Source organism: Adiantum capillus-veneris, chromosome 8 (genome assembly GCF_014529385.1).
Source record: "Adiantum capillus-veneris isolate H3 chromosome 8, ASM1452938v2, whole genome shotgun sequence".
Taxonomy (NCBI): domain Eukaryota; kingdom Viridiplantae; phylum Streptophyta; class Polypodiopsida; order Polypodiales; family Pteridaceae; genus Adiantum; species Adiantum capillus-veneris.
Genome location: NC_140938.1, coordinates 118,177,052 through 118,290,857, shown reverse-complemented (window position 1 = coordinate 118,290,857; position 113,806 = coordinate 118,177,052). Strand labels below are relative to the sequence as shown.

General features: G+C 43.6%; 1 protein-coding gene and 1 pseudogene across 1 annotated transcript; both read right to left on the bottom strand.

Annotated features, from left to right (window-relative positions):
- Positions 1–33,111: 33,111 nt before the first annotated feature.
- On the bottom strand, positions 33,112–111,124 carry LOC147452837 (uncharacterized). Its single transcript, XM_086518435.1, has 5 exons — positions 110,109–111,124; positions 36,262–38,083; positions 34,656–36,186; positions 34,502–34,585; positions 33,112–34,390 (listed from the first exon to the last, which is right to left on the bottom strand). Exons 1-5 carry the CDS (start codon positions 110,929–110,931, stop codon positions 33,656–33,658), a joined length of 4,995 nt encoding a protein of 1,664 aa, XP_086374561.1. The 5' UTR covers positions 110,932–111,124; the 3' UTR covers positions 33,112–33,655.
- Positions 61,608–62,203, bottom strand: LOC147452838 (uncharacterized; annotated as a pseudogene).
- Positions 111,125–113,806: the final 2,682 nt, after the last annotated feature.

Sequence of the window (113,806 nt, the reverse complement as noted above, 5' to 3'; positions counted from 1 at the left end):
GTCCTACCCTTGTCAGGACATTGCTCTTGACACAAAATTATACCTCTCAACCAAAAAATTTCTCAAGATTGAAAGGAATATTTAATTGGCCAATAGCTAAGGGGAGGGAAAAAATGGTGGAATGAAGGGCTCTTGTCACATAATCTCTACCCTTCCCAAGACAATTGCTTCACCATTTGGCATTGGTTTGCTCTTATGATATGGTGTAGGAAAGTTCCACCATAAATTGGATGTTGTGGCCTCTTGCCGACAAAATTCACAGACTATTCGCAAATGAGCACATTTAGTTCACTCATGAACACATAGCTCACAATGTCTAGTGAGTTTACATTTAGTCCACACGTGCGTTGACGGGAGCAAAGCGAACCCCGAACCCCGACGGCCTCTAAAACACCGGGGACCGAATGGCGCGCCTCGAGCCTGTCATGGTAAAGCAAACAGGGGGCGCCACCTAGCTTCAGCGGCTAGGACGCAAACAACACACCACCATAACAAAGTTTTCATCCAAGAGAGATGGATGCTTGGGAGTAATGATGAAGAGGAAAGGGAATGAGATCAAGTGAGAGAGAGAGAGAGAGAGAGAGGGTGAGGGAGGGGGTATAGCGGCTTAGTACTTAGGCACCACAAAAGGATGGCGAATCCGCACACCCTTCACACATACACAAGCTCACTCCAAACACAAGACTAGGTGGCGATTCCGCACACCTCACATGGGCAAAACATTGCAAGAAAACATACTCACAAAACCTCAAGCTTTATTTAGAGAATAAGGCGATTGTTGGTTGTCGTAGTTGTTGGTCGGCGCGATGTTCCTGATTCTGTTGACTCGGTTTCTTTGGCTTTCATTCGCAGATTCTTGTCTTTAAGGCGAGCAATCTCAACGGCTAACTCGTACGTAGCCGGGAATCTACCTTTCACCTTCTCCTTGAGAAGCGGCCATAAGCCATGCGTGAACCGATCTTTTTGAGGAAATCGGGTGCAGCTTCCCCCCTAGCCAGTGACTCAACCACCGTTCCCACAGTCCACAAATTTGGACTCATAGGTGGCATATTCTAAAAGACCCACCTGCTTCAAGTCTCTCAACTTGTCCCACAACTTTTCTGAAGTGGTACATCCCCCAAAGACCAGCCTCTTAAAACACCGCGTGGCGCCCTTTTAAAGGGTTCCGTCATCCTAACAAAGTGAGTTGCTTGTGGAAGATGCATTGTACCAGTGAGTAGCGCTTTCTAGCTTTCATGAAGAAGCTTTAAAGCTTCATACCACCGGTTTCATCCACGTATCTTTGTTTGCTCACTACACATGCTACTTCATTGAAGGTCATCTAGGACTGTCCCACAACTTTTCTGAAGTGGTACCTCCCCCAAAGCGCCTCTTAAAAGCGGTTTTTAAAGGGTTCCCAGTCATCCTTGGTTGCTTGTGGAAGTGCATTGTACCATGATCTAGCTTCTAGCTTCATGAGATGCTTAAAGCTTCTAACCCGGGATTCATCCGTATCTTTGTTGCTCACTACACATGCTACTTCAAAGTCATCTAGGAAGTCTGTTACCAAATCCTCCCCCTTCTTTCCTTTAAATGTTGGAAATGCTACACTTGCCATGATTACTGAGAGAGAGCTAGAAAGACACACTGCTTAACTTGCAAAATTTTTTTTCTTCTTTACAAGGAGGCGTGTATACCCTCTTATACTAGGACATAGATTAAAACTTCAAACGGTACATTGCCTTTTACCAAAGGTAGGACAAATGGTTGATCTGATGCCAGAACCTCAAAAAATCGCTCCCCACCCAGCATGGTGTCAATGACGTGCTGGTAGTGAGCCTTCAAATCCATATTACCTTGATTGAGCGTACACGTGTTGGTATGTGTGATCTGTCTTGAGGTAGTTGTACTGATTCATGAAGCTTAGAGGTGCTTAGTCACTGTCCAAGCTTGTGGGAGAGGTGGTGTTCTTTCCTGAAACAAACTCAGTAGATCCCTAGTTTCTCTAGTGAGAGTGTGAGCCAATGATTCCGTTATCTGTGCTGCAGCATCAGGTGCGACTTGAAAACTGACTGTGATAATTACCTCGATGACTTGAGTTACCCGATTCTCAAAGTAGAATAGTGTTGATTCTCTATTGTGTAGAGCTCCTTCCATTTTGTTGTTGTGGTTGGTTGTAGGTTGAGGACATGGTTTCGACCTTCTCCTTCTTCTTCTTGGCACTTGGCCTATGTATATCCACTGGGTTTGGCGTGTTGGTTGACTCTCCCACTGCAAATCGATTACTGTTACGCCTGCACTCGAGCTTCGATGGAGATGCGGAGTTCGTCTAGTTGTGCTTGGAGCTCTTCTTCTTCTGTCGTCCAATTAGCAAATCCTGCTAGCCATTCATCCATTCACAATAGTTTAAGGTTTCAGTCTTGTAAACTGAAGGGTTTCATGAAAAGATCCTCAGTGGGGGCACCAAATGACGGGAGCAAAGCGAACCCCGAACCCCGACGGCCTCTAAAACACCGGGGACCGAATGGCGCGCCTCGAGCCTGTCATGGTAAATCAAACAGGGGCACCACCTAGCTTCAGCGGCTAGGACGCAAACAACACACCACCATAACAAAGTTTTCATCCAAGAGACATGGATGCTTGGGAGTAATGATGAAGAGGAAAGGGAATGAGATCAAGTGAGAGAGAGAGAGGTGAGGGAGGGGGTATAGCGGCTTAGTACTTAGGCACCACAAAAGGATGGCGAATCCGCACACCCTTCACACATACACAAGCTCACTCCAAACACAAGACTAGGTGGCATTCCGCACACCTCACATGGGCAAAACATTGCAAGAAAACATACTCACAAAACCTCAAGCTTTATTTAGAGAATAAGGCGATGAAATGGGGAGCATAGGGTAGGGGAATGAGAAGGGAGAGCGTGGTAGAGCACATGGCGGATAGGTGGGAGTTGATGGCGAAGACTCGCACGAGGGTTATGGCCATCATCCTTCATTTAGTTTCCCTTCATCTCCATAGCCCAAGGGTGTAGAGGTCATGCTCAAGACGAGCATGGTGATTGCGGTGATGGTGATGGTGTGGGTGTGGTGTGGGTGTGTGCACTAGGCACACACAGTGCATAGTGTACTCTTTGGTGATGGTGTGTGTGCTTAGTGTGATGGTGACCCCTCTTTATATAGGGGAGGAGGGGGAGAAATTCTAGAATTTAGAAATGAAGAAATCATTATCTACATAGGCCATGTGACTGTGGGCCCCACTTGTCTGGCTGTGTGTATATGTGCCAGAACAGCAGTCTCATGAGAGAGAGACTAAGAGAGAGAGATGGGTTGATGAAAAAAAGTGAGAGGTGACATGGAGAATAAAGTAATTACAAGAGGGGAGAGAGGGGAGTGTGTTCAGAGGTGAATCTGTGTGCAGATGTGTGTGAACACAAGAAAAATCAGGTAACCACCGGGTGGGGATGGGTCTGTGGGCACCTTTTTCAGTGAAACTGAGTGTGTGTGAGTGTGGGGAGGTTATTTAGCTACAAGACAAGAGACATGGCGCCCTTTAGAGAGAGAGGGGGGTATTTGGGTCATGGGATATGATAGGAGAGAGAAAGAGGGGGTGGATATACTATTTTGGAAGATAGGGTAAGTTGCATGTGAGTTAGGGTGCATTATTGGTGAGTTATAATGCATTATTGGTGAGAGGTGGGGTAGCTTGAGGGGAGAGAGAAAGGAGAAAGGACAAGGGGAAGAGAGAGGGGGTTGACCTTTTGAGTGGAGGAGAGGAAAAGGGACACCCGGCGGGGCAACAGTGAAGAAAAGGAGGCAAGGTGGGGATGGGCTACCCCGCAGGCATGAGGTGCCTATTTACCTTTCTTATATATTTACATAATCATACTTTATTTTTTTCTTACTTTTCCAATGCTTTTTTTATCACTCCCTCCCTAAGAGGGGGTTTTCATGGGGTGGGGACGAGAGAAGAGGGTATGGGAGCTTGGCTTGTGAAAAGCCCCCATGTCACATACGCTCACAAAAGCTGCAATGCACATGAACACTTAATTTATCCATGAAAAACTTTTCATAATGTCTATTGAGTTGACCTTCACTTGACATGCAACTCACAATAGCCGCAACGATGTGCACATTTTACTCCTAGTTCACACACCCAATATGACCACAAAGAATTGAGATTACCCCTTGCTAGCGCCTTGTAAAGTGGACCATTGATCTCTTATGGGTGGGATCGTGTTATCTATGGACCCCTTCCCATTGCCCAAACATGCACACGGGCCATGTGTGAGTGCCAAAGTTTAAAAACCATTGCCGCCAATGGAACCCGCTTAAACTCTTGCCTCTGACAGTACAAGCTTGCTAGCTATGGCGTCTGTCAAAACCCCCAAAGCCAAGAAGTCCTCTGTTTATTTTTGTTTTTGAAAGGAACACACAGAGCTAACCAAAGCTCGCCTTAAAGATGATGGGCAATCTGTCTCGGTCCCTGCCTTCACTAAAGCCCTCAACGAGCTATGGTGATTTCTTTTTGATGAAGAGAAGTAGAGATATGAGGACCCCTCTTCTTCTTGCATCTTAGATGTGGCTCCCCGTCTATCTTTTGATAGTGGTGAGCTTGAGGCTCAAGCTTCTGAGCAGACCATGCTCGCAAAACGAATCATTAAGCTAGAAAAAGATACTTGCATGGTTGCAGCTGAAGCAATCAGCCTGATAGCGCATGCTTCACAGCTATTCCTTGAGCATCTAGAGATGGCTTCCCATGCCTCTGCGCTTAAGAAAATGAGAACCTGAACTCGAAGGGGCATTCCAATAAAGAAGTCAAAGCCGGTGAAGAAGCCATTGCTTGCTCCACCGGTCGGAACAAGAAAGATAGGACATTTCTTCTTTGGCTTCAAACTAGAGCAAGATTAGCAAGTTAAATGCAGAATGAATTCCTCTTTCTGTAACATGTAGAGATAATTTATATCAGCTACCTAAAATTTTTTGTTTATAAGTATGCATGCAGCGACAAATTAATAGGCGGAATTGTAACTTGTTTAGCATTGGATGATGCTTTACTACAGATTTATCTGTTCTATCTGGGAATGTGGTCACTCCTTCCCCCAATTTTGACTCCATGCTCACAGGAACTTCAACTTTTTTCAATGCATGGGCTACTCGAGTGATCTATATCGATGCATTGATATGATCCGTGTCCCCCTTGATATCATAGTTACAAGGAAACTCCACGTCGGAGCCTATCGGATTGAAAACTCCATTTTCAATTTCTCATGTGCGATTTGCCGTTTCTTTGGGGAGTTTCAAATGTTTGATACACAATAGACCTATATAAAGCCATTTTCAAATCGTTCTAGTGAGATGAGCAAGCCGTTTTTGTCTCTAATGGCCTTGCCAATCTTGTTCCTGTTCTAGATGACTATGGTTGATATGTCAAAGACATATTGGGGGATACATTTTTTCCAACTCTTTTCAATTATTACGTAGTGTTTGTATGTTGCTTTTTTGAAGTTTTATGTCAAATGTTTGTATGTTGCATTTGGAAGTTCTATGACAACTGTGGAATTCTTAGTCAGGCATGTAAAGATTCAAACCATTTGCTTGGTAGACTTTAGGTTTAATCCCTTTCATTTTGTGTGCTATATGCATGGGATTTCTTGTAAGCAAAAGTCTTGGATTGTAAAGTAGAGGTTGTTTAGCTAGTATAGCAGGCTCTAAGACAAAGTTGATCCGTAAACTCATGACATTGGCCATGTGTAAGTCTAAAGGAGGCCATTGGGAGTAGGATATGTGGACACTTGACCGTATCTATGAAATTTTAGCATATGTGACGATGTAGAAAACATCTTGTATATCCTCATAAGCTATCCTATTAAATGCGTTCGCATAGAAATTAGCAACAAAAGTTGTGCTTTCACACTCTACTCCAATTGCTTGTTTGTGGAAGCTTAGCAAGAAGTTGCATTATGTGCAACACTTTGAACCCAAGCCAATACACGAGCACTTGAACCAGTATCAAGACTTAGCATGCCTATAGAAAAAGTGGACTCTTGAAAGGTGTAGTACAAAGTCTTAAAGTTAAGAGCCATAGCCATGTGGGAAACTCCAAAAGCGGGACGGGGCAGGTCTGCATCAATCATCGATGCCCATCGCTTCCCTCAGTCTCTCTCTCTCTCTCTCTCTCTCTCTCTCTCTCTCTCTCTCTCTCTCTCTCTCTCTCTCTCTCTCTCTCTCTGTGTGTGTGTGTGTGTGTGTGTGTGTGTGTGTGTGTGTGTGTGTTTTGCATCTCTGCCTTTCTTTATCTCTCTTGTCAAATAATAATTGCTAAAAGTAAGAAGCATGAGCTTGTCAGTACTTGTAATTTGCAAGGCACACCAAAAGATTGAAAGAAGGAAGAGAGCAGAGTCTTGGGCGGGTTTAGATAAGCCCATTGGTAAAAGAGGTACAAAAGCTTTTCCCCCACCTAATTGTTCACATAAGGTGAAGGCAGCACATGTATGTAGATCTCATAAACAAGCGTTCAGCTAATCAGCAATAACACAATGGTGAAGTGAATGGCATGATCAGGGCTTTCTACACTCAAGTTGCATGATGGCTTGCCACAACACCAGATTACGTCAGCATATTGCCCTTGCTTTTGATCCGCCCATGCCACTCTTATTCCACGAAACCAATTTTTGTCACGTGCACACTTCACTTGCGCTATGTGGACATGCTTCTGCACAGTCTAGCATGAGTCTTAGCTTAGGACTGAGCCTGACACCTTTGTGAGGCTCTAGCAGGGCGTGCATATCCAAGATGGTCATAGTTGCACACCCTATCTTGCACAGGACAACATTTCATCATGGAGGTGTTTTGCCGCATGTGGACCACCTCTTAGCATGGCTTAGTTAATAAGTCACTTTTCAGCCTATTATTTAAATGGTTGTGGGGTTGAATTAGACCCTACTCGTAAGTCTCCTATAAATGCAACGCTATGGGCACTTAGAGAAGCCAGAGAACCAAAAGGATTTTATATTTGCGAGCTTTCATTTTTTAGCTTTTGGAGTTGATGCATTATTTTTGAGCTTTTTGCATGCTATTCAAAAGCATTATACCCTCTACTAAAGCTTCTATGAACCTTATGAACGGTATACATGGTGTGGCATTCCAAACTTTGGTCATCTCACATGGAGCTTATTATTGTATTTTCTTTGGCTAGCCTTTGCCGATTGAATCTACAACTCAAGTCCATGATAGAGAGAATGATGATTATATGAAGAGAAGAAGGAATGCAAGCAAATGGAGATTGATGGGAACAAGTCCTTGCACGTATTTCAAGTGAATATTATGCTTAGTATATATTCATGGAGCTTGGCTCCTTGCCCTTTAAACTAAAAGAATTGATTGAGAAACACATACATATGCCCCAACTATACGCAAAGTTATCATCCTCACTCTCGTGCTCCTATTCACCCTTGATGACTTCTTGTAATGGGTTCATGGAGATATTGTAGCAAGTAACAAAGAGCAAAATGGCTCATACACTTGGTAGATAATATAAGAGTAAGCACAATCAGCTTTCCAACACCCCAAACCTCACAGATCTAATTGCCCAAAGTTTGTTTTGCCTACCGAAAAGGCTAAAGCCTTAAAGGAAACTAGCCTTTTTGTTAATGAAAAATAAGACTTTTATCTTGTCCTCTATTAAGTAGTTGATCATTTTTTTCTATTGAACCATATATGAAGTGCTTAATGGCCATGATGATTGCTATGGTTTGTTATAGATTATAATTTTATTTCATCACCCCAAAAAAATTATTAGTATTGGTTCTTCCTTCTTACGACAGCAAGTAAAGTTCACACCATCCACTAGTGCAGCACCCCTCCTCTCTCTCTCTCTCTCTCTCTCTCTCTCTCTCTCTCTCTCTCTCTCTCTCTCTCTCTCTCTTCCCCCAACTTTCTATTCCATCTGATGCCCTTGTCTTTCTCATTGTACTTCATGCATTATGTGTGTGTGTGTGTGTGTGTGTGTATATATATATATATATATATATTTCTTCTTTTACAGGTGGCATTTAAATGCAATTTTTGGATGTTCTTTACATGCAGAATCAACTTTGCACCTATATCATGTATTTTGTGAGGCCCTTTTTTTTTAATGTTCTTCACAAGAAGCAATGCTACACCTATATCATGTATTTTTATAGGCCCAAAAATTTGATTGTGCTCCTTTAATCAGCTAGGCTATAAAAGAGTAATGTAAATATTGTTTTGCTCTTGTGAATACCCATGAAGGAATAGAATTTGGCTTAAAATCTTCCTAAGGCTTCCCATGTTCTAAGGCACCAAAAGAAATTTTAGTCCAATAACTTGTACTAAATTAGGTAATGTTTTTTATGGAATGTATCTTTATGTTGAGCCCACATGATAAATATATTGAGTGTTCGATAAATGAATCCTCTATAAACAACATAGAGGTCCTTGCCTTTCCTAGTGGCAAGAATCCTTGAGAAAAGCATCCTCTATAAATAGCCTATAGACTCTTGCCTTCCCTATTGGCACAACCAACATCCACTTTGACTAGCCTATCCACTGACATCAATAGGTCACTACCAGCCAGTAAAGCAGATTTTCATAGATGGTGAGTACATGAGCTAACCCAACTAAACAACATAACCTGGTGTGCGGTAATTCCTTGGTAATATCCACTAACATCAATAGGTCACTCCTAGCCAATAAAGCAGATTCTCATAGATGGTGAGTACATGAGCTAACCCAACTAAACAACATATCCTGCTGTGAAATAATTCCTTGATAATATCTTATAGATGTTAGATGAAGGGATAGAGGCCAAGGATGATATTTTCCAATTCAAAGAGACGTAACAAACCATCTAGTTTTTTTTTGGACGACTTCTCACATAATGCCACACATTGTTGAGAATGCAAGCATAGGTGATTGCATTTGGAGAGAAGCTATGAATTCTTTTTCTCTAAAAGGCTTCTTTACCTTTCCCTATAATCAGAACATTCCAAGCAATATCATCACAAAGAGAAAGATCATCATTGAGCGTGTCTCAAACAAGAAGATCATTAAGGTGCAAAATGAGTGGCAATATAGATGGATCGCCATCAAGAAAATCAATTGCATGTGGGGTGATATCCTATGGTTATATGCAATCAAAATGGTCAAGCCCTCTCTTTGTTTTTTGGACCATATCCTTGAATAAGTGCATTCCAAAAGACTACATTTGAAGAGACCCTAAACCTACACTCTATGCAAATAGGAGAGTGCCTAGCCCCGTGTCCCTTCCCTTATTAGGTACATCCTACAACTTTTGGAAAATCTTGGTTATTATGACGTAGCTATCATAGAGACCATATTTCAACTACCATTAGATAATAGCACATTAAAGAGAAAGCAAGAATATCACATGTAAAATATGGTGTAGTGTAGAGCAGCTTTGCATATTTATATTCCTTATGCAATATCATGTGTACACCTTCAAGCTATTTCCTTGCCCATGGAATTAAATCCCTACCTTGGCTCAACACTTCCATATTCAAGCATACTTGCAGCTACAACAAAAGATCAACATCGTCTTGATTCTCTGGCATCCTAAAGTGATAAGTTCCCTATTTCCTTGCAAGCATGACATTAGGAAAAATATGGACTCTCCATGGGCCTTGTAGAATCCCTAATTTTAAGGAAGTATGTTGTGATTAAGGGAGACAAAGGAAATGATGGGGGCTATTTTGGTAGGTCATTTTCTATCCTTCAAGCCTAGAAAAGATGGGGTAAGTAGTGACTAAGAGGCTACCTTCTCTCTCTAGCTTTTTAGCATCTCCTAGAGAAAAGGGGGTGTCATAAAGAGGGAGAGGAACCCTTGTACAAAAAGAGAACCCCACCTTTCATGTTTTTTTAAAAACGCGGCCAAAAATAAACCCTAAAAATTTGAAATTTATTGAAATTTTCAAAAGTAGTCATTTCCCCCCAAAAGGTGACCCCAAACCTATTCTAATATCAAAACATCATTTTTTGCCTCCAAAATCCCTTTCTCTCTCTCCATGTCTCCTCTTTGTCTCTCTCACTCCCCTTCCTCTAAGTAGCCATGCCCACCATAGCCAGGACCTGTAGCATCTCCCTCTTCATCTAAATGCTAAATCCTCCTTCTCACTCTTACAGAATTTTGCATCTCCCTCTCCATCTACCTGCTAAACCCTCCCTCTCTTTCTCACACACTCTTGGATATGCCTCTTCATCTACCTGCTAAACACTTCGTCTCACTGTCACATTCCTCTCTCCTCTCTTCTTTCTACCCATGTACCCTCTTCCATTGTTCACTGTCCTCCCTCAAAAATACCAAGTCTACCGTAAGCCAAGATCTACATCTACCTCTTCATCTACCTCCTCAATCTTCCATTTCAATGTCAACGTCCCCTCCCCTAACCCTACCCCTTCCCTCATACTCAACTTCCCCTATCAACCAAGCCCACCATGATTACAAGCTAATGTAGTTGTCGTCACATCCACCTTTGCCTCTATTGCATCCCACAACACTAATACACAACCGTCACACAAGCTATGGAAAAGATTCTAGCATACCCAACTTCTTGCAAGCTATGGAACAGAATATTTCTTTTTCATGTAAGGTGGAGTCACATCATAAACTTTCTAGTTGGAAGGACACAAAAGGGTGCCCCCGCACCACAGGTGGAAACTCCATAGCCATGAGACAGAGATGGATCCCAAGCATAGCAAGGTCAAGTATTTCAAGCAATGGTGATGTTACTTTACACAAGGGCACTGGTTTCAAACCTGAGTGTATTTGAGGCAACATTTGAAGAATTTAGATTTGTACTCTATACATGCTGAACATGTATCCATAATGCCCAAAGCTATCAACATAGCTTTTACTTTGTAATCTCAATCATGTTTGAGGTGGTCCACAATGGACATGGTTTTGTAACAGCAAGCGCTATGGATTTAATATATGAAATCTTTGATCTTGCAAATTATTTTCCATGTAGCAATTTCTAAATATTTGATTCTTACTGAGGGGTTTGATGCTTATACAAGTGTGTCACATGAATACGGTAAATTCTTGGTGAATTCTAGGGGTTCATAACTAATATAGAAAGTGTTGAACCAATGTTGAGAATTATGCTAGTGGGGAGGATTACCCATCACTCATAAGCCTGCATCAAGATGGGCCATGTAATTGCATCATGGTAGCATTTTTGAGGATGCAAAACTATATCAACCAATGCTTCAAAGGTAGGGGCTAGTTGGTTAGTTTAGGAGAGGAGGCAAGGGTGCCTATTCATGCATTGGATGGAAAAGAGGCATGGGATGGGTTTAGAAAACCTTTATTATCTCTCTCTCTCTCTCTCTCTCTCTCTCTCTCTCTCTCTCTCTCTCTCCCCCCCCCCCCCCCCCCCCCCCCCCCCCAATATCTCTTTGCTTACAGCTAGCTAGCCATGTATGATCAATTATTTTTTGCATAAACTTATAGAGTAGTGTTTTGTACTAATAGAATATTGGCTCCTTTATGGGTAGCTTCTTTAAGAATCAATTATCTCTCTCTGTATCTCTCCTTTTGTGGATGTTATGGCCATTTGCTTCAGCTCTGTTTCACTAGTAGGCCTTTGTGAGACTAAAAAGTGTCTTGTACAACCAAGAAAAGCACCCCCTTTTTCTTTCGAGACCAAAACTAGAGCATACACACTATGGGGCACTATCCTGAAAATCAAAGGGGGGCTTGCAACGCGCCATGGTATGAGATAGCTATTATTTCATGGTTGAGTGAAGTTTGAACATCCTGTAGGACCATGTCCTCCATGCCAAACCAAGCTGGCACAAATAGAAGGCAAGGCAAGGGATGCATAGTCCTTGGGAGGCCCAAAGAAAGCCTGCCACAAGGGAGCGCATTTGGGCCTTCCATAGGTCTATGGAAGGCCCAAATGCACTCCCTTGTGGCAGGCTTTCTTTGGGCCTCCCAAGGCCTATGCACCCCCTGTCTTGCCTCCTACTCTTTGTGCTTGCTTAGTTTTGGGCATGGTGGCCCAAAGAAAGCCTTGGGAGGCCCAAAGAAAGCCTGCCACAAGGATGCATAGGCCTTGGGAGGCCCAAAGAAAGCCTGCCACAAGGGAGCGCATTTGGGCCTTCCATAGACCTATGGAAGGCCCAAATGCGCTGCCTTCCATAGACCTATGGAAGGCCCAAATGCGCTCCCTTGTGGCAGGCTTTCTTTGGGCCTCCCAAGGCCTATGCACCCCCTGCCTTGCCTCCTACTCTTTGTGCTTGCTTAGTTTTGGGCATGGTGGCCTTGGGCCTACAAGATAACCATGAACATCCATCCAAAGAAGCATTTTACAAAACTATAGCTCATATGATATATCTAGAAAAAGCAAACTCATCCTCTACTACAAATGGCTATAGATGGCTCACCATGTGCATGATGCATTCTCTACTCATTCTCTGCTACAGATGGCTCAAAGTATGCATGATGCATACTCAATTAGCAATCGATACAAGGAATAACTTGTCTTGGGTTTGATCCATGTATCATGTCATTTGTCCATCATAAAAGTGTATCCTCAATAAAGAGGCAATGCCCTTGAGTTCCAAAAGGGTCTCTCTCTCTCTCTCTCTCTCTCTCTCTCTCTCTCTCTCTCTCTCTCTCTCTCTCTCTCTCTCTCTCTCTCTCTCTCTATCCCTAGTTATCTATCTATGTATCTATCTTTGTGTTTTTTATTTGCATGTGTATCTATCTATGTATTGATGTATCTATCTATCGAATTATCTATCCATCTATCTATTTATCTATTAATGTATTTATCTATATCTATCTGTCTGTCTGTCTGTTTATCCTCCATCTATCTATGTACAATATATATATATATATATACCCTATCTCTATCTTGTTTGTTCGTTCTCTTTTCTTTATTTTGATTTCATACTCTATTTCCTTGGGGATTTCAAAGAACACAAACTTATGGTTGAACTTACACAAACTCATATCAAACTCATTTCATACTCTATTTTCCTTGGGGATTTCAAAGAACACAAACTTATGGTTGAACTTACACAAACTCATATCAAATACAACATAATAGCATGCCATTGCATTATTGATGGCAAAGGTAGAACGAAGTGTTTGCACAATGCCAAGAGGGGATTCATGTGTGTGCTTGCAAACATGAGGGAATATGATTGCTCTATCTTTCTTGGATTAGGTTTGAGTGTATTGTTTCAAAAATTTGAAGCCTGCCAAATATATTGAGATAAACTTTGAGTGCTCATGAACTAAATGTTTGTTCAATGCCAAAGGAGGTTCATGTCTATGCCTGCAACACAAGGAAATATGATTGCTCTATCTTGCTTAGATTAGTCTTGAGTATGGAATTCTTCTAAGAATTTAAATCTTGCCACCATTTTGAGATAAACTCTAAGTGCTCATACAACAGAAAATGAATCAAACCTGACGTTTGAGGTTAGATGGCTTACTAGATCTACATGCAGGCACATTGCAAAGGGGTACTTGCTACCAAAAAATCAATTTACTTGATCAATTCACTTATGAGCACCAAAAATTTGGCAGGAAGAACAATACACATACAAGATTAGATGAAACAAAAATTGATCACAAGCACAACATCATATAGTTGAAGATTAACTAGAGTGGACAAAAATGTAATGAAACAAGAGTGCTTTCTATTCAAGTAGTTTCAGTACAAAGTTTGTAGCTTGTCTACAATAATAGCTTGGGATGTTATGTACTGGATCAAATACATTGAATGGAATATAGACTGAGGCAATTGCTATGCTCTTAGCAAGGCTTGTCTCATCATTGATAACTCCATGGACCTCCATATCCACAAGTATACACACCAAACAAAGACTGTTTAGAATGAGCTTCTGATTGGAGAAGTCGCACTTTCCACTTGACACCAAACCAAGTTGAGCCCAAGCATCCACTACAATAACATCCTGTAATACAACAAATATGGTGTTAGCTACTATATTTCAAATTAGTATACATTGTTGAGTTATATAGATTAGTTCTTATCTATAGCATGCACAACCATAAAGGTACCCGAGAGGCATTCAAGCGGGTACTTTGCAAGTAAGCTGAATAAAAAAATACGTTCACAAATACCGTTGTCAAAAAATATGAATACATGCAAATTAAAGAGGAAATATCCATAAGATGACTTAGCATTAGACTTACAATGAGGTGCAAATCGGTTTGAAGCCATCAGTCTTCACTTCCAATGGCGTTCCAGTATGCCTCGACATTGTACTCCATGAGGACCAACACTGAACGGTTGCATGTAGACCCATGAGCCTTGCTAAATACCTGTGGGATCCATTCCACCTTCGAGCTCTTTGTGTTGTGCAGTATGAACTTTTGTATCTCCAACTTGGGCTGTCTATGCGTGGTATGGGTGGACATGCTTGAGAAGAGGTCGGGTGGCCACACAGTAGAGAGAGATTGGGAAGGGGGAGGGGGGTGAGGGTTGGAGAGAAGGATAGTGAGGTCTACACAGTAGAGAGAGAATGAAGGGGAGAAAGGGAGAGATAGAGAGGATGGAGGGTGAGCTTTTGGCTATGGTGGGATAGTGATGAGCTTTGGGCTATGGTGGGCTGCATTGTGGAGAATGGAGGGGTGAGGGAAGGGAGAGCTAGAGAGGATGGAGAGTGAGCATTTGGCTATGGTGGGCTGCATTGTGGAGAATGGAGGGGTGAGGGAAGGGAGAGCTAGAGAGGATGGAGAGTGAGCATTTGGCTATGGTGGGGTTGACTGTAGAGAGAGTGAGGAGAGGGAGGGGGGACAACTGAAGAGGAGGATAGTGATGAGCTTTGGGCTATGGTGGGCTGCACAGCACAGAGAGAATGGAGGGGGGAGGGGAGGGAGAGCTAGAGCAGATGGAGAGTGAGATTTTGGCTATGGTGGGATTGACTGCAGAGAGGAAGTGAGGGGAGGGGAGGGGAGGGGAGGGGGCAGGGGAGAGAAGATTGTGGGAGAGAGGGAATTTGGAGAGAAAAAGTGACTTTTTGATGTTTGGTTATGTTTTGGGCAATTTTGGAGGGAAAACGGTCATATTTTAGATTTTTCAAAAATTTCAAATTTTTAGGGTTTTTTGACCTGCGCAATTTTTCTTTTGGGGTCCCTTTTTGTCAAGGGTCCCTCTCTAGGCTTTATGACACCTCTTTCCCCTTTTTTACCCCCCCCCCTGTTAGAAGCTGGACACACCCCACGGCATCTAACTACTCGGCGGATTATTATTTTTTATAATTAGTCATTCATTGAGGAAAACCCAGTTTTTCACCTTGTAAATATTGGGACTTACAGAAGTTTCCAGATTGTATCCCAGTTTTGATAGTTAGAAGGAGTAGATGGATGATTTTGGAACTTTAGGGTTTGAGAAGTTGTAAGGTATATATATCACTTTTTGACCTTAATGAAGGACCTTTTGTCATTTTAAACAAGTTTAAGTTTGTGAGTGAGCGTATTGTGTACGTGAGAGAGAGTGTGAGCTTTGTCTTGACGCTACGTGTGCTACGGTGATCGGAATCGAGTGCGGAGAAGTGCAGCGTGTTGCCCCCGACTAGAGCTACGAGCCGATACCAACATTGCGTGCATACGGTCGCGCATACGGTCCGGCTTCGGGAGCTTCTTCTACGAGCTTCATCGGTTGTTTGGGTGAGCATACGTTGTCCGATTTTGCATTGCAGCATATCCACACGTTCACATTGAGTAGAACCACACATTAGGCACTTCAGATTTCGGAAACGAAGACCTGCAAATTTCGGCCAGACATCCTACGTGTTTCTGCACCAGGTGTTTTGGGTCGTGACTTTGGTTCACAGACCTTAGGGAGAGTGGCCTATAGGTATTGTAGGGTCTCCTTCAAGTTCTGTGGTGTTCCAGAAGTGTTTGATAGGTGTTCGGCTCTAGCAAGCGTTGTAGGAAGCATCCTCTTTTGTTCTCTTGAAGACTGTGACTTAGACAACTGGTAGGGGCCTCTGTAGGAACTAGTTAGGAGTCGGTCGAGTGTAAGTTGACACCTTATGCTTGCTTACAGGCGCCTGCGGGTCGAGCTTCGTCCTTAGCTGACATTACTTGTTAGGTGAGTTCTCGTTGTGCTGACGTCCATCGCGGCGTATCCGTCCAACATTGGCACCGCTGCCGGGGACGAAAACCTTAGGTAGGTGACCGAGACTAATCCTTGAGGATTGGGATTTTTGGCTTGCCAAGAGTCTCGCTTTACATTTAGATAGGATCAGAGGGTGGAGGACTCTCTAGGTCTTAGAGGGAGTCTAGGAAGCGTGTGTCTGGCCTAGATCCTTCGACTGAGGTAGAGGAGGTACACTTAGGAAGTTTTTTAGTTAGTAGTCGAGTTCTAGAGTAGGAACAGGGAGTGGGAGAAGTGGTGTGAAGAGAGCTTGAGAGTCCGAAGAGGCCAAAAGGCAACCAAAAACACCAATTATCACCATTTCTTCATGGTAAGTAGGAGTAGAGTAAGTAGAACATCATGATTCAGATCTAGAGCATTTCATGCATGTATACTTGCTTGGTAGAATCACTACAAGTTTGTAAAAGACGCAAAAAGACGCAAAAGTGTGGTTGAAAGCCTAATCAAAGTCCAACGAATATTGTGAGTGTTTCTGATAGGCCTAAAGAGCATCAGCAACATTCCTGTCAGGAAAAACTTTAATTTTAAGCCAGGAGACATCCTACGCGTAGTATGTCTACAGGCCAATCTGGGAGGAATTTTGGAATTTTGAGGTGAGCAATGTGTTCTGAAGGTAGGGTTTACCCTAATTTCAACTACAAAGGGGAAATTTGGCCATCTCTTGACAAGATAAGGCCAGATAGATTGAAATTGCTAGACATCCTACCTAATTAGTGCAAAAGCATCAACTTGAAACCAAAACCTTAAGATGGCTGCATGAGTGTGCCTTGCATGATATATTGAGTGACTGAAAGGGTCTTCACCTCATTCGGGTAAGAAAATTCGGTTCAAAGTGGACTTTAGCACTTTTGACTGAAAGAAGAAAAACAGCAGAAGTTTGAGACTTTTGACATCCAAAATGAGATCTAAGCATACCACTGGGATACTGACATCAGGGGGAAGCTGTGGAACAAATCTGGGGTCAAGCAGGCCAAAAAGACATTCTACGCGTAGGATGTCTACTGAGTGATTTAGGACTCCAAACTGAAATCTGAGTATACCAAGATGATCAGCAGCTCAATAAGAGCTGAAGTCTTGAGTTTAAAGCCATTTTGAAGAAAAAGACATTCTACGCGTAGTATGTCTAATGCAAGAAAGTGAAGCCATTATTGGACTTTGAGCATTGTAAGGGGTTATATAGCCTAAGGCAATCCTGCTAGTCAATTTTGGTCCAATTTGGAGTTGATTAGACTGATCAACACCATCATCAGGCCGTCAGAACAGATTTCTGACTCATTGACCAGCTTCTAGAAGTCCAAATCAAAAAGTAAAAACAGTTGTAAGCTCAGCACAACAAGGGGAAAATACAGTGCAGAAATCCAGGCTAAATGCAGCATGAGACATCCTACGCGTAGGATGTCTATTGGGGCATTCTGGAGAGAAAATTTGACTTGGCCTAGATAGTGAGGTTCTATTTGGCTTAAGGGCTCTAGAACTTCTTTCAGAGGTAAAATTGGACCGTGATTGCCCATTTGACAAAGCAAATACTGAATTCAAGCTTTTTCACGTAAATTGGCCAACATCAAGGAAGGGTACTGTTTCAGATTAGCAACCTAATCAGGAACATCAAGAGTGTATAGAATACAGTAGTGGTTGAGATTAACTCTCCAGTTATACCAATCATTACTAAGATCACCTCCAGTAGATAAATGCGTTGATCCAATTGTCGAAATTAAAACTCTTGTGTACAGGTATATTCAGCAACAAAGCAAGACGTTATGCAGAAACCGATCCATTGCCAGGTTAGTGGTTGAACTTGTGATAAGTTGCATTGATAAGTTTGATGAATTTAAGATCAGGAAGATACATTGTTAGAGACCAGAAAGTGGCAGGTGACCAAGTTAGCGTAGTGTCCACTGAAGAGAGTGTAACTCAGGCAAGGTTAGATCCGCTAGCACCGATTATTGAGGAAGGTAGTGATACTGACACATCGTCAGACAAATCTTTCTTCATGATGGGGAGCCAACAGCCAGGAAGTTTCGCCTATGAGGGACCTCTCCGAGGAGGAAGTACCTCCCAAAATCCTTCGAATGATTCCAGGCTTACTGTGATCTTCTTGGAGGGAACAAACTCAAGAGGAGCCCTAGTCTATTCTGATTGTCGAGGTCGCAAGTGCATTTGTATTGAAGAGAGGCCAGCACAAAGATTGGAGATAATCCACGTGTATGATGATGGAGATAGATTCCGAGACGAAAAGGGAAACCACTATTTGATAGTTAGCAACCCTGAAGATTACAACAGATATGGAGACAACGTGGCTAAAGGGAAAATGATTTCAGAAGCTCAAGAGCCTCCACCAAACATTGATCGGCATGGAGCTATTTTCATGTACGATAAGAAAAAAATCAGGGTTCCAACTTATAACGAGAATGTGGGAATCTACAAACACGAGAGCGAGGGTATTGTCTCTTACTTTCTCAGTAAAGAACCATACGTAGACGAACTAAGCAAAGACAAAGTTCTTTACTTATTCTCTTATGAAACTGCTACGGGGAAGGGCATAGTTTTTGTTGATAGATATGGGCGAGAATACCAACGTATTCTCCCAGAGGAAGTAGAAAGAGCAACAGGTCTAGGAGCATCAGCATATGCCCCTGAGGAAATGCCGAGAGCCATCCACACTCCAAGCAAGTCAACGAATCCATTCTCAGATGAGTATGACGCTACATCACATTCCCCCAGACCGCGAGCATTCAACAACCAAGACCAACCAGTAAACCAGCCATCATTGCAGGCATGGCTTAGACAAAGTGCGACAATGGAACCAGACAAAAACCAAGAGGGTTATCCAACGGCTCGAGGGCTCAGGGATTTGCAAGAACCACCACACTATTCAAGGTATCAAGCAGAGAGTAAGCCAAAGACACAAGGGTCGACCGAACTTGGAGGACCACCCATGGAACGAGTTCGAAGAGAAGGACCACCTCCGGCGAGAACCTTTAGAAATTATGGCTTAGGAGCACCGTTGGGCGAGGAACCAGCCTATTACAAAAGGCCTGAGGAGGAGTATAGACTTGGAAGGGGTAATCCCATGATGAGGTTTGTAGACCATCGCAAAATTAGACCTTCTCAAGTGCAAAAATGGGTAAACAGGAAATACACAGGAAACAGAGACCCAAGAGATCATGTAGCAGCCTTTGTACGTGTGATTAGAGCTGAAGAGGTGTTAGACTTTCCTACCCAATTCACAGGGTTTGGACTAACCCTAGAGGATGATGCTGCAACTTGGTTTGACTCTGTAGAGCGTAGAGACTTTGAGTCGATGGAGGAAGTGTTTGACGAGTTTATTGATGAATTCTCTCAAAGAGTCAAGGCTATCAGCAGCGGTGGTTGGGGGTGATGGTGAACACGACAACTGGAGCTGAGTTGTTGGGTCTTGTTGGGTCTATCCAAGTAGTTGGGTCTTGTGGGAAGCAACGTGACATTGATCCATCTCTTCCACCAGACAGGGCTGATTCTTGGCGTCTCTGGATCCGGAGGGTTGTCCACTCGCGCAGCTTTATTGGGACCCCGGTGAGTACAGGTGGGATCCTAACTTGGGTTTTGTCTCATTTTTCAAGTACATTGCCAGGATTGGGCACCGCTCTTTGCTTTACAGAGAGGCATTTATTTCAACAAGGATGGGAGTACGGTTCATGCGGGCCTTGTGGTTGGAACTTGGATGACGCAGATAGGTCATTACTCTGCTTGTATCAGATGCATCATGCAGACTCCCACATGACAGAGACATTGCTTATGGTCGTGCCCAACCTCCCACCAAGTATGGTAAGTAGTAGCACTACTCTTGAGTAGAGCAGGTCAGCACCATGGTTTCCTCACATGGGGGTTAGTTATGTGGCGCATGCCACCCATTGGGCCGCATCTGTGTTTTGAGAAAGATGGATCTGATCCAGTGATCCAATCTTCATGCTCATAGCGATTGGATATCTAAAAGGTACATTGGCCATGATTCCAGCTATGGTAAGACAGATTGCAAATGGCACATAGCTCTATCATGTTTACTGTTGTAGTCTGTTGGCGATCTAGAACATATGGATGATCGTTCTCTTCATGTTCTCAGTCATGCGCCCCTAGACACAGAGCTCACCCTCTCTAGGATATGGATTGATCTTATACACGCACTTTGAGCACAGTGGGATGACTCCCTTGGTGTTTCTAGATCTCGGCCCAAGACAACATCATAGTTTCATTCGACAGTGGGGGATATCAGGATTATTCTTCGGTGTATTCACCACCATGTTGGTTTTTATTGTACTCTTCCTAGCGTCCATCTTGACTAGATGCTAGAGCATGGTCTAAGCCACCTTTGCAAAATTTTTGTACCCCTTGCGTAGGCCACACTGGCACTAGGGATTCTTTATACTCAGTAATACAGTGATATGCTTCTCGAAGAGAGAGAGAAATGAAATGTTATATTAACATCTTCAAAAGGCTAAAATGACCTATGAGACTAAACTATTACAAAATTGTGAATCTGATATCATGTATGGGTACAAAAAGACTAGAACAAAGATACTGCTACTACTAGAATCCATCCTCATCTGCACTCTGGATGTTTGATGGCGACAAGGGCTGAGGTGGCCAACAAGAGCGTGTCCCGGACTCATGATGGTGTTGAACAGTAGCAGCACCAAAATGTCAAGACATTAGATTCTTTGCTATCTCCCCTTTGCACCAGAGTACCGAAGGTGCACATAGCTCAAAAGAGCAAGCGCGAGCTACTCTCGTCTTCGCAACTCAAATCGTGGTGGCTTGGTTGACTTAAGACAAGCCAATGAGGCGCATTTTGTCATAAGCCAATGAGGCGCATCTGCAATTTTTTTTTTTAATGTTCATTTCCATGTGCACACCTTGATCAGAGCAGGAAGCCAACATTGTTTGTTCTGACAAAGCGTCAACAGAGTTCATCGCTCACTAAAATCAAGACTGTGGACAAGGAGAAACACAAGCTTTTTGTCCCTGATGATTGGACAGTGAGTTCATTGAAGGAATGTAAAGCTAAGAAATTACTAGCAACAACAGGGGTCTTGTATTGTAGAAACAAGGCCAATTATGATGTTGATAGATCTTGACTCTTGTACCAAGATGAGGGTGACAAACAGGAGCTTTAAGTTGAGCTCAATGACAAGGAAGTAGCCTTCTTAAGCGAGCAAACACTTACTCCATTGACGTGTCACCTGCAAAAGTCATCAAAAATCAAGACGATTTATTTCATAGCTTATTGACAATCTAAGAGGATAACCACCATTTGAAAAGACATGATTTGTCCTGGGAAGATCCCATGACACAAATAGGAGAGCGGTATCTTGCTCAGGGACATGATATTTCTTAGTCTAGGACTCTCATATGATACGCCGCAGTGGAAAAAGGATGCATTTGGTAAGGCATCCACATTTGGCCAATGGTCAAAGATATTAGTAAAGGAACAAATACAAGTTTTTGACGATCTTTCTTTCCAAAATGTAGTTTTTCAAAACATGTTGATTGGAGGATCCGCCATGAGAGAGGCACTACACTGCACTGCTTTACTTTGGAACGACATTGCAAAATACAAGTTCAATTTCATCCGACATTTGAGCATGGCTAGAGCATCAAGCAATAGAGAATTTGGTGTATTATAGGTAGTATTAGATAGATAGCGAGCATGATCTTGTTGGTGCTATCAGTTGAAGTGATTGTTGGCTCTGAGATTGCCTTCAGTTTTGACATGATTTTGCGTTCAAGACGGATCAACACTTTGAGACTGCTTGCAATGGGCTATGACCCCTTGAATGGTAGTATGGAGGTCATGTAGTGAAGAGGAATTGGGGGGCTTGTTGACAATAGAAATCATTCCAATATGATATGGGGAAGATCTCATGGAAGCTGGGAAGCTTGATGCAAAGCCAACATTGATATACTTTGAAGAAGGGACGTTGTAGAACTCCAGAGTGTTGGCTACATTATCTACCCTTCTTACAAGAGACTTGGTACGAGGGGTTGAGCTTAGGCTTTTGGCTTTCATAATGTAGCTAGGGTGTATGTCTTCATGTATATGTATGCTTTGGTTGTGTATGTTGGAGAGCTTCCAAGATAGGGGCTAAGAAAAAGGCATTTGAATCCATTGCTATGGGCCCCGAGGATCCTAGCTAGTATGTAGAAGGTGTACTAGGTCAAAATCTAGCGCAAGGAGAGAAATGTTGTAGCCATGCAACTATAGATGATTCCACATTGCTCCCATGACCCCACCAACTCAACATGGGCTCAACATCGGCACCTTTGGCCAGATGCAACTCTTTTCCTTCAATGTCACGGAGAGGTCCGACCTTGTCTCCCACCATAATAAGTTTTGGAGATTTTTCCTTGAGAAAATCACACATGGAATTCTAGTTTCACACATTTTAAAGTAGAATCCCAAATGGTAACTATATCATTGCCCTATGATTTTATAATTACAACGTGGGAGCAAGGAAGGAATGTGGGATAGTGGACTAAAAACACTCCCAATCCTTAAGGGTTTTTAAAAATCCCATTGCAAGACAGGTGGTTGTGAGATAGAAGACCTGGGTCATTAGCAGCAAATGTTAAGTGAGGGTTACTTGCCAAATAAAGCCTCTTTGAATGCACATACAAGAAGATATGTCCAACTAGGGCTAACCAAGCAAGCTTCATACTATTTTTTGCTATAAGCAACAAGAGGGCACCTCTGTGTAATTTTTTTGGATATTGTATTGGTTGTTGGTAAGTTTCCCTACGCTATGGTATTATGCAATTTTGCCCACTATCCACTTCATTATCTTCACTTGTATGCCATACACATGCTTTACCATCCATGTGTAAGTGTTACTTGTTGTGACCCAGGCCATATATCAATGTGTAGCTTTGATTAAAATATAGTGGTGGTAAAAAGCTCACAAATAAAAATGCACTCATGGTTCATTAAGTGAGATGGATAGCTCTTGAATGTCTACCCCGTATGCATGTGAAGTGTAAACTTAGAGAGATACTTGTTAGATGCATGCTTTAAGGTTCATACATTGCCAAATGTTCAAGCCTAAAGTTGAGACTTTATGAAAATTATGTATTTTTTTGGGGGTCTATTGTATGTAAAATGTGTGCTTTTTTGTTTATTATTTTGTACATTAAAAAACGCTCTAGATTAAATGTCACAAAGCTCGCAAAAATTGTTTTGATCGCAAAAGCTCGAAATCAGAAGCTCACTAAAAAAACACACTCGAGAACCAGGGGATTGGCATTACACCAAGCCATGCCGCAGTAACCAGTAGTAGCGCAGTGTTTTGTTAGCAGGAGAAGCCAGAAGACCAGCATTTTTGCATGACATGACCACGTTGTCGTCTTCATCATCGTCAACAAGACCCATTAGTACCCCATCGTCGTTGACATAGACCCAACAGTACCTCGTCATCGACATCATCATCATCGACATAGACCCTGCAATACCCCGTCATCATCAATGACATAGAACCTCAATACCCATCAATACCCAGCAGCCATTGACATGGAGATGGCATTTTTGTGATTGTGTAGTATGAGATGCATGACATACTAGCACTTGGAATGTAGTTTGGTTTTGAGCGTTCTTAAGTTGCTTTGGTAGGCTACTCTCTCTATACATTACATTTTTATGTTTTCATTTGTGTTTGTTTTGTACATGATGGCCACATGATGTGGACATAGTCTTTTGGTAATCGTGTGATTAGATTATATGATTGGAGGTTTCCTATGTAGTGTGAATATGCATGCTACACCACCACTTTGGGGTTAGGTAGTTATGTGATTAGAGGTTTCCTATGCATGTCACACCACCACTTTGAGGTTAGTTAGTTAGATTACTTTGACACTATTGAGAATGTGTTGGATTTTGGTGCGTAAGAAAATTCTTAAATCCGAAGTGGGATCCCAAGATGAGGTGGACAGTATTTTTGGGGAAAAAAGTATGTGATGAAAATCCTATGTGAGCCCAAGAAAGGGTGTACGGATTTATTTTTTAGAAAGAGGTTCTTGTACAAAGGAGACATTGGTGAAACTTTTAAGAAAAATTTTATGTACAAGCTCAAAATTAAATACAAATGGTGCGTTTTTTTAAGTTGCATTTTGCTTAAGCATAGACGTACATTTATATCACATATAATTGTTTGGTAATTGAAGGATTACACAATCCAGAATAGACTTTTATTATGTCACAATGATATCTAAAGATATCGGTAGTGTAATGCAAGCGTTCTAAAGCTCCAAAAAATTTATCATTATTAAAGGTAAAAAATGAAAGCTCGTAAAAATAAAATCCCCAAATGGATCATGATTTGCTCAACAATTGATAGTAGACATAAGATCTATCATTTAAGGTTGATACATCAAGTGTAATGTTTCTATTCAAAAAGTTTAATCTTTTAGTGAGTTATTTTGTAATGTGTTTTGATTCGATAAGTGAATTTTTTCATGGTTGTTTATAAGCATGCCATTATTTGTTATATAGAGAACAATCCATTTCATATGTGTGTTTTAAATCCCATGTGGAAAGCCTATTGAGTAGGTGGCTAGTATCATTTGTTTTGAGATTAAGATTTGTAACAGTTAACAAGGGAAATGTTGTCCGGTTTTTCACAAATTGCATTGAATTGATTGGTTTATTTTAATATACTAGTCATTTTATTTGTTGCTTTTCATGGTGGTTTGTTCTCTCAAATGAGAGCACACTACAATCTACACTTTTGTTCATTTGCAATTCAAGATTTATTTTTACAAAAGCATGTGCTTCTAAAATTGTCATGTTACTAGTATACATAAAATAGTGGGCCATTACATTTCGTACGAAATCTGTATGAGGGGGAATGGCTCATTACGAGAACGTCCATATCTTGTCCGTATGTAGGGGGTAAGTTAGCATGTAAGATACCGTACATAGGGGGGTTTGTCTAATTTGGATGCATGCACGTGACATCCCCCCATTACTAATAGTGAATCCCACGAGATTATAAGGCGTTTTCGAATATACTATAATCATTCATTCCCTCTTTTTTAATTATACTATAATCATTGATTCTCTCTTTTTTACATGAACGTCACCTTAGTATTTCCACATTAACTTAGAAATATTTCCTTGTCATATTTTCTCAAGAACTCCAACAGCCTAGCTTGGTACTAGAGATTAATTATTTCCCAAAAAAAAGTGCCAAAACTAATTTCTTTTAGAAAAATGTCCCTCTCTCATTGTAATGTTTCACTCAAGCCACTCAAATCTTTTTTTTTTCAAAACTCACATATTGTGAGTACATTTATATTGATCAACCAAAAAATGATCATATAGACCATGCACCAAGCGTGCCATGGCCACTAGGAGACATAGCAACCCAGACACATTGTCCTAGGGGCTTTTACAGAGAGCCCTCGAACCCGGATTACAAGTTTTTTAGGGCTATTAAGGGAGCCACCCGTAGCAACACATAGATAGACCATCATCCCGAGGACTCTTACAGGGAACCCTCAAACCCAAAATACATAAGAACCAATGACAAATGGGCGAACATCTCCACGCACTCAACACCCTACCCAGCTATCTACCTAGTGCCCATTGTCAAAGTCAACTATGATTGTAGCGCTAATCTCTACACATGTCCTCCGTTCGGTTCCTAACCTATCTTCTAAACAATACGAAAATTTCCTTTTTCATTTTTATCCCTCTACTTATTTTAGCATCGATACTTTAGTGGACATTCACATGCAATGCATTGTATGTTGTGTCAACATCGGCACAAAGTTGTGAGCAATAATGGGTATGACTATTCACTTGATGGTGCACAATAAAGTAATGTTCATTTACATATACATCAACATGGATTTCTACGTACAAGGTTTTGACCCCACATATGTGCACAAATGTATCATCTCCAAAGTAATGTATGCTCTCCATCTTGGAGATGATCTTGTATGCTTGCAACATGAAGGATTAGACACTGTCACTTTGAAACTAAGTGGTGAGACCTTCCTCATGTACACACAAAAAGACGCTATGCACACAAGCTTAAGTGCTCTACTTGATATGTATATAATGCCTAGCAAGGCACATGTACCTAGCCTCGCACATGAGGCTACTAGCTCAATCCAAAGAGCTCATCATCAACAAAAAACAATCCCCAAGCTACAACAAATACACAAATAAAGAAAAACAATTTCAAAATATTAATTTGTATGATATGCCGCTGTCGGCATTCACTCACCTTGATGATTTTGGACACAACTTTGAGGGGAGGGGAAGCATTCAACACTTTGCAGCCAACATTGACAATAACGACAAAACAATTGAATATTTGAAGTAGTCATTACCACCATTTGGTACTCCAACATCGGGGGAAATTTTGTTCTTTGAAAGTAGCATTAAGACTTTGACCTACCACTTAGTTAACTACTACTCTCTGGGGGGAGGTGTTTTTGAGCCTACACACCTTGCTTGCCATCCTTACATTCTTTGAGGGTAGGCAACATTTTGGTCTACTTCTACTTTTAAATTCTCTAGGAGAGATGTTTAATTCTACAGCGTACTGTTAAATTCTCTAGGGGAGAATACTTTGTACTCTTGGATGCTACTTTGACACACACAAAGAGGGTGGCTAGACCGCACTACAAATTAGTGAAAATCCCCTCTACTTTGGAAGCCTACATTTGACATCATCACTTATGTCAAAAATAGATATGCTCTCTCTATTTCTATCTACACTCTTTGTACCCCAATCAATCACCCCATCATTTAAGCCACTTTTGTAATCACCATTTGCATTTAATTTGTGATCAACTATTTTATGTTTTTCTACTTTCATCAGTGTTAACACTAGATCCTAGATATTAAATTCTGTTTTTCCAACAACTTGTCATAATTATTTGGTGAAGCTAGAAACAAGATTTATAGGTCGTGTTCATACCTTATTCACTTATGCGGTGAAGAACATAGTCAAGTTTTTAATTTTGTAACATTAATACCATATTAAGATTATGGTGATAAGTTTTATGATGAAAAAAATCATAAAAATTTAGTAGTTTAAATAAAATTTCCATAAATTCAGTAGGTCTCCCCAATCTCAGAATAAGAGTTAAATATCTACACACATGTAATAAAAAATCCTACTTCAATATATACAGCTTGATGATAGGAAAAAAATGTGGGAACTACTATTGGATCTTTTCTTAAGAGGTTCAAAATTCTCCAACCCTTTGGTTATTCATGAGCTCAACGGATAAACATGTGGACGATATACTCCTTTTTCAAATTTTAATAAATACAAATCTCTCTCTAAATCTCTAATGCACTCTCTCAACTTCATGTACATGCCAAGCACCATGCTAGGTTTTTGAACTTCTTGTTAATAGCATCAATACAGGACTACTTTACCATTTTAACAAACACGTCCTCCATACACCTCAAGAAGCCATGTACCTAGATCATTATAACTTTTTAAGTTTGAGAGAGAGAGAGAGAGAGAGAGAGAGAGAGAGAGAGAGAGAGAGAGAGAGAGAGAGAGAGAGAGAGAGAATGAAATGAAATGTTATATTAACGTCTTCGAAAGGCCAAAATGATCTATGAGACCAAAAAGTTACAATTGGTGAATCTGATATCATGTCTGAGTATGGAAATTACAAATAACTAACACTAAAACTAAAAACTAAAAAATTTAGGAAATGAATCTAAAGCTCATTGGGAATTGAGACGAGAAATTGGGGGAGGAAGGGGGGGGGGGGGGGGGTTGGGTTCAAATGAAATCTCGCATCGATCGCTGTCGAATCTCATCAATCTCCTCCATGGTCAGTACTCTGGTTGGGCGTCTTGCATGTCGAGCTAGAGTGATCTATATCTTCTGTTGCAGCCTTCGTCGATGGTGGGAGAGCCCCTGAGGTCGTGGGCGTCTGAATATGCCTAGCTGAATGGCTCGGTCAAGCAACGTACCTCTAGTGTGGGCGGGTTATGAGATCTACTGTGATGACTGCTCCTATGGCTCCCCCCTGGCTGGTGTAAAGTAACATGTGATTCGTCTCTGAGACTGTCTCTCCCCTGATGTCCTCAGCAAGCTCTCCCTAAGTCTGCACAGCTCTAGCAGGAACAATCCGAGACACCTCTGATCCCCATATCTCATGACTCTAGAAAATCGTTTGAAACCTTCTCTGAATAGGCAGTGGAAGCGGCCGTGTATCTCATAGTACGCCGAGCAATGACATGTGTAGTGCAGCTCTGTCTCTGCTCTAAGTTACATAGGTGACATATCCTGGCCCCTGCTGGTACCCCTTGAAATCGGTCAGACTCAAATTGGAGCTGATGTGAGGATGTGCGTGCGTATCTACCCAATAACCCATCGTATCCCATGAGATAGGTGCGTATCCATGCATGCAGGCCTAGTCACAAAACGTCCTCCGTGAGTTGGATAAGATAAGATGCTCTCTGTAGAAGGCCATCTTCGTGCCCAACTCCTGTGTCGGCTGTATCCATGCGCTCCTAGTATCTAGTTGAATTAGATCCTGGTGTATGAGTCTGGTGATCTATGTCCGTGTGAGAGACAGGGAGGGTGCATCCAAGGAGTATTGAAAAATATCATAACGTATAGTAACAACGGAATCCATGTCCCTGCTAGCTGAGCCCCTTTGTCTCCTTGGCGCTCTACAGAGTGTGAAAACTCATGCACATACATCCCAAAAAGAGTCGGAGACAGAGACAGAGTTGCACTACACATGTCACCCAGCGTACTATGAGATACGCGATCGCTTCCACTGTCTGTTCAGAGAGGGCTTTGGATCATTTTCTATAGTCATGAGATGCGAGGATCAGAGATGTCTCATATTGTTCCTGTTAGAGATATGCAGACTCAAGGAGAGCTTGTTGAGGACATCAGGGGAGAGATAGTCTCAGAGACGAATCACAAATTTCTTTACACAAGCCAGGGGAGATACAAAGGAGCAATCACCAGAGCAATCACCACAGCAGATCTCAGAGCCCACCCACATTAGAGGTACGTTGATTGACTGAGCCATGGAGCTAGGCAGATCCAGATGCCCAGGACCTCGAGGGGTCTCCCACCATCGATGAAGGCTACAGCAGAAGATACAGATCACTCTAGCTCGACATGCAAGGGCCCAACCAGAGTACTGACCATGGAGGATGTGGATGAGATTCGACAGCGATCGATGAGAGATTTCATTTGAACCCACCAACAATTCCTTAATGTTTTTAGTGTTAGTTCTTGTACTTTCCGTACTCATACATGATATCAGATTCACCAATTGTAACTTTTTGGTCTCATAGGTCATTTTGGCCTTTCGAAGACGTTAATATAAATTTCATTTCCTCTCTCTCTTGCAGCATTGGGTAGATTGGAGAGGATGTGTTCGCAGGTTCAGTTTCAGGAGCCCCGGACGAAGCTCTGGCTCTTTGACACCTTGGTGGCTTCAGCATTGCTCTATGGGGCTGAGATATGGGGACCTTCACTGGATCACCACGGGAGGCCGGGTCGCTCAGACGGATGGGGGAACATGGAGAAACCTCTCGTCTCTATGATCTCGCGGCTCATTAGAGCCAAGGCATCAATACCACAGGCCATTATCCGAGCAGAGCTAGCGGCCCCCCCACTAGTGGTAGAGGCGCTCACCAGATCAGTCTCCTTCATAAACCGCACATGGGAACTTCCCAGAGACAGATATGCCAGCATAGCACTTGAGTCCTCTCGACAGTTAGCCATACAAGGAGATACAACATGCTGGTATGGGGAGATGACATCATGGTTTCAGGCGCATGGGTTCAGCATAGACAGGCTGCCACCATTCCAGTACTCATTGGATGCACCATCTCTCGTTCTTACACAATCGGAGATCACCAAGCTCATCCGCCAAGACCTGACCCAGCTAAACACCAGGAGGACATGGATACAACCAGCACAAGAACTAGGCACAAAGATGGCTTTCGACAGAGACCACCTTCTCCAGCTTACGGAAGATGGTTTTGTGATGAGACCCAGATACATGGACACCCACCTGTCTCATGGGATACGGTGTGCTATTGGCCAGTTACGCACATCGTCTCACCAGCTGCGGATTGAAACTGGGAGATACAGCAGAGTACCAGCAGAGGACAGGACATGCCCCTTGTGTGACATGGAACCTGAGACAGAGCTGCATTATACATGCCGCTGCCCCGTCTACTACGAGATACGAGGCCGCTTCCATTGCTTGTTCAGAGAGGGTTTTGGACCGCTCTCAAGAGTAATGGGATACGAAGATCAAAGATGCCTGGGTTTGTTCTTGCTCGAGCTGCGCAGACACAGAGAGAGCCTGATGAATGGCGAGGCTAACCAGTCTCAAAGACAGATTACAGACTTCTTCAAAGCAAACACGGGACATCCGCAAGAGCCACTCCCACAGCAAAGCTCCCCCCCATCTCACACCAGAGGCACATTGATTGACCGAGCTATTGAATTGGGGAAGTCCAGGCGCCCACGACTGTGCAGGACTACACAGCATCGACGGAGGCTACGTCAAAAGATTCAGAGTACGCTGGCCAGGCATGCACGACGCCCGATCAAACTACTAACCATGGAGGAAATCGATGAGATTCGCCAACGACCGATGCTAGATCGTTTGTGATTCAGCTATCCCAACTAGCCGTCCTTTTTTGCTTAGTTTTCGGCTTAGCTCACATCGACCAATCTAGAATCCCATAATATATATCTTTGTTTTGTACTGTTGTTAGGGTATTTTGTTACTCTGCCTTTGTATCAGATCCACCACCTTGTAACTTTATGGTCTCATAGGTCACTATGGCCTTTTGAAGACGTTAATATAACATTTCATTTTCATTTCATTTCTCTCTCTCTCTCTCTCTCTCTCTCTCTCTCTCTCTCTCTCATAGGTCTCTTGGGATAGTTTCCTATGACGTTAAAATTCTTCTTCTTCTTCTTCTCTCTCACACATTATCTCACCCGCTTATTTTGGACACCCCCATGGTATTAGTTCACACACATACCCCACACAACTCCAGCTAGTATCACTTTTAGATTCAACTTAGTATCCCCCATTAGCATATGATGGAGCTAGCTAGATTGATGCAATTGCATGGTCATACTATCTTGATCATATAGACATGCACATATCCCTAGTATTAGAGCTCCACCCATCCCCATAGATCTCATTACCCACCAAAAGTCCTTTTCTTTTGTTTTATACCAATTTAAACTATTTTGCCTTTTCCAATAGACAGAACACACACATGTAAACTTGATTTGTCTCATAGGCCGTGACTTCGGCTCACATAGACGTTAAAAAGCCATCTTTCTTTATTTCTTTCTTTCTCATCACCACCCCCCCCCCCCCCCCCCCCCCCCCCCCCCCACCAACAAAAAAAAAGATGCAAAACCTTTTACATTACTGCTATTTGGCATGTTTTAGCATAACAAAAAGGAAAACTAGATGCATACAAAGAACAATGACTTGAGCCTATGCTTTCTGCAAAAGCTTCCAAGACTTCACTGAGAATTAATACTGTCGAAATTATTCGATGTTCAATCATAATTTGATAATAATTTAAGGGCTCGTGGACATGCCTCTTCTCGGTGGTTTTAATACAACACTACCACTCATATATGTGAGTATTTGCACAACCCCTATGATTAAAAAAAAGTTTTTTAAAAAAGGCATGTGTAGATGCACATCCTCTATGAGCCTAGCCATTGGAGCAATCTCTGTTTTATTCCAAGGAGCACAGAGGCCTACATCTACCCATACATACTATACGCAATGCATCAAATATTGTTTCCTCGTTCCGACCAATCTAAACATTGAACAAGCACCTCCATTTCATAGCAGGACCGCAATAACAGAGACCAAACACGGTTTGATTGCAGAAGGACACCATCAAGCATTTGAACAACCCCAGAAAGGCCTGCCTCTGCAATCAAACACAATTTGATTGCAGAAGGACACCGTCAAGCATTTGAACAACCCCCAGAAAGGCCTGCCTCTACCCTTCCATAACATGCAATGAATCTTGCAGACACGAGCCAGTATGAAATATAGTAATTAGAGCCATTTTCAGCCTAGTCGTTTTTGCACAGGGCTCCCTTGGAAAAGACCAAAGCATTTCATTATACAGAGAAAATAGTGTAATCAGACGTCTCTCCCCCTTCTCAACAACCGCGATGACACAATAAAATCCAGAAAGCCCATCATTTACATCCTTCACATACCTAAGGAGCATTGCCTAGAGAACAGAGCATGATCACATTTATTCAAAACAAGGCAAAAAAACTCTTGGTAAGCTATGTGGCATCCATCTTTTTACTCACCGTAGTCCGAGCTGTGATCGAAAACATCATTTTTAGTAGCATTCCCACTTGGTGAATGCTTCCAAGGGCTCCTGTACCAAATCACAGTATGAAATGAATTACCCTTAAAAACTACTATTTACAAAGACCCATCATTAAAATAACTAGAAGTGCAAGGTATAGACTCATGGTTGCTAAATACTACAACATCCCCACTGCCCAAAAGCCTCCTCTTTCCAGAACCAAAAGTGGCTCTATGTTTCTTTTTCATGCTCTAGCTACCATTAAATGGTCAGTAGTAGCCAGTGGATTTTGTGGCCATATAATGGAAGAGATGAATTGGTTCACACTCCAAGAAACAGTAATAACGCTCAAAATAAGATTCCAGAAAATACAAGCAGGGCATACTCTTATGCCCATACATTTACATCCTTTACATACCAAAGGAGCATTAACCAAACAATAGAGCATGAGTGCATTTATTGCAAAACTCTTGGTTAAAGTGATGTAACTTCCATCCAAGCAGTGATGGCACAACACTTTTTGTGGCATCCCACTTGGTGGATGCTTCCTAGAGCTTACTAATCAAAGCATTCAGATACCTTTTACGAAAATACAGGCAGACCCAAATCACCATATGAAATGAATTACCCTTTAAAAGTACAGTTTACAAAGACTGATCAATAGTAGCCGGAGATTTGTTGGCAATATAATGGAAGAAATGAATCGGTCCCACAACTCATGGGAGAAACCTCGTGGGGCTTGCCTTCCTATTTGCTCCTGTCAAGCAAAACCCCATAACCACTCAGTGGGGCACAAGCGTCCAAAACCAGTTAGCACTCCTATATATACGAGACAAAGAATGTACATGTAACTACTCCCACTCCAAACCACCAAAAATGTCATGCCACAGCTGTTGTGAGCTAATCAACAGCAAAAACAAGGCCCCTTAGTGCTGCTGCAAGGCGGGAACGTCGAGCTGTGGAAGGGGTGGTTAACCTGTACACTTCGTGTAATAGCATACAATATGCAGACTCTCCGAGCAGTTTCTGCCCATGTGAGAAAAGACATGACAAGGGCACATCTTGTGCACGTGTCTTTCAAAGCCTGCAGATCAACCCGATGCCACAAAGAATGACACAACCAGGAGCAACAATGCACCGCATTAAGGCAAACTTGCAAGAGTACTTTCAATATAAACTTCCTGTCTATGTTTATCTTTCTGGCCATCGGCCATGATGGCATCTAATTTATCATAGCCTTCCTCGGATTCTTCCTCTTCTTTACTTGTAAACGTCAAAACCTGTGTATTCAAACCCATACTTTCCAAATCTTGGCAATTTAATTGTTCCCTCTCGGCTAGCAGAGGGGCTTCCAGAAGACTAGGAATATTAACCTCACTTTGGCCAATTCGGTCACTACTGTCAGCAATCTCAGGAGCTAACAGACGATATGCAGAGATCTTTTCCTGTCCGTTGTCCAGAGACCCCTGCTCAGCATCAAGAGCTATTAAAAGTCGGTCATGACCTTGCTGAATTTGTCTGTCAGTCTTGTCTGGCGAAACGGGCAACCTAGTAATGTCAACTTCCATGCTATCACCGACCACCATGGCACTGTCTACTTCATCAGTAAGGTTCTCAGCTGTAACAAGAGGAAGTTCACTTTCCGAAAATCTTACACCCACTAATTCTTTGGACGTTGCAGTTTCCGGCGTAGGTTCACTGCCTGGACCTGGTAATGTACATTGCTGATCCTGCACATTCACCATAGCATCCACTTTCACCAAATCTGTATTCAAGCTTGGCCTTACCATTACCGAAATGCTTCTAGGGAGGACAAACGATCCAAATTTAGACTTCTGGATCCGATCCTGCGGTCTTTGAAACACTTTCAAAGCATCCTGCTTGCAAGGCATTGAGAACTCTCTTTAAAACAAACTGCCAGGTTCTCATACTTACACAAAGTATTGCAAGTCAAAGCATAAAAAGACATACTCTCAAGCATCACAAACCTCAAAAGCCTTCTGTGGAAGAGGCGGCCAGATTGTTGGACATGGGGTTGCACTCAACAAAAGATCCTGAGCTTCAGTATCCACCTGCAGTTTCAACATATCTGAGAGCACTGCTCAGCAGAGGTCACATAATCACAAATTAAAGAAAACTCACTTCAAACTCCAAGTCTTGATCTACAAAAGCAGTGGAATCACCCACGTGATTGTTAGCACCTATCGCAATTTTCTTAGCCTCTGACGGTGGTAAAAAGCTAAGATATTCTTTGTACAATTCTGTATCGACTAGGCTAGCCTGTACATTTGCATGCAGCAACAACTTTTGCAACCTCTCTTTGAATTGCTTGCTTGCTTTTGATAAAAACTTTTCTGCAACGCTGTTTGTGCAGACCTGAGATGTTTCAGGAGTTTCCACAGTACTATCTTCCACAGGCTGAACCTTATCGGTCTCAGATTCTAGCCAAGAAACGTCCCCCATCCTCGCTTGATATGAGTCCTCTCTTTGCCGATGAGGGGGGTTTCCATCAAAAGCGGCATCTCCAACTTGACCTTGCCATGGCTCGGAAACACCATCCCATCCTCCTCCAGTTATCCCTTGCGAAAACTGATCCCAGTCCGGGTGGGGAAACCTCTGGCGTTCGTCAGCGTATCGTCCTGAGCCTTCCCATGCATGCATGAAACCTGAAAGAGGACGGTGTCCTTCACTTCCATCTGAAAACCTGTGCCACCCCATTGCAGGGCCATGATCAGAGGCATGTGCTGGAAAGCCAGAACCACCATCGCCCAGGCGAAACCTGCCCCCAAATCCCATGTTTACAGGTCTTGAACCATTTGGTCCAAAAACTTGGGGAACATGGAATTGTTGACCCATTCCCAGGAAACCTGGAGCCATTTGAGGAAATGAAGGAAACAGACCCCCAGGGCCTGGGACTGGCCCTTGATTATGAGCATTCCACGAGCCCATTCCAAAACCACCCCATGTATCACCAGGCCCTACCATCTCAGACCTTCTCGAATGAGCGCCCCCAGCCTTCCTGTCGTACCTTCCACCATCCCTAGCATTAGAGCCCTCCACGAAATTGCTTGGTGCACCCATAACTGTTGGATTGTCTACCCCTGGCCTGTATGGAGGGGGAGGAGGAAGCAAAGCTGAAGACCCTAGGTGGCGATTGGGTGGCAGTGGCCTGCCCATCGGTCCATCGATAGGTACCCGGTTCCCTTGAGAACCTTGGTGTGACCAATCTGGCCTCTCAGCAGTAGAATCATCCATCCGCCTGTGCTTGGTGGGCCCTGCGGCACTTTGTGAAAAGTTTTCGTGTTTTCTCTTCGACATCGAAGAGTCCTTTGAAAGAGCAGAATCGGAACCCCTCCCAAAATCATCATGCCCACGGCCCAAAGGTCCCCTCGGTGAGGAAGTATCTCGAATCCTTTCATGGCTGTAAGGTCGTCTTCTCTCATCATCAGAATCTTGGTTCGAAACTTTGGGTTCCCAGCTTCGCACTTCTTCCTCAGGGCCTGCAAATACCTTTCCTTGATCTCCATGGCTCATTGCATGCCAACTTTGGTCTCGTGGCCGTCTGGTACCACTGCTGCTACTTAAACTTATCTCAAACTTATTCTTGCGTCCAGGTTTCTCATGCAGTGCCCTGTCTCCGTGCAGAATTTCTTCAACCTGTCTTCCTCGAGGCCTGCACAAATTGAATTGCTAGAATAAAAAATCACACTAAATTATAACAGCACTAATCATATTTCATGGCATTAACCTTGAAAATTCTCTATCTGCAATGGTGGTAGCGTCAAAGATATCAGAGTCCAGTGTTCTTTTCGGGAGATTGTCAGAAGTACTTGCATCTTTAGCTCCAGTAATGGACAAAACCCTCTCCTGATCCTGTGAGGAAGTGGATCTTGAAGCTTTTGCTGCTGTTCGGTCCCCTTTATTAGTAGCATGACCCTTGCTTTCTCTAGAATCCATAGGATCACGAAGCCCTTTGGATTTCAATTGCCCGTCAAGATCCTTGTTCTTCTTACCAAATTGATCATAACTTTTGTCTAAGCTGATGCGTCTACTTTCCTTATCCCCTCCATCAGACCTCCTGTTGACTTCTTTTGTACTGCCCAACCTCTCAAAAACTGGTATGGGCGCCTCCTCATGTCTATCCTCCTTCAGCTTTTCCATTTGCTTCCTGTCGTCCTTTCCTCTTTCACCTCTCTGCTTGCTCACATTGAAAAGGCCAAACCTTTGCCTTTCATCCATCTCCCTTGAATGTTTCTGCCTGTCATATATCTCCTTATTAATTTTAAATCTCTCATCTTGCATACCCCCTCCCCATCGCCTTTCCTGGCTTTCATCCCTGCGTTTGCTATGCCTGCTCATGTCATCTTTGACCTTTTCTCGACCACCTCTCTCGCCTGAGCTCCACGCATCTCTTTCTCTCTCATTCAGATCATACATTTTTTCGTACTTCAGAGAAATTTCTGTTTGCTTTCCATTGACCTGCTGATTTTCCCTTTGTAAATGTGTGTCAATCCTATGCCTTTCATTGGTTTCTCTATCATCTTGCCGCCTCTCAAAACCACCTTCATCACTCTGTCGTTTGTTATACCTCACACTAAAGTCCTGCTCCCTTTCACTTCTTTTTCGTACCCTGCAATCAGCTGCAGCATCAACTACTGAATCCTCTCTATGTCGGACCGTTTCTTCCTGTTCTATTTCTAGTCTCCTTCTATCGTGTTTGTACTTTATATGGGCTACTCCCTCTTCCCTCTGCTTGTCAAGCTTCTCACGATCATCCTTAACATTTTCCTCTAGCTTCCCCTTTACCCTTGATTTATCTTCTTTGGGTTTGTCATATTCGCGTTTGACCTCATCCTGATAACTATCCACCATATGCCTTTCTTCCTTTTGATGGCTCAAGTTATCCTTCTTCACACTTTCACTGGTAAGCCGTCTATCTTCAGCAGCACTACCTTCCATTTTTGACCTCCCATCTCTGTCCTTGTCATCCCTGTGCCTGCTGTCTTTAACCCTGCTTTCCTTGTGTTTAGCCTCTATGGCCCGTCCTTCTCTCTCTTTTGAATCCTTAGAAAGGTCCTTACTTTTACCGTTTTTAGAATCATCTTTATAACTGAAAAGCTCCTCCTGCTTTTCATCTTTTGCTTTTACTTCAGAGCTTCTATCCCCCCGAGCCTTTTCAGACTTCCTCTTTTGCTCATGATCTCTCTCATATTTGACCCACCCTTCACGGCCTCCACTCGCATTCTGACCCTCTTCCTTGTTCTTGTCTTCCTGATGCCTGCCTGGTTTCCAAATATCATCCCTGTGTCTGCTGCTGCTTCTTTCTCTCCTAGATTTCACAGCAGCATCATCCTTCAGTCTTTCCTGCCTTGATTTTTCATCCTTGGGTCTGCCCTCACTTATATAGTGCTCTTCATTGTGAAAACGGGACCCTTTCAAATCTCTTTCTTTCCCACTATCCCTCCACTTGTCCCTGTCTCCAGGTCCTTCAGTGCGACGACGAATCCTGCTTTCCAGCTCTTTTTCAAGTTCTATATTGCGAATGACATCTTGAAATAATCCCGTCGAGCCTGCAAAAACCCATAAAACAATCATCATCCCTGTTGAAACATCTTTATATGCTGGTAAAACCTGCTGGCCCACCGTAACTATTCTAAAATCCTGCTAAAACAAATGTGCAAGTCCACCATAGCTATTCTAAAAGATTAGAACCACTGATATTGTGTAGCATACACACCATACTTCATTTTCCTTCAATGACAACACGATCACTGACTCGGCACATGACTGCATTAAGCACATGCAGCAAACAGTGGATACTATTTTATGTATTGGGCACAAACCTAGATTTTCTTACTATTAAACATAAAGATGCCTGTAAGCATATAATCTGTAAGTTCAAAAGGTCAGAAACGTCTCAACTTGTAAAAGGGCTAAAACACATACACAAACACACGGTTAAGAACAAATATACTCGAAAAATAAGAGATATTCAGTCAACAATTATATGTCTGTAAGCATATAATCTGTAAGTTCAAAAGGTCAGAAACGTCTCAACTTGCGAAAGGGCTAAAACACATACACAAACACACGGTCGAGAACAAATATACTTGAAAACTAGGAGAAATTCAGTCAACTAGAGGATTGACGTAGAAGTTCTGATGAAAAACAAAAGAGAAAATCTTACGAGAATGAAATTCATATTTTTCACACAAACTTTAAGCTATCCACAAAGGGCACAAGAGGCAAACTTACACAAACCAAATTCATCTCTTTTTACAAACTCAACTTAAAAGCCATCCACTGTGGGCAATGCAAACACTTGATTGCTAAACATCAAATTCTTACAACACAAACGCAAGACGAGAAAGTATTTATTCCAACATAAGCTCTGAACTGATAAGAGGATTTACGATGTACAAACTTCAAGCAATAAATAATCGGTCTAAACACGATCTTGCAAACTTGACAACATGCTTGTCCAAATCGGAAGTGAAAAATGATCACCTGTATCATGCATGGCTTGCACAATAACTACAACATCCCTTCTTGTATCATCAGTGGCCAAAACTAAGAAAGTCGCTAAGATAAACCATAAGTGAGCTTTTGGCCATCTTAATGTACTTGCTTTGAATTATTTGCAAAAGAAAATGTTGAAATGTCAAACATATTCATCGTCCTCTGAAGACATTTTTCAAAGAGTAAGAAGAACTATATGAAACTACAGTAAGTTCACAATAACTCCCTCCAAAAATTCAAACTCGTATGTAGTAGAAAAAGAAGCACAATGGGTGCATGGGAATAGCGGTTGATTGCTTGAATAAAGAGTCCTCTAAGGTTATATATATGCTCTCAAACAACATTGAAACCATTCTATAAATAAGAATCAAATAAACTCAATTGGCACCAAGGCAAGTTTAAAACAGATAAATTCTATTTCAAACAATTTGAAACAATATTCTCAAAACAGAGTTCAAAAGTATCTAAATACAAAACAAAACTAAAACACAAACCAAAACGCTGGTGTATGTGGAAGAGGGGGCGATCAGCCCCCCATGACTACCAGAACAAGAGACCAATACAACCTTATGTCAGACTGAGAAGTGAGTACCCCCCCGGCCCCATATATAGGTGCCCATGGGGGAGGTCGAGCAATGCATGGCAAAGCCGCCACGACCCAGCATAAAAAGGAAAAATGAGGGCGCCCGGACAAGGTGGGCCGTCGGCCCAGAAGTGGACAGTCGGACAATGCAGCCTATATGCATATGCAAAGGGTGGCCAAACCGGAGACACACTAGCTGTACATGCATGCCCTAGACTTGTGGAGCAACAAAGTGGTGTAAGTCTAACAGGGTTGGTCTCTGTCAATCAAACTTGAAGAATGACTGACTTTCCATTCTGCATCAAAGCTTGGTTCGGTTTCGGATCTGAATGGTAGCATCGTTCTTTTCATGTCAAGGCATGCCCAAAGAGAGCCTTGAGGGAGAGGATGAGGTAGAGAGCTTGAGAGAGAGGGTTTAAAGCCCTTCTTTATATAGGAGAGGATGGAAATAACACCCCCCCAAAAGTTCAAAAGACTTGTCCCAAACAATCATATTTTTAAACTTTGGCGTTCCGGATTCTACCATTCCGGGGCCCGTTCCGGTTATGCCTAGGAAGGGAACCGCATTCTGTTCATGTTTCCGTTTCAAGGAGGCGTCGGGCCTGGGAACGCGTTCCGGGAACGGAAGGACCCCGTTCCACCCGTTCCTTGTTAATCTGCTCTACCTTTATGGGACAGACATATGAGGTGTGTCCCGTCTAGAAACATTAGAAGCATGGTCCTTCTTGCTGAACAGTTTCTCATTGGCGGGAAAACAAGGTTGTGCAACTTGCGTCAAAGTATCACAAGAATCCTGAGGATTTGTGCGTTGTTGGCGAGGGGTGTTTGTCAGTTGATCATCAATGGTAAATTTCAATCTTCCACAAGCTCTTGGATGGTCGAGACTTGCTAGGATAAAGAGCATTCCTGAAGAGGTGATGGCAGTCCGATGGTAACACTGGTCCTCCAAGGTTATCAACTTGAAGAAAGACATCGAAAGGTGAAACTTTTGGTTGTAGTCTTCCATAGTTTTTGAGGCCAGCCCCATTCTGCCACAAGCTACACTTCGAATAGGGATGTGGCGTAACTCAGGGCAAAAATATTCTTGAAAGCTTGCCAAGTCCTTGGAGCATGAAGCTTGGTAGCTATAGAACTCCACCACTCCATAGAATTGTCTTTGAGAAAAGGGACGTCTCAAGAGATTTTTGATTCTTCTCTGTAGTCCCCAATGCATAAATATTGTCAAGCTGCTGCAAGAACTATAAAGCTGACTTGGTGTCATGCATGGAGGTGGATAATAGGGGTAGACATACAAGCTCCAACCGTTATACCCACATGGTGGTGGGGCTAGGGGTTGCCACGTACCAAACTTGCAACATTTGTCAATTCCAAATAGACCATGAGAGAGTATTGCTATGGATTTCATCTTCAAGGTGAGTATGATAATATCTAGACTATTGTGAATAGGTTCAGTAAGCAATCTCACTTTGTCCCAATGAGGAAGACAATGAAGCTAGGTCATTTGACTAACTTGTTGATTGCATACATCTTTCACATTCATACGAGGCCTACGTCTTGTGTCAAGACAAAGACCGCACGTTTACCAAAATGCTTTGGAGAGCAGTGTATGAGAATTTCACTACAACACAAGAATCCTCAACTTGTTTTATCCACAGCCCGATGGGCAATCAGGAATTTTCGACTCACTTATATTCGACTTATTAAAGTGTTATATCTCTAATCAAAAGTCTTCAATGGGAGCAATATTTGCCATGGGTGGAGTGTCACAAAAGTAATGACATGGCAATAGATCTACCAGCCAGAAGAGAGAAAGCGAGGTCGTCCAGTGATAACATGGCATTTGCGTAGCAGATGCAGACACAACAATTCCCATTGAATGCAGCGAAAAATCTATGAGCTGACGTGGCAATTTTTACAAGGAAAAACAAAAATTTTTGGCACTAATTTCATCAAAGCTTTTTGGATCTAGTGCAACCTATTGCTTTTAGGCTAAGGGCCTTTAAATATGAGCCTTGGGGGTTGTCTCTCGCAGATCAATGCATGGTTGCACAATTGCACTCTGCAGAGCGACTCCCCGGCAATTATACTCTGTGATTGCTAATATAAAAGAAGTACCGACAGGGGTGCTTGGTTCCATTATCTGGAAGCGGACCTCGGTCGCTCCGTATCACGATTACTTTTGAGTGTTATAGTTCAAGTGTTAAAAATTATCCACTTTTATTCATGTGTTGCTATGAGATTACGATCTTGTCGATGCCAAACCGATTACAATGGTATCAAAGCTTCAATCAATTCTTCTTCTATGGAGGTTCCCGTCTAATTTTCAGCAGCACACACTATGGATGATGCTAGACAATCTAAGCAAGAATGGGAGCGTACCTCACCTATACTTTTGCCGAAAGATGACTCCAATGGTAATGCAGATTCAAACAACAACAAATCAACAAATAAGCAGATCCCCTCAAGGAAACTCCATTGAGGATCAATAGACTACACATCTTTGCAACCAATTGCAAGTTAGCACCTGTGCAACGCAGTTGATGAAGCTTGCAAAGGATCCAAACAATACAAAGTTTCTGAAGAACCAACCCATTCAAAGGTTCTACGAAAGGTGGCAAGAAGTCGCCAATCGGCCCCTCAAGTCGACCATGAAATTGAAAGCAAAGCCGAAACCAACAAAGCTTTCTCTTTTGACATAGGAGGACTTTGCACGACCTACGGAGCGAAAAATCAATGAGCCAGTAAAGCACATGAGACTCTCATGAAAGAAATGAAAGTTTGAGTCTTTCTCCGACTATCTGGGCAGCAATCTTCTTTTTGAGGAATTCGCAAAGAATGGGTCTAGAAAGAAATAACGCCGATGTGTTAGCTTTGAAGATAACACGACTCCTTCTCCTCCCTCTTCCAATGAGAAAGACTGACGGGAGTCGAGGAAACACACATCTGAAAGGCAGCTCTCGAAGAAGTCACAAGAATTTTCGTTGTTCAAACATCAACACTGCTTCGAAGGATTTTGGCTCCTTCACCTTTGGGACCATCTTTAGCAAAATAGAAATCATCTCTTCGAGAACCAAAGTACGACAATTTTGAGTAGAAGAAAGAGCAAGAAGGAATTCACTGGGGGTCAAAGCATAAAGTTTGACACTTTCTTTCGATACCCAGTAAACTTGGTCTTTTATTCAACAATTTAACACCGCTTTCTCAAGAGGCCATGTATGGAAGCCTCAAAGGTCCAAAAGGTTGCCACCCACCTAAAAGGGAACACCCCGACTTGGTGCTCTACACTTTAACTTCACGAGAAAGTGCATGCAAATTGGGTGAAATTCAAGAAATTGTTTTCAAAAATTTGATTAACACGCAGTTGGAGCCCATGTTTTGACGGCCTAGAATTGTTTGCAAATGCAAGAAGAAGACATTATCTCCATTTACGATACGTTTTTACCAATGGTTTCTTCTATAAATCCTTTGAAGGAGCAAATGGAACGGTACTAATGTCTAAAGAGATACAAAGATATTGTATGAAGCGAAGGTCTTGAGGTATACAACAACTTATGGAGCATGCTATGGACAGTTCCTCACTACAAATAGGATCATTGACTTGTTGTACACATGAGCCTGTGACTAGAGTTGCCGAGATCAAAGGACAAAAAGAAATCCAAGAAGTTGATGCAGACAAAGAAATCTACCACCCCTCACATGTCCATCGAGGGGAAGGCTGAGTATTACAAGTAAGGTGTTGCTAAATTGGCTTTATCTAACAAAAAAATAATTTTGCATGAATTATTACATTTATAAGTCAGAGGGTTTTCTCGCTTTGGACTCCAGGAAAAATATTTCTAAAATGAGTTATTGGCTTTATAAGTAAGATGGTTTTTCTCACTGGAGACATCCCAGACAGATATTTCTAGGGCGTCATTTAAAGTAATGATGGGAGCATTGTCAACGGGAATATATATAAGGCCACCAGGAATGGGTACTTCTGATGCATCACATCGGATGGGTGATAGGGAGCATCGGGAAGAAGTATTCGTCCATCCGGAACAGACATCTCTAATGCCTCATAGGATGGGTGACAGAGAAAGCACACCTTAGGGATGCCTTTCCATGCCCAGTACAACATTGTAGTGAAAGAAGGTTCAATTCAAGAATAGTAAGGGTCAGACAGTGGTGATTGATGTCAAACTCAAAGGCGGATCAACCCCTTGTATCGACTTCTCGCATTTCCAAATTCATGAAATCAGTCTTTTGCTTACTCAATCTTTGGATGACAATAAGATTCCAATTTATCAGAGTCAGAAATAGAGCGGTAAATTTTTCTTCAAGCTCACGCGATTGTTTCTCAAAGGGCTTGCTTGGCAAGTTACTAGAGGATAAGATCATGTACTTAAAAGTAACCGCTCAAAATCATCCCATCCAGCTCCAAATCAGCACTAAATTTATTTGTAGAAGGTTTCTTCGCACGATCTTACCCAATAGATCAAATAGTACGATCGAGAACTGCCAGATACCAAAGCAATCAATGATCTTTCGAGTCATTTACAAATCATTTTCGCTTTAAAAAATTACTTGGACTCTTGGTAAAACTTGAGCGTGATCGCTCTTTGTCAAACATCCTTACCTTGTTCGTAAAAGATAAAAGCATCCACCTTTTGATAAAAGGCTTGCCCTCTCACCTAAGTTTGAGGGTCTTCTATACAAAACTCGGGAGTTGGTGCGTAAATCTTCAGCTTTCACTCTTGAGTGATCTCTCTTTGTCAAACGACCTTACCTTGGCGTAAAGGATAAACACATGCACTGTTGCTAAATTGGCTTTATCTGATAGAAAAATAATTCTAAATGAATTATTGGATTTATAAGTGAGAGGGTTTTCTCGCTTGGTAAACCAGGAAAAATAATTCTAAATGAATTACTGGATTTTAAGTGAGAGGGTTTTTCTTACCAGAGACATCTGAGTACAGAGTATTCCTAGTGCGTCATTCAACGTAATGACATGAGCACTGTGAAAAGGAATATCTGTAAGGCTACCAAGAACGGGTACTTCTGATGCGTCACATCGAATGGGTGATAGAGAACATCAAGAAGAAGTATCCGACCATCTGGGAACGGACATCTCTGATGCCTCATAGGATGGGTGACATAGAGCATCGTGAAGGAGATTGTATCGTAAGTTCGATAGGAAAGGACTAGGTGATGGGTATTTTTCATGCCTCACAAGGTGGGTGACGAGTGCATCGAAAAGGGAATATCCATAGTTAGGAGGAAATTCCGAACTGTGTTAGAATTGTCCACAAGGACAAGCACTTGAAGGAAGATGGGTTCAAGGTAAGCTTTGAGGAAAAACGGATGCTTTCTGAGAAAGCGGGTTGCTTTTCGAGAAAGCAGATGCTTTCCCGCAAGAAAGTCTGTGTCTGCATTGCAACTGTGTATGTGATTGCACCGAGGGACGCCTGGGAAGTGCTGTGGAAGCATTGTTTTTAACGTATAGGGTTTTGTTGAGTTTTTGGCCGATTCAGACTATTTTTAAAATACGCCAGCTGCCTCCTTAATAAGTGGGCAGCTACCTGGAAAATAAAGCAGCAAAACAAGCAATTTCTCTCTCTCTCTTTCTGGCGGAAGACCCAAAAAAGAAAAATTTTCCGCAATCTCTACGAGCGTAGCAGCCAGCGCTCAGTTATTCCTAACGTGGCCAGGTAGCTATAAAAGCATCACATGCCCTCTCTCAGAGAAGAGTTGCCAGCATCAACAAGAGAAGACATTGCCGCCAGAAGACGCAAGAGATCACGAGACTACGAAGCACGGAGGTCGCTTTTCCCACGCAAAGAGCGAGAGGTATTAATTGTGGATTCGCCATATGAATTGTTGTCCCGTGTTTGTGTGTGTTTGTAGGTGTACTTCCTCTTCACGAGGGAGTAGGAGCAGAGGAAGGCATGAGTCGCTTTAGGAGAAGAGCGCTCTGAGGAACTAGAGCCAGATCAGCCCAAGGGTTTTGTACCCAAGTTTGGGAAGTAGATCCACAAATCCGAGAGTGGTAGACTCTTGAGATGTAATCCGGAAGTTAAAATTCCAAAGGGAAGGTGTAAGGTGCAGCAGAATGAATGTTGTTCTTTCTCAAGATAAGTGCTCCATAATGTGCTCAAGGTTCTTTTTGTTCTTATGGAAGGGAGAGCCTTCCGTTCTAACTGAGAGAGTGCTATGATCACAACAAAGTGAATGGACACTGTGCGTGCAAGTGTATGAGACTGAGAAATAGAGAGAGAAGAGAAATACGACACCAAGACGGTTGTAAAACCCTCCTCCGAAGGCCCCACTCTCGTCGGCGAGAGTGGTCTACTATTGATTGCACAAACCGGTACAAACTAAATGCATGTGACTGATGCAAGTCTAAGCTAGGTTGATGTCGACGACGGGGATGGCGAGATTGACGCTATGGCCGAATCTTCTACTACTCTTTATCTGCTGTCCAAAAACGGTAATGGGCTGAAATCTGCTGTCCTTCTACTGCTGTCCAAAAACGCTAATGGGCTGTAATCTGCTGTCCTTCTACTGCTATCCAAAACCGCTAATGGCCGAATTCTGTTGCGGCTGAAAACGCTACGGAAAACGCTGCCCTAGCTGATCTTTATGGCTGGTCTTTATGGCTGAAACTGTCCGTGCTTATCTGCTGAAATCTGCTGATGCTAATGCTGAAAACGCCATGTACAAGGGAGGGCGATCTGGGCTCCAAAACACTAGGGTTGCAAATATGGAAAACACCAGGCTGAGAACTTCTTGGCGATGAATGTCTATTGAGGAAAAACGCTAGCAACTGAGACTCTTTGGCGACACTTGCTTGGAGGGAAAAACGCCAAGAGAGGAAGTATGTTGGCGATGGTACTTGATGAAAAACGCTAAGGAGTCTGCTTGAGGGAAATCCCCCCAAGGGGTTCTTGCTTGAGAAGTTGCCTGTTGAGCGGTGTAGCTCCTGCTGCCTGTGCTAGTCTAGGTTTGCTTATATACAAACTTACTCAATTTGCCCTACCTACTTTCCAACAAAAGTCGCTTAAAGATAAAAAGTGAAAAAATGTCAAAAATAGGGAAAATAGGCTAAATGCACCGGAAAACTCCCCTGAAGGATTCTGATGGATTCTCACGGGAATGCTTATGATCATGCTATGTGCAACCAGAGGATATGCATCTACACTAAGTGTCTGGGCATGCATGGTCTGCGAACAGACTTACAAAAGTGCCAGAACACTTGCTAATCTAGACTGATTGGACTGACTGAACCCTTGTCGTGATGTAGCTTGTCCACGGACACATAGGGTTGGATGTGTCACGTGACATCCCCTCCTTTTCAAAGTGAGGTACTGGTACTGAACTGTATGGCGTCGAGGGAGATCGCCAATAGCATCCGGAATCCTAGAAGGGACTCTTCGCCGGCCCACCCTTATGTGTGGGTCGTGCGGTACTTGAAGTTCATAAAGGTCCGCAACGCTTGCTTCTTTGGGCCGCGCCGAAAGCGACACAGTCTTTTGTGGCTCCTTCAATGCTTCAACTTCGTCGAGTGTCATGCTTCTTTCTTCTTCAAGAATCTCCATGGCTGAAAATTCCTCAACCCATTTCCAACACAAAACCATCAACATACCTATTCCATGTAAAGTGAGTGGAAAAAATCATGTCGTCCTAATAGATCGTGCATGCAATGTAGATGAACAAAGAGACGGAGTGTCAAACCGCTCACCACACACACGCAAACAATGAGATCGAATCTTGTCTTTCCGATCTAAATCGATCAACCGTGGCGATTCACGACGGAATGCCCATGCTTTGTGCTCATACTTTCATGTGTTCTTTCTACAAATGTGTCATGCGAAGGAAGAGACATGGAATGTGACTTCCTTGAATGCATACTTTTCAGCTTTTCATGAACAATCCGCATACATTCATGCTCATTCATGAGTGAAACGTGCTCAACGTACAATATGTCATGCCTAGGAAAAGAGATCACATAAAGACGCTGACTAAAATACAAGAAACACTCGAACAATGCGTGCATATGAATCATGTGAACACATAATACTTCCTATGAGCGTTCTTTGGACCTAGGCTCGAGAGCCAAGATCGGTTCTTCGTGACTAATCGAATCTGCAACGAGGTTAGCTTCGCTAGAAAAAGCATCAACTAACTCATCATCCTTGTGAACAATCACGTCATCTTCATGCTTGTGAGAAATCACATCTTGATCATGCAAATCATTCTCATTCAATTCATCATGCTTCTCATAATCATGCAAATCATTGTCATTCAATTCATCATGCTTCTCATAATCATGCAAATCCTGTGTGTCATGCTTGGGAGAAGAAGAGACTAAGTGTCTCCTTCTCCTGAATCCGATCAATCCTCGCATGCACATTAGCAATGAGAGAGGGAGAATGAACAACTTCCTCTCCACGAATGACAATGGGAGAGTCACTTTTGGCATTGAGAGTGAAAGTGTTAGCCTCCCAATCAATGAGAGAGTTAAGCTCACGAAACCATTTAATGCCCAAAATCATATCACAACCTGAGAGAGCAGAGACAAAAAAATTTCTATGGAAAGCAGCTTGTTGAGCTGTAAACAACACACCAAGACACTCTTGCATGATGAGAGAGTCCATACCGGGAACAAAGCCAGAGACCTCGAGAGGAGATTTCTCACTAACCTTTAGGCGGGCTCTCTCAACAAGAGAGTGACTGATCACATCATGCATACTACCTGGGTCAAACAATATGACAAAACGCTGCCTCGTCATATACCATAACATTTCATGAGAGAATCATCAATGGGAGGGTCAGGAGAAACTTAGGGCACACTCGTGTTATTAGTAATTGCATTGACAGAGGAAGTGGGTTCTGTGGATTCTTTAGTGTCACAAAACGGGAGCGTACACGAGCACTTAGAAAATCTGAAAATTATAATACTTTGCAAACATGAGAGAAGGGAGAAGATCGACACAGTATTGGGGACCAGAAGATGGGCTGGTCCCCCCCCCCCCCCCCCCCCCCCCCGTTAAGAGTATTCTTTTATTCAGGGAGAATTCTTATACAAGCACGAGAACCCAAGGAAACCCCTCCGTTCTGTAATCTTAGACCCGAAGGTCGTGCTTTCCTGTAAAGGGCTTGGGCACAAGGCCGTTCCTTCCCGTAAGGGACTTTAGCGCGAAGCCGTACTTTCCCGTAAGGGACTTAGGCGAGAAGCCGTACTTCCCGTTCAGGGCCTTCCCGTAAGACGGAAGATTCCTGCAAAACAAACCACACAAAGCAACAATTCTCAATGCGTATCAACACCTTATACCTGTCGCTCCTTGCTCGGAGAATCGACCCTCGTACTCAGTCGTCACGCGAGCACTTGCAATTTCCGTCGCCAGCTTCTACTCCAGAATCCCAGCGCTAGCACTTTCTGCTGCTCCCCGCTTGCTGAAAACTGGAACGCTGGCTTACCCTTTTATAGGGTCTGGCACCCGGCTGGAATAGAGGCCCAAAAAGCAAAGCCTTGCGCTCCTAGAGAGAGGAGAGAGAGAGATCGCAATTTCAGCCCCCTGCGTAGGTTTTAGCGCTGGCTTTTTTTTATAAGAGCCTTGCTTGCTTTATTTTATTAATAAAGGGGCCGGTCACTTAAAAGTGACCGGTCACTTTATAAAATAAAGTGTGAACCTGTTCAAACTTTAAAAACTCACTCAATTAGTGAAAACAATGCTACACGGACACATTCCAGGCGTCCCCGGGTGCAGGACACGACACAGATGCAATGCAGACACAGACTCCTCGCGGGAAAACATCTGTCCTCCCGCGACTGTTCCTGCTTTTCGTAAAAAGCTTCATTGAAAAGAGATTAATCATTAGAAATAAGAAAATAGTCCAATTAGCAACATCCCTCTGGCTTCTAAACAGTTGACCTCAACTGTAGTGCTTGGACATATACCTCCAGTATCTCGGGATAAGCTGCTAATTCCTCCTGCGTCATCCACTGAGCATCTAAATTCGAATAGTTCTTAAACTTAACCAAATACTTCCGTGTTACCTTCCCAAATTTGAGAGACCGCTCCTGATGACTTATTATCTGCTCCGGTTGGAGTATTTCTTCAGATTCCTCAACCTCAGGAGGTTCCTCAGAACTAGGCTGGCTCGGAGGCGGTCCCACATACGGCCGGAGTAAACTGACATTGAAAGCATTATGGATCTTCCAATTAGGCGGTAGCTCTAATCGGAAAGAGACATCATTCACTCGCTCAGTGATCTTAAACGGCCCATAGTAGCAGGTAGAAAGTTTTATCACCTTCCCCTTATGAGACGCTTGTTTCTTAAGTCTGCCTTCTCAAACTTGAGTAAGACTAACTGTCCGACTGTTAAGTCTAGATTCCTTCTGTGCTTGTCTGCAGCTTTCGTATGCTTTTCTTGAGAGCGTAGAATAGCTCTCCTAACTTGCCCGTAGGCTGTGTCCAAATCCCAGACAAATTCATCTGCTGCAAAGATCTTATCCTTAGTTAAAAGGATGGGTGGAAGCAAAGGCTTACCATAGAGAATCTCAAAAGATGCTTTCCCCGTCGATGAGTGTATGGTATTGTTATACGCATACTCGACAAGAGGCAAATATTTCTCCCAGTCAGATTGCCGGTCTGACACATAAGCTTTTAACATATCCAATACTGTGGAATTGGCTATCTCACTTTGCCCGTCCGTTTGAGGATGATAGGCGGATGAAAAATTCAGCTTCGTCCCAAGATTATCCATCAAGGCACGCCAAAAATTTCCTGTCATGCGAGGATCTCGATCACTCACAATAAACTTAGGCATTCCATGATGCTTAAAGATCTGTGCCAGAAAGACCCTAGCCATATGATCTGCTTTGATCGTTTTCTTGACTGGTATAAAGTGTGCTTGCTTGCTAAACCTGTCCACAATGGTCCAAATCGCGTCATTTCCAGTCTGAGTTCTAGGGAGGTCCATGATAAAGTCCATGGCAATACTTTCCCAAGGTTCATTAGGCACAGGCAAAGGTTGTAGCAACCCAGGCGTCTTATGCCGATCATACTTCACTTTTTGGCAAACCAAGCATTCCCTGACATACTTATCAATGTCTGCTTTAAGGCTAGGCCAAAAGAAAGATCTTTCCATTGCTAAGGTCGTAGGGAGAATACCCCGATGACCCGCATAAGGCGAAGCATGTGCTTCATCCATGATCTTCTTTCTTAATGGTTCCGCCACACATATAGCCTGATGGTGGTAGAGATAACCGTCCCGAATGGAATAGGGAAACTCATTCTCTCCACGATGTAGCTTTCCCCAAATGGTGGAGAAGTCTGGATCATTCGGATACAAATCCGGTAGTGCTTCTAATTCTTGGTGATACACCGAAGTGATAGTGTTCACCCTTGGCCGCCTAGACAATGCGTCTGCGACCACATTCTTACTCCCAGCCGTGTGAAGGATCTGGAAGTGAAACATAAACAAAAAGTTTGCCCATCTCATCTGCTTCTCAAATAGTTTCCTTTGCGTAAGAAAATACCGCAAACTCTGGTGATCAGTCTTGATCACAAAATCCGCTCCTAGAAGATAGTGCTTCCAGTTGAATAAGGCGTGAATCACAGCCGTGAGTTCCTTTTCGTAGATTGATGCATGCAACTCTGCATCCTTAAGCCGTCTGCTTTCATAAGCCACTGCATGGCCTTCTTGGTTTAACACTGCTCCGATGCAATCGCCTGAAGCATCGCAGTGAACCTCAAATGGTTTCCTTAAGTCAGGCACTATCAAAATAGGTCCATGGCTTAGCAAGTACTTGAGCCGATCAAAAGCTCCTTGTTGTCTCGATCCCCATCTGAAAGGAATCTTCTTCTTTGTCAAATCATGAAGTGGTCTTGCTACATGAGCAAATCCTCGGACAAACCTTCGATAATATGACGTACATCATGTACCGTAGTGGGAATAGGCCAATCTTCTACCACTCGGATCTTGGCAGGATCCATACTCACTTTATTGTGGGAGACTATATGGCCGAGATAGTGTATCTCAGAGAGAAAGAACTCGCTCTTCTTTGCATTCACATGCAACTCATGCTTTCGCAATTCTTGAAACACTGAGTCCAAGTGCTTCCGATGTTCCTCTTCTGACTTAGAGAAGATGAGTATGTCGTCAAAGAATACTCCCGTAAAAGCTCGATACGGGCTGAAAATGCGGTCCATCATGCGATTGAACGTCGCAGGAGCATTGGTCAAGCCGAAAGGCATTACCAAGAATTCATATAGTCCAAAGGTTGTGCGGAAAGCAGTCTTATGGACATCCTCAAGGGCGATCCGTATATGATGATACCCACTCTTTAAGTCTATGCGACTAAAGACACTTGCACCCTGCAACTTATCAAGTATATCATCAATCCGAGGGATCGGAAAGCGATTCTTGATTGTGATCTTGTTTAAAGACCGATAGTCTATGCACATTCGAAACGTGCCATCTTTCTTCTGCACCAGTAGAACTGGAGAGCAGTAGGGTTAAGCACTTGGCCGTACTAACCCTTTCTCTAGAAGCTCGTTGACTTGCTTCAAAATTTCCTCTTGCTGAGCAAGACTCACCCAATAAGGGGGTTGATTGGGAGGCGAGCTACCCGGTATGAGATCTATGTGGTGATCTTCCGGGCAGAACGGAGGGAGTTCATCAGGAAGTGTTTCCGTGAAACAATCCTTGTACTTTTCAATAAATTGAAGACGCTTAATTTCCAGACTAGAGAGAGTCCCTACTAGTTTTATCCTTTGCAAAAATCAAGTAAGCAGAAACACACTTCTTCATTTCTTTCTTAATGGAGATATGGCTTACAATTGGGAACTGCCAATCTCCTGCATCAGCTTGAATCTTTATTTTCTTACCCCCATGATCAAAAGTGAGGGTCTTTTCTACATAATCGGGAATAGGTGTCATGTGAAAGTGCTATGGCATACCCAAGATGATATCACATCCCTCGATGGGTGCCATCAAAAATGATTCGCGGTCCTTGTACTCGCCAATCCGAAGATTGAGCTGTCCTTGCACGGGAGTTGCATTGGTTGTCAACCCCTCGAATGCCGATCCGGATGTAACTGGTGTGCCAAGCTGAGCCGGTGTAAGGCACAAACGTTTTGCAGTATCCAGGGAGATGAAGTTATCCGTGGATCCTGGATCATAAAGAATCGGTACTCGCTGGTTGTTCAAAGACCCCCAGCCCTTTAAAAGTTGACGCTTCCCTTTCTCCGTTTCTGTGTTTCCTTGAACATCTGGAATTGAGTTCGAGCTTGGCGGTGCGGGTTCCTTCCTTGCTTTCTCTTGCCTCATAGAGGCTTGCTCTTGCCGTTGCTGCTTTAGCGGGCAGTCCAGTTTCATATGTCCTTTCTCGCCACAGTATAAGCATCTTCCTTCCTCTCTGAAAGTTTGAAGTTGAGTAGGAGAAAGATACTTAGTTCGCTTGCCAATGCCCTCTAGCTTCTTAGAATGATCATCGTCCCTAGATGGAGGATGTTTTCTTCCTTGGCCCCCATGGTCATCGTAGACCCCTCTTTGTCTTGCACGGTAAGTGCTATGCTCCATTTTTCTGGGCATCCCAGTTGAGTGCAAATCCTCAGCAATGATTGCTAACTCCATCATCCTTTGAAGAGTATCATGCGGATACACCTTCATACTCTTTCGAAGTTGCGGTTGGAGACCCGCTTCGAACTTTCTTTTCTTTTCCTCGTCGGCAATCTTCATGAAGGGAGTGACCTTCAAAAGAACCGACCAATACTTGTCCACATAAGTCGTTACTCTTTCATGTTCCTTCTGGGCAAGCCAGTCCCATTCCTTCCGTATGTCCTCCTCAAAGTCAGGTGGAAGAAATTGTTAGGGAATAAAGGCCTAAGTGCCTTGTACTTATAACTTATAAGTTAAAAAGACTTATAAGTGAGGGGACCCAAGTGTGAATGGCCCCCTAGTCACTTACTCATATACTCAAATGTGAAGCCCAAAAGAAATAGCGGGGCTTTTTCCCAGAACTCAACGAGCTCTCTCTCTCTCTCACGTTCTTCTCTGCGTGAGCTTCTTCTCCACCTCTCTTCTCTTCTCCTTCACTCTCATTGCATAGAACAGCAAGTGGGCTCTCTCTCCTGCTCCCCCACACATGGTATCAGAGCTTTAGGGTTTCCAAGAGAGCCATCTTCGCAACACAAATCAGAATTCTATTTTTGCTCGCTGCGGGAAGGATATTCAACCGTTTTCGATCAACTCTGTCGCGAAGGGATCCTCTCACCGTGTAGAATCGACCTCTGGTGACAGTTTCCCCAAAATTAGGGTTTCAAAAACTGGCGAACAGCAGCCTATTTCTACTGAAATTGACCAATTTCGGGGTCAATTTGATGCAATTTCATTAGGGCAAGTCTCACAGGTCAATCTTATAGGTGTTTCCACCAACGAGGTTCTGAAAATTCAGCAAAACAGGTGTTTACAGGTCTGATTTTTGCCCTAAAACAGGGAATTTCAGCAAGCAAATGATGTATACACCTTGTGGAAACCTTTGGTAAGGGTTTGGCAGTGAATGTATGCCGTTTTGGGGTGATTTCGCGTGAAATTTGCTCGCTGTTTTTCTGTAACAGCAAGCTGTTTTTTGCCCGATTGCGCACATTTGGGCGTGTTTAGGTCGGCAAAACAGGGTTTCAGTGTTTGCAATCACTCAGAATGGCTTCTAGCAGTGAAAGTGGCAATTTGTTGCACATTCGCAAGCTTGAAGGTGCCCATAACTTTGCTATATGGAAGAAGCAATGTTATAATGTGTTGTTGCAGAAGAAACAGGCGAAACCTATTAAGTTACAGGGTGTGAAACCGGTTGATATGGAGATTGAAGAATGGGAAGAAGTGGACGAGTTGGCTCGCTCCACGATCATGCTTTCGGTGTTTGACAACTTACTCTTCAATGTAGAGAATGAGCAGACAGCATGGGGCATGTGGAAGCGTTTAGACGAGTTGTATGCACAGCAGAGTGCTGCCAGTAAAGTGTATTGGCTCAAGAAGCTTATGGATCTCCGCATGAAGGAGGGCACGCACATGTCGGTGCACCTCAATGAATTCAATTCTATTTTCAGCCAACTGACAGAGCTGAAATTCACGATTGATGAGGAGTTCAAAGCTACTTTTTTGCTATGCACATTGCCCGAGAGTTGGGATGTATTCCGGACAGCTCTTAGTAACTCAAGTGCGCCACTTAAGTATGCAAATGTAGAGAGTTCTCTCTTGATGGAAGAGATGAACAGGAAGAACACCACAGGTGGGTCTTCTAATGCATTGCACTTGAGAGGCAGGTCTCAACAGAGGGAGAAATCTGACAGTAAGGACAGGGCACGCAGCAAATCTCGTAGGAAAGATGTTGTGTGTCATCATTGTGGAAAGAAAGGGCATTATAAACGGGAATGCTATGAGTGGAAGAAAGAGAAGAACAAGGGTGCTGAAACTGATGCAAAGGACAAGGGAAATGCCAAGAAGAGCACTGTGTTGATTGAGGAAATCAATGTTGCTAGTAGCTGTGACAGTGACAGCAGCACTGATGTACTCAATGCCTCTTCTGTGGATGCACATACCCTTGCTATGGGTTCTGATGTGGACATGCATACTTGGATTCTTGATTCAGGTGCCTCTTTTCATGTAACACCTCATAGGGATTGGTTTACACAGTACTCAGGTGAGGTGCAGGGCACTGTTTATTTGGGAGATAACTATGCATGTGACATTGCAGGTATTGGCAGTGTCCAGTTTTCTTTTGCTGATGGTATGACTTTTGTTTTGCACAAAGTGCGTCATGTGCCACAACTCAAGAAGAGTTTGATTAGTACAGGACAGCTAGATGATGCAAGCTATCACACCACTTTTGGTGATAGCAAGTGGAAAATTTGTAAAGGGGCCCGGATTGTAGCCAAGGGTTGTAAATCGGACACTTTGTATCCTTTGCATGTATCTAGTGTGCGTGACCATGTTGTCGCCGTAACCGAGCAGCCAAGTGTTTCTTTGTGGCATGGCCGGTTGGGACACATGAGTAAAAGAGGAATGGAAACTCTGTCTCGTTGTGGTTATTTGCCGTGTTTGAGGTATGCTGATTTTTCTCATTGTGAGCACTGTATTTATGGTAAGCACAGTCAAACACCGCACAAAAGGTCTCTTTCTTTGAAGTCTGACAGGTTAGACTTAGTGCATTCCGATGCATGTGAAATGCCACAGTTGTCCTTAGGGGGAAAGAAATATTTTGTCTCGTTTATCGATGATGCTACACGTAAGGTGTGGGTGTATCCAATACGTGCTAAAAGCGATGTTTTGGATACTTTCAAGAAGTTTCTTGCGTTTGTTGAGAATCAAACTGACAAGAAGCTTAAGTCTTTGCGCTCAGACAATGAGGGGGAGTATGTATCAAAAGCTTTTATTGACTTTTGTGCTACTAAAGGTATTAAAAGAGAGCTCACGGCTCCTTTTAATCCCTCTCAGAATGGAGTTGCAAAGAGGTTGAACCGGACTATCCAAGAGAAAGTTCGGAGTATGCTGTCACATGCTGCATTACCTCATGGTTTTTGGGCAGAAGCTGTGCAAACAGCTATTCACTTGATTAATCGCTCACCTAGCAAGGCTTTGGGTGGAAAGGTGCCTGAGGAGGTGTGGTCTGGCAAGCCACCCTCATATGCACATTTAAGAGTGTTTGGTTGTGAGGCCTATGTTCACATCCGGAGTGAACTGCGCACCAAACTAGAACCAAAGTCTCATAAATGCATTTTCCTAGGATATGGTGAGGATGGTGAAATGGGGTATAGATTATGGGATCCCGCATTACGGAAAATCATACGCAGCAATGATGTCATCTTCAATGAGAATTGCATGCACAAACAGCCCACAAAGGTCGAGGAAGTGCGCCGGGTTGTCTTTCGTGAAGATGTTACATATGGACAGCCAAGAAGGCCCAATGTTCAGCAGCCTTTACATGCTGAAAATGGTGCTGAAAATCAGCCATTAGCTGCTGAAAATCAACCCCAACAAGTTGCCATTGATGCACCACAGGTAGGGGAACAGGTTGATGCTCCTAGACCGCCCGTTGTTGCGATGCAACCGGCTGAACAGCCTGCTGTTTTTGATGAATTACAGGCTGAAAATCCACCTGTTATGGATCATTGGGTGCGTAGATCTACTCGGGTGACAAGGCCCCCCGATAGATATGAACCGTCTTTGGACTATGTCATGCTTACTGATTGTGGTGAGCCGTCTTGCTATAAAGAGGCTATGCAACGTGAAGACAGTAAGAAATGGTTCAAAGCAATGGTTTCGGAAATGCAGTCTTTGGAGAAAAACCATACATGGGACTTGGTTGATTTGCCTAAAGGGCATAAGGCTCTGCCATGTAAATGGGTTTACAAGACCAAGGTCACATCTGATGCTTCTTCTAAGTACAAAGCACGTTTGGTTGCTAAAGGGTACAAGCAAAAGCATGGTGTTGATTTTGATGAGATTTTTTCTCCTGTTGTAAAGCTTGCCACATTACGTCTTGTTTTAGGCCTGGTTGCTTCTGAAGATATGGAGTTAAAGCAAATGGATGTCAAAACAGCGTTTTTGCATGGCGATTTGCTTGAGATGATCTATATGATGCAGCCAGAAGGTTTTGTGTCAAAGGGGCAAGAGAAGAAAGTATGTAGACTCTTGAAGAGCTTGTATGGTTTGAAACAGTCTCCCCGTGCATGGTATCACAAGTTTGATACATTTGTGAGGTCTCAAGGATACAAAAGAAGTAATTCTGATCACTGTTTGTATATCAAAACGGCAAGTGATGGATCTCTTCTATTGCTGATTTTGTATGTTGATGACATGCTTATTGCGGGTAAAAATGTCACGGAGTTGGATGCATTACAGCAAAGCTTAAAGAATCGCTTTGACATGAAGGATCTTGGTGATGCTAATCATATTTTGGGCATGCGTATCTCTCGAGATAGACTCAACAGGCGTCTGTATCTATCTCAACGAGATTATGTTAATAAGGTGCTACATCGTTTTCATATGGATGGGGGAAAGGCACTTGGTACTCCGCTGCCTCCATATGTAAAACTGACTGCACATGACTGCCCAAACACAGATGATATGCGGGCTGAAATGGCCAAGATTCCTTATGCATCAGCCGTTGGCAGTTTGATGTATGCTATGGTTGCTACACGTCCGGACATTGCATTTGCGGTGGGAGTGGTAAGCAGGTACATGAGCAATCCTGGCAAAAAGCATTGGGAAGCAATGAAGTGTATCTTGAGATACTTGAAAGGCACTAAAGACTTGTGCATTTGTTTTGGGAAGAGTGAGACATCTGTGCATGGCTTTACAGATGCAGATTTTGCTAGACATCCAGATTGCAGGAAGTCTACTTCTGGATATGTGTTTACATTCACAGGAGGTGCAGTTTCTTGGATTTCTAGACTGCAAAAATGTGTTGCTTTGTCTACCACTGAGGCTGAGTATGTGGCTGCCACTGAGGCATGCAAAGAAGCTTTGTGGCTCATGCGTTTGGTAGAAGAGCTTGGCATTAAGTCACCGGTTCCTGTGCTACACTGTGATAGTCAGAGTGCTATTATGCTTGCAAGGAATCCTGTTTTTCATGCCAAGACAAAGCACATAGAGGTGGAGTGTCATTTTATCAGGAGTGTGCTTGATGACAAGAGCATTACACTTGTCAAGGTGCACACAGATGACAACCCTGCAGATCTTTTGACCAAGAGTCTTCCAGCAGAGCGGTTTGCATATTGCCGACAGATGATGGGTGTTGGATGAGTAAGTGCATGATCAGCTGTTGTATCATAGTTAGCTGATTCTTTGATCTCCCAAGGTACATTGCCTTTAGGTGGGAGGTTGTTAGGGAATAAAGGCCTAAGTGCCTTGTACTTATAACTTATAAGTTAAAAAGACTTATAAGTGAGGGGACCCAAGTGTGAATGGCCCCCTAGTCACTTACTCATATACTCAAATGTGAAGCCCAAAAGAAATAGCGGGGCTTTTTCCCAGAACTCAACGAGCTCTCTCTCTCTCTCTCACGTTCTTCTCTGCGTGAGCTTCTTCTCCACCTCTCTTCTCTTCTCCTTCACTCTCATTGCATAGAACAGCAAGTGGGCTCTCTCTCCTGCTCCCCCACAGAAATTGTTCATAAAATTCAGATTTGAAGCTCTCCCAAGTTCTGGCCTGAGAACCTTCCAGAATCTTGGCTAACCACCAATTACTTGCCGTTTCCTTGAGATGCATCCCCACATGGCGTAATTTGGATCTTTTTGTGAAGTGCCCATTGGTAAAGGTGACTTCAAACTGTCTGATGAAGGACAGTGCTTTGGAGATGTCTCTCCGTCCGTTGTAGGTTTCGAACTTGATGTCCTTGTCGCCTGATTTGAAGACTCTCATGCGATGTTGAGACTTGCGACCTTGCTTCTTGAATCGAGGCTTATCTTTAGGTTGATGTATGGTAGTGGCGGTAGTAGCGGCTTCCTTCTTCTGACGAGATGATCGAGAAGTAGAAGTATAATCAGGAGAGTAGGATGGAGATGAGATAGAGATGTCCTTGCTCTCGTCTAGCAGCGCGAGCGCTTTTTCCTTGCCTTTCCGTGAAATAGGCCGTTCATTCCGATCCGAAGATCCTTTGTGCACCTCGGCACGTTCTTCTTCTCTTGCCTCCTGTGGTCTCACGCCAACAGTGTTGTCTGGATGCTTGACTGCATCAGTTCCATTCGTTTTCTTCATTCCGCCCAAGAGCTTTTGGACATCTGGCAACAGTAAGATTTGTTGCAAATCCGCAAGCTGAGCTTGCACTTGTTGAAGCTCCTCTTCAACGCTTCTCCCTTGGCTCGACATGGTTCTTCCCGGAATCGTCCTTCTTTGCAGAGAAAGAGAGGAGTCCAAGCTCTGATACCACTGTCACAAAACGGGATCGTATACGAGCACTTAGAAAATCTGAAAATTATAATACTTTGCAAACATGAGAGAAGGGAGAAGATCGCCGAGGAAACCCCTCCGTTCTGTAATCTTAGACCCGAAGGTCGTGCTTTCCCGTAAAGGGCTTGGGCACAAGGCCGTTCCTTCCCGTAAGGGACTTAGGCGCGAAGCCGTACTTTCCCGTAAGGGACTTAGGCGTGAAGTCGTACTTCCCGTTAAGGGCCTTCCCGTAAGACGGGAGATTCCTGCAAAACAAACCACACAAAGCAACAATTCTCAATGCATATATCAACACCTTATACCTGTCGCTCCTTGCTCGGAGAATCGACCCCCGTACTCAGTCGTCACGCGAGCACTTGCAATTTCCGTCGCCAGTCTCTACTCCAAAATCCCAACGCTAGCACTCCCTGCTACTCCCCGCTTGCTGAAAACTGGAACGCTGGCTTACCCTTTTATAGGGTCTGGCACCCGGCTAGAATAGAGGCCCAAAGAGCAGAGCCTTGCGCTCCTAGAGAGAGGAGAGAGAGAGATCGCAATTTCAGCCCCCTGCGTAGGTTTTAGCACTGGCTTTTTTTTATAAGAGCCTTGCTTGCTTTATTTTATTAATAAAGGGGCCGGTCACTTAAAAGTGACCTATCACTTTATAAAATAAAGTGTGAACCTGTTCAAACTTTAAAAACTCACTCAGTTAGTGAAAACAATGCTACACGGACACATTCCAGGCGTCCCCGACACGACACAGATGCAATGCAGACACAGACTCCTCGCAGGAAAACATCTGTCCTCCCACGACTGTTCCTGCTTTTCGTAAAACGCTTCATTGAACCCATCTTTATTCTTGTGCTTGCGTTCTTACGCGTATTTTCTTACTCAATTCGGATTTCCTCCTTAGCCTACGGGATGCCCCCTTACAGATGCACCCGTGACTTATCATGTGACGCATCAGGGACACTCGTAACCCGGCCCTTTCCACCGAACTTACGGAAACTCCTTCGCGATGTTTACCGTCACCCATCAAATGACACATCAGAGTTTGTCCGTTCTTGATGGCAGTTCCTGTAGCTACAATCTTTTAACAGTTCTTAGTGCACATAATAAAATATCCTAAAAAAGAGATTAATCATTGAAAATAAGAAAATAGTCCAATTAGCAACATTTAGATTCATTCGATTCAAGCTTAGGACATGTTCTTTTTATGTGACCCTTAATGTGACAATGGAAACAACGACCTTCCTTATAATAAGTGCTTTGCTCTTCCGACGTGATGTATCCTCCTAAAATTCCTTGTGATACCTTTTCATCTGGAGTGAGCTTAGGTTTAGCAATTGTGTTAGCCTTACCCTCAGGTTCATTGAAAGAATTCTTTTCTGAGAGACTATTGGACGATTGGTTAGCAGAGTTACCATTCTTACTATTCTTACCGTTATTACCGTTCTGAGGGTTCTGAGAAGTCTGCGAGGTACTTGTGGAAGTCTTGTTCTCCTTAGGCTTTCCCTTGTTGTGATTCATCTACTGTGCGATAGCAATCGCTACCGCCTGGTTGAGATCGATTGGGTCGAAGACTTCTACATTAAACTTGATATAGTCGTCTAACCCAAAAAGGAATGATTCTTTGCGTTCATCATCTGACTCAAGGTGGAAAGGTACGTAGTGTACGGTACGGTTTAGGTACGTACGGAACGTACTTCCGTACTGAACCAACCTTTAGGTACGTGATAGGTACATACCATTTGAAAAAAAAAAATTACACTAAATTTAAGTTCACAGACCTTTCAAAATTCAGCCTCATTAACAAATTAACGATGGAATGCTTAAAATGAACATATTGATCATAAAACTTAATGACTCAAGACTCAATACTCAGAACCAATGACCATAAATCATAAAACCAAATACCAACTACAAACATCATGTCCATGGCATCAGCCAGAAGTCAGCATATACCATACAAACTCAATCAAGATCCAAAATAAAGTACTGTGAAATATTACAATGCCATAATAACAATAGAAGTCTGCTGCAGCCTGTCCTCCAAAGCATGCAGTCACCAGTGTGCACTATAACGTGCAGCCTCGAAAGTCTGTGTCAGATACAGAAGATGAATCGTCGGTAGAGAGCAAGCCCACATCATCAAGGACATTGCCCTCCTCATCAAACTCAGGGTCAAGCTCAGCATATGTCAACTATGGTACAAGCACCTCTGCACCACAAGCCTCCTCAGGCATATCAGCAATCTCTACATGGATGAGCCGGACAGCTTCATTCGCTCGCCTGCGAGATTGGAGCAAATAGAAAGCTTCCCCCTGCGAATACTCTCTCGTCTCACAGTGTCTGGATCTCCTCCCACCGTGCGTAGAGGAAGGCTAAGAGCTCGTGCAGGTGATCTAGTCACACGACGATCCACGCTCTCAAGCTCTCTATGCAGCTCTCTAAGAATCTGCTCCTGCTCGTCTCTCATGTGTCGGTCCACCTCCTCTGGTCTAGGATCATCTACCATTTTCAGCTCTATCGCATCCACCTGTTGAAGAGTAAAATAAAGTTTAAATGACTTATTTATGGCATCTGCTTGCAAGTTGAGTTTCAAGTGGCCAACATCGAGATAATTTACCAATTTGGGTTGCCCCAAAGAATGGTAACTCCGCACGAGCCTCATGTTGGCTCTGCAATACACCAACTTCTCCAACTGAGAAGTGCTAAGGCGATTTTGAATCTTCGTGTGTATGAGAGAGTAAGCACTCCAATTGCGCTCACATGCTCCAGCCGAGCAATCCTGCTCAGTGCTCAAGCAATAGCGCAATCATCAATGCACACAAAATTAGGAGAGTGAAAAGTAATATAAAGATGAAGTTAAAAGTAGTATATACAATGGAATCGTGGATGGCAGTTTCCTAACCTGAGAAAGGATACGAAGAGCAATGCGTGAGAGGTTGGGAAGACCAACTCTCCCATACGAGTGCCACCACGTTAAAGGATACTTTGTAGCTTCCTTCCTCAAAGAAACTGCTCTTGTGAAAGAAGCGTCAATGCCATTCATGTAGTTGGTGAATTCCTTGTCTATCCCAAGCTGATCATCCTCTGAAAACATGAGCCCAACATACTCTGATTGTTTTGTGTTGAGCAAGGTATCACTCCATAGCTCTAGCGACCTGTAGAGAGGATGAAGCATGGCAGCCATCACATGTATGGGACGGCTCATGAAATTCCAGCGGCTCTCAATACATCCCAATAAATCTGATCGGTTGAAATATCAAAACAACTTGTCAATACAAGTTAGAACTTAGACTTGATGATTAAAACAGACAAACCATTAGAACATGAGGAACCCCTTACCGATCAATAGTCAACAAAGAGCATTTGGAAACGTGGTCTTTCATCTGCATAAACAGATGATAGACTAGTCCCAAGGTCGATTCCTCCATATCCATCAATCGAAGGAGGACGTAGACTGGCTTGAGTGCCACTGAAAGAGCGTGCACTTCCTGCCAAAAGCTCTCATCAAGGATCCGCCTCTACAAGTATTTTGTAGATTCATCCTGCGATCTTGACATGTTTTTGGATCCACCACTGTCTGGAGTAGTGGATCTCTAAGTTTGTAGAGCCTCTATAAAACCTAGTAAATGTAGGTAAATCTCGTTTTTGAAGGTCGCACCATATCCAAAGTGCATTGGCTGCGGAAGATAGCAAGAGCCTGTTGTTTCTTGCGAAAGAATGTGGTGACCTTGACCACATCTACAACTTTGGGTTGCACCCATGAAAGTTTGCCAATATCCTCCATGACCAAATCCAAACAATGTGCAACACATGGAGTCCACACTATGCCAGGAAACTGTTGATCGACCATAAATCCTATTGCCTTGCAATTAGGTGCATTATCTGTCACCACCTGCACAACATTCTCCTTGCCAACCTCCTCTATGGCTGTTTTGATGTGACCAAATATAAACTCAGCCGTGATCTTTTCCCCTACTTTTCTTGCATCCACAGCACGCAAGAAATAGGTGCCTAAAGCAGAAGACATGTCTGCCCGACCATCTGAGATAATGATGCATCCAAACTCCTTTCATCCAGCTTTCATAGGCGTAAGTGCCTTGTCAATTAAGGCCTTCTGTTCATCTAACATAGTGGTGCGCATCTTCTTGTAATCAAGACCTGTCCATGTATCAGTAAGCCCAACCTGTGCAATGGCTTTTACCATTCTTTTCCACTGATCTGTGAGCAAAACATTGAAAGATATGTTACACTCAATAAGAGTGCGACATATCTCCATCTCTGCCACCCTCTGACGCTCTTTGACTCAAGCTTGAGTAATAGTGTTGGTGTACTGGTCCCCACAATACTTGCATTGCCATAAGCGCGTGCCGGAACCTTGCTTGAGAAGTGGTCGTGATGATGCTCAACACATTGGTGTGGAGCGACCAGTTGGGGTTCATTTTACGCGGCATGATGAATTCTGCACATTGCAAATGCAAAAGAGTACACACACATGAGGAGTACGTGCGAGAAGAGTACAGAGTATACGGTGGCAGAAGCAGTACCTTTTCACGTGCGTAGCTCGGCTCTACAGGTCTCTCTGTACTTCTCTGCAAGTATCTGTGCACTTCTTTGTAACACAACAGAGAGTCTTTTGTAATCCTGGTCGATTAAAAAAGCCTTGGGCTCTCTCCCCTTCACCCTATTAACCCTATCTAAAAGCGCCCCTAGAGCACTTGGTCCGTGGACAAAACGCCTCCAAAACAAAACAAAAAAATCATGCCGTATTGTACCGTACCGTACGGCTGTATCGTACGGAATGGTAAGGTACGTACGTACGGATTCCACCTTGATCCGACTTGCGTAATTGGGTACCTAGCTGCAAAACACGATTAGGAAAAGACATAACCGGCATACCATTTTGCTTGAGAGCGCGCCAATCGTCCTTCAATCGTGCAAGGTACTGAGGTGGCATAAACCGCTCCTTGAGCTTGTCTTGGAAATCAGCCCAATTGAAGGAAAGGGGCGTGAATTTGTCGGCTTCCTCTAGGTGCGCGGCTAATGTGCCTCTTGCCATGCATGGTACCAATTGATGGCATCACCGGCAAGGTACATGGCTCCCGTCAAAACTTTGCTATTTCTTGTCTTCTTAGTTGTCGCAAAATAAGCATTAAATTGATGCAACCAAGAATGAATAACCGTAGCATCCATCTTACCATCATACTTACTGAAAGTCGACTTTTCTGTGACTGGGTTGTTGGAATCCGCATCGTGGCTTGCGCCACTTGAGGAACTCCCACGATCTTTGGCTGGTTCAGACTTCGAAGCGAGTACTTGTCGAACCAATTCTTGTGTGCGGAGTTCTCTTTGAGCCTCACGCTCAATCTCTAAGGCCGCTCGTCTTGCTTCAGCTTCTTCCTGTCTTTGTGCTTTTCTTTCTTCTTGTTCATCGCCCTCGCGTTCCAAGGCAATGCGAGTCGCTTCTTGTTGTATGGCAACTCTTTCGTTTCTTTTTTCGCGCTCGCGGTCCTTGGCTTCCTGTCGTTCTACTTTTCTTTCTAGGTGTGCCATCATCTCCATCATCGACTTGACCATCACCTCCATAGAATTTGGTACAACTCGTGGCGTAGATGGGGGAGGGGGAGGGTCAGGAAAGCCTCCTAGTGGGGAAAGCTCTTCTTCGCCACTCCCATGCTCATCACTTGTATGCGAAGGATCCATTCCGCTTCGGGTGAGGACCATGCACTATGATCTTTGATTCTTAAGTTCACGAAGAACTTGGGTTCTTGAGGGTCTTGGGTTCTTGGGTTCTTGAAGGTCTTGAGGTTCTTGAGGGTTTCTTTCGCTTGCAATCTGTGTTTGAGAAGGATCTTCTCTTCACCCGAGTTCTGCTCTTTTCCGCAGACGCACCCCTTGGCGGCCTTGCACTCACACCAAGGTTGCTTTTTCCCACCTCACGTCGATTGGCCGGCCGCTAAGTGCACGGTCCGCTCTCAATGAGTGAAAAGAGGCACAAGGGGATGCTAGACAAACCCTTCTTTCCTGGGATTCTTGTCACTCTTCAAAAACACAATTAGGAATCGACACGCCCAAGTGAACTTGGGTTCGTGCGACGACCGCAACAAGCAAAAAAAATTCTTGTGATTCTTGTGGTTCTTTCCTTGAGAGATACAGAACACTGCCAAAGCTCTGATACCAATGTAAGGTGCAGCGGAATGAATGTTGTTCTTTCTCAAGATCAGTGCTCCATAATGTGCTCAAGGTTCCTTTTTGTTCTTACGGAAGAGAGAGCCTTCCGTTCTTAATGAGAGAGTGCTATGATCACAACAAAGTGAATGGACACTGTGCATGCAAGTGTATAAGACTGAGAGATAGAGAGAGAAGAGAAATACGACACCAAGACGGTTGTAAAACCCTCCTCCAAAGGCCCCACTCTCGTCGACGAGAGTGGTCTACTATTGATTGCACAAACCGGTACAAACTGAATGCATGTGACTGATGCAAGCCTAGGCTAGGTCGATGTCGACGACGAGGATGGCAAGACCGACGCTATGGCTGAATCTGCTACTCTTTATCTGCTGTCCAAAAACGCTAATGGGCTGAAATCTGTTGTCCTTCTACTGCTGTCCAAAAACGCTAATGGCTGAATTCTGTTGCGGCTGAAAACGCTATGGAAAACGCTGCCCTTACTTATCTGCTGAAATCTGCTGATGCTGATGCTAATGCTGAAAACGCCATGTACAAGGGAGGGCGATCTGGGCTCCAAAACGCTAGGGCTGCAAATCTGGAAAACACCAGGCTGAGAACTTCTTGGCGAAGGATGTCTATTGAGGAAAAACACTAGCAATTGAGACTCTTTGGAGACACTTGCTTGGAGGGAAAAACGCCAAGAGAGGAAGTATGCTGGCGATGGTACTTGATGAAAAACGCTAAGGAGTCTGCTTGAGGGAAATCGCCCCCAAGGGGTTCTTGCTTGAGAAGTTGCCTGTTGTGCGGTGGAGCTCCTGCTGCCTCTTCTGTCAATTAGTGCTAGTCTAGGTTTGCTTATATACAAACTTACTCAATTTGCCCTACCTACTTTCCAACAAAAGTCACTTAAAAATAATAAGTGAAAAATGTCAAAAATAGGGAAAATAGGCTAAATGCACTGAAAATTTCCCCTGAAGGATTCTGATGGATTCTGAGGGGAATGCTTATGATCATGCTATGTGCAACCAGAGGGTATGCATCTACACTAAGTGTCTGGGCATGCATGGTCTGCGAACAGACTCACAAAAGTGCCAGAACACTTGCTAATCTAGACTGACTCGACTGACTGAACCCTTGTCGTGCTCTAGCTTGTCCACGGACACATAGGGTTGGATGTGTCACGTGACAGAAGGATTTCGTGTCCAGGAAAGCAGAGTTATTCTGCAGGAAGAGGACTCTCGAAACCGAGCTGGAAGAGAGTTGCAGGCATGTTATACCCTGAGTCTGGAAGGTGAGACCCAGAGGCGAGAACCTTAGCTCTGGAGGATTTGGAATAAGGAACGGAAGTTCTTTGCAATAGGGTTTTGCCCTAGGAATAAGAAGCTGAGGCTTCCGAGAACCATCAAGTCTTATTCTAGAACAAACGTGGCAATACGTTCGGTCCAAGTGCTTGTATAGACTTCTCCTCAGTAATAAAGATACTATTACCGGGGGGAACCAAGCCCATCTTCTAGTCCCTAGTACTGTGTCGATCTTCTCACTCTCTATCTCTCGCTCTCTCCCTCTATTTCTCTCTATATCCTCTTGCTTCAGTATTAAGTGATAAATGCTATTTATCAGAGTATATTCTATATTGCTATGCGCTCCCGTTTGTGACGGTGGTATCAGAGCATGGTCTCCTCTCTTTCTCTGTAAAGGAGAACAACTCTGGGAAGATACGGGAAGAAACCATGGCTAGCCAAGAGAGAAGTAAGCAGGCGGAACCCTAAGCTCTGCAGGAAAAGCTCGCAGAGTTGTAAAAAATTTCTCTGCAAGAAGTCGACAAGGCTTGGGATTCTCTGAGAAGGCGACAAGAGCATGATGCTCAAGAACCTAGAGAATCCGAGGAGCGGAATGCTCGAGATACTTCAGAACCCAGATAATATCCAAGAACATCAATCCATAACCAAAGCCAAGAAAACCTCTCTTATCGGGAAGGATATGAAGAAGGTCTCTAGACCTCAGAACATTCACTCAAGTTTGATACTTTTGAACAAGGGAAGATGCCCCGAGAGCTACCGCTTTCATTTCGACAATTTGAAGTTGCCTTTGCAAACGGCAATTTCTGAGATGCGTCGAGGTGAGGCATGTGACCAAACTATCAAGGGGATTGATTGCAAGTACTTAGTGGTATACCAAAGCTCTGCAAGGAACTTACAACAAGACTTGGATTCAATTCAAGGCTGAATTGTTCGCCAAATTTTTTTCCTCTATGCTTTGAGAAAGGCTTCAAAGAAGATTGGGATCGGTTTGCCCAATAAGAACATGAGCGAGTCAAAGAAAGTAGTGATTCACTCTTGCCAAGGTGGCTCCACTCTTGACACTCTTTGAGGAAAGAAAGATAAAGAAATTCAAGGAAGAACTTTTGCCCGAATTTGGTAGACGCATGCGTAAGATACTTTGCAGCAGATGGTGGAGTCCGCATTACAAGCTGAAAGTGTACACCTCCGTGTACATACAATCTAATCCCCGCAGTGGGACGATGTCTCGTGCACATCTAACCCTATGTGTACCTGGACAAGCGACTTCATGACATGGGTTCAGTTCAGTTAGATTAGGAAGTGTTCTGGCACTTTTGTGAGTCTGTTCGCAGACCGTGCATGTCCAGACACTTAGAATAGATGCATATCCTCTCGTTGCACACAGCATAATCATCAGATTCCATCAGGAGCATTTTTACACTGCATAGACCTATTTTTAAAATTTTTCACTTATTATTTTTAAGTGACTTTTGTTGGGAATTGGGTAGGGCAAATTAGCCAAGCATATATATAAGTAAACCTAGCGCTAACACTTTCTGGCGGAAGAGGCAGCAGGAACTTCGCGTTCAACAGGCACCTTCTCAACAAGAACCCCCACCGGCGATAAACCTAGCGTTTTCATCCATCAGAAGGCCCAACGTTTTTGCATCAAGATCAGCCTCCAGCGTTTTTGCATTACAGATCAGCCGCGGCCACAGCACGACAGTAGATCAGCCCTAGCGTTAGCAGATTCCACAGCATGACAGCAGATCAGCCCTAGCATTAGCAGATTTCCACCGCAAGCACAGAATTCAACCTAGCGTTTTTGGATCAGCAAGACCAACCAGCGTTTTGCAGATCTTTGCGACAAGATCCACAGTAGCATCAGCGTTTTCAGTTTTCAGCATAGACCTACAGCAGAACAAGTCCCGAACCTCGCAGATCTCACCTTCCCGCAGCAGATCCTCGCCGCACGGTCAGATCCCGCGAAGTTTGCAGTTTCAGCCCAAAAAATACAGACTTCAGCATCTGCGTTTTCAGCGTGTCCTCGTTGCATCGTCGTCATCGCCGTCGTCACCGACATAGAGTCAGAATTCAGCAGATAAAGATTTGCAGATTTCAGCCCATCTCGTCGTCCTCCTCATCGTCGTTGACATCGTCAGCAAGTCCAAAGCATTGTAGAGATTTGTGCAATCAATAGTAGACCACTCTCGCCATAGAGTGGGGCCTTCGGAGGAGGGTTTGACAACATTCTGGTGTCTTATTCTTCTCTCTCTATCTCTCAGTCTCAGCACCTTCATTCACAGTGTTTATCCACTTTGTTTGTGTCCATCGCACTCTCTCACTAAAGGAACGGAAGGCTCTCCCTTCCGTAAGTAAAAGGAACCTTGAGCACAGTTTGGAGCACTCAGCTTGAACAAAGTTCAACATTCACTTCCGCTGCACCTTACATTGGTATCAGAGCTTTGGCAGTGTTCTGTATCACTCAAGGAAAGAACCACAGAATTTTTTTTTTTTTTTGCTTATTGAGGTCGCACGTAACCCAAGTCCTCTTGGTGTGTGTCGATTTTTAATCGTGTTTTTGAAGAGTGACAGAAAACCCAAGAAAGAAGGGCTTGTCCAGCCTCCCCTTGTGCCTCTTTTTACTCATTGAGAGCGGACCGTGCACTTAGCGGCCCGCCAATCGACGTGAGGTGGGAAAAAGCAATCTTGGTGTGAGCGCAAGGCCGCCAAGGGGTGCGCCCGCGGAAAAGAGCATAACTCAGGTGAAGAGAAGATCCTTCTCTAACACAGATTGCAAGCAAAAGAAGAACCTCAAGAACCTCAAGACCCTCAAGAACCCAAGACCCGCAAGAACCCAAGTTTCTTGTGAACTTAAGAACCCCAGACTTCAGTGGATGATCATCACTCGAAGCGGAATGGATACTTCGCTTGGAGGTGATGAGCATGAGGGTGATGAAGAAGAATTTTCCCCACCAGGTGGTTTTTTCGACCCTCCCCCTTCCCCATCTACGCCAAGGATTGCACTAAGTCCTATGGAGGCTTTCGACAAGATGATGGTGGACAGGAAGTTAGAACGCGAAGCAATGAAGTTAGAACGCGAAGCAATGAAGTTAGAACGCGAAGAAAGAACGGCAGAAAGAAAGGCAGCAATTGATCGTAAGTACGAAGAAAGAATGGCAGCCATAGCGCGTGACCAACACATGAAAAAGTTGTGGCGACTTTTTTCAATTGTGCAGGCACAGTTTGAACAAAATCAGGAGAAGGAGACTCTCTCAGTCTCGTCTTCTCCAAAGCAAGACACACAAGATTTGCATGATGATTTGGATGATAATGACAAGTATTTGCATGATGATGATAAGCATGATGAAGATGTGATTATTCACAAGCATGATGATTTGCCTGATGAAGATGTGATTTCTAACAAGCATGATGATTTGCAGAAAAAAGATGTGATTGTTCACAAGGATGATGGTTTAGTTGATGCTTTTTCTAGCAAAGCTAACCTCATTGCACATTCGATCAATCACGAAGAACCGATCTTGGCTTTCGAGTCGAGGTCCAAAGAACCCACAGGAAGATTTGATCGATCACGAAGAACCGATCTTGGCTCTTAAGTCCAGTTCCCAAGAACCCCCACAGGAAGTATTATGTGTGTGTGATCCCTTTTCATAGGTATGACATAATGTACGCTGAACACAATTCGCTCATGAATGAGCACGGATGTATCTGGATTCCTCATGAAAAGATGAAATGTTTGCACCCAAGGAATTCACATTCCATGTCTCTTCCTTGGCATGACACAGTTTCGGAAAGAGCACAAGAAGGATTGAGCATCAAGCATCGGCATTTCCATTATGATTTGCCACAGTTGATTGATTTAGATCAAAAGACAAGTTTCGAATCCATTGTTTGCGTGTGTTTGATGAACAGGTTGGCAATTTGTCTCTATGTTCATCTCAATTGCATGCACAATTTTTTGAACGAATAGAATTTTTCTAGTCCTTCACATTGAAATGGGTATGTTCATGTTTTTGTGTTGGAAGTGGTTTCAAGAATTTTCAGCCTCGGAGATTCTTGAAGAAGTTGGACGCATGACTATAGACGAAGCTAAAGCATTGAGGGAGCCTCAGAAGACTGTCGCTTTCGGCGCAACCCAAAGAAGCAAGCGTTGCATACCTTTATGAAGTTCAAGTATCGCACGACCCACGCATCAGAGTGGGCCGGCGAAGCGTCCTTCACAAGATTCCAGCAGTGGTTGGCGATCTCCCTCGACGCCATACAGATCAGTATCAGTACCTTACTTTGAAAAGGAGGGGATGTCACGTGCACATCTAACCCTATGTGTACATGGACAAGCGACTTCATGACATGGGTTCGGTTCAGTTAGATTAGGAAGTGTTCTGGCACTTTTGTGAGTCTGTTCGCAGACTGTGCATGTCCAGACACTTAGAATAGATGCATATCCTCTGGTTGCACACGGCATGATCATCAGATTCCCATCAGATTCCATCAGAAGCATTTTTACACGTGCATAGACCTATTTTCCCTATTTTTGACATTTTTCACTTATTATTTTTAAGTGACTTTTATTGGGAACTGGGTAGGGCAAATTAGCCAAGCATATATATAAGTAAACCTAGCACTAGCACTTTCTGGCGGAAGAGGCAGCAGGAACTTCACGTTCAACAAGCACCTTCTCAACAAGACCCCCTACCGGCAGTAAATCTAGCGTTTTCATCCATCAGAAGGCCCAACGTTTTTGCATCAAGATCAGCCTCCAGGGTTTTTGCATTGTAGATCAGCCCCGGCCACAGCACGACAGTAGATCAGCCCTAGCGTTAGCAGATTTCCACCGCAAGCACAGAATTCAGCCTAGCGTTTTTGGATCAACAAGATCAACCAGCGTTTTTGCAGATCTTCGCGACAAGATCCATAGTAGCGTCAGCGTTTTCAGTTTTCAATATAGACCCACAGCAGAACAAGTCCCGAACCTCACAGATCCCACCTTCCCGCAGCAGATCCTCACCGCACGGTCAGATCCCACGAAGTTTGCAGTTTCAGCCCGGAAAACGCAGATTTCAGCATCTGCGTTTTCAGCGCGTCATTGTTGCATCGTTGTCATCGTTGTTGTCACCGACATAGAGTCAGAATTCAGCAGATAAAGATTTGCAGAGTTCAGCCCTTAGCATTTTCAGATTTCAGCCAGTCTCGTCATCGTCGACATCGTCGGCAAGTCCAAAGCATTGTAGAGATTTGTGCAATCAATAGTAGACCGCTCTCGCCATCGAGAGTGGGGCCTTCGAAGGAGGGTTTGACAACATTCTGGTGTCGTATTCTTCTCTCTCTATCTCTCAGTCTCAGCACCTTCATTCACAGTGTTTATCCACTTTGTTTATGTCCATTGCACTCTCTCACTAAAGGAACGGAAGGCTCTTGTAACCGGCCTGTTCAATCCAAAAAGGGCGGTAGACTTTACTTTAAACCTTGATTTAGCTTTCACCCATTATTAGTCGTCTATTTTACCTGTACTTTCAAGACACAACAAAGGGGAGAGGCATACAGGCTGCTAGATTGCACCTGTATGAGTAGACGGACACCAGATTGGCCCCTAACTTAGGCGCCCCTTTCGGTATTTCTTTATTATTCAAAAGAGGGAATAAACGTTGTGGTTCCTACAAGCTGCCCCGCAAAAACTCGGCTGAATTTCCACTGTTCCAGCCCGATTTCGGCAACATAACTGTACTAGAACCCTGCACGGTCAGTATTCCCACGCATTGACCGACTTTCCCGACGCATACGGGCACTTTGAAAAACCTGGCGAGAATCTGCAGCACGCTGAATTCTCTGTTTTCAGCCCTGAAAATGCTCCAGATCGCCTGTACAACGGTCCCCTTGCGTCCCCGAACCTCCTGGGGGTATTAGGGTCCGTTTAGGGCCAAAACCCTAAACCTGCAAAAATACACAGCAGGCTGTAATTCACTGTTTCGGGCTCTGTTTCGCGTGCCGGTCGCATCCCTAGCAAGTCCTCAAGCTCCCGCACCTGTAGGGCTACTTGCCCTTTGAATCGGACGAGATTTCTGGCGTGAAACCTCTCCGAATTCACCTGTACCTGCGGGGGGATTAGCCGCTAGCTAATCCAGTACCTGTGCAAGAGGCTCTTGCCTCGGCAATCGCGCATGAACCCACACAACTGTACATTGGTCAAATGAAGAGCCCACTAGAGGGGCATAACATACTGCCAAAGGGGAGAGAGAGGGCAGTGCGTAGCGTGCAGGGCATCACTCCTGGCACCGCACTGTGCATAAGAGGGAAAGCAAGCACTCCATAGCTCTTAACCTGTGACAAAATCAGCAAATGAGCCCTTCTTCCCTTCAAATTCAGCGCCAACTCTCTCTTGCATTAGAAACTGCACCAGAATGTGCCACTTGGCACATTTACAAGCATTTTCCCGTTTCGGGGTTGCCACCTAAAAATATCCCAACCGGTTGCCCAGTTGACTTCACGGCAGAGTAAGAAAATGTTCCCTTTGTCATTCCGGAGGTAATGACGCCAACACATTTTCAGGTCCCAAAATAGCAGTTCCCTAAATTTTAGGAGATGCTGCCATTATATCTCTCTAGGTCATCCGACCCTCTTTGTACACTGTGGCCACATCCAAAACTGAAATGTAGCCTCTGTAGCAAAGGATTCCACTTTGGCTAGTCAATGACCCCACTTGGCTAACCATAGTCCTTGTCCAACCTTAGTGCTCTCTTGCCCTCAGGCCTGGACTCCCTCTGGACAGTTCCACACTAGCTATGCAATGCAGGGCAGTTAGATTTCCCGAGGGGTGTTTCCAAAAAGTGAAAGTAAATAGATAATAAGAAAGAAATCAACAAAAAGGATAGATAGTAGTCACACGCTGGTGACATACCCCCCTCTTGAAATCTCAAACGTCCTCGTTTGCATCTATGTCGTACATGCTTACTGTCAACACTGATGTATTCAATACCTGTCGACACATATACGACACATACATGCTCATTGTCAACCCTGGTGTATTCAACACCTCGTCGACTCATGTATTGCCTGTGTGTGAACCCTGTCCCAATGACATAGTGGTAGCTTCGCACTCTGCCATTGCTTTGAGTCACTAACTTTCCAATGACAAAATGGTAGCTGCACATTTTGCCACTGTCTTATAGTACACGTTGGATCCCGTAACACTTTCGAGCATATCCAAACCGACAGTTTAAGAATGCAGTTACACATGTACTCTTCAATAGAAGCAATCACTGTATCCTTGACAAACTGACAAGAAATACTCACTTCTATAGCACTAATCAAACTTTTGGACATTCCATAAGAGCAATTGCCAAACTGACAATCTGTACAGCTCTAACATTCATGTAACAGGTATTTGATTTGAGCTCACTTTAAATACCATGTACATCATTTGTTTCAGAAGCCATTGTCACACTGACAATCCATGTAGCTTTGAAACTCAAGGGGTCAAGGTAGGTTGCAAATCGAAGGCTTCCAGGTAAAGTGATAACACAGTTAGTGACTCTGCAAGTTCACCTTCTTCCATCCACTTAGCATCCATTGGTGGATAGTTTCTGAACTTTACCAAGTAACGCCTAGTAACCTTGCCTTTCACTTTCCTTTCTTTGTGTGCCAAAATCTGTTCAGGGACCAAGATCTCGTCAAGTTCCTCGACTTCCGGCTGATCTTCAGCTGGCATATCTTCTGGCACATCACCCACATAGGGTCTGAGAAGACTCACATGAAACGCATTGTGAATCTTCCAACTGTCAGGCAATTTCAGCCTATATGCAACATCACTGATTATGTCGCACACTTGAAAAGGCCCATAGTAACGCATGCTGAGCTTTGGAAACAGTCTTTCCTTGCCCTTCATCTTCTTTAACCTTGATTTTTCAAACCGTAGAAGCACCCAATCACCAAGTGAATATACCACTTCACGACGGTGACGATCAGCTGCTTTCTTTTGCTTTGCCTGAGTCCTTTCTAAGGCCACTTTGACCTTCTTGTACATTTCATCCATGTCTTGAACATACTTATCTGCTTCAAATATCTTGTCCTTTGTATGCAGTATGGGAGGAACTTTCTTGCCACCTTCAACTATCTCAAAAGGTGCCTTGCCAGTTGATGAATGCACTGTATTACTGTATGCATACTCCACCAATGGCAAATACTGCTCCCACTTTCCTTTATGCTCTGACACATAGCACTTCAGCAGATCTAGGACAGTAGAATTTGCCTCTTCTGACTGCCCATCTGTTTGAGGATGAAATGACGAAGAGAATTTGAGCGTGGTACCCATATTCTCAAACAAGCCTCTCCAGAACAAACTAGTCATGCGTGGATCACGGTCGCTAATAATCGACTGTGGCATGCCATGATACTTGAAAATATTGCTCATAAACAAGCGTGCCATCTGATCTGGCTTTATCTTCTTCCTGACAGGAATAAAATGAGCCTGTTTGCTAAATCTGCAAATAATGGTCCAAATACCATCATTTCTTGTCTGCGTTCTTCGAAGATCAAAGATAAAATCCATAGCAATACTTTCCCATGGTTTATCTGGAATAGGTAGTGATTGCAATAACCCTGCTGCCTTTTGCCTGTCAAACTTGACCTTTTGGCATATTAAGCATTCTCGCACAAAGGCATCCACATCTCTTCTCAATGTAGGCCAATAGAAGAATGTCTCAACCGCTTTAACTGTAGCATCGATACCACGATGCCCTGCATACGGTGGGACATGACTCTCTTCCATAACTTTGCGTCGCAATGGCTTTGTGACACACAATCTGCCATGCATCATCATGAACCCGTCTTTAAGAAGATAGTGTTCATGACGTTGTCCATCCATTAGTTGCTCGAAGACCCTTGCAAAATCTTCATCATTTGCATACTGTTCTCTCATATCATCAAGTTCATGATGATAAGGAATCGACACAGCTGAAATTTGTGGCTTCCTTGACAAGGCATCGGCCACAACGTTCTTCTTGCCTTCCACATGCACAATCTGAAAATGGAACATGGACAAGATATTTGCCCATCGCATATGCTTCTCAGATAACTTTGTCTGTGTCAAGAAGTATCGCAAGGTCTGATGGTCCGTTTGGACAACAAAGTCTGCACCTAGCAGGTAGTGTTTCCAACTTAAGAGCGCATGAATCACAGCCAGTAATTCTTTCTCATAGACCTGCATGGTCATCTCTGGCCCTTGCAAAATTCTGCTCTCATAGGCTACTACCCTGCCATCTTGCATTAGCACAGCACCAATGCTACTACCGCAGGCGTCACACTGGACCACAAATGACTTCCTAAGATCTGGCAACACAATGACTGGATCTGAAGTCATCTTTTCCTTTAAGAGATTAAAAGCTGAAATCTCTTTTTGTGTCCATCTAAAGGTGACTGCCTTCTTTTGAAGAGCATGTAAAGGTGAAGCAATCTCAGCGAAATTTCGGATAAACCTTCTGTAATAGGAGCATAGTCCCAAAAAGCTTCGGACATCATGCACCGTCTTCAAATTTGGCCATGACTTGATCGCTTCAACTTTTGCAGGATCCATTCTGACACCATCCTTTGAGACAATGTGTCCCAGAAAGTGAATCTCTTCCAGAAAAAACTCACTTTTCTTTGCATTGATGAGCAACCTATGACTGCGTAGCTCTTTGAACACAATGGCCAAGTGATGCCTATGCTCCTCTTCATTCTTTGAGTAGACTATCATGTCATCAAAGAATGTACCAACAAACTGCTGGTGTGGACGGAAAATTCTGTCCATCATCCTATTGAACGTAGCAGGAGCATTTGTGAGACCAAAGGGCATCACTAAAAATTCGTAAAGGCCAAACGTTGTTCTAAAAGCAGTCTTGTGCACATCCTCTGATCTAATGCGGATCTGATGGTACCCACTCTTTAGATCTATCCTGCTAAACATAGCTGCTCCTTCTAATTTGTCCATAATATCATCAATTCTAGGTATAGGGAACCTATTCTTGATGGTATTCTTGTTCAGTGCACGGTAGTCGATGCACATACGCCATGAGCCATCCTTTTTCTGCACCAACAACACTGGAGAACAGAATGGAGATGAACTGGGCTGAATCAGCCCCTTTTCTAACAACTCCTGTACTTGGCCCATTATCTCTTTCTGCTGAGCCGCACTAACCCTGTACGGAGGCTTATTTGGTGGGCTACAGCCTGGCACCAAATCTATCGCATGGTCCTCAGGTCTCTCTGGCGGTAATTGAGACGGTAATGAATCGGAAAAACAGTCACTACACTGTTGTAAAAACATTGACCTTTCTTTATCTAGCACGGATAAATTTGATTCATCACAATCTGACACTTCACGTGCAAAAACCAAGTACGCAGAAAGATGCTTTTTCATTACAGAAGTAATAGCAGAAGCTGATACAGTAGGAATAGACTCCCCTTTAAGCTTTACATCCAGAATGTGAGTCTTTCCCCTGCTCTGTACAGTGATCTTTTTGTTGTAGGCATCCATGATTCCCTGTACACGAAACAACCAAGGAATACCTAACAACACATCACATCCGTCCAGTGGCATGATGTAAAATTCTTCAGCATCTACATAGGACTGGATATGTAGACGCAACTTTCCAATGATGGGTGTCACAGCCTCTGTATGGCCAGGACATGCCAAACCTGCCTCTGCTGTATACCCCATCTCTTCAGGTCTGATTCCCAACTTTGAAGCCAATTCTGGGGAAATGAAGTTGGCTTTGGCACCTGGATCAAAGAAGATAAGCACTGTTTGATCCCTAACCTTTCCCCATGCTCTGCAAAGCTCACTTGCATCTGAATTTGGCTTGTCGCCCACCATATCTGGCACTAGACCAGCCATGGGCTTCTTTCCTTTCTTGTCTTCCTTGTCTTCAGAATCAGCTGGCCTTTTCTTTGTAGGACAATTGTAAGCAATGTGGCCAGGCTGCTCACATATAAAGCATTTGTTCTCTGTCCTCAGGACCTTCTTTTGCTCTTCTGACTTGCGAGGAAAACGTCTTTTCCATTTCTTTGCTGGTCCTTTTTCTGATTCAACCGTAGCTTTGTCTTTCCCTGTGTTGGCCGACTCCTGAGTCCCTTTAGGAGCCTCATTGGGAACGTGCTTCTTGGCTGAATTTTTCTTGCCTGATCCTGCCTTGACGCCAGTGTTAAATTCACAATCTTCTCCCTTGAGCAAACCATTGCCAGTGTTTGCTACCTCGATGAGCTGCGTCAAAGTAGTGACTTTGGTCTTTGTGCAGTATTTTCTCAATCCTTTGGGTAGGCCACAACAGTATTTTTCTATCTGTTCTGTCAATGGCACAAACCTATAGGAAGTTACTGGAAGTAGAGCTTTCCAAAACTTCCGATTGTAATCATCCAGATTTTTGCAAGTGGCAGCATTAAGCTGGTGCCATTCTGTCATGACATCTGCTTCGAAATCATCAGATAACCATGCTGCTGCAAAAATCTGCTTGAAGTAAATCCATGTCTTCGAAGCTTGCCCTTGAAGCAATAAAGTTGTCCACCATTGTCCCGCATTCCCTGTCAAGAAAGTGGCTGCCTTGCGGACCTTTGAAGCCTCTGTAAAATTTCCCCCTGCATAGGCCTTGTCAAACTGCTGGAGGAATGAAAGAGCCTTCTTCCTGTCATCAAACCCTGTAAAGGTCGTGAATGACACTCCTTTGCCACCTTCTTTATACGGAGTTGGCCTCTCCAGCGGCGTTAAATTGTCATATGGAAGTGACTGAAACATGGGAACACTATTAGGGTTCATCTGTGTTCCTTGGCCGCTATTAACTTGACCTGGAAATGCCATATTTGGCTGCTGATTTGTAATTCCAGCCATACCAAAATTTGCTTGTGGCATCCCAAATTGTCCCTGAGTGCTTTGAAACCCTGGTTGCATACCCATGACACTGTACATGGGGTTAGGCATCATCGTTTGAGCACCCGCAAACACTGTTCCTGGCGTATAAAACTGATTTCCAGGTGCATGACCAGCCATGCTCTGGAATACGGATCCACCTCCAAAATAGCCAGGGTGTACTGAAGGTGGTGGGAAGACCTGTTGCATAGCCTGTAGGTTGCTTCCCTGCCCATTAGAACCAGCTATAGGCTGTTGAAAGGTGGCGGGCTGAATTGGTACAGCTTGAAAGACTGGCATCTCAGCCACCTGTTCTTGCACCTTAGGCATAGGTTGTGGAGACTGCATGTTCTCCGTCAAGTGTACAGGTGTTTCCATTGACTGTGCGGTATGAATCACCTGTGCTCGAGCCTTAACAGGCTTTTGAATATGATCCAGTGACCCAACTTGCTGAGACGGAACCTTAGGTTGCAGAAAGGCTAAAAACCTCGGATTCTGCATTACTTGTGTGAACATAGCCACAGCAGTAGCCAACTGGGTCCTGAATATATCATCATCAGTCTGTGGTGGTCTTGAGGACTCACCCACTTCATGTGTCTGTTGACCCTGTGAAGAGGAAACCTCTTCAGTCACATCATCTGGTCTGTCAGCCATAATTGCAATTCCTTGTGTCTGGTCTATGATCCCCTGTGTCTTCAAGTCCAAAACTGACCAAGGCTCACTTCTATAGGAAAAAGTGATTCAATCCCGTCGATGGAACCATGTAACCGGCCTGTTCAATCCAAAAAGGGCGGTAGACTTTACTTTAAACCTTGATTTAGCTTTCACCCATTATTAGTCGTCTATTTTACCTGTACTTTCAAGACACAACAAAGGGGAGAGGGATACAGGCTGCTAGATTGCACCTGTATGAGTAGACGGACACCAGATTGGCCCCTAACTTAGGCGCCCCTTTCGGTATTTCTTTATTATTCAAAAGAGGGAATAAACGCTGTGGTTCCTACAAGCTGCCCCGCACAAACTCGGCTGAATTTCCACTGTTCCAGCCCGATTTCGGCAGCATAACTGTACTAGAACCCTTCACGGTCAGTATTCCCACGCATTGACCGACTTTCCCGACGCATACGGGCACTTTGAAAAACCTGGCGAGAATCTGCAGCACGCTGAATTCTCTGTTTTCAGCCCTGAAAATGCTCCAGATCGCCTGTACAACGGTCCCCTTGCGTCCCCGAACCTCCTGGGGGTATTAGGGTCCGTTTAGGGCCAAAACCCTAAACCTGCAAAAATACACAGCAGGCTGTAATTCACTGTTTCGGGCTCCGTTTCGTGTGCCGGTCGCATCCCTAGCAAGTCCTCGAGCTCCCGCACCTGTAGGGCTACTTGCCCTTTGAATCGGACGAGATTTCTGGCGTGAAACCTCTCCGAATTCACCTGTACCTGCGGGGGGATTAGCCGCTAGCTAATCCAGTACCTGTGCAAGAGGCTCTTGCCTCGGCAATCGCGCATGAACCCACACAACTGTACATTGGTCAAATGAAGAGCCCACTAGAGGGGCATAACATACTGCCAAAGGGGAGAGAGAGGGCAGTGCGTAGCGTGCAGGGCATCACTCCTGGCACCGCACTGTGCATAAGAGGGAAAGCAAGCACTCCATAGCTCTTAACCTGTGACAAAATCAGCAAATGAGCCCTTCTTCCCTTCAAATTCAGCGCCAACTCTCTCTTGCATTAGAAACTGCACCAGAATGTGCCACTTGGCACATTTACAAGCATTTTCCCGTTTCGGGGTTGCCACCTAAAAATATCCCAACCGGTTGCCCAGTTGACTTCACGGCAGAGTAAGAAAATGTTCCCTTTGTCATTCCGGAGGTAATGACGCCAACACATTTTCAGGTCCCAAAATAGCAGTTCCCTAAATTTTAGGAGATGCTGCCATTATATCTCTCTAGGTCATCCGACCCTCTTTGTACACTGTGGCCACATCCAAAACTGAAATGTAGCCTCTGTAGCAAAGGATTCCACTTTGGCTAGTCAATGACCCCACTTGGCTAACCATAGTCCTTGTCCAACCTTAGTGCTCTCTTGCCCTCAGGCCTGGACTCCCTCTGGACAGTTCCACACTAGCTATGCAATGCAGGGCAGTTAGATTTCCCGAGGGGTGTTTCCAAAAAGTGAAAGTAAATAGATAATAAGAAAGAAATCAACAAAAAGGATAGATAGTAGTCACACGCTGGTGACAGCTCTCCCTTCCGTAAGTAGAAGGAACCTTGAGCACAGTTCGGAGCACTCATCTTGAGCAAAGTTCAACGTTCACTTCCGCTACACCTTACAGACGGGAACCATTAAACACAAAAACATCAAATTTTTGTTATCCCTCCTCGACGTATATGTGGCTATCCGAAGAAAGTTTGGAGTAAGAGAATTCAAACTGACTCCTGAGATTTTGAACAAAAGACCCTCGAACTTTAAGTGAGAGGGCAGATCTTTGATCAAAGTTAAATCTTTGAGGAACTCATAGACTGCGTATTGCTTTTATGCACAAGATATGCATATGTCTAACCAGGACAATCACTCTCAAGTATTTATGAGAGTAGGATCAAGTTGGAACATTGTTCTATGAGATTAATTGGTTTGCTAGTCATCCAAAGGTCAATAATTATCTGGTATTCGGCAGTTCTCCAACAAATTACCTGCTATTGCGGGTAGGACGGCAAAAAGCAAGGAACCATTCCGAGATTTTTCGCTAAGCTTGAAGCCTAAACCAATTAATGGAAGTTATGGTAGTGCTTTTCGCACAAGTGAACAGACACTCTCTTTACGAGGGAAGGAACAAGCGACGGTTATGGCCCATGCCCGTAAAATTCGAGATTTGAAATCCAAGATTCTTTGATGAGCAGGTTTGCTCTAGAACCAAGTCGAGGAATCATCTGGTTGAAAGTCTTTGCTCTAAGGATCTTACGAAGGGAAGGTAATTTCTGAGGTTCACCGAAACTCTAACACAACTTAAGAATTATGTACACCTTTGGGTACATGGATAACACACGAAGATGCACACCTTGTTGTCAAGGTGAGTCGACGACCAAGAGAATTTTTTTTTGCTAGCCAGAATGAGATGAGCCACCCTCCTTTTTGGAAACTGGAATGGCATTTGGGATACTTCTTTTAAGCGCTCTTCTGCGCGTCATGATATTCCGACACAAGAATTTCTTTGTCAGATCTGTTTGTTTGCTCTGAGTTTCTCTATTGAGAAGGGATATTCTAATGACCGATGATCATCAAGTACGCTACTACAGTGGACAGTTATGGTTGTAGCATACGCTTCTCCATAAGCAGGTCAAGTAACATTAGCATACTACCGGTATGAACATGAACTATTTTGTTCGTGCATGTAATGATCGACTGACTATTCCAAGGCGAAAAGAAAGACCTTAACCACAAATGGGAAAACATCCTTGAGATTTAAAAAGTGTTCGTTCTATTGTGAACCGAGTTTGAACATACATTCTGAAAATGCTTTGGCTAGAATCTTATCTGCCTAAGATTCGGCAAGGCAACATTGATGCTTGCAAGGTGAAACGTTTTTGATGGCCTCCGCAAGAAAGAGACGCTAATAGGCGTCAGGAAAGCACTATCGTGTTCATACCCGCAGGAGGAAAAGATGGAAAAAAGTGCCACCGTGCACAAGGGATCTTCAGATCAGAACAATTGGCCGATCCAAAGGTGATCGCAGACTCTGTTTGTGAAAGAAAGACATCGAGATTAATGCTCTATGATTTGGGCATTCCCTATGTGGGAGGACACAAGAGGTTTAATACCCTATGGACTAACAACGCAGGATTATGCGCAAGGGCAGATATCTAGATTGATTTCTAGGAGGATTATTCTTCTCGAGGTTGAGAAGCCAAAAGTGACTTAGCAGATTTTCGGATAAGGAAACTTTCAATCTGTTGGAAAGACATGAATGACGAGTTCTTTCATGGCTCGTAAGTTTGATGATTGGTGAAGGATATCCTCGACGTACTAGAGAAACGACATGAACCGGTAAAGGTAAGTATTAAATTATTGAATTTTTGTTTCATTTAATTTTTAAGTTCTCTTTTGAGAAAGAACTAGCTCAACTCACCATTGAGCAAGACTTGGAATCTTTCCGGTTTTTCCCCGGCAGTTAAGTTGGATCTCTACAATTGAGGAAAATTGTTTATAAGCAAGAGGGACGTTGCTAAATAAGCTTTATCTGATAGAAAAATATTTCTAAATGAATTATTTGGATTTAGAAGTGAGACGTTTTCTCGCTTGGAACAATTATTGGATTAAGTAAGAGGGTTTTTCTCACTGGAGAGATTCGAGTACAGAGTATTCCTAGTGCGTCATTCAGAGTAATGACATGAGCATGTGAAATGGAATATCTGTTAAGGCCACCAGGAACAGGTACTTTTGATGCGTCACATCGCATGGGTGACAAGGAGCATCGAGAAGAAGTATCCGACCATCCGAGAATAGACATTGCTGATGCGTCATAGGATGGATGACATAGAGCGTCGTGAAGGAGATTGTACCGTAAGTTCAATAGGAAAGGTGGGTGATGGGTGCATCGGAAAGGGAATATCCATAGTTAGGAGAAAATTCTAAACTGTGTTAGAATTGTGCACAAGGATGAACAAGCACTTGAAGATCCATAGTTGGGAGAAAATTCCGAACTGTGTTAGAATTGTGCACAAGGATGAAGACGGGTTCAGAGGAAATTTTGAGGAAACATGGATGCTTTCTGACAAAAAGGTTGCTTTTCAAGAGTCTATGTCTGCATTGCAACTATGCATGTCATTGCATCCAGAGACGCCTGGGAAGTGTTGTGGAAGCATTGTTTTTAAGTTATAAGGTTTTATTGAGTTTTTGGGCAATCTAGACTATTTTTAAAATACGCCGGCCGCCCACTTAATAAGTGGGCAGCCACCTGGCAAATAAAGCAGCAAAGACTAGCCAACGATCTCTCTCTCTCTCTTTCTAGCAAAAGACCCAAACAAAACAAAACAAAAAGAACAAAAAAAAACGCCGCGATCTCTACGCGGCCAGCCAACGCTCAGCTATTCCTACCGTGGCCACGGAGCTATAAAAGCATCACACGCCCTCTCTCAAAGAGGAGTTGTCAGCGTAAGCAAGAGAAGACTCTGCTACCAGAAGACGCAAGAGATCGCGAGACTACGAAGCACGGAGGTCGCTTTTCTCGCGCAAAGAGCGAGAGGTATCAATTGTGGATTCTCCATATGAATTGTTATCCCGTGTTTGTGTGTGTTGTGTGTGTTTGCACGTTTACTTCCTCTTACGAGGGAGTAGGAGCAAAGAAAGGCATGAGTCTCTGCAGGAGAAAAGCGCTCTGAGGAACTAGAGCCAGATCAGCCCAAGGGTTTCATACCAAGTTTGGGAAGTAGATCCATGGATCCGAGAGTGGTAGACTCTCGAGATGTGATCTAGAAAATGAAATTCCAAAGGGAAGGACTATGTGTCCAGGAAAGCAGAGTTATTCTGCAAGAAGAGGACTCTCGAAACCGAGTCGGAAGAGAGTTATAGGGATGTTATACCCTGAGTCTGGAAGGTGAGATCCAGAGGCGAGAACCTTGGTTCCCGAGGATTTGCAATAAGGAACGGAAGTTCCTTGGAATAGGGTTTTGCCCTAGGAATAGGAAGCCGAGGCTTCCAAGAACCATCAAGTCTTATTCTAGAACGTACGTGGCAATACGTTCGCTTCAAGTGCTTGTATAGACTTCTCCTCAGTAATAAAGATACTATTACAGGGGGACCAATCCATCTTATGGTCCCCAGTACTGTGTCGATCTTCTCACTATCTATCTCTCGCTCTCCCCCTCTATTTCTCTCTATATCCTCTGGCTTCAGTATTAAGAGATAAATTCTATTTATCAGAGTATATTCTATAGTGCTATGCGCTCCCGTTTGTGACATGAACCTTTCCAAAAAAGGCTTGCCCTCTCACCTAAGTTTCGACGGTCCTCTATACAAAACCTAGAGTTAGGGTGTACATCTTCAGCTTTCATTGCTGACTATCATCCATTGCAAACTATCTTGTGGAAATATCTTCATGCTCCTACGAAGTTGGGGTAAGCGTCGCGCTTCAAACTTCATCTTTTCTGCATCAAAAAGACTCATGAATGGAGTCACCTTAAAGAGGGTGAACCAATACCTATCCACATAATCCGTGGCTTGCACGTGCTGCTCTTGCGAAAACGAATCCCACTCTTCTTTGATGCTTTTCTCAAAGTGTAGATGGAAAAAAATTGCTCGAAAAACTTGGCCTTGAACTTAGCCCAAATTTTTTCTTGAGTTTCAAGACCTTGTCATCCTTGTAGGATGTTAGAATATGCAATGCAAGAAGAAACAGGAGCAAGAGAACGCGAGAGAGAGAAAGAGAGAGAGAGAGAGAGAGAACTCCAGAGACAAAATGATACAAGATGACCAGACAGTGAAGTAGGGCTGCACTAATATAGTCGACCGACTTTGGATAGGACAGAACCGCTAGCAACACAAAACACAAAAAATCCACAAATCTAGGAATAAATAATAAAAATGGGTAAAATGTTTGGTGCAAACCTTATATGTACCTAGAATCCCTACTAGGAGGGTGAAAGGGTGACCAACCCACAACCAAGGGCTAGAGTGCACGTGAGAAAAACCATAAGCAAGAGTGAAAGCATCTAGAGGGTGAACGCAAAGCTCTAACACCCCCCTCTCAATAACACATGCTCCGAAGCTGCTCAAAAAAATACCAAAGTCCTGACAAAATCTGGCGAGTCAAAATGAGCGCCAAGCAAAGAAACAACGAACCGATCTCATCGCTAAGTGAAGATGACCATCTGGCATAGTGGAGGCTGCACAAATCAAGTCAACATAGAACTAAAAATAATGATAAAAGAATGAAACAAGTCCCAAAAGAGGATGATGGAATAAAGTGCCAAAGATCTGTGTATCATAGTGTAATGGGAAGGCACCACGAGCCAACGAAAAAGAACAGACTAAAAGAGCTTTAAGCACTTCAAATAACACTAGACTGAAAGTGATGCACGACCCACGAGACTCGGAGTGGCGGAGTTCCATCCCAAAAGCACTCGCCCCAACCTCAACACCCCTTTCGGGATTTTTTTTATTTTCTTGAACTCAGGATTGCATCGAAGACATCGAGGCTCTTTGAGGACATGTATTGAAAGTATGTTTGTTTGAAAACATTCAAAGCATCGGCCTTCTTGTAACAGGCTTTCTCGTTGACGCCAAGGTGGTAAGGTACATAAGGTACGGTATGTATTCAGTACGTCTTGTACGTAGTACTGAATGGACAGAGTTGTTAAGTACATAAAATTCGTATATTTTTTTTCAAAAGACAAAAACCTACAATACGGTCTATACTTGATAAAAAAATTCATAAGTATCACTTCAAGCGTGCTAGTTCACTATTCTACAAAACAAGGCAAAGGTTTCATACGAATACCAACAAGTCATGACTCCTTGCTCGACATTCAATGAATCAACATTCAAGTGACAAGAACAGATACAACTCAAATATACACAACCTAAAATTTCAAGTTTCACAACAAACTAGTTACTACAGAGAACTTAAAAGTTCACATTGATCATGATTTGCCACTTTGCACACAAAAAATCGATGGACAAACCCAATTTTGCTGACCCGCTGGGGTTTTATTTCCAACAAAAAAATGATTGTACAATACGAATTCGTACGGTATCGTACTGTACCGATGTAACGTACCGTATGGTAAGGTACCTGCGTACGGATCCTTCCTTGGAACTTGACGCTGTGTCAAAAAACGAGGCCTTTCAGGTTGAGTTTCACAAGATTCCCGAGAATTCGCTCATTGTTGCCGAGAGTTCTAATTGTTTGCCGAAGTTGTGTCTGCTGTAGTAAACTCTAGCTTTCTTTTCATGAGTTTGTAGCCGATCGCTACATGGTCCATAAGCTCTTACATGGTGGATACCTGCTTGGACAGATAACAATCATGTAACGGTGATGGCAGTCCAATGGTGTATCACTCGCACTGCATAGTTACACGGAACGGGAAAGGGAACGGGGAACGGGAACGAGAGGGTACGAAATGGGACGGGAACGAGGAGGGAGGGGGGGGGAGGGAGCCAAGACGGTCCACTAAAGTAAGGCTTGAATTACCTTCATTCAGCTTAGTCCCAAATAAACTCCTAAACAACCCCAAAACTATTCCCAAATCTGCCCTCAAACTGCACCGCCCCCAAATGCCTACCTTTTGCCGTTCCGCCTCATGTTCCGCCTCGTTCCCCCCATTCCGAAACACCGTTCCCGTCTAAAAACCTTTGGTTATAGTCTTCCATGGTCTCTATGGCAAGCATTTTAAGGTTGTCCCATTCCGACAAGATCTCGACTTCAAAGAGGAAAGTCATCTAACTCCGTGCAAAAATTGTCTTGAAAGCTTGCCAGTACCAAACATGAGCACTTTCCACCGCATGAATCCAGTTTCCGACCGCGCGTGGGAGCCACCCCTTATTGGCACTTATCTTGTTAATAAGTGACTTTATCCCAATTATGAGATTCCAAATCGTGGGATTTTGGCAAGGACTGCTCGACCCAGCCTTCTGGCACCTATAAAGGGAGGCAAGGGACGCTAGCAGGAGGCAGAAGACGCAGGGACACAAGGAGGTACAGTCGTCAGTAGCACCTCAGGCTTCCTAGCGTTTTTCTCAAGAGCACCAAGTCTAGCATTTTTGCAACCATCTGCATTAGCGTTTTTGCATCTGAAGCACCAGCGTTTTCAGCCCATAAGACCAGGGTTTTCAGATCAGCCTCAGCATCACCACACCACACCAATCCGGTAGCAGATCCTCGCCGCATTCTCCCTGTCGTAGCAAATGTCACGTGCACAATTCACTTGCGCCACATGGACACGCTTTTGCCATAGTCATAGTTTTTTTCTCACGCGCCCGATTGGCTACCCATGCTTCTGGACGCGTACGAGCATGATTGACGTATGATTGCCTTTTCCATAAGTGGGGTAGCGAATTTAATAATCCAGCAAAATTTAATTGTCTATGATGTTTAAACTGCAAACTTTATTTTAATCTATTCTATGACTAGTGTTGCTCCAATTCTCTCTAGAATTTTAAAGTTAAACTTGCATTCTGTGGTTTTTGTGCTACTCTCTAGTACTATTTAGGGTGCCGTATGGTATCCCACGTATGGAATCTTCAGGGGGGTCTGAACCGGGCTTGTGGCGCGCTTCCATACCCGCCCGCGTATGCCGCATGGTTGACGTTAGAAAAAACTATGGCCATAGCCTAGCTTAGGACTAAGCTTGGCACTTTGTGAGCCTCTAGCAAGACATGCATGTCCAGGCCGGTCATAGTTGCATACCCTCTCTTGCACGTCATTTCATCATGCTCGCATTTTACCGCGTAAACCACCTCTTATAAGTCATTTTAATAAAAGTGATTTTTGGATTTCTTTTTTGTGAGTTTATTGGGAAGCTTGCCCTACCCAGCATATAATTCCTATAAAAGAAACCCAATGGGCACTCAATAGAAGCAGAAGAAGCAGGGACACACAAAGGGCAGGCACCGCACCAGACCAACAAGCACCCTCAAGCTCCCCCACGTTTTCTCAACAGTTCAGCCCAACGTTTTCAGCATCAGCAATTCAGCGTTTTCAGCCCACAGCCACCAGCGTTTCAGTTCAGCCCTTAGCTTCGCGGATCCTCCCCATTTCGTAGCGAATCCTTGCCGCATCGACCAAGCCGAACCAAGAACAGCATAGCGTTTTGCATTTTCAGCCAGATCAGCCTAGCGTTTTTGCATTTCAATCCAAGTGCAACTCAACGGTTGCAAATCCAAGCCGCAGTGCTGCCACAGTAGCAGATACATAGCAGAGCATCTAGCATTTTCAGTTTTCAGCCTTGACACCGTCGTCATCGACACCATCATCGTTATCGTCATCGCAGTCCCTATCTTGACGATGACACCTTCATCATCGTCATCGCAGATCCCTATCTTGACGACGACACCTTTGTCATCGTCATCGTAGATCCCTATTGACGAGGACACCTTCGTCATCGTCATCGCAGATCCCGGACTTGACGAAGACATCATCGTCGTCATCGTCATCATTGTCATCGTCCGGCATAGTCATCATCAAGTGAAAGCGCGAACCAGAGGGTACCGATAGTTGCGCGTCGCGACCTAGTGCAGGATTTGGGCAAGAAGCAGGAGGCGGAGTGCAGCAGAGAGGAAGCGCTAGGAATCGAAGCAGAGAGAGAGAAGGCACGATGGTTTTTGTGGCCATCCCACTTTTATTATAAGTGACTTTTAAAAATGTTTCCAGGTTCACATTTGTCCAGGTTCAATGTGTACAAAGTATAAAAATGTACAATAAGAGGTCATTTAGGGCCTTTAACCCAACCACCTCCCACTGAAAGGCATAAATGACGCCTTTAAGTTAACAAACTCCCACCAGTTGTATGCAATGCTCGTGTTGAGCATTACCAAGACTCTTAGTGAGAACATCTGCAGGGTTATCCTTTGTATGGATCTTAGTCGAGGTGACTAGACCATCCTCCAATACTAGACGTATGAAGTAGTACCGCACATCTATGTGTTTGGTACACGCATGAAACTGGCATTTTTGGCTAAGTAGACAGCACTCTTGGCTATCACAACCCAATGCGAATGTATGAGCAGGCATGCCAAGTTCTTTTGCAAGTCTGCCCAACCAAATGGCCTCCTTTGAAGCCTCTGTGGTTGAAATGTATTCGGCCTCAGTAGTACTCAATGCCACAATTTTCTGCAACCTAGAACACCAAGAGACTGCACCACCGGCAATAGCAAATACATATCCACTGGTAGATTTCCTGGTATCCATGTCACCTGCCATGTCTGCATCACAATATCCCTACAACTTTAAGTCACTTTTGCCATAACAAATACACTTTGATTGTGTACCTTTCAAATATCTCAGAATGCATTTGACAGCTTCCCGATGCGCTTTGCCAAGATTCAACATGTATCGACTAACAACTTCCACAGCATAAGCAATGCCGGGACGAGTGGCAACAATAGAATATATAAGAGAACCACAAGCAGAACCACAAGCTGATGCATCAGGGATTCCCTTCATTGCTTTCAATGCCACCTCATCCTTTGGGCAATCTGCTTTGCTAAGCTTAGTGTATGGAGGTAAAGGTACTCCAAGATGCTTAGCATCAGTCATATTAAATCTATCAAGTACTTTTGCAATGTACCTTTCTTGAGATAAAACAGAAATTTCAGCTTTCTATCTCTTTTAATACGCATGCCCAAAATATGCTCTGCATCACCCAAATCCTTCATAGCAAATGCTGAATTTAGCTTACGTTTCAGAGCATCCAGACTAGTCTTATGTTTCCCAGCAAGCAACATGTCATCAACATAAAAAACAAGTATGATGGGAATACCATCTTCATCCCTTTTCGTATACAAACAATGATCTGCATGGCTGCGTTTAAAGCCTTGAGACAGCATAAAAGTGTCAAACTTCTTATACCACTGCCGTGATGATTGTCTCAAACCATATAGAGCCCTTTTCAGTTTGCATGCTATTTCCTCATGTGTAGGAACTACAATACCCTCAGGTTGTTTCATGTATATGTCCTCTTCAATGTCACCATGCAAAAATGTTGTGTTTACATCCATTTGATTCAATTCCAAGTCAAGCAACGCAACGAGAGCAAAAAGGACACATAAAGTTGTAAGCTTTACACAGAAAAAATGCAACACAGATCAAAACCCCAATATTGGGAAAGATTTCTTGAAAATCAATTTCTTCTTTCTGTGCATATCCTTTTGCAACCAATCTTGCCTTGTACTCGGGTTTTTCATCCACAATCTTAATCTTGTACACCCATTTGATAAGAAGAGCCTTTCTCCCTTTAGGCAATGACACAAGATCCCCAATATCATTTGCATACAAGGATTTCATTTCCTCTTGCATTGCAAGCTCCCACTTACTGCTTGACTCACATGATTTGGTCTCTTTATATGTAAGAGGTTCACCCTCATCTGTCAACGTTACATGATCCAAAGAGGGAATAAATCTCTGCGGTTGCCTTCTTAAACGAGTTGACCTGTGTACCCAATGATCTACATTCTCAGGCAAAGGTTCTACATCATAAGGCAACTCATTTTCAGCTCTATCATGCTGCTGAAAATCATTTTCAGCCAATTCAGGTGGTTGTCCATCCTCCTTAGGAGCATCAATATCATGTCCTACCTCTTCTGGCTCTGTCACAAAGTGATGACGTGGCGGATAGCAAAATCCCTAAAATTCCTGCAAACCCTAATTTCTGCCAAAAACCCTAATTTCCGAAAATCGCGGAGGCTTCAAAAAAAAAATTTGGGAAAAATGATGAGCAACGCGAATTTTGAAAAAAAAGAGAAAAAGACTCTCTAAGAAAGAGAGAGAACTGATGCTTTTTATTTTAAAAGCTTTTGGGGCTCTGCTTTTGGGCATCCCTTGTAACCTTTGAATTAGTGGTGAGGGCCTCACTTCTGAGAGCATCTGGACGCAGAGTCTGAGAGTGAAACCCTAACCGCTCTCTTGTACTTTAATGATTGATTAATACAAAAAGAAATACCGAAAGGGGCGCCAGTCTTTGGGGCCAATATCTCTAGGCACGGAACTCCGCTGGGCCAGTGCAAATTTATTGTGATCTGTGAATTGTTTTGAAGTGGTTATTTGGTGTTGTCGCGGTTGATTCTTGACTTGGAGTGTCCAAGTCTGTTACAGTGGTATCAGAGCACGGCTGATTTCTCTTCTACTGGAAATCCGATCCCCGAATTTTTTTTTCCGCGGCACCTATGGCTTCAGGCAATGATCAGTCGACTCCCTCTGCATCTGGAGATGTGGGCTGGGATCACAACGAAGATTCAGACAAAGAGTATGGCCCGCCTCGGCCTACTCAGGCGAAGCAAAGAGAGATGGAGCGTCGTCAATTGATTGGCGATGCAACAAAGATGATGCTCAATTTTGCCAAGGACCCAAAGATGGCAAAATATATGAACCAGACCTCTTTGGAAGAGGTACAGATGGAGTGGCAGAGACCTACAACACCACTCCCGAAACCCGCTCTCAAGAAACCTTCTGCCTCCAAGAAATATACGGAGAAGGAACTGGAGAACGTGGTTGATGCACGGATTGCTCAGGTTTTTTTGACGCGCAAAAGAAAGCCAAAAAGCACGGCAAAAAGCAGAAGAAAAGCACTGACTTTCCAGGTTATTTGGGTCGTCAGTCGACTTTTGACAAGGCAAAGAAACAGAAGAAGCGTGTTGGATTTGAAGGAGTACCCAGTTCTTCTTCTTCTTCTTCTTCTTCTTCTGACAGTTCTTCTAGCTCTTCAGACTCGAGCGAAGAAGACAGAAAAAGCGAAAAGCGAAGCAAGAAACAAAGCTTCGGAAAGGGCAAGAAAAAGGCAAAGAAGGCTACATCTCGCCCAGAGACTGACAGTTCTACTGAGGACTCGTGTACAGACAGCTCAGATTCCGATGACGGAAACTTTTATGCGAACAAGAAGAATTTTTACAAAGCTAACCAGTATGACTTTCTTGAAAATAAAAGCAAGAAAGTCCGAGAGTTTAAGGAAGGTGGCCACTCGATCAAGTTTGATACTTTTTCAGGATACTCAGGTGCTTCGAAGGCTTTGTCTTTTATACAACAGTTTGACATCGCTTTCGCGGGAGGACGCTATTCAGAGCACTCCAAGATTCGGAGAGCTGCCTCTTACTTTAAGAGGAATGCTCGTACTTGGTGGTCCACGCTTCTTTTAAACAAGACTGCGCCAATTAAATGGCTGAAATTTAAGAAGCTTTTTATTTCTTCTTGGTTGACGCAAGAATATGAACGAGATGCACGAGCTGCTTGGAACCATCTTCGGATGACCAAGAAAGATACAATCAATGCTTATTGTGAAAGATTCTGGAGCTCTTTTCTACCCACCTCTTCATTCAAGAAGATCTCGTTCAGAGAACAGATTGAGCGGTTTACCTTGGGTCTACCTACAGAGATCCGAGATCACTGCTTGGAACAGAAGTCAGCTTCTATTCAAGAGTTGATGAGTCATGGGAAGCGGGGCTTTGCCATTCACTCTGGCAATCTGACCTACCCCACAGATGAGGCCATGACACAACGAGCCGAACAGATTTATGGAAATGAAAGTAGAAAGAAAAAGAGCAACCCAGAGAAAAAAAGGATGCACGACCCAAGCTTACTCCTGAGGAGAGAGCTCGCTTCATCAGAGAGGGGAAGTGCTTTGGATGCGGGGAACATGGACATATCTGCGCGAAGTTTCCTAAAAAGGCACAGAAAGAACAGAATGATAAAGACGACGACAGGTCTGAGAGTTCGAGAGCAGCTGAGGAATGTGGCAGGAAAGGCAGATAGAAAAGCAGAACTGGTACCACATGTCGCTGGACCTGTACCGAATCTAATGAATGAAAGTACAAACTTTGCCGCTTTTGGGGCAAAGTGAAGGATCAAGAAGCTCTTTTGAAGGAGCAAAGGCAAACTTCTTTTCACTTGGAATTGGCGGCTCGATTTGAAATTACTCCCGACAGACTGACGCCACAGGAAGAGGTAGTTCGACTCGCACCCGGATGGGATGTTGCCATTACACCGAGCATTGGCAAACTTTGTTTGTAATGACAAGGGTGTTCAGGGCATGCGAGTGACGTTCTACTCAGAATCCCTTGGTACCACAAGAACTACGCCATGGTTGACTATCGGGCCGAGAAAGCGACTTTGATAAATGAAGGGCTTAGAGATTGTACTTGATGAACTTCAGTTTCTTACTCATTCTTTTGGAAGAGAACTGAACGATGGATAAAGGTTGAATATGTTTTGACCTGATCAAAAGAACACCAAGATTTTTCTCCACACTCATGTCGATTGCTTTTCAGAGGGCCTGAAGATCAAACCATTGATCTGATACCTGGAAGCACGTCACCGAATCGGCCACCTTACCGTGTGAGCCGAGTACAGAATGAAAAGATTATGAACCCAATGAAAGACCTCTTGGAAAAGGGTCTTGTCCAGCCTAGTACTTCACCATATTGCTCTCCAGTGTTGTTGGTTTTGAAGAAAGACAGATCTTGGAGAATGTGCATCGATTATAGCACTCTCAACGAAATCACCATCAAGAACAGATTTCCGATTCCTAGGATCGATGATATACTCGACAGGTTACAGGGATCCTCGTGCTTTAGCAGGATTGACTTGAAGAGTGGATATCATCAGATCAGGATAGTGCTGAGAGACGTCTACAAGACAGCTTTTCGGACGACTTTTGGGTTATTTGAGTTTTTGGTAAGCCTTTTGGCTTAACCAATGCTCTTGCGACATTTAACCGGATGATGGACAAGATTTTTCGAGAGTACAGGCTATATTTGTTGGCACTTTCTTTGACGACATCATTGTTTTCTCCAAGAATGAGGCAGAACACAAAGGTCATCTGCTTCAAGTCTTTCAGGCATTACGAGATCACACATTAGTGATTAATGCAAAAAAAAAGTGAATTTTTCCTACCAAAGATACACTTTTTGGGACACAGTGTTTCAGCAACAGGAGTGCAAATGGACCCGGCCAAGATAGAGACTATCCGTGATTGGCCCGATTTGAGGAATGTCCATGAAGTTAGAAGCTTCTTGGGACTGTGTTCGTACTACAGGCAGTTCATACGAAAGTTTGCAAAGGTTGCTTCCCCTTTGCATACCTTGACACAGAAAGGAGTACCTTTTTCGTGGGGACCCACAGAGGTGACTGCCTTTCGGACATTGAAAGAGAAATTGACTACGGGACCTATTTTGACTTTGCCGGACTTGCAGAAGTCATTTGAAGTATATTGTGATGCTTGTGGTCGTAGTCTGGGTGCGGTCTTGATGCAAGAAGGCCATGTCATAGCTTACGAGAGCCGTTTGTTCTCTAGGCCGGAGATGACAGCACAGATCTATGAGAAGGAGCTTTTGGCGGTTATCCATGCTCTTACTCAGTGGCGGCACTACCTACTCGGAGCGGATTTTATTGTCTTTACAGACCATCAGAGTTTGCGCTACTTCTTGTCACAAAAGTAGTTTTCGGAAAAGCAGATGCGGTGGGCGAACATCTTGTCACAATTCCACTTCCAGATTGTCCATGTGCATGGACAGAAGAATGTGGTGGCAGATGCTTTGTCTCGGAAACCGTTGGTTCTGGCTGTTTCCGCGATACATCATAGGAGCTTCGAGGATATGGTCGATCAGTATACCACAATTACAGATTTTGCAGATATTTTCACATGGATACGGGATGGGGAGACAGTAGCTGGATACTCCCTTCGGGAAGGCTACTTGATGAAAAGACTATGTTGTGCGTTACACAGCCGTTGAGGGATAAGGTTATGACTAAATGCCACTGTCCACCTTTTACGAGTCACCGCGGCATTGCTACCACCATGAAGGGGGTAGAGAGATACTTCTTTGGGCCGAGACTCAAAAAGGATGTGGAAAAGTTTGTGCGCAGTTGCTTGGTATGCCAGAAGGTCGAGTTTGACAGGCATAAGGCACACGGATTGTTACAGCCTTTACCCATACCCACCCACCCCTGGGAAAGTATTGCAATGGATTTCATTTTTGATCTCCCAAGAACACAGAATGATCACGATGATTTTCCAATTACATGACACGTTTGAGACGATTGTCTCCGATAGAGACCCCAAATTTATGAGTTTGTTTTGGAAGGCAATTTGGGAGAACATCGGCACGCGGTTGCAGTTCTCGTCATCGTTCCACTTGCAGACTGACGGGCAATTTGAGATTGCCAATTCAGTGATTTTAGATTTATTGAAGTCTTGTATCTCGGATCAGAAGACTCAATGGGAAAAGAACTTATCTTTGGTGGAATTTGCCTACAATAACACGATACACTCTTCGACGGGGAAGACGCCATGTGAGATTGTTGAAAGTGCTGCGAAGGTTCCATCCTTCCTGAGCACGAAAGATTAGATATTTGAAGCGGATGAATATTCGCAAGATTTGGATACGGCTTTTGCCAAGGTTCGCGAGACTTTGCAGGAGTCTCAAGAACGACAGAAAAAGGAAGCGGATCGCCATCGTTGCGACTTGAAATTGAAGGAGGATGATTGGGTGCTCGTACGTTTTGAGAAGGCACACCTATGAAAGAAAAAGGGAAAGGAGAGGCTTTTTTCAAAGCTTAGTATGCGATACTACGGACCTTTCCAGATCACTGACAAGATAAATGATGTCTCCTTCCGATTGAAACTGCCAGATACTTAGAGGATTCACAATGCATTGCATGTGAGTCTCTTGAAACCTGTTAAGGGTGATGTGCCTGATGATGGGGAGCCTGATGAGCAACCCGAAGTGGAAGAAAACGAGGAGATCCTTGTTCCTGAACAGATTTTGGCACATAACGATACGAAGAAAGGTAAAGTCCGAAGGCGGTTCTTGGTTTAGTTCAAGAACTTTCCTGCATTTGATGCGAAGTGGATGGAGGAGGAGGACCTAGCAAATACTCCTCGGATTGTGAAACTTTACCTCGATGTTTTGGTTTAGCATAGTCTACTCCAAACGGAACCCAGAAACTCAGCTTGTTTGGCCGAAGATCTGGTGCAGTGGGATGCACAAGAGGGGAGTTACTCCGCTCCTTTGTCAACAGATGCCTCGATTTTGATACTAAAGTCACTGATGTCTCTTTGAGCTTCAGGGATACTGAGAGCTGACAGTATTCTGCTGGATGACTTTATGAAATGGAATTCCTAATAATGATACTGATTTGTTCTTGACTTCTTGTGAGTGCAGGAACTGATAGCCGAAATGACTGCAGCATTTTGGTCTGATTGATCTCGAATAGACATGGTTGCAATAGGGGTTAGTCAATCGGACATCGATGAGGTCCTGATTGGACCTAGATGTGATTGCTAGCTACATTGCCGATAAATCATGGTCTAAGATCCGAATGAATGTTGAATGTCATGTGATGTCCTGTGATGTCTGGTGATGTCCTGTGATGTCCTGTGATGTGACTGTCGATTTTGTACATGTGCTAGATGTGTGTTCCTAGTACATAGGTACTAACAGTCAGTGTCTGCTAAGACGGTTTATGGCTTTTGTCGGTTTTGCAGGCGTAATCGCGGTCGATTACAATGCTTTCAAGAGGGGGGTATGTCACAAAGTGATGACGTGGCGGATAGCAGAAACCCTAATTTTTGCCAAAAACCCTAAAATTCCTGCAAACCCTAATTTCTGCCAAAAACCCTAATTTTCGAAAATCGCGGAGGCTTTTTTTTTTTTTATTTGGGAAAATGATGAGCGACGCGAATTTTGCTTTTTTTTATTAAAAAAAAAAAGAGAAAAAGACTCTCTAACAGAGGGAGAGAGAACTGATGCTTTTTATTTTAAAAGCTTTTGGGGCTCTGCTTTTGGGCATCCCTTGTAACCTTTAAATTAGTGGTGAGGGCCTCACTTCTGAGAGCATCTGGATGCAGAGTCTGAGAGTGAAACCCTAACCGCTCTCTTGTACTTTGATGATTGATTAATACAAAAAGAAATACCGAAAGGGGCGCCAGTCTTTGGGGCCAAATATCTCTAGGCACGGAACTCCGCCGGGCCAGTGCAAATCTATTGTGATCTGTGAATTGTTTTGAAGTGGTTGTTTCGTGCTGTCGCGGTTGATTCTTGACTTGGAGTGTCCAAGTCTGTGACAAGCTCAAGGTTAACCGGCTGAATATCAATTTCAGCTTGCGGTAATGCATGATGAGGCTCTTTTTCAACATCAATGGGTGGTACGGAAGGCTGAAATCTGACTGTTTTCTTGTCAACATTAGATTTTGTAGCATTCTTAAGCAATTTTGCCTCATTAAACACTACATCTCGGCTGGGTACTACCTTTCTAAACTGTGGTAACCACACTCTATAGCCCATTTCACCTTCTTCTCCAAAACTTAGAAAGACTCCTTTAATGGACTTCATATCAAGCTTTGTTCTCAAGTCATTGCGTGCATGAACGAAAGCTTCGAAGCCAAATACTCTCAAATGATCATAAGAGGCAGGTTTGCCAGACCAAACGTCCTCTAGAATGTCATTTTTCAGCGTACTATTAGGAGAGCGATTGCAAATATGAACTGCAGTTATCAATGCCTCCCCCCAAAACTCTTGGGAAAGATTAGCAGTGGACAACATGCAACGCACTCTCTCACATAAAGTACGATTATACCTCTCAGCCACATCATTAGAAGACGGATTGTAAGGGGTTGTTAGCTCCCTTTTGATCCCATTTTCATCACAAAAACGCTGAAATTCAGCAGATACATATTCTCCTCCATTGTCCGAACTAAGACATTTAAGCTTAGCACTCTTTTGAGTAGTGACAAAAGCATGAAACTTCTTAAAAGCATTAAAAGTCTCACTCTTATTTTTCAACAAATGCACCCATCATTTCCTAGTACAATCATCAATGAATGTAACAAATACAATGCACCACCAAAAGACTTAACAGGCATAGTGCATACATCGAAGTGAATAAGATCAAGAGGATTAGCTTTGCGAGAGACACCAGAGTAATAAGAAGATTTCTTTTGCTTTCCAAAAAGACAATCGTTACAAAAATCCAAGTTTTTTCTTTTTACATCAACCCTCTTCAAAGAGGAAAGCACATCAATACCCTTTTGGCTCATATGGCCAAGTCTCTTATGCCACAATTCCGTATGTGAAGCAACTTCAACAACAGCAAGAAACTTGCAAGGCAAAGCTTTGCATCGAAGATGGTACAAAGTACCTCTTTTAGACCCTTTTGCAACAAGCATAGAGCCCTTAAGCAACTTCCAAGAACCCCCAACAAAGATGGTAGTAAAATCAAGTGCATCTAGCTGGCCAACTGCTAGCAAACTTTACTCGATGTCTGATACAAACCTGACATCATTCAATACAAGCTCTTGATCATTGTTAAGAGCCAAACGCATGGTACCTATTCTCTGAATATTGCAAGCAAAATTATCACCAAGGTACACCTTGCCATAATTGCCTGCAGCATATGTAGCAAAACACTCCAAAGATGGAGTCACATGGAAAGACACACCAGAATCTACTATCCAAGACTAGGATAGGCCATCATTAGCACTTAGCAATGCATCAATGACATCTTTCTTCGAGATAAACATGTCTTCTGCATTAGCTATCACCAAATCTGAGGGGCATGAAGCCACAACCAAAATTTCCTCAACGTCTAACAACTCCTCAATGACCACACTAGAGGACACATTTGCATTCTCAGTATCCCTAGAAGAATCACCTGCTGATTTTTTCCCTTTCTTATCATCTTTCTTTTTCTTCTCTTGCACTTCCTTCTTCTTATCTTGCTCTTTCTTGAAATACCTGCACAATCGGGTTTCTTGTGACCCTTTCTACCACATTGATAACAAGTGACATCCTTATCCTTTCTCTTGCTCTTACTTCTGTTTTGAGTCTTGTTGCCCGCATCACGCTTTTGATTTCTACCTCTTGCAATGTAGGTAGAACTGCCACCTTCCCCATTAGACTTGCGTCTAATCTCTTCATTGAGAATAGACCCTCTCACACCGTCATACGTGAGGGTGGGACTGTTGCTCAAGGAGACAACCAATGTTTCTGAAGTATCTGGCAATGTCATAAGCAAGAAAATAGCTTTCAGCTTATCACCGAATTGCTCATTGTCCTGCAACTGACTCAACACACCTGTAAAAGCACTCAAGTGCTCAGATCAGAAGCTGACTTCGAGTCATCAAGCTGCATATTCACCAACTTTCGCATCAAATGCACCTGGTTCACAAGCGTGGTGTTCTCATAATCGGCCTTTAGCTTTTGCCATAATGCATGTGCTAGATGTGAGTTCCTAGTACGTATAAGCAGAGTCCAAACGCTTGATGTCCGTCAAAATGTCATCATTGATAGCCATTTTTATGTAGGCCATAGCCTTCTTATTCAACCTAGTCGACTCTTCGTCAGACAAACCTGGCGGCTTATTCTCTTCCAATGCATCTTCACAATCCTTTAAGGAAAGGATATCTTGCATGCGTTCTTGCCAAAGATCGAAACCTTGACCATCGAACCATTTTATTTCCATCAAACTTTTAGTGTCAGATGCGGAAGAGGAAGAAGCCATGTTAACTCAACCACAAGTGTGTATACAAGAGAGATGCAGTAGGCTGAAAATTTCAGCAAATAGTAGCAACCACAAGACTTTGCATACAAAGAGCCACAGTTTCTATACATGAAACAGTCCAAATCTGAATTTTCAGCTAAAATGTGCAATTTCAAGCACCTGTACTCAGCTTTTCACTCAATTTGTCGCGACAAACATCGATACATGTGATCCCACAACTTTGGTACACCTGTGTATTGCTGTTTTGACCTGTAATAACTTGGAAATCACCTGTTTTGACCTAAAGACAGCTTGTTTTGGGCTGTTTTGGCAATTTTGGTGACCTTTTCAACCCCGGAAGTAAGGGGCTTCGCGATGGAAGCGAAATTGATTGCGGGAGAGCAATTTTAACTCGCTATCTAGCAAACTGCGCAGGGCTGTTTTGAAACCCTAGAGCTCTGATACCATTTGAAAGCGCAAAGCAGAGGGTACCGATAGGTGCGCGTCGCGATGTAGTACAGGATTGGGGCAAGAAGCAGGAGGCGGAGTGCAGTAGAGAGGAAGCACTAGGGATCGAAGTAGAGAGAGAGAGAGAGAGAGAGAGAGAGAGAAGGCACGCCCGTTTTTGGGAAAACCCACAATAATGGTTTTTATGGCCATCCCAATTTTATTATAAGTGACTTTAAAAAATGTGTCCAAGTTCAATGTGAACCTGGACAAAGTATAAAAATGCACAATAAGAGGTCATTTAGGGCCTTTAACCCAACATCAAGTACCACAGCATCAGCATCTCAACATTTAGTCATCGTATCAGAATTGCAAGAATAAAGAAAGTACTTGCTCTGGCAACAGGATAAGGGGTCCCTTGAGGGTTGGGAACCGACATCCCTATGTCGTCTCTTCTCTCTCTCTTGTCTCTCTCTTTCTTTCAATTCAGTTCAGTTCTTTCAAGTGAAGTAAAGTGTCCCTTGTGTTTGTGTGCAGAGTACTAGATCCGAGCAAATCCTTATTCTCTTCCGCTGCACCTAAAATTGGTATCAGAGCCCTGTGTGCATTGCACTTGACATTGGTATCAGAGCTCTGTGTGTGCTTCGGCTTCGCGAACTCAAGGGAACAACCTAAAGAAAAATCAAGAATCCAAGAAGAACCAAGAACCATCACGAACCCAAGTGAACCAAAGAACCCAAAGAACTTTTTTTTCCTGAAGAATCTTTGAGTCCCTATCGTGGACTTAACAGATCCCATCTTCATTGCCATGTCTTTGAAGGAAGATCGACATTGGATACACGAAAACCCAGATCTCGAGTACCAAGATCTCCTAGCCTTGTATGCGGATATGAAAAGAGTTGGAGATAGGATCCCTAACCTCTTTTGCATTCGCATTCACATGTAGCGTGCATCCATTTCCCTCGTCATTGAACCTTTGGAAAGGACTCTGGAACCAAACCTCGGTCCATCAGTACCGGTAATGTTTTCACCACAATCAGTGTTCGGGGAAAAGCTCTTGCTACAGCAGGCAGAGCCAGCACTATCTGGTATAGAGCCCAGGCTGATATTCGGCAATCCTAGTAAGGCTCGACAGTGACCCTTACATTCGCCAACAGTACCCACAGCACCATCAATCCCTGGTTTCAGAGGAATCTGCATTGGTTTGTGCATCCACAGCATCAGAAGTACATATAGAAGTTTAGCAGTTGTGCCTCACTTTTAACAGGGAGGGATGTCACGTGCGCAATTCACTTGCACCACGTAAACACGCTTCTACCATAGTCTAGCATCAATCATAGCCTAGCTTAAGACTGAACCTGGCACTTTGTGAGCCTCTAGCAGGACGTGCATGTCCATGCCGATCATAGTTGCATACCCTCTCTTGCACAAGAACAGTCATTTCATCATGCACGCATTTTACCGCGTGAACCACCTCTTATAAGTTATTTTATTAAAAGTGACTTTTGGAATTCTTTTTTGTAAGTTTGTTGGGAAGCTTGCCCTACCCAGCATATAATTCCTATAAAAGAAACCCATTGGGCACTCAGTAGAGGCAGAAGAAGTAGGGACACACAAAGGGCAGACACCACACCAGACCGGCAAGCAACCTCAGCATCCCCAGCGTTTTCTCAACAGTTCAGCCAGTGTTTTCAGCATCAACAGTTCAGCGTTTTCAACCCACAGCCACGAGCGTTTCAGTTCAGCCCTTAGCTTCGCAAATCCTCCCCATTTCGTAGCAGATCCTTGCCGCATCGACCAAGCCGAACCAAGAACAGCATAGCGTTTTCAGTTGACAGTCAAATCAGCCAGCGTTTTGCATTTTCAGCCAGATTAGCCTAGCGTTTTTGCATTTCAATCCAAGTGCGACTCGACGGTTGCAAATCCAAGCCGCAATGCCGCCACAGTAGTAGATCCATGGCAGAGCATCTAGCATTTGCAATTTTTAGCCTTGATGCCGTCGTCTCGACACCATCGTCATCATCGACATCATCGTCGTCATCGCAATCCCTATCTTGACGACTACACCTTCGTCATCGTCATCGCAGATCCCTATCTTGATGACGACACCTTTGTCATCGTCATCGTCATCGTCATCGTCATCACAGATCTTGGACTTGACGACGACATTATCGTCGTCATCGTCACAGTCGTCATCGTCGTCGTCAACATAGTGGTCGTCAAGTACCAAAGCATCAATACCCATTAGCATCAGCATCTCAGCATTTAGTCATTGTATCAGCATTGTGCAAGAATAAAGAAAGCACTTGCTCTAGCAAAAGAGCAAGGGGGCTCTTGAGGGTTCGGACCCAACATCCCTGTCTCGTCTCTCCTATTACACCCAAATGTCAAGCTTTTGATATTTTTGGGTTACACCCCTCAGCCAGTGCTCAAAAGTTCTTTTTTTATTTCTAACCCCCTTTAGGCCTCTCGCCTAAATCTTCTAGGGGTTCAGTTTCTCTTGTCCTCTGGGGCATCTCTTTCCAGTTGGGCACACCACACGCTCACTGTGTGATAGGGTATGCAGCTACAACCTACCTCATCATGCACGTTCTTCTTAAGGCTCACAAAATGCATGGCTAGATCCTAAGTTATACTAACTAAGATTAATACTCAACTATAGTAGTAAGCCTAAAGACAAAACTAAAACATCTAAAGCAACAGAAAGTGGCTAAGAAGAGGAAAACTAAAGCAAGACTTGTACCAGATTTAATGGGGAGGCCCAAAGACCACAAAGAGTACAAGATCAAAGGCTTGAATCTTTTCTACATGAGAGTCAAGCCCAATTTTATCTCTAAAGAGATGGCAACTCGTCTTCGAGCCAAGCCCAAGAACATGGGACCATAGATGAACTTCAATGCTAGTGGCACAAGGGAATAAAGTCTTCATAACGCCTCTCATCAAGCTTCCCTTGCGATGTCAAGGTTACGTAGGGCCCTGCTACTTGTGCAAAAAAAAGACAGATCTTGGAGAACATGTATAGATTATCGATGTAAGGTGCAGCGGAATGAATGTTGTACTTTTCTCAAGATGAGTGCTCTGTACTGTGCTCAAGGCTCCTTTTGTTCTTAGGGAAGGGAGAGCCTTCCGTTCTTAATGAGAGAATGCAATGATCACTAACAAAGTGAATGGACACTGTGCATGAGAGTGTGTGAAACTGAGATAGAGAGAGAAGAGAATACGACACCAGAGACGTAAAACCCTCCTCCGAAGGCCCCACTCTCGTTGGCGAGAGTGGTCTACTATTGATTGCACAAACTGGTACAAAGTGGATGCATGAGACTGATGCAAGTCTAGGCTATGTCGAGGTCGACGACGGGGGTGACGAGATCGACACTAAAGCTGAAAACTGATGCTACTTTCCTGCTGTCCCAAAAACGCTAATGGGCTGAAATCTGCTGGGATCAAAAACGCTGGTTTGGCTGAATTCTGCTGGCTGAAAACCGCTGTTTGGGGCGGTCAAAACGCTGAAAATCTGCTGCTATGCACTGCTGAAAACGCTAGGGATGTGGGCGATACTGGTTTGCTGAAAGCCGCCAACAAAGGGGTGACTAGGGCAATGAAACTTCTTGATGAAAAACGTTGGATGCAGGGAGGTCTTGGCAATGAGGTTATGGCTGAAAACGCCAGCTGGCTGGGGTCTTCATGGCGAGGATGACTTGATGAAAAACGCTAGGACTGGGGTGTCTTGCTTGGAGGGAAAACGCCACCAAGGGGGGGATCTTGCTGAGAGAGAGAGAGGGGGAACTTGCTACCTGCAGCCTGTGTTCTCCTTCTCTTCTGCCAATTAGTGCTAGCGTAGGTTTGCTTATATACAAACTTACTCAATTTGCCCTACCTACTTTCCAACAAAAGTCACTTAAATTAATAAGTGAAAAATGTCAAAATAAGGGAAAATAGGTTAAATGCACTGGAAAATTCCCCTAAAGGATTCTGATGGATTCTAATGGGAATGCTTATGATCATGATGTGTGCAACCGGAGGATATGCATCTACACTAAGTGCCTGGGCATGCACGGTCTGCGAACAGACTCACAAAAGTGCCAGAACACTTGCTAATCTAGACTCACTGGACTGACGGAACCCTTGTTATGGAGTAGCTTGTCCACGGACACGTAGGGTTGGATGTGTCACGTGACATCCCCTCCTTTTCAAAGTGAGGTACTGGTACCGAACTGTATGGCGTCCAAGGAGATCGCCAATAGCATCCGGAATCCTGGAAGGGACTCTTCGCCAGTACTTGAACTTTGTATGGGTCGTGCAGTACTTGAACTCCGTAAAGGTCTGCAACGCTTGCTTCTTTGGGCCGCGCCAAAAGCGACACAAAGTCTTTTGTGGCTCCTTCAATGCTTCACTTCGTCGAGAGTCATGCTTCTTTCTTCTTCACGAATCTCCATGGCTGAAAATTCCTGAAACCATTTCCAACACAAAAACATGTACATACCTATTCCATGTAAAGTGAGTGGAAAAAATATTGTCTTCCTCAAAGACTGTGCATGCAATGTAGATGAACAAAGAGACGGAGTGCCAAACCGTTCACCACACACATGCAAACAATGAGATCGAATCTTTCTCTTTTGATCTAAAGCAATCAACTGTGGCAATTCACAACGGAAATGCCAATGCTTGGTGCTCATACTTTCTTGTGCTCGTTCTACGAATGTGTCATGCCAAGGAAGAGACATGGAATGTGACTTCCTTACATATATACTTTTCAGCTTTTCATGAACAATCCGCATACATTCGTGCTCATTCATGCGTAAAACGTGCTCAACGTACAATATGTCATGCCTAGGAAAAGGGATCACATAAAGACGTTGACTAAAATACAGGAAACGATCACGAATGAAACACTCGTACAATACGTGCGTACTAATCATGCGAACACATAATTACTTCATGTGAGGGTTCTGTGGACCTAGGCTCGAGAGCCAAGATCGATCCTTCGTGATTGATCAAATCTACACCGAGGTTAGCTTCGCTAGAAAAAGCATCAACTAACTTATCATCCTTGTGAACAATCACGTCATTTTCATGCAAATCATCATGCTTGTGAGAAATCAAATCTTGATCATGCAAATCATCATGCTTGTCATTATCATCCAATCATCATGCTCATCGTTATCATTCAAATCATCATGCGTATCATCATGCAAATTCTGTGTGTCATGCTTTGGAGAAGAAGGGACTGAGAGAGTCTCCTTCTCCTGAATCCGTTCAATCATCGCCTGCACATTAGCAATGAGAGGGAGAATGAACAACTTGCTCTCCACGAACGACAACGGGAGAGTCACTTTTGGCATTAAAAGTAAACGTATTTTCCGCCCAATCAATGAGAGGGTTATGCTCACAAAACCATCGAATGCCCAAAATCATATCACATCTTCAAAGAGGAGAGAGAAAATTTTCTACGGAAAGCAGCTTGTTAAACTGTAAACAACACATCAAGGCACTCCTTCGTGATGAGAGAGTCCATACCAGGAGCGAAGCCAAAGACCTCGAGAGGAGATTTCTGACTAACCTCTAGGCGGGCTCTCTCGACAAGAGAGGGACTGATCACATCATGCATACTGCCTGGGTCAAACAATATGAGAGAACGCTGCCCCGTCATATGACCATAACATTTAATGAGAGACTCATCAATGGGAGAGTCGGGAGAAACTTGGGGCACACTCGTGTTATCATTAATTGCATTGACAGAGTAAGTGGGTTCTGTGGATTCTTTAGATTCATTAAACTCAAGCTTAGGATATGTTCTTTTTATGTGACCCTTAATGTGACAATGAAAACAACGACCTTCCTTAGAATAAGTGCTTTGCTCTTCCGACGTGATGTATCCTCCTAAAATTCCTTGTGCTACCTTTTCATATGGAGTGAGCTTAGGTTTAGCAATTGTGTTAGCCTTACCCTTAGGTTCATTGTGAGAGATCTTTTCTGAGAGACTGTTGGAAAATTGGTTAGAAGAGTTACCGTTCTTACCATTCTTACCGTTCTGAGGGTTCTGAGAAGTCTGAGAGGTACTTGTGGAAGTCTTGTTCTCCTTAGGCTTTCCCTTGTTGTGCTTCATCTCCTGTGCGAGAGCAATCACTACCGCCTTGTTGAGATCGATTAAATCGAGCACCTCGACATCGTACTTGATATACTCGTCCAATCCATAAAGGAATGCCTCCTTGCCAGTTATGTGTTTCTCTAATCGTGTTTTACAGCTACGTACCCAATTACGCAAGTCGGATGACTTGTTGGGAAACTAGGTAAGGCAATTTTGACAAGCATGTATATAAGAAACCCTAGCGCTAGCACGTTCTGGCAGAAGAGGGAGTAGGGACATGTGTCCAACAGTGCACCTTCTCAAGCAAGACCCTCGGCAGTCAACGTAGCGTTTTCAACCATCACCAAGAACCAAACGTTTTCATGCAATTGCAAATCAGCCCAGTGTTTTGCAACTTGCAGATCAACCTGGCGACATGAGAGAGCAGCAGTTCACCTAGCGTTTTTGCATCAAGCACAGATTCAACCCTAGCGTTTTTGGAGCAGCAGGCAACCTAGCGTTTTGCAGTTTATCCGCAATAGGACCAGCAGATAGACCAGCGTTTTCAGTTTTCAGCATAGAGACGCCGCAGAATAGCCCACAAACCTCGTAGATCTCACCTTCCCGCAGCAGATCCTCGCCACACGGTCAGATCCGCCAAAGTTTGCAGATTCAGCCCGAAAAACGCAGATTTCAGCATCTGCGCTTTCAACGTATCGCCGTCACCTTGTCGTCATCACTGTCGTCATCGACATAAGAGTCAGAATTCAGCAGATAAAGATTTGCAGATTTCAGCCATTAGCGTTTTCAGATTTCAGCCCGTCTCGTCATCCTCCTCATCGTCGTCAACATCGTCGGCAAGTCCATTGCATTGCAAAGATTTGTGCAATCAATAGAAGACCTCTCTCGCCATAGAGATTGGGGCCCTCAGAGGAGGGTTTGACAACATTCTGGTGTCGTACTCTTCTCTCTCTATCTCTGAGTCTCAGCACCTTCATTCACAGTGTTTGCCACTTTGTTTGTGATCATTTGCACTCTCTCACTAAAGGAACGGAAGGCTCTCCCTTCCTAAGTAAGAGGAACCCTTGAGCACAATTCGGAGCACTCATCTTGAGCAAAGTTCACCTTTCACTTCCGCTGCACCTTACATTGGTATCAGAGCTTTGGCAGTGTTCTGTATCACTCAAGGAAAGAACCACAAGAGTTTTTTTTGCTTGTTGAAGTCGCGCGTAACCGAAGTCCTCTTGGGCGTGTCGATTCCTAATCGTGTTTTTGAAGAGTGACAGGAATCCCAAGAAAGAAGGGCTTGTCCAACCTCCCCTTGTTTCTCTTTTCGCTCATTAAGAGTGGACCGTGCACTTAGCGGCCAGCCAATCGACATGAGGTGGGAAAAAGCAACCTTGGTGTGAGTGCAAGGCCGCCAAGGGGTGCTCAAGAACCTCAAGACTCCAGAACCTCAACTCAAGAACCCAAGACCCACAAGAACCCAAGTTCCTCGCGAACTTAAGAACCCAAGACTTCAGCCTCAGCATTACCAATTCATTCTCAGCCTCTCCTTGGCATCAATGTTTCAGCCTACACACCCTCAACCCCTGCATTTTCAGCATTATCACCAACCGCCCTTGCGTTTTCACATCCCAACAACTCCACACCATCGGTACCCAACCTTCTAGCGCATGATTCCAACGGCATCTCAGCATCCACATCATTGTACCAACATTTGTGCAATCTAAAGCAAATACCACTCTAGCAATAGAGTGGGGGCCCTTGCAAGGGGGCTTGGCCCTCGAGACCCCATCTCATGTTCGCCTGCTCTCTCTTTCTCTCTGACTCACAAAACCTTCACTCACAGTTCCATTCTCTCTTCTCTCTATCCATTGCACATCTCTAAGTTAAAAAGAATCCTTGTGTATGTCCAAAGCACTCATCCTCAGCCATCGCCGTTAACACTTCCAATGCACCTAACACACTTGTGCTCCTACTACAGGAGAGTCATCAAACAGTTTACAGAGATTGCTTTGCCGTGGCATAACTTGACTCAAAAAGGGGTACCATTCACTCGGAGACCTCCACACATTGCAACATTTGAGCAACTCAAGCAAAAGTTAACTACGGGGCTGCCCTTGATTATACCAAAACTTGCATGAATCTTTTGAGGTATACTATGATGCTTGTGGAAGTAGCTTTGGCACAATCTAATTGCAAGAGGACCAGGCAATAGCTTATGAGAGTTGAATGTTGTCAAAGACAAAGAAGGTTGCAAAGATGTATGTAAAGAAACTCTTAGCATTGATACATGCTTTGAGTCAATCGAAGAATTACTTGCTCACTATGGATCTTACAATTTACACGTATCATCTAAGTTTGAAGTACCTCTTGTCCAAAACTAAGTTGTCCCAAAAGCAAATGAGACGGATGCACATCCTGTCTCGATCATCTCAGCTTATATTAATGGGCTCCTATGGAAAGGAAAAGTTTGAATATTTTGGCCCATAAGACATTACGTTCGTCTTTTGTTCGACAAGCCACAAACTTCGGCTTCTCTATTTACTATATATACATTTTGAAGGTCTCTAAAGTGTTGGCAACCTTCATGTAAGAGATTATGTACAAATCACATCATACAAATACCCATGGTGCTTTCTAACTAATCAACAAGCGAAAATCGTTATTCGTGCAAAAACCCATTTGGACCATGCAAATTTATACATAATATCACACTAAGGTCACAAGGGCTGTGTTTCCAACTACGGCCCACTACTTTCAGTACAGCATTTTTTTAATGTAAAATGCAAGGGTTGGGTGAGAGGAAATGAAATCGTTTGGTCGTGTTTGCCAACGCACCAACATGCCCACCTCGCATGCTAAATATCTCTGGATTTGAGATCTGAGCTTGAATACTATAGCCCAATAATACCACATTATGCATTTGACAGTATCGCTTTCTCCATACTATGGTACTCCATTCACTACAAGAAAAAATTATTAAAAGAACCTTTCTGCGCCATCATCAAGCTTCCAAAATCAAAAATTCCCAAAATATCTTTCATCAGGTATCCTGTTGCTAAGAGGATCAACTACCTACAAAATCTCCTCATGAACCAATTAAGGGCAGTTGTTTTCCCCACCCCTAACCTGAGAGCATTTTCAGGCCCCACTAGATCTTTGCAAATGTGCACAAGAGTTCTACCATGTAAATGAAGTTCACAACAGAGAAAATTGTTAATCCTTCACAACCTCAATGATTCAAACTTTGCCAATAAGAGGCTATCCATCGTCATGAAATAATCGCATGGTATCCATCTATTCCATTCCTTCACTGTCTTTGATGTGAAGCCAGATCAGAAAAGTTTTTAAAAATGAAAATCTGCTCAATGAAATTGCTAAATCAAAGAGCCCTCTATTTAAAACACGATCAGTGTAAAAACACATCTCTCACTTTGCACATCTAAACAGGAACCCTGCGTGAAAAATTAAAGGTAAAAATCCTATTAAGTGAATCCCCTGCTGTGTTTACATGAGCTGTACATACCTTTTTCAATGATGCCATGATGCTCCTCCCTGGGCTCATTGACTGATTCTCCAGTACCTTCCAATTTTTTGGTCTTCTGAGACAAATCACCTTTCCGAGCACGCTTTCTATCAATATCAACTAGCACATTTGCTGAGGATGTAGCATTTTCACAGTCTTTGTCTTTTACAAGGCTCTTAGAGACCCTGCCTTTTCCTAGATCAGAACCATCAAAGGCTGAAATGTAAACCCCTGTGTACTCTGTCGAATTGGTATCCACAAATCCCTCTGATTTAAAATCCTTACAAGTGTCAGCTAGCATAGAAATTTGAGCGCTGCTATCGATAGGGTTTGAATCTGCACGCTCCAAGCCCCTGCTATTGCTCACAACAGAGGTTGCCCTGCTTTTTCCTTTGCTATTCCGGGGCTCACTTTCTCCTCTAGATTCCTTCCTGTTTGATAAAGCATCTGAACTCCTCTCTGTAACGCCTAAGAGAGCTAGGGTTGCAGCTTCATCTGTCCCACCGCCTCCATCCCATCGATCCATCACAGATGCAGCATCGCCCACTACAGTGATGCTTTCCTTTCTCCTCTTTACAACCGAGCTTTGCTGAGAGTCTCGGTCCACATTGTCCATATCTGGCTGCTTCAGCACAGAGGGTCCCTCTACGTTGGGAGGTAAGGGTTCCATTGTCCAAGGAGATGAGGAACTAGGATTAGGGTTAGGGTTGGGTCCATGTCTAAGGTTTTGCTCAGCATCAGAGTCGCCAGAGTCGTCACCTTTTTGTTGTTTGTGCCGGTGCGAGCGATGGCGTGATCCCCGATTCTTGCGACCAGATGCCATGAAGACCGACCTGAATTACGCAACTCCCATGCCAAGCTTCAAAACTTGCAGCAGAGGAATGACGAGCAAAAGGGCGATGCCGGTGAGTGCTCAGAATTGCTTATTGGCGTTGCAGATGGTCCAGGGGGGAAGAAGGGACTAGCCAGGAGAGGGAGAGACCCTTTCACATTAGGCTCAGCGCCGGCGTCTGCATTTTCTCCCCTAAATGTGTGTGGTGTGTCCAATGTGCTGAAGGCGTTTTGGCTATGAAGTATTAGTCTTGAATGCCATGAGGCTTTCTCGTTGAACCCGTCGCATTTCGGTCGGAAAAAGCTTATTCCTCCTCCTAACGTTCTCTCCCCCCTTGTCGTTGTGATGGGATTTGACGCCCTTCTTCCCTTCACATGGTCATCACACCTTCGTAAGAAGGTTGAAGAGTTAAATATTGAGGAAGCTTGCATTAGAAGAGCATGAGACAAAAATGTCTTCAACAAAGAAGGATACTTTTTTTTTCATTTTGCTTCAGAAAAGACATTCCAAAACAGTTAGAACTAGGATTGACAAGTGAGAGACTCAAGTTTGATAGGTCCTTTTCATAGAGCAAGTTGTTGAAAGAGGTGAGAGATTTGGAGTCCTTACTTTTTTAGCCTGTAGAGTTTAAAATAACACTTCATATCATATATGCCTTTGGCCTTGCCCAGTATAGCAAAGCTTGCCACTGCTTCAGTGTCCATCCCTTGTGCTACTTGCCTATATTATCAGTTGGCACAATGCTACAACTTACAACACAACACGAAGAAAGTGGTGGAGCTTTGATTGCAATGTCAATGGAAGGGCAACCTTAAATGTTGTGTATGGCAAGTAGGAAGGGCATACTCTAGGATGCCAATCAAATGCCATTTTTACGCACCCTTCAAGTGCTATCATTGCCCCTCAATGTGAGAGAAGGGTGAGTACAATCCTACAAAATAGAGGGCACCAAAATTGTTGAACCCAAGCAACCCCTTACCATCACATAACCACATGCATGCATCCAACGTAGAGATCCCCCTTACCATGTACCCATACATAAGCATTGTTGTCTTTGCGCCAACCCAACTACGTAGAATGGCAACACTGTCAAACAATCCTATGCATTGCTCTACTCATTAAAAGGTGTGCACTCCATTAGCACAATTCATTGATCACGTGAGCAAAGTAGTGTACTCATAAAATGACACTTTCAACTCATCTAGGAAGGCTCATTGCCACCTAAGTCCCTTCATGAAATATGCAACTTATGGGCGGAATACCTTGCTTATACTCGAGTATGTAAGAATTCAACCTTGAATGGAAATTTCAAATTATTTGCCTTACACCTTACTACTTGTCTAGCTCTTGCACCTTCTCTTTAATTGTATGAACCTTGTCCACATGATGAATGAGGGATTCACAAGGCAAAGCACGATGGTAACTTGGGTGCGCTCATCGTCTTCATGTTCTTTGGGATTCTCCATGTAAATGAATCTAGGTTGCCCTTGATGAATGCTAGTTGTGACAGAATTAAGCTAGTTTCATTAACTGTAGTGGAATTATATTAACAAGAGAGAGATAATTTCATTAAGGAGATTCCTATGAGCAAAAAGAAAGTGCTTGGTTGGAGTCTATAACAAGAAACAACATAACTGGTTAGCTTGGTATGCAAAATAACTTGAAAAAGAAAGAGAGGTTAAGACCGACAACAATTGAGGACCGGTTTACTTGGAGCCGATCCCCCCTCTAAAAGGACTTTGTATTATAACTTCTCCCATTGAGAGAGGCTTGTTTACAATACAATCTTTGTGTTCTTCAAAGCCCAATTGATGCCATGAAGGTTGAAAGCTAAAAATACACTTGGTAGGGCCTCAATGCCAAGACCTCAAACACCTTCAAAGGTGGAGAGAGCTAGCGGGGAGTGAGGAACAAAAAGAACAAGAAGAAGTATTCTTCTCACATTAGTTGTAATAGAAATGGCCTATGAACATTGAGAATACCGGAATTAGGAGAATTGTAGTGAGCATTTTTATGAGACAACTTTGAGAAGATAGAGGGTGAACTTAATTAGCGGTAACAACATAACCATTATACTTAATTAACTTGGCATGAACAATAATTTGTAAGAGAGAGAATTAGAGAACTTTACAACAAAGGACCGGATTCATATGGAGTTGGTCCCCCCTCCAAAAGGCTTTTGTATTATAATATCTCCCATAAAGAGAGACTTGATACAATACAAGCTTTGTGTTCCTTAAGACCTTGATGGTGCAATGAAGATAGAGAGCTTCATGCACCACAATTATGCATGTAACTTAGCTAAATGAAAGCATTAACTTGTCCTTGACCTCAGTCCCAAGACCTCAAACACCTTCAAAGGTGGAGAGAGCTAGCAGGGAATCAGGGTAGGAAAGAGGAAGAAGAAACATTCTTATGAGAAGAAATAGTTCTTCACTTATCATCACTCTTCTTGCTTAGCATAGCATAATAGCATAGTAATGAATATAGAGAAGGTGGCAAGCTTTAGCATTGGAGCATGGCTCTTGGTTGGATTTGCGTACCATAGCCAAGAGTGTTGGTGAAGGCTCTCAACAAGCTTGGAGAAGGAGATGAAGCTCTTGCACTTGGCACTTCACACAATGAGAGAGTGTGTGTGTGTGTGTAAGAGAGAGAGTATACCCCCCAAGATATCCCCAAGTTGCATGGTCGACCCCCTCTTTTTGGCCTTGGTTGAAGCTCATTGGCTCTCTCAAGCCTAGCCAATCACGAGCCTGGGTCATAACTAGCAATTAGGGTAGTCTTTGGACAAGTGTCCTCCTTTCCCCTTTGAGAGAGAGGTCTTGACAAATGCTTAAACAATTAATTTAATTAGCTTAAAGCTTAT

Coding starts and splice junctions, on each gene's coding strand:
- LOC147452837 (XM_086518435.1), bottom strand. CDS start 110,931: ATGGCATCTGGTCGCAAGAATCGGGGATCACGCCATCGCTCGCACCGG. Junction 38,084..110,108: donor TCATGGCATCATTGAAAAAG/GTATGTACAGCT, acceptor GGGTTTTTGCAG/GCTCGACGGGATTATTTCAA. Junction 34,586..34,655: donor ATCAAGACTTGGAGTTTGAA/GTGAGTTTTCTT, acceptor TTGAAACTGCAG/GTGGATACTGAAGCTCAGGA.